The sequence below is a fragment of the Acipenser ruthenus genome, chromosome 3 (genome assembly GCF_902713425.1).
Source record: "Acipenser ruthenus chromosome 3, fAciRut3.2 maternal haplotype, whole genome shotgun sequence".
Classification (NCBI taxonomy): domain Eukaryota; kingdom Metazoa; phylum Chordata; class Actinopteri; order Acipenseriformes; family Acipenseridae; genus Acipenser; species Acipenser ruthenus.
This window is the reverse complement of record NC_081191.1, coordinates 72,164,180-72,308,358: the sequence shown is the minus strand read 5'-3', so window position 1 is coordinate 72,308,358 and position 144,179 is coordinate 72,164,180. Positions and strand designations below refer to the sequence as shown.

General features: G+C 37.2%; 3 protein-coding genes and 1 long non-coding RNA gene across 6 annotated transcripts; 3 read left to right on the top strand and 1 right to left on the bottom strand.

Moving 5' to 3' along the window:
- Positions 1 to 27,217: 27,217 nt before the first annotated feature.
- Positions 27,218 to 45,599, top strand: LOC117435336 (desmoglein-2.1-like). The gene is made up of 14 exons (XM_034058415.3): positions 27,218 to 27,440; positions 32,720 to 32,812; positions 33,126 to 33,275; positions 33,370 to 33,514; positions 33,888 to 34,048; positions 36,091 to 36,225; positions 36,643 to 36,828; positions 37,098 to 37,576; positions 37,992 to 38,134; positions 38,327 to 38,554; positions 38,702 to 38,941; positions 40,219 to 40,343; positions 41,368 to 41,661; positions 41,975 to 45,599. The coding sequence occupies exons 1-14, from the start codon at positions 27,387 to 27,389 to the stop codon at positions 43,010 to 43,012; spliced, it is 3,471 nt and encodes a 1,156-aa protein (XP_033914306.3). The 5' UTR covers positions 27,218 to 27,386; the 3' UTR covers positions 43,013 to 45,599.
- Positions 45,600 to 71,076: 25,477 nt separating this feature from the next.
- On the top strand, positions 71,077 to 82,662 carry LOC117394520 (transthyretin-like). Of its 2 annotated transcripts, none has more exons than XM_033992852.2 (4): positions 71,077 to 71,199; positions 71,633 to 71,778; positions 72,231 to 72,366; positions 82,374 to 82,662. In XM_033992852.2, the coding sequence occupies exons 1-4, from the start codon at positions 71,134 to 71,136 to the stop codon at positions 82,446 to 82,448; spliced, it is 423 nt and encodes a 140-aa protein (XP_033848743.1). In that variant the 5' UTR covers positions 71,077 to 71,133; the 3' UTR covers positions 82,449 to 82,662. The 2 variants fall into 2 exon arrangements, with proteins under 2 accessions (XP_033848743.1, XP_033848742.1); XM_033992851.3 differs by lacking the exon at positions 82,374 to 82,662 and adding an exon at positions 73,217 to 74,509.
- LOC117394518 (beta-1,4-galactosyltransferase 6-like) lies at positions 73,437 to 126,894 on the bottom strand. Of its 2 annotated transcripts, none has more exons than XM_059016362.1 (9): positions 126,819 to 126,894; positions 96,317 to 96,433; positions 95,372 to 95,485; positions 87,966 to 88,090; positions 85,544 to 85,660; positions 84,702 to 84,889; positions 81,404 to 81,526; positions 78,539 to 78,640; positions 73,437 to 77,879 (listed from the first exon to the last, which is right to left on the bottom strand). In XM_059016362.1, the coding sequence occupies exons 2-9, from the start codon at positions 96,414 to 96,416 to the stop codon at positions 77,732 to 77,734; spliced, it is 1,017 nt and encodes a 338-aa protein (XP_058872345.1). In that variant the 5' UTR covers positions 96,417 to 96,433; positions 126,819 to 126,894; the 3' UTR covers positions 73,437 to 77,731. The 2 variants fall into 2 exon arrangements, with proteins under 2 accessions (XP_058872345.1, XP_033848739.1); XM_033992848.3 differs by lacking the exon at positions 126,819 to 126,894 and adding an exon at positions 116,193 to 117,123.
- On the top strand, positions 113,788 to 114,524 carry LOC117394519 (uncharacterized). The gene is made up of 3 exons (XR_004663449.2): positions 113,788 to 113,890; positions 114,066 to 114,261; positions 114,438 to 114,524. It is a non-coding gene; the product is annotated as an uncharacterized LOC117394519 (long non-coding RNA).
- Positions 126,895 to 144,179: the final 17,285 nt, after the last annotated feature.

Here is a 144,179-nt window from a genome sequence, read left to right as displayed (position 1 = left end):
GCCCAGTTAACTCCGACTGTGTAGATAACTCAGCAGTTTTCTGCTTTCTCTCTTCGTTTTATACTCTTGGACTTATGAGTCTTTCCTAGCTGGTCCTCAATTCTTGTTGCAAAAAATGGCATAGACTCTAAATGTTTAATTTCCTCCCTTGTCTGTCTGACCTTCAATAACCAGGTAAACATCCGCAGTAGGATACTCTCTCACATCCTCATGTATACATATAACTTTCACTCTTTCCTCCCCATTCCACCATTCCTGCGACATCCATCTTTTCTGCACTAACGTTTGGGAGCTCCCTGAATCCAACAAAGCTTGTAATGGTTGACCATTAACCCTTTGCGGTCCATTTATTAATCGCGCGTCAGGCACGCCAGGTCTAATTAATTTTCACACGCGCAGTTAATTTTATACACGCTGTTTAAAAGTATTTTTTTTCACAGTCAAACGGGTTTAAATGGCCCTGCATATCAACAAAGCACACACTAGGCATCTCCAGCCCCGCCCCATCCTTTTGTTTGCTATAGCGTTCAGCTATGTAAGAAATAAATAATAATAATAATAATAGTCGTACATACCGATCGATCATCTCCGGATCACTCGTTTTATCACCAAACTCCTCAATAATGCGATCCAAGTCATTATTTTATTACTATAACATCTGAAAAAAGCTCTGCAAATGTCCATGATAGTCTCAGTGCACTGACGCACTCAGCCAGCTTGTTTACTATGAACGCCCCATCATCTGATACCTGATACCATGTATGACTATTCATGAAATACGCCTTTTTTTTTTTTTCCCCCGACTTGTCTCGGCTCCTGTCGCTCCCACTCGGCAATTGAATGGTTTTCTCTGCTTTTTCCGGAGAAAAAACGACTAAACACCTGTTTATTGCGTTGCTATAATGATGTCGGACCCAGTCCGACAATGGACCGCAAAGGGTTAAGTACCACTGACACTTGCTGTTCCAAACCTGTTCTTTCTACCTCACAAATAACTTGTGTGCTTCAAGGAATATAATACAGGTTAGCAGACTTTGCTATTCTAGCAGGACACCATGTTTTTATATGTCCTAACTTACCACAGTTATAACATCTAACTTCCTTTTCCATCTTGTTTGACATGCTAGAATGTTTACTGGGCTGATTAAAGTTAGTACTAGGGTTAGAGCTAGTTTGGCTATCAAATAGACCACCCACATGATCACCCCTTTCAGACTTACTTCTGAACAGTTGAGTGTTGGGCCATCTGCTGAGTCGGTAATTCTTTGTCCCTTTTCTGGCAGAGATGAAAACTTCAGCTAACTGAGCGGCTTCTCTGGCAGTGGTTGGGTCATGCTCATTTATCCATACTTCTATTTCTGGATTAATCATGCACAGGAATTATCAAAAGCTCCCCAGTGTCTGCAACGGCCTTCTCCTTTGGCTTCGCCCACTTTTCATAAAGCTCTTGAAGTCGTACATACAGTTCTTTAGGAGTTTCTCCAGAAAGAATGTTCATGGCATGAAATTGTTGTCGGTAAGTCTCTGGAGTAATTTCATATTTATTTAGAATGGCTTCTTTGACTTTTTCATAGTCAAAGGCTTCTTCTTTCTCCATGGCTACATAAGCAGTTAGGGCGTTTCCAGTTAATAAGGGCACCAACCAGATTCCACATTCATATGCTGGCCATTGACAAACTGCTGCCATTCTTTCAAATGTCGTTAAAAATTGTTCAATGTCCTCTTTGTCTTCCAACTTCCTCAACTTAGGCTTTTTCCATCCCGCTAAATGTTCTCTGGTCCACCCTAAAGTAGACCCAGACCGGGGTTGGCTAGAAGCCCCTCGATCGTCCTCATATTCATTGGTTCTGATTATACGGCTTTGATCTCCCACTTCAGTTTGTAACAAACCAAACTGATGCTGCATCACCTTCCATCAACCTTGGCCCTCCATTTGTTTCTACTAACAATTGTTTTTGATGCAAGTTTGATTCTATTTTATTGTGCCTGAAAAACATAAGCCAAGTTAGTAGAAATAATTGGGGCAACCTTGACCTCCACCACATTTACAGTTGTGTCTAATTGCTTTGTGCTGGGCAAGATTGCCCCAATGGTTTCTTGAAACTTGGCTTGTGTTTCTGATATCTGCAATTTAAATGGCTGGGCACTTTTGATAACTTGGCGTTTTTTCACATTTCCAATGTGTTTTTGTTTTAGATGAACAATACATTTCCTAATCATTAACACATAACTGCCAAGCTGTCTTATTATTATTATTATTATTATTATTATTATTATTATTATTATTATTATTATTGATGTTTTATTTTATTAACTACCTGTTTTGTCACAACGTGTAAGTTTAAAAAAAGTGTATCTTTATACGCCATGCTTAGGGGGTAAGTAATGATTACATTACTTGTAGTGAGAGTAATGATTAGAAATGTAACCAGCATAACAGATTTGTGAGCTAGTTTATCCCCTAGTTTAAGTCCGTATTTCAAATATGTTTATTTGTAACTTTTATTGTTGTTGTGGACTATTTGGCTGTCACTGTAGTTGCTGTTCTGTCTCGATGGTAGTGCGCTGTGTTTATTCATTTTTAGAAAGGGAAACGGTGATGCAATTTGATTGCAGTTTTCTAATGTGACAGTGTAGGTGAATCACAGGAAAGAACAAAAATGCAGCACTCTGATAGGCTGAAACACTACAGCATGTTGATGCAGAGTCGTTATCGACATGAGATGGGATGTCGGTGTGGTTCAGTTTTGCGTACCATGTGAATGATTTCTAGGGGTGCTTCTGTTGCATGTCCCATTCTGATCAAGGGCATTTTTAAACCACTCAAGGCGTCCTCAGCATCAGGTATTGAGCAAATTGGAAACACTGACGACTTGCATTCAGAGTTTGCTATTCATATGCCTGTATTATAGTATCCTTTTTTTTCAGAATGGTTGAGAAAGTGTTTGTGGTAATGTTGAAATCTGTGGCAACATCTTTCTTTTTTTGTATGGTGGTGCATTATCCACCGCTTTCAACGTCTGCACTTTTGTCTGCAAGGATATGATGCGTGAGCACTATGGTAACTCAAAATGCATCATAGGATCTGTAGTCCCAAAACACCATTAAAATACACTACAAAGGCACTAATCTGGAGGCAAGTTAATACATTTCCCAATATCCTTTACACTCAGATTTTTGAACTTGAGCTATTTGTTTTATTCCAATTTTTCTTCCCTTGGAGAGCTCCAAAATAATTTGCACTAACAGGAAATTCGTGTTAAGCAAATTCATATTATAAAAAGTAATTTACAATAAGTGATTGCTAAATTTGGCCAGGACTGTGTAGAAAATTCATAGTACCAGATTGTGTCTAATCCAAGTTTGTCTTAATGAGAATTTACTGTACATATATATATATGTTCAACCTGTATTTTTTTATTATGTTTGAATTCCTGTTGATACCTACCTCCCAACAATTCTGAAGCTATAAAAATACAGAAACACCCAATGTTGTTCACCGGAGGTCTAAAGTAAAATATATTAAAAAAAAACTGTCTCATTGTCCCTGATGTTGAGCATTAACATTCCCACACCCCACCACAGCTCTGGCGCTGTCAGGAAACATTCTTCTATGTTGACGGTGAAGCTTGGTGACCTTAGCTGACAGCTCATTCACCGTGCATATCTGACAAGTGCCACTTGACAGCCCTACTGTAGAGGAGCATAACAATAACATTTGCACTGGCATAGCAATGAGTTAACCTGTTAAACTGAACAATTCCTCTCTATTACTGATTTCAGAAATGCTTATCTCCAACTATATAACATCCTGCTTACTCCACCTGCTGGGAAAAAAAAAAGATTATATGATTACCTTTAATGTCATCTAGACTGGGAAGACTGTGCGCAGAGCAGTGTCTAAATCATGTCACATTTTGCCTTTTGCAGACACAGGAGCTGATTGATACACATACAGGTTTTGATACAGATTTACACAATTTTCTTTTCTAAAAGATATAAAGGCATTTGTAATATATCACATATCAGGATAAGTCCATTCTATGTAGGGTTCTATTTAATCAAGATTTGTTTAAAAAAGTGTAGAAAAACAATGTTGAGGTGTTGTCTAATGAGCTGAAAGTAAATGCCTTTTGGAGGTTTTGCAGAACCTGTAATGCAAAAAAAGAGATGACAAAGAACAGCATGACTCCAGAGCCATTTCCAGACTGTCAGCAATATATATAAAAAAAAATTTCTTACAGGTTCTAGTTACTGTTCGGATTACCTAAATAAAAAGCTTAAAACTGATACATACTATATATTTTGAATGATTAAATATATATATATATATATATATATATATATATATATATATATATATATATATATATATATTTTTTTTTAATGTGTCTTACTCAACACAGTAAGAAAATTGAATGACACAGGACTACATTATATATCTTTTACTGGTGTGTCTTATCACTGTCTTTTTTTAATTGTCATTGATAGATAATAGTATGGAAATATATAATGTCACACTTTCTCTAGTCCACTGATATTATATAGTGTACTGGATTTTAACTGGTGCCCGTTTAAGGTAATGTTACACCTTCCACAACTGGCAAGTTTTATTTCACTTGTTACGCCTTCTTTTATGATTGACAGTATCTCTATTCCAGAGGTCATTTCAGTGTGGTATGACATATACAAATTGGGGCATCAATGTCTCTGTATATCTTCCATGTTTTCTTTGGGTCTGTGCAAACCTGTGCTAGTCACCATGATGTTAAGTTTCATCGACGGAAGCATTTATTACAATAATTAATAAAGAAGCATACACTACATATTCATTCAATTTTGTAATTGTAAACAATGATATAATTCATACAAATACCTTGTACCAATATTAAAACATACAACAAAATAAATTAGTACTATTGTCATCATAATAGTCTTGCTAAAAGATTTGGCATGACAACACAGATTTATTGAATATACAAATTGCACAGACATTATATGTATCATTTGCTATGTACTGCAAAACTTTGCTCATGCAGGTAGCAATGCAGTTAAAAAATGTTTTTGATGGACGTTATTTAATGACTAGAGATTAAAACTAATGACACTTGCTCTTACATGTTTTTGGTTGTCACAGTGGTGTGCAAACTTTTTATATGCCGCCCCCTTACTTGGCATACATTTTGTTGCACCAACCCCCCGCTGACACAAATATTAAAACATTAGAACTTAACTTTATATTTTAACAGGTGTTTGTTTTCCGGATTTAATGTAAATCGCATATTTTTTCCTAGATTTAACCACCAAATTTACAATAGCTAATACATAAATGTTAACAAACACATTCTTACAAGTTTTGGAAATTGTACTTTCAGATATAATTTATAAATGTTGAAAACGCAAATCTTGGTTTTCACAAAATGAATATTTGATTTGGCATTGTATGCTGCAGATCTGCCCTTACACCCCAAGAGCCAATGTCTGAGCTTCCCCGCCTCCTCTGCATACTACAATGCCAAAAAAAATTACACATTTCAAAACTTTCAGTACACAATTTGATATAGCTCTGTGATGACCATATGCTTCGCTCTCTTCACCTCCTTGCTAAATTGTGAAATAAGTTTTTCCCCATATGAAACCAGAGCCACACCCTTTCACACCATGACAACAAGAGTCTGGGGTGTGGTTACAAAAGACCTAAAGTGTCTTATGGTAAACTCTCTGCAACAAACCTGTTTTGTTGGCTTTATCTCTGTAGTTTTACCTTTAGAAGATTTCCCTTAGTTTACATGTATGGTCACCATTAATGGTGGAGCGTCACTGAGGCATGGTTTAAAAATAATAATCAACATAATTGTTTTGTTCTTATAGAATGAACTACAATTCACATTGCAGATGAGCTGGAGTAAATAGCTTATCTATATTATTCTGTAATTGTCTGATAAGGCTTAATAATCAGCCATGGCCAGACAAGACTATGCAGGCCTCATAAAGATTTGAAGGCTCTGGGGTATGGTGTGTTAGTACCTCATACATTTTTTTTCACAATCCTTAATCCATTTTTGATGAGAAGAACATTACCTTTGGCCCAACAAAATGTGCAGTCTCTAAAAAAAGTTAATTATGTTTTAAATATGAAAAACAATATGTTGACATTTTAAATAATTATAAAACTATTTGTGAAAAAGCTGGATGTGACCTAACAAACTTTGTAGAAAACATGAAAACATGAATGAATCCTTTGAAATAGGGTCTGTGGTGTCTCCTTAAGCTACAATTCAGGGGGATCGAAGAGGACATTATTTCTTTCTTTGGAATTCCCAGGTATTGTGTTGTCGCTTTTACAGCCCCCCCCCCCCCCCCCTCCGGGCTCCCCCCTTCTGGCCGCTGGATGCACGGGCTCCCGCCTTCTGGGCGCTGGATGCACGGGCTCCCCCCTTCTGGGCGCTGGATGCACGAGCTCCCCCCTTCTGGGCGCTGGATGCACGGGCTCCTCCCTTCTGGCCGCTGGATGCACGGGCTCCCCCCTTCTGGCCGCTGGATGCACGGGCTCCCCCCTTCTGGGCGCTGGATGCACAGGCTCCCCGCTTCTGGCCGCTGGATGAACGGGCTCCCCCCTTCTGGCCGCTGGATGCACGGGCTCCCCCCTTCTGGGCGCTGGATGCACAGGCTCCCCGCTTCTGGCCGCTGGATGCATGGGCTCCTCCCACTCAGGCAGTAGTTCCTCCTCTTCATAATAGCAGAAGGGACAGTTGGCAAACTGATGTTTTTGGTCACAGAGGAGGCACACCTGTGATGGCTGGCTATATCGCTTTGGATGTCTGGCCATTAAGCAACACTCCTCCTCCCTGTCCTTCATCTCTCGGTCTTCCTTCCATCCCATTTTCTTTTTTTTTTTTTCTACAATCACAAAAACACTTTTCGAAAAAAAACTAACAAAAAAAAACACCCTTTGCTGTTCCTGGAGGCATTGTTTGTCCCATGCAGTACACCATATGTGGCAGAGTGGTTGCAGTGATGTCACAGACCAGGAAGGAGTAACACAAAAACGAAGGCAGCAAAGGTGGGTACAGGAACGAGATGCGCTTGCGTTTGGCTTTTAATAATAAATCAAATAATAAACAAAACACTTACACAAAACAAAAGGGCTCGATGGCCAAAATAAACCAGCAAATAAATACCATGTGGTACAGCGGTAGCAGTTGCTTCAGGTGTATTCTCTCGCTCTACAGTACTCCTGTCTCTGGCTCAAAGGAAAAATGCCCTGATTAGCCTGGAGCGGGTTCTTTTAAGCTGTGGCTGGAGCCTTAATTAATTATCAATAAAACAATTACCTTGTTGAGGCTCCAGCCACAATTCTCACAGGTTTTTAAATTAAAAACAAACAATAAAAACATGGCTTTCCCACCGTCCTAAATACTAATATAATAATAATAATAATAATAATAATAATAATAATAATAATAATAATAATAATAATAATAATACAAAACATACAAATAATACAGGGGCGTGGTGTACCCTGTCACAGATGTACTCAATACAGTTTTAATGTTTGTCCAAAAATTGCTACATACTGCCTAATTTTCTGATTCCTTGTTTTTTTCACAGTATTTCATACCTTCTTGTTCATATTACTGTACATTTATTTATGTTGCTAAAGGAAAATTAGGAAGCCTGGAATGTTTTATAAATCTCCATTTTAATACAAAATAATTTTATTTTAGGATTACATTTGACAGTTAAATACTGCTTACAAAAGAGCAGTAAAAAGCATGCCTGATCTTGATAAAAATTAGTATTTCCACAGCTATTTCCAAGTTATTGTTATGTTTGTGTATAAACACAAATCAGCAATGTATGATCTATTATCTGCAATAGATAAAGAGAAATATCTGCAATAAAGAGAAATAGTAAATACAAAAGTGGTAAAATCTTATTCTTGGAAAAGCATTTTAAATAAATGAAGATTATTATGAAACTTTCATAATTGTTGATTCTAACACGTACATATGTAATATTATTGTGCACTTTTTTTAAATCAAATACTGTCTGTTTTTTATGTTTAACTATCCACTAGATAATGCAAACTTGAGCAAACTTTGACCTGGTATTTTCCACTGCAGGGCCAAGAGCCCTTAAATTGAGAAACAGCCAACACATCACATAAGAATATGGAACGTGTTACTGATTTTTATAAACCTATACTACATGAACAGAGCACTGACCTGTGAAGTGTCATCACTTCTTTCTTTCTTCTTAATAAAATAAGTTCTGCTGTCTATCTCTGATTTCACCTTTTTCCTGCCAATGGTTTTCCATAAAAGCCCCAGGGATTGTGCACTCCGATTTTTCTGGTAGAGACTGTGTTTTATTTATTTTGTTTACTTTTCTGTGCTGGGCCCATTTTGTGACAACACCAGCAAAAACTGTATCCTAGCATTTACCTCACTATAAATATCAATATAATTAATTTGTGCTGTACCAGTACACCTCTTCAGTCACAGTATTTTTTCTACAAAGCCCATATCAAATACTTATTATTATTTATTTCTTAGCAGACGACTTGAATGAATAAATCTGTCTGCCAGCTGTGTTAAAAAAACTGAAGCATGGTCATGCTTGTCGAGGGCTGGATTAAGGACTTACTGAAACCAGACCACTGTAAATTAGTGGCCCTACCTAGCAGCAGGGCACTCACCCAATTAGAACTGAATTATCTCCAGACCAGCTTTTACCAAATGCTTTGACAGCTATCTCTTGGGGAGGATGGTTTACCTAGTTTTGAGCTACTGGCATTCCAGCTTGCTTAATGGATAGAGTAGAGTAAGTATGACATTATACACTGTCCTGGCCATTTACACCAGAACACTGATTTTCCCCAAATTAAAAAATCTAATTACGCTAGCTCATTGCAGCAACTGCCCACAACAGCTCAGGAGAACTGAAGGTCAGTGGCCTTCCTTCAGTTGCACAACCATGCCAATTGCCTCTTACATCCAGGAGCTTGAGAGTGGATGTTGGTGAGCTACAAGCCTCTGAAGGACAAAGGCTAACCCTGCATGTGTCTGCTTGAGCTCACTGGGTGCCTGGTCAGCTGGGTCCGCTGTAGTGCAGAAAGGAGAAACTGTCCCTACGATTTTGCATCCCCAACCCTTGGGAGCGTGTGGTGGAGTGTTTATTATTATTTGTATTTTTGTTTGCGGCGCGGGTAAAAGCGCTGCGTCTTTTATTATATATTTAAAAACCCTGTGAGGATGCATGGCATGATTATTTAACTAGCTGACAGTCATGCATCCTTACCAAACGCGTGCAGACTCTGGCCGAGGGATAATAAGATAATGAACTACTAGTTAATCCCTCGGCCAGAGTATATAAACCTGCAGCTCTCTGCACTCGGGGTGGAGTGTTGAGGAGAGTACGGGAGAGCGGAGAGAGAAAGAGCGCAAGGAGAATAAGACAATTAACAATTGCTAAAACGTGCTGGATTAGCCAGCACGACACTTACTTGTTTGTTTGTTTATTCGTTTGGCCCTTGTGCCTTTTTGTTTTGTGTTTTGTTTAAATCTTTTGTTTGTTAATAAATACGCTGAGTGCTATTGCACTCAGCTTCACCCGCCCATCCACTGTTTGGTTTTAGTTACTTCCTGGTCCGTGACGTCACCACACCTCACCACTGCGAGCCAGACTGTCACAGAGCGCCACAGCCAATGTGACGCTCCTTGTGAAATCACCAGCGAACAATGAGAGAAGGTTTTCTGAACTCTCTTTAAAAAACAGTACAATAATAATAATTCCTCTGTGTTGTTTTTCTGTTTCCAGGTTTTGGTTTTGGAAAGCCATGTGAAAGAAGATGAAAGTGATGGACTCATGGTGCTCTAAAACTATTGTATTATTCCACCATGGAATAATTCAAATCACAATGGGGCAGTGTGGTCCAGTCTAGGGCTTGTAACCAGAAGGTCACCGTTACTGGCGGACACCGGTTCAAATCCCACCTCTGCCACTGACTGTGACCTTTAGCAAGTCACTTAACCTCCTTGTGCTCCATCCTGCAGATGAGATGTTAAATCAATCAGTCCGTTTACATGCGCATAAGAATTCCAATAGTTTTCGGAAAACTAATTCCGATATCAAAAGTCATGTAAACACAGTTTTTGGAAAATGTATCGGAATATTCCGAAAGTCAGTTTTCAGAAAACAGCACCCAGAAATTTCCGATTCAATTCTGAAAACTAACAAAATGTATATCATGTAAACACACTTTTCGTACAATAGCGTACTGCACATGTGCAAACTTTGACCTTTGATCCTGCGCGTTATTTTAGAAATCAGAGAAAATAATAATAATCTGCGGTCAGTCTGCATGCATCCATTTGTCTAGTTAGGGATAAAGTAATACATTTGTTAAAGTCTGTATGTATTTGTTAATAGCCCATACTAAAGCAGCAGATGTTTTCCAGCTTTAAAATGACGTGATAATTTAAAATAATGTCTGCAAAAGAAACTGGTAATATAGAACAGGATGAGCTGTTGGAAAGGCTGATTGCACATTGTGGGAAATCTGAATAGAGGTATAGGATAGTAATCTTTGAATTTAAGACCTGACACTTCGATAAAGCACTATATTTGATTGGTCTCCGTTCTATCGCAGAAATGTCCGGTCTTCAAATCGTACTTAGGCTACTACAGTACTTTGCATGCGAAAATATCCTGTGTTTTCCGAAAACTTCAAGCCATGTATACAGTTGATTTCTATCGTTAATCATGTAAACACAGAATGTTTTAAGAAAATCAGTTTTCTGATTCAGTTTTAAAAACGCTTTGTCATGTAAACGTACTGAATGTCCTATACTAAGTGACTCTGCATATAATGCACAGTTCACAGCCTACCTCTGTAAAGCGCTTTGTGATGGTGGTCCACTATGAAAGGCACTATAAAAAAATAAAGATATTATATTAATATTATTGTGTGTTATGATGCGCTCTATAGCCTGGACGTCGCGAGTTCGAGTCCACGCTATTCCACAGTCGACCGTGGACGGGAGCTTCCAGGGGGCGGCGCTCAATTGGCCGAGCGTTGCCCGGGGGGAGGGAGAGTTAGGTCGGCCAGGGTGTCCTTGGCTCACCGCGCACCAGTGACCCCTGTAGTCTGGCCGGGCGCCTGCGGGCTTGCCTGTAAGCTGCCCAGAGCTGCGTTGTCCTCCAACGCTGTGGCTCTGAGGCGGCTGCACGGTGAGTTCGCAGTGTGTAAAGAAGCGGGCAGCTGACGGCACACGCTTTGGAGGACAGCGTGTGTTCACCTTCGCCCCTCCCGAGTCAGCGCAGGGGTGGTAGCGGTGAGCTGAGCATAATAAAATAATTGGGCATTTCAAATTGGGGAGAAAATAATAAAAAAAACTAATTGGCAACGACTAAATTTAAAAAAAATATATATTATTATGTGTTATTAATGAAAATAAAGATCTTTCTAAACCTATTGCCTTTGGAATATGATTAATTTTAACTCTTTTTTTTCGTTGCAAATATAATATATTTAAACATGTATTCTGGTTCAAAGTTCTGTACTCAACAATCAGTACTCACCATACATAGGGACTGAACTGAAAAATAATGCAATTTGTTCGAACTCTAGAATGTATATTTTTCTTCTATGTTCATATTTAATTACCAGTATGGCTGTTACATCATTAAGCCAAGTTTACGTAAAAACAATACAACATTTTGGAACAATATCTAAGGGCCAGTTTCAGTTTAATACTTGGAAAAAGGGAAGAAAATATTCTTTTTTATCCATAATTCAGCATGCTAATAATTGATAGCAAATTGCTTTTATTTTCAGAAATGATCTGACATGGAGCATTGACAGTTATGGCCTTAGTGGAAAAGGAGCAACTGAGCAATCCTATAACTTATGTGTTATTAGGAAGAATGTGTTTAGTGTTACAAAACAAGTTGATACATAGCAAAATGTTTGTAAGTACATTTTAAGTATATTATAACAGCGCTACATTTTTAAGTTATAAAATACATAATTGTTTAAATCAGTAAAAGAGTATAAATTAAAAAATAAGAATTATTCCTTAAAATTAGATTGGAAACTTGGTTGTTTTTCAGATAGGAGACTCAGTTTCATGTCGTTTTTGATCTTTGTTTCCTCCTCCTCCCTGCCTCCGCCTTGCAGTTGCCTTGTCCAATGGGTGGAAGGTGGCCCAGAGGACCACTTGTTCTGCCTGCTGGCTGGCTATCAGTTTATGTCAGCCAGTATTAGAGCAGCTACTGAGCCCCAATGGACAAGACCACGGGCCAAATTATGTCATTGTATTATTAAACGTGTTAATTCAATAAACCGCAATTCAACTCATAAGTGAATGTCTCCTTTCTGAATTAAATGCTTCCATAGTCCTGGAAATGTGAAGTTTCCTAAACTGCCAACAAAATTTGAATAAACATCTTCCTTTTCCATCAATATGTTTATCCAAAGGCCAACTAAATCGAAGAGGTGGCATGTGCATTCTGAATTGTGAGCTTTTCAAGTTTATAGTTTCTCTTATTCAGCATCAAATCTAAAATTTTCTGAAAATTAGGACATCTCAAATTGGGAGGGGAGATTTGTAATTCTCTATCAATTGCCTTTTTTTATAAATCACTGGTGACAAACAGTTAAATATTCATTAATGATTAGTTGCTAACCATTTGGCCATGAAAACAGTTGTCAAATACACAAGGATGTACAGAAATAATAAATACAATATATTCAATGTAAATCTTTATTAAAATAATTGTAGTGTGTCCTCAGGCACATTGTTCCCTTGATCTAAAGTCAGTTAAACAACATTTTAAATAAATACAAAAATTACAGCTAATTAGTCCAAGTTCTTGCCTTTCAAATGAGCCATTGACGATCACTTTAGGACTTGTAGAACCAGAGAAAGGGCAGCAGTGTGGAGTTGTGGTTAGGGCTCTGGACTCTTGACCGGAGGGTTGTGGGTTCAATCCCCAGTGGGGGACACTGCTGTTGTACCCTTAAGCAAGGTACTTTACCTAGATTGCTCCAGTAAAAACCCAACTGTATAAATGGGTAATTGTATGTAAAAATAATGTGATATCTGTATAATGTGAAATAATGTATAATGTAATATGTTGTAATTATAAGTCGCCCTGGATAAGGGCGTCTGCTAAGAAATAAATAATAATAATGTTTGAAGTGGCGAGTGTCAGTGAAACTGTAGTGAACAGAGACGAAATGGCAGCTTCCATGTATCGGGCAACAAGTGTAAAAAAAAAAAGCACTAATGTTTTAGCAGGTGTTTTTCTCCAGATTTAATGTAAATCGCGTATTTTTTCCTAGATTTAACCAAAAAAAGTTTCAATTGAGCTAAATACATAAATGTTAACAAACACATTCTTAAAAGTCTGAGTGTAAAGGGCTTTACCCACTTGCTCTGTCTGTCATGCGTTTTTAACATGCGTAATTGTGATTTGTCTATTAATTTAACGAGTATGTACATTCCCTATTGCACCTTGCACACTGAGTCCGTAATTGTACACACGATGGAATCGTGTGTTCTATTTTACCCTTTTAGAAGTGTGTTAAAAATTATATTGACCAATGATAATCACTTGGGAAGACACGTGGGTTCTTGCAGTTCCCTTAACAAAATGGAGAAACTATAGTTGTGTGTGTCACCAAACAAAAATTACTTTATGATTACCAAGACTTTGAAAAAAAAGAAAACATATGGAAAGACATTGCCGTGGACTTGGGCATGAATGGTATGTATTATAAAACATGAAATTATGAACTAATAGCATATATAAGCATGTGGATTTTGTGAAGTATAGGTTATTACAGCATATACTTTTATTTCAATTGTAGTCGAGGAAGTAAAGAAACAATGGCCTAACCTGGAGACACATATCAGGGAAAGAAGTGTGACAGGGCAACCAAGAGTGGTCAGGGTAACAGTCAAAAAAGAGTGGCAGTACATGAAAGTGATAGCATTTCTAGCTCCATACACAGAGAGTAGAAGGTAAATACATAATATTCTGTTGATATAAGGGGTTGCCCAAAATTATCAACTAGAATCATGTATTCTGTTATCTGCAGTCATTGCCTTTTATGAAACCCAGTGGAGGCATATAGAGAGGGTCCTCTTAACTGTGTAGTAACAGGACATTGAGTGAAAGATTATAGTCAAATGTAATCTCAAACGTACATAGGATGCTAGTATTGATTAGTAAAATAAAAGCTTGGTGAAGATTGGTACAAAATCAAGGCAGTTTTCATGTTCACAATATCGTGTGTGACAGACAGACCACTAAATGAAATGTATAATGTATATTATAAAACATACTAGATACTGTACTTTACAGAACACTGATTTGATGGCATCTTTCTATTTTTTATGTAACAGTTGTAGCAAATCCGATATGTATTGTGGGAAATGTACTTGTGACCCTACAGTAGCTTTCAGATAAAACAGAAGAAACTGGTTAATTTCCAAGCGTTCACCAACAGACCTTCAGGTGATCTTCCACACCCCAGGCTGTTGCTGTAATTGCTTTGTATGTTGCCATGATGTCAAAGGGTGTGCCTCATGTTTCATCTGGGAGTAACTGGTGGTAATCTTGGTAGTTTCAGTTATGTCACCTGTGCTCTCTTGGAAACAGATTCTCTCCTCATTCAAAATGCATTCTGCAAACTGAAATTTAAGACATGTTTGGCAAACACCATACTTCTGATACAAACTCACAAATGAAAAAAGTTGTATGCATTTTACTTCTGATTCAGACAAATAAAATTAGAGTTCAAGAAGTACTGCAGTTTTATTTAAAAACAGTCCTGGCAGGAGGTGAGTGAACAAAATATTACCTTGCAAACAAATACTCCACAAGACACACTGTCCTGCTGTTGAGAATGGGGGATAGTGGAACATAACCATCTTGATATCAAGCAGCCTTTTTTTTCTCAGAAAAGCTCTACTAGTAAAAATTACACCTGGTATTTTTTTTTATAAAATAAATCTGGTATTTTGATGTATTAATAATGGACTTAGATTTTTGTTTTGTTTTGTTTGTTTCAGGAGGCTGTGTGGTCCAGTGGTTAAAGAAACTGGTTTATAACCAGGAGGTCCCCGGTTCAAATCCCACCTCAGCCACTGACTCATTGTGTGACCCTGAGCAAGTCACTTAACCTCCTTGTGCTCCGTCTTTCGGGTGAGACGTAGTTGTAAGTGACTCTGCAGATGATGCATAGTTCACACACCCTAGTCTCTGTAAGTCGCCTTGGATAAAGGCGTCTGCTAAATAATAATTATAATATTTTATTGCGTGAATAAAAGTGCACAAGAACACACTGAAAAAGATAAATTCCTGGGTTGGGTCAAATAAGTTGTGCACAACGAACCCGAGAGCCAAAGGCTTGGTTCCACTGGATAAAGTAGGACCGTCAGACAAAAAATGAAAATGCTACACAACAGGTTTGAAATTGCATGTTGTTGAATTTGCCACAATGCAACGCAGTGCTTAAAAAACAGTATGTGACAGGAGACAAAACAAAGACAAACTTAAACATGGCGAAAGAAAAACAAGCTGCTAGAGCAGGAATGTGTTTATGGCCTGATGTTAAAATTTGTTTGAATGGACTATTGAATGACTTTAATACATAACATACTGTAACTTGTTCTACATGTCAGTGCAACACAGTGGTACACTTGTAAAGTATGTGTATGGTTCTCGTTAACAAAACAAAATGAATATATTTTTACAGCTGGAAATGTAATGCAATTGTACTGCACCGTATGCAACACTAAAATGTTTTGTTTACTGGTTATTAGATGGTGCACTGTTTAGTTTATTGTTTTATGTTCTTTTTTTAATTGATGAAGCAGCACTGTTTAATACTTTTCTTTAATTGATACAACAAATTTGTAAAAGCCAGTGCAGCTGGGACTATTGTCTATGGTATGGAGAATACACACACAAAAGGTTAACAAGCAATGGTGGAATACAGCAGGCAGGGAATAACACAGAGCATGCAAACAGACAGGGAATACAGTCCATAAACACAAATGCACAAATCGCTACAATATGTATATTTTGACATTATTTAAAAGAAAATATTACTTTTATTCTTCAATCTTATGTACATCAAGGAGAGATAACTAAGAAAGAATATGATTTATTGCCAATCAAATTTCCTCGAATTCCAGTTTTTTATATGCTCCCAAGGATTCATAAAACCCTTATTAATCCCCCAGGCCGCCCTATTGTGTCTGGTATTAACTCTGTGACATCGACTCTTTCCTCTTTCGTGGATTTTTGTATTAAACCTTTTGTTGAGCAATTACCTTCGTTTGTGACCTGTTACAGAATCAGTTATTCTTATGACATTTGATGTTGAAAGTCTGTATACAGATATTCCTCATAATGGTGGATTGCATGCTCTTGAACACTTCCTCCAAAAACGAGATGATCCTTTACCTTCTAATTCATGTATTTTGAGTTTGGCTGAATTGGTACTTTCTCATAATTATTTTGTTTTTCAATCAGATTTTTTTCTTCAAATTAAAGGAACTGCCATGGGGGTGTCCATGGCACCAAATTATGCTAATTTGTATGTAGGCTATTTAGAGGAACAATCCATTTTTGATCTGCAAATGAACCATTTTTGCCTAAATTTTACTTTGGAAAAGATACATAGACGATATCTTTGTTTTGTGGAGAGGAGGTGTTCAGGAGCTCTTAACATTCCACCAATTTCTGAATTCTTGCTGTGAACATTTAAGATTTACTATACAATACAATCGAGCAAATTAACTTCTTAGATTTATGGATTATTAAGGAAAACAATACATTATATACTAATTTGTACAAAAAGCCCACTGACCGTAATATTTTATTAACATCAGATAGTTACCATCCTCTTCCATTGGAAAATAGTTTACCCTACAGCCAATTCTGTAGAATTCAACATATTTGTCATCAAGACTCTGATTTTTCATCCAACCGTATAGATGAAAGAAAGATTTCGGAAACGGGGATATAGAGAAAAATGTCTCTCTGTTGCTGCACAAAAAAATTCTCAGAAATCAAGAACAGTGTTTTTACAAGGTAAAACTAAAACTAAGCACAATTCTGTAATTTTTTCCACTAAATCTACAAAATGTTCTGAACAAATTAAATAAATTTTACACAAATATTGGCACATTTTAAAATCGGACAGCAATTTGACATATCTGTTCTTGAATCCCCCTCTTGTTGTCTTTAAAAGTGGACAGAATTTTAGGGATTGTCTGGTTAAAACTGATCTACCTCCCTCTCTTCAACATGTACTCTTAACATCTATACCAGTAATTATAAATGTGGAGCATGTGCTCAATGTAACAGTACTTTGAAATGTCATTCTTTCAAGCATCCATTTACCAGCAAAATTATTCCTCTTAAAGGTATAATTTCTTGCTCCACAAAGGCAGTAATATACTTGATCCAATGCCCTTGTGGTAAATCTTATGTCGGTAAAACTAAACATGCTCTTAAAACTAGAATATCTGAACATCGTAGCACGGTAAGATGTAAAAATGAAACATATCCAGTTGCTGCCCATTTTATAGAAGCCAAACTTCAGAAGCCGATTTCATCTCTTAGATATTTTGGTATAGAAAAGGTTGAATTTTTAAGGAGGAGTGGTGATTTTGATACTTTTCTCTTCAAAAGAGAAGCTTTTTGGATCCATAATCTAAAAACTCTTATTCCTAATGGTATGAATATTGATTTTGATCTAGCTTTTCTTCTATGATACATTTTAATTTGATATATTTTTGGGGGAATTTACAGATATGTGTTTAGAAATTTCAATAATAAAGGTTGTGTTTTTGTTAAATTGGTAATTTCATTTCATTTCATTTTTTTTAAAGCTAATAATTAGGTGTTACGATGATCTATTATAAATTATAATTGGTTATATATTAGCTTTATCTTTTGCATTATTACTATTGATGAATTACGCAACATTAGCCAAGTGATTCTATACTTATCTTTAATTAATAACTTGTTTCAGTCTATTACGTCTTTATACAACTGTCAATTATGTAGATTGATTGTGACTTCTTAATTGGTTGATTGTTAACATCTGCTACTTTGTCTATAAAAAAAAAACACTCTATTAGTGGCTCTCTATGAAATGTGAAATGTATTTGCTTACGATTGTAAGTCGCCCTGGATAAGGGCGTCTGCTAAGAAATAAATAATAATAATAATAATAATAATAATAATAATAATAATAATAATAATAATAATAATAATAATAATAATAATAATAATCTATACCCTATTGAAGGCTATACAGCCGAAACGTTGGTTTCTTTCTCAATACATTTTGAAAACTTTTAGTAATATGTTTGAGTGTGCGGCTTCTCTTTTCCTTTGTTGATTTAAGCTTTGCTACATTGTCCAGCACCTTGGCAATGCTGCTTGGGTGTGCGTCTACTCTTTGTTTTGTCAGTTATGTGAAATAAGCCATTATGTTGTTAGTGTTACCCTTTATTTTATTTATTTATTTATTACATTATTGGTTCCTTTTTCATTTTGCCATTTATGAATTTGGTCCAATGTAGTATATTACTTGTATAGCTATTAATTAGTTATTATAATGTGTGTGTTTTTCTACTTTTGTTTTGCTTTCTAGTTGGGTAAATTAAGATTGTAACCATTGGTATGTACATGTTCTACAGACACTCTGCTTTTCAAAAAGGTATCACACTCTTATGTTTTAAATATATATTAACTCACATAATAAACTAAAACCCTAGCCATCGCTTCTCAAAAAGAACAATTGTCAAACAATTTTGTATAAAATCAAGACCATACATGAAATTCAGATTCTAGTTCCTGCGGTGTGTGGCTACCACTAGTAACTCTACGTATTTGAAGTAGGATGTCAGTAAATTACACATTTCTAAAGAATTTTTTTTTTTAAACTTTTTTGTTACATTCTGTGGAAGAATATAAACACCTCAGTCTAAATTTAGTTAGTGTTAGTGTTTTACCGACAACAAAGGGAGCGTTCATGAGGACGAACTGAGTTACATCCCAACGTTATACTCCAACAATGTTTGGTCGGTTTATACCGTGGAAGGGTACCCGCATACAAGGAAGAATTTATTAAGGGGTCCTACGAATCACGAGTGACAGTTTCCTGCCTTTTCGTAGTTCGTGGCTCATACCATGGAGGGGAGGGGTAAGGAAAGGTCTTGTTCACTCACTCTGTTGACCACTGTATTTCCACCGAGCCCACTTGCTTTTGAATGTATATCAAGATATACCTTCAGGGCGTCATGACTCGATTTCAATAACAGTCAACAACTTACTCCAGTTATAACCTCAATTCATACGACATACAAACATTTAATCATGTCAATCAAAGTACACTGACCAACCCCGTCTTTTAGGATGCCGTTAGCCTCTTGATCCTGTTGCTGCTGGGTGTGGGCAGCCCCTCTCTGATTTCCCTTATAGAGATTTCAAAAGGTCTCTTACCTGTATTATGTGGCGCCAGGGAAATCAGAGGAGAGACGGTCCGCTACCAGAGGGTCCAAGTCGGGCGTTAGGCATCCGAGTCACGAGCACCAGGAATTGTGGAAGAATATAAACACCTCAGTCTAAATTTAGATCCAAAGTTATTCAGTGCACTTTATTAACATTCCAGCAATTGCAGGGAGAGACAATCAGAAGGCAACCGAACAAAAGTTCTTCTAGTTAACCCATGAGTTCTCTGCTTTGCAGAAGGAAGTTTTAATATTAGAGACCAAGAAATTGAAATTGGACAGAGAAAAACTGGAAATGGAACAATTAAAATTTAAAATCAATAATTCTAAATAAAAAAATAAACAAAATAATTAAAAGTGAATATATATCAATTACCGATCCTACTGCATCTGAACAATAGATCATACATTAACAAACAATGCAATTAAATCAGAAGTTTATTAAACACTCAAGCATTTAATTAAATACAAATACCAATTGACTAATGTTTTGTAAAGCCTTAAAAACCATTATATACATTCAAGAAATTCACAATTATACTAAACATAAAATGTGTTTAATTGTTGTATTATGTGTTTGTTTTTTTGTTTTGGTTTTTTACTTTTTAAATAAAAATGTTAATTGGAAAAAAAACATATTTACAACCGTTTAAATAAAACATTTTGTTAATATTTTAATATACAGTATGTATTTTAATATTTATTAACTTATGTCAAGTTTCTCTCTATGTCACTCTCTATGTATGTATGGTATGTGTACATCTTACATGTCTACAGTATTCTAATATTTTATAAAGGCATATTAATGCACAATGAGAAACCATTGACATTGGTATAACTGAAAATCAGTCTTTCAAGCATATTTACAACCACAAAGAAGAAGAAATCACGTATTGTTCCCTGCTCCAAACATACCAGCAGCAAAGATGGTTTTGCTACTGCCAGCTTGTATGGAGTTTATCGAGATATTTTTCATATCCATACATTCACAAAAAAAAAGAATTTGCGATAGCATCTCCATGAGTGCAGATGTCTTGCCCCTCTTTGGATCCTTGTGCCAGTCCCTTCTGATCATAGCTGTCATCTTCGTCAACACCCGGCAGACTGCGGTTTTTGGAAATGCACTACACAGGTTGTTATTATTTTGCAGGCTCGTCCGGGACTGACACAGGGTTCTGCATGTAGACAGTGGAACCGGCTCTTCAGCTGACCAAAAACCCTTTCAATGATTACTCATGTTTTGGCATGTGAAGAGTTGAATTTCTCCTGAAATATAAAGTAAGTGTAAATGCATCTATATATATATATATATATATATATATATATATATATATATATATATATATATATGTAGCTGTAAATGATCAAACGTATTAATTAAACAACTTGAAATATAGCCTACCTGAGAAAGATTTGAAGGGTTCAGAAACGGTGTCATCAACCTTGGCTGGCAGGGGTAACCAATGTCACCTAGCATAAGTCCCTTTTATCGCCCTTCTTCATACTCTGTCAATCCTGCTCTCCTTTAAAATTCTAGTCATGGGTACTACCAGCAACAATATTTGTGATCTTGCAGGATGGATCGCAAATGCACTGCAAATTAATGGAGTGATAACTTTTTCAATTGACATATACGTTTCTTCGTATTCGTGTGGTGCTTGGATTCTGACGTGGGTGCAATCAATAACGCCTGCAATCCTGGGAAATCCAGAGGCTCTGTGGAAATCCACCACAAAATCTTTTTGCATTTCTTTGTTGGGAAAACTGTCCAGCCCTTTGTTTTTGTGTGGGTTATCGGTGCCTGAATGAGGTGACATTTAAAGACGCCTACCCTTTACCTAAGATTGGTGACACATTGGATGTGCTGGCTTCCTCTAAATGGTTCTCAAACCTTGACCTAGCTAGTGGTTACTGGCAGGTCAAAGTTGACCCCTCTGATAGGGAAAAGACTGCCTTTGTAATTAGACAGGGTTTGTTTGAATTCAATGTCTTACCTTTTGGACTTTGCAATGCACCAGGTACATTTCAGATACGATCTTCAATGGAATACGTACCTGGTTTACCTGGATGATATCATTGTTTTTGGTAGGTCCTTTGAAGAACATCTGGGGCATCTTGGTGAGGACTGGGTAAGCTTGGTCAGGCTAATTTAAAAGTTAAACCTAGTACATGCCATCTTTTTGCTTCTCAAGTCTGATATTTAGGACACATTATTTCTGAGAAGGGAGTCGCAACTGATCCTCAGAAAATTAAAGCTGTCCAGACTTGGTCTTAACCAAAGAACGTGACTGAGGTTCAGAGTTTCTTCGGACTTTTGTCATATCATAGACATTTTGTGGCAGGATTTTCAGAGGTGACTCGTCCTTTACATCGTTTGACAGAGAAAGGAGCTGCACTTGTATGGAGCACATCATGCCAAGCTGCCTTTGGAGAATTAAAACAGAGATTAGTTGAGGCTCCCATACTGGTGTACCTTGATCCAGGTAAAACCTTTATATTGGATACTGATGCCAGTAATGAGGGAGTGGGAGTGTTATCCCAAGGGGAGGGGTAGATGAATGTGCCATTGCCTACACAAGTAGAACTCTGAATAAGGCTGAAAGAAATTATGCTACAACAAAGCAAGAACTGTTGGCTGTGATAACCTTTGTTCAGCATTTCAGGCACTACCTCCAGGGGAGACAGTTCTTGCTCCGCACGGATCACAGTTCTTTGAGATGGCTACATAATTTCAAAGAACTGGCAGGACAGATTGCCAGGTGGCTGGAGCAATTATCTCCATTCTAGTATGACATCATGCACTTGCCTGGTAAGTAACACCAGAATGCAATGTTACTTCGGGACACCTGGTGGTTGAGAAGTTGAAGGGAAAGCTTAGGGCTCGGTTTTACTGGCCGGGTTGGAAGAAAGGGGTTCAGGAGTGGTGCAAAATGTGTGTGGCTTGTGCCTCATGTAAAACTACAGAGCCAGCTCCTCAGGCCCCCATGTGTCCCTCTAGCACTTCAGGAGTTTTTGAGAGGGTTGCTATAGATTTACTAGGCCCGCTTCCTATAACCCTACGACAGAACAGGTATATATTAGTAATTGCTGATTACTTTTCTAAGTGGACCCTGCCAAATCAAGACTGCCATGGTGGCTAAGACAGTTGTTGAACAGTTTATTCTCCAATTTGGGTCTCCCTGGTCAATACACACTGACCAAGGAGCAAACTTTGACTTGGTCTTGTTTAGATAAGTTTGCAGTCTACTAGGAATTACCAAAACATGCACTACATCATATCATCCTCAGTCAAATAGGTTGGTAGAAAGTATCAATCGGACACTAACTACTATGCTTTCTTTGTTCGTAAATGCAAACCAGACAAACTGGGATGAGTTACTGCCTTATGTTATGATGGCATATCACAGCAGTGTGCATGATACCACAAGACACACCTCATTTCAGGTTGTTTTTGGCAAAGAGATGACCTTATCTATAGATGTAGTCATGGACATAAAACATGTTGAATCTTATTGCTATACTAGCAATTACATTACCTCCCTAGCAGGTAAACTTAGGACAGTGAGGCTGGCAGTGCAGGAATATCAGCAACAGGCCTCCACAAAACAGAAGTTTTATTATGATTTTAGGGCCATTCATCAGTCATATGCTGAGGAGGAGAGGGTGTAGGTTAGAGATAATGCCAGGAGATGGGGTCATTGTCCTAAACTCCAAAGGCAGTTCAGAGGGCCTTATGTGGTGGTTCAGAAGATTTTTGACCTCTTGTAAAGATTGAGAGGAGAACATAATGTGACTTTTGTGACCCACATTAACCGCCTTAAACCCTATGTCAGTGACTCTTTTTCAGAAGGCCCTAGACCAGATGCTCCTGATTTGAGAGACGTGCATCATCCAGTGCTAGAGACTCCACTCCAGACTCCAATTGTAGACATACTGTATTAAAAAAAAAACATTTAACAAAATTGTGCTTTTTTCCATGACTGAAATGTTATCAATTATATTATGGGGAGGGGGTTGGCACCGAGACAAAGGTATGACTGTATGACGTTTTCAGTTGTAAAAGCAGCAATTAACTGAACCTTATGCTAGCGCATGCTCGGCCTCTTGTATTTTGTCATAATCCTGTATTACAAAATGCATGAAGTAGCCAATTACATTTACATTGATATATCAACACCTGTACAGCCTTATTTTTTCTGTTTCAGGCCTTTTTTATGTTTTAAACCCAAATATTTAGTTCTACCTTTTTTTTACAATATGCATGCTTAAAATGTGATTCATCCTGCAAAGGTATATATTTCATTTCAATCTATGACAGATAGACCAGGGGAACCATTTTCCAGGGGGACACCACCTTCCCTGTGGAAGAGGCTGAAAACAGAGACACTGGAAAGTTGTACTGGAATTATGTATTATTATTATTATTATTATTATTATTATATATATATATATATATATATATATATATATATATATATATATATATATATATATATATATATATTTTTTTTTTTTAAGAGGATAGAACATTTTAAATAAATACACAAATGACAGCAAATTAGTCCAAGTTATTTCATTTCAAATGAGCCACTGACAATCACTCTAGGACTAGTAGAAGAACCACAGAAATTATGTTTGAAGTGTCGAGTGTGAGTAAAACTGCAGTGAACAGAGACAAAATGGTGGTGACAAGTGTAAAAAAAGCACCAATATTTTAACAGGTGTTTTCCTGGATTTAATGTAAATCACATATTTTTTCTGAGATTTAACTAAATACATTATTATTTATTTCTTAGCAGACGCCCTTATCCAAGGTGACTTACAATTGTTACAAGATATCACATTATTTTTACATACAGTTACCCATTTATACAGTTGGGTTTTTACTGGAGCAATCTAGGTAAAGTACCTTGCTCAAGGGTACAGCAGCAGTGTCCCCAACCTGGGATTGAACCCACAACCCTCTGGTCAAGAGTCCAGAGCCCTAACCACTACTCCACACATTCTTAAGTTTAGAAATGTGTAAAAAAAATTGACATTGCATGCAGAAGAGGTGGGGACACAGGGATTGGCTCGGAGTGTAAGGGCAGCTCTGCAGCATACAATGCCAAATCAAAGGCTTCAATGGGCGGGGGCTCACTTGCATGTTAGCTTCAGATGTAGCTGGCACAAAAAAAAAAAAAAGTGAAAACCCAGATTTATTTTTTATTTTTTATTTTTTTTCAGATTTAATTGCTGAATGACAATGTTTTTTCAGATTTATCTGTTAGATAAATGTTGAATTGCCAAGTGTAAAAAAGATTTAAGTTATATGTATTTTTTCACTAATTTATTTATTAGAAATGTTAACTAAATGTTGGCTCGCCAAGTGTAAAAAGAAATTAGCTATAGCATTTTATAAGTAACTTGAACTCTGTGACTTTAAGAGCTGAAAACAATTAAAAAGGTCTAATTAAGCAAATTATCAGTTCAATTAAGCGTCTAGTTAAGTAATTGATAGCTCAGTTGGAATGAAAACCAAGGAGTTAGAACATTTTGAGTGCTGAGTGCCAGTGTCACGTGAAAAATGGTCCCCTCTGTAAAATGGTCCCCTCAGACTAATTTTCATAGAATATACTATAAAAATGGTACCCCCAGACCAATTTTCATTTTGAAATGTAGTCCCTCCATGAAAAAAGTTCCACCCGAAATTCGGTCACCCATTAAATATGGTCCACCTGGACTATTTTTCATAGATTATTTTGTTTGCATGATTTTCTGACTGATTGCTCTATGTCTTGGATGTCTTAATTATAAGCCTACTGTGCCTCAGATATCTAAATGATTTTAAATAACATTGAAGCAAAGTGGAAACAATTTTAAAGACAATTCCGAATTTAAAGTAAGTTTACCTTTGTTATTATAGTAAATAAACAAGATACAATAATGGTAAATGATGTCCCTACTGTTTTCTTATCTTTGTTAAACTGATTAAAGGCATGAGCAAAAAATGGGTACTTGCTCAAAAGTAAGATTTCAAATGATTTTTTTTACAGATTCTGTAGAATACTGTAGTACTTTTGTGGTACTTGTTCTGTAGTACTTCTGTGGTACTGTAGTAATTTTCTAGTAGTGCATTATAATACCTTTATAATGCTGGTCCTACTGCAGAAGGTACTGGTTCTGAGGCTGTTTTGTATTTCTTAAAATTAATCGGTAACACTTTAAAATAAGTGTCTGTAATTCCAACGTAATTAACAAATGATTTCGTACTGATTTCAAATGAAATTCCTATGGAATTCAAAAGTCACATGCATGAGTTCATGACATAGTTTTCAACATTTCCCCTAATACACATGAAATAATCATGAACAGACACTTATTTTAAAGCGTTACCAATTAATCATTGTATATTATATAATGAGTTGTTTAATACTTGTCACTTTTCCTCTGAATTACTACAGTACCAAGCAGCAGGACATGATGAACAAAATTAAGCTGAAAACTCAGTTTTGCAATGTATGTTTTACTCTGTAAGAACATGTACTAGTTTTCAGTTACCTTTGTAACTGTTGAACACCTAGGGTCAATTGCAACAAACTAAAAATAGCTTATACTAACTGGGGATGATCCAGTGGTTACTACTGAGGACGGTACTAAGCTAGTGCGCAAGTTAATACCAACTGCAACGAACCAAGCAGCTCAGAATAGTTCCCAGCTGCGTATTAAATTTGGTCTCAATCGCAACGAACCTAAAGTGACTGCTGTTGCCCTCTAGAGGATAGTAAAACACAATACTAAGTTAGTCTAGCAATTTCTGTAGACTAAAGACATGTGGTATCGTACTAACTGGAACAAACACGAAAAATCCCAAAATGTATTGACAGCTTTTATGAAACTGAACTACTCATAACCACATATTATATAACATGATTTGAAATCTTCTGGAGAAAAAAAGAACAACTAAAAAAAAAAAAAACACTTGTCGAAACGTTTGCAACAAAACCATATCTGAAATATGTAATTAGCATTTCTGATTCGATTTATGCCTTTTACAGTCTACAGTACACCTTCGATCCTATAAACAAATGCATTTGTTTTGTGTGTGAATTAAATAATGAGGACTTATACAAGTTCTGTTTGTCCTTAACGCAGCTTCATTCATTTTGGTGGCGTTTTAGGAAAATTAGGTTATTCGTGTTAATTTTTTTAAGAAAATGGAAAAACATTCTTATGCAATTCAGCCTTAGTATTTACTTTCGTGCGTAAATACATTTTCGTAAATAATTATGTTAATTCAAAAACTATAACAATTAAGATGTTTGGTTTCTTAAAAACAAACAAAAAAATATTTCGATCTTGTAACGAAATAACACTCATAAATATAATTAGCCGGAACCAATTTTCGTTGCAATTGGTATTAAGTTAGTCGCATCTAGGGATGATCCTGATAGTACTGTATTAGCTAGTCCGCAAATCTATACATGTGTTGTTATTGACCCCACATGTCTGCTGTTTCTCTTGTTTGTTGGACTGTGTTAGGGACGGGTGGTCACCATAATGTAGATCGGTAATGTTAATTGCTGTAACTGTTTTTCTGATTCATCTATCCAAGTAAAGTGTACTTGAAAAAATAAAAAAAAAGGTAAGCCCGCCCCTGACCAACCCAGTAGGTTTGGGTGTGGATCAAGTGAAACTCCATTTCACGTCCTCGTTCCGTTGCTTTTTATATTGAACAGAGATCAAGCGGAGCACACCTGCAGGTTTTATTGAAATTGAACATATAAAAAAGAAAATACAAATTAAATAAGTAGTGTTCAGGGGGAGTTTAATCAAGACAGTTTTACGCAGTTACCTGTCATGGCTGGAATTTCCATTGCAGGGACTGGTTTGCTGTTACTGTTTATGTTAATGGTGAGTACTGAGCGCAGTTTGCGATCACATTTTTTGTATTCTTTCTTTTTTTCTTCTATTACAAATAGCAATTGAAATGACGCATTAGTAGTTATCACACTTTATGATAAAGAAATCAAACTGAATAATTAAGTACTGCTGATTTAGTTTTAAGTAGTCTACTTCTTTTTTTTTATTTTTTTTTTTTACTGCAGTCAGCCGTCCTGTTTTCCCACAACAGATAAAATAGTTTTAACCTGAGATCTGCTGATCGAAAACAATATAGTCTACTGACGCTTGTTTTTATTATGACCCTTTCATCTTTTTTTGTTTACCAGTGCTTTTGTATGTGTGTTTTGCTTTCTTCATATGTTGCAAGAAAATGTAACAGATGTATGTGGTGGAAGAGAAAGACAAAGGCAACCTCTCGATTTAAGAGACACTTTCTTTTCCCCCAGTAAGAATGATCTACTAGTATGTTGTTTTAGCACTTGGTTTATAAGTATACATGCTATTGAGAGACATAAAATAAATTACATTGCTTGCTGTTTTTTATTGGTAAGATCCTTGTAACCCTTTTCTTAATGCTCCTGAGAGCATTAGGAAATATTCTGTCAAGTTTCTGTCAAGTTTCCGAACAAACGCTAAAATATAATTGACGTTTTAGTGTGGTGTTACCATACTGCATTATTTAGCAAGCATTGGTATAAAGGATTTCACTCGGAACTTCACGACTTATTAAAAAGCGATGATGCACTTACACCCCTTTCTCTTCCCTTACCTATTGTATAACCTCCCATGTAAGAATGTGATTTTCTCTTAGGGAAATGCATGCAATGACCACCAATTGCCTATGCTGATCAGAAAACTTAGTTCTGGTTGAAACGCTTTACAACTGTTTGATGTCTGCACCACTAAATTAATTGTTTGCTGTAAGCCACCACTATATAGGACATAAGACATAAATAGCGCAATAACGGAACCTAACAAATGTGATTCATCAAATATGTTTATGTGTAATCTGAACTTAATCGATATCTAACATTTGGGTGTGTATTTGTAATTCTAAAATACTGTCTGGGCACTGTGACCCCTCTGATATTATTTATTTTACATGATGTAATATAAATGGAAGTTCCAAAATATCAAACCTATTATTAGATGTCATTTGTAGGAACTCGTAGATGATAATTAAATATTTAATTTCAAAGAACACTGCCCCTTTTTTTAAATTTGAGCACTGGGAGAATTGGGCATTTGAGCAACATTAACAATAATGCAAATTCAATCAAACTGTTTATTAAATGAAATAAATACTCTTATTCAACTGAAGTGTGGTATAAGGTACATTCTTTTGCTAAGTTGAATCATTGGTCTGACTAGTTGTTATATTTGTTTGTGTTTTGTTTTTCTTTTCTCCAAATGTGCTTTATGGCTACACACCCTGTGCATTGAAATTTGAGTCAGTCATCTCCGATACTCCGGAGTCACAAACCAAATCACAATGTGATAAGGTGCATCTGTTGCATGCAGCCACATTTACCTGTACCTGCTTTTAAAATAAGTGCTCAAGCTGTGTAAACTTGCTAGTACTGTAAGTTTATCAACGATAAAAGACTTTAGGGAAATTGTTTACTGCCAGAGGCATATGTTAAAAACAGTGTAATATGAGTCCGAATATATTACCTCACAATAATATGTCTCGAGTTGGTTTTGAGCCATAATCCTTGAGTGGTGCAGCCACGAGTGCATTCTTAGCTCAAAACCAACGAGAGACATTTTTGTTGTGTGGTAATATATGCTGACCCGTATTATTTTATATATTGTGTTTCTTAAACCTGGTTGCCATTACCTTTTTTCTTAAGCTTTGTTTGGCTGAGGTAGTTTCTCTTGTTTGTGTAAACTGCAACAGGCTGCTCTGCAAAATGCTGCAATTATGTCTGTGTAGGTAATGGTCAACACTGCTAAGAATGTTGGTTCAAAGTCGTCCCCATTTTTTATTTATTTTTTTACTGACAAGATGAAATTCTAAAGGTGTTTGTCCAGGTCTTTTTCAGGTATCTGGTGAAATTCTCTAATTTCCCACATAATGCAAAGACCACTTTGTGAGGTTTATGTCAGTAAGTGTTTTTCTTCTTGTTTGCATTTTCTTGCTCTTTTAAAAACGTTTATTTAAGTTATTGTTACACTTGTGAACCTCATTTAAAAAAAAAAAAAAAAATTGTCCATATCATTGTTTTGAATGTAGCCTATTATTGTCCACGTTATACTGGCGGCTGTTGGCATTGCAGCACAAAATATGAACAAAATATTAGTCCCATTAATACATATGAAATTAACTAATATCAGGATGTATCTCTCAATCTGTCAGCATTCCCACTCACACCTGCGAACACACCCTGGATCTGCTCAACACCAGGGATCTTGATATCTCCAATCTCTGTCTCAGATATCCCTCTCTGACCATTTCTTAATCACCACCAATATTAATCTTCCCGCACCTTCAGCTACTACTGATACTGTTATTTCCTTCCATCCCAAAAATCTGCTAAATCCTATAATACTCTCGGAATGTGTCTCTTCTTCCCCGCTGACTGGTCCTCTCCCGCCTTCGGTCGATGATGCGGTGTCCCTCTACAACGCCACCCTTGCTCAGAACATTGACACAGTTGCCATACTTACAACCAGAAAAGTGAAGAAACTTCGCAACTGTATATGGTATACCCTCAAACTCAGTCTGCTTGCCACAAGTATGAGCTCAAATGGCGGTGGTCTGGACTAACAGTTCGCAGAGAGATTTGGACCGATCACCTCAGTAGCTACAGGTGTGCGTTCGCTGCATACTTCTCAGAAATCATATCTCTGGGACACGGTAAACCAAATATTCTCTTCGACCATTGATCAAATCCATTGATAAATCCACCTCCCATTCATCCTCCTCTCTTACCTGCCATGATTTCTTCTCTTTCTTTTGGAAAGAAATGGACACCATTTATTCTATGCTGTGCTGCCACAAACCCAATATTGTACTCGACCACCTTGACTCCCCTCTGGTTGCCCTTCCTGCTCTCTCTTCCTTCTCTCCTCTCTCCATTACTGATGTCTCTAGCCTATTCTTGAAATCAACTACTGCCACCTGCCCCTTGGACCCCTGGCCAACAAATCACGTCTGTCTCTGTGCTTCTGACCTTGCTCCTTCCATTATGCACACTCTCAACCTGTCCCTGGTCTCAGGCCTGGTACCAGCTGCCCTCAAGACTGCCCGAGTAACACCAGTGCTCAAAAAACCCTCCCTTGATCTGGCTGTCTTATCTAACTTCCATCCAATATCCAATCTTCCTTTTCTCTCCAGAACTCTTGAAATGGCTGTAGCCAGCCAGCTGACGAAACATCTCACAGAAAACAATCTGCTTGAACCTCTACAGTCTGGCTTCCGGCCGCATCACAGTACTGAAACTGCTCTGCTCCGGATTGTAAATGATTTTCTGCTTAATGCTAATGCTCCCTCTGTTCTTGTCCTCCTTGACCTAACTGCTGCTTTTGATTATTATTATTATTATTATTATTATTATTATTATTATTATTATTATTTATTTCTTAGCAGACGCCCTTATCCAGGGCGACTTACAATTATTAAAAGATATCACATTATTTTTACATACCATTACATTATTTTTTTACATACAATTACCCATTTATACAGTTGGGTTTTTACTGGAGCAATCTAGGTAAAGTACCTTGCTCAAGGGTACAGCAGCAGCGTCCCCCACCTGGAATTGAACCAACGACCCTCCGGTCTAGAGTCCAAAGCCCTAACCACTACTCCACACTGCTGCCTTGATACCATAGATCATAGCATTCTTCTTGACCACTTCTGGGATCTCTGGAACCTGTCTCGTCTGGCTGTCCTTTTACCTATCTGGACATATGCAGTCTGTTTTCTATGATGGAAGCAGTGCTGACACAAACCCGGTCACTTGCAGTGTCCTTCAAGGGTCTGTTCTCGGGCCTCTTCTCTTCAACATCTACATGCTTCCCTTGGGTTACCTCATCTGCCAACGTAGCCTCATGTTTCACTCCTATGCAGATGACACCCAGCTCTACCTAAAACTAGACCCTGGATGTCCCTCTGCCATGGTCCGGCTCTTGGCTTGCATCCAAGACATCGAGGCCTTGATGTCTGCCAATTTTCTTCAGCTCAACACCAACAAATCTGAACAACTTCTAGTAGGATCGAAAACTCAACTCAAGAATCTCAATATTACTGCCTTGAACCTTGGAAACTGTCTACTGCTGCCCATGAAAAAAAGGCTCAATAGTTTGGTTCATGATAGATATATATGGTTACAAATTCCCTTTGTTTTTGCATTTGCATTTTTGTATCATGATACTATCTGAAAGTTGTGAATATCTTACCCTGGTGTCATAACATTATTTTATATTTAATTTCAGGTTCCAGTAATCATCATTTTTTAACACAAACCTTGACTTGGCATCTCAGTCCTACTTCTTCTACCACAGCTTTATTGTTTCCCAAACAACATAGTTTTACACCTCAAACAGGCTACTGTATGCTAGCAGTCTGTTTATTGCATTGAAATATCACAAGGTCACGTGTATGTACTAGAACAAAGACATTTTCACTGTGTAGTAAGCCTATTCACCCAAATAACTGCACAGCGTTTTTTTCAAAAACAACAACTCTTAATTTTAACAAATACACAGTTTTATGTTTTTTCCAGGTGACTGTATGTTGACTTTGGTCTAACTTGTAAGTGCTGCAGCAGTGCAGTCACAAACATGTTTCTTGTGGGAGGGGGAGCTGGTGTACCTGCCTTGAAAGGAATGTGAACAAAGCAGGCTTACAAAGCATGATACTTTAGTTAGACAAAACTTAATTGTATAAAACTTAGAACTGATCAAACATATTCACAGTGCAGGATTTATGTTTATGGTAATGCAAAATTCCTTATGGGTTTGACATATTATCAAAGTGTTCTTTTTGTTCAGTTTTTTGTTGTAGCCTAACTAGTCAGTGTTATATAATGAGTAAACACAGCATCTTGTTCTTATAAAACCTGTTTAAAAATGGTTAATAATGAAGGTTCCACTAAAGTCTTTTTTACAGTCCGGCTTCTGTAAAATCGAAAAATTAAGTTAAATACACTTTCAGAATGTTCAGAACACAAGAAGCTCATAGCATAAGGTTGAGGATCCGTGTGTGTGTGTGTGTGTGCAACAGTGTACAGTGTACAACAAAGAAGGCTGATTGGTTTAGCTTTTTATTTTTGTTTTTCCAGGTTTTGGAAAGTCATGTGAATGCAGAATGGATTGTTCCACCGATTAAAATTAGAGAAAATGAAGATTATTCCAGCAAAAACCCAATTGCCAAAGTATGTTCCATTTATAACTTTTTATTTTGTAATTTATTGGAATGTATGCTATTATATGTGTTCTGGTTCTGTGGTCTTTTTTTTCTTATAAAGAAAAAACTGTTAAGTTGAAAGACACCTTCAATGTATGCAGGTTTTAACCTATTAGTTAGTTCATTATCAGTTGTTGTAGTAGCAGCAGGAGACTACAAAAGTATTTTAATAGTATTTTTGTGTTTTTGTTAAGTTTTTTGTTAAGGTTTTAGTACAACCTAAATATTAAGTCTTTTAACCATAGCGATGATTATCAGTAGTGTTTTGCTTTCATTTTCAGATTCGATCTGATGCAAGAGGTGTAGCTAGATACAAACTTGTTGGTGAAGGAGCTGATCAGAGACCTTATGGCCTGTTTATTATTAATCCAGACACTGGTGACATTAGCATCACATCAGTTGTTGACAGAGAAGAAAAGTCTATCTACATAGTAAGTGCATATCTACATTCATAAATGTGGTCCATCTGAATTCCCCATATTTGTGAATGGCATTTTCTGAATTTTGATATTGATATTTTTTCAGCTGAAAGGACGCGCTTATAACTCTGCAGGACAACAAGTGGAAGGTGATATTGAGCTGAAGATTAAAATTGAAGATGTTAATGATAACAACCCCAGGTTCTCCCAGAAAACATTTGCTGGGAGCATTTATGAACTGAGCGAGATAGGCAAGTATATGCACATACAAAGAGAATACAACATAATGTGTCACACTCATTGTCTTTTAAAAAGGCATGACTAATTTACCTTGAACTTTTTTAATAACTTTTCACATTGCATGACCCTCAAACTGAAATGTAAAACTAAAACATAAAGGGAAAGTGGAAAATACAAGTTATTGTATTTATAGCGATTTACAAGCATACCATTTAAGCTTTTTAAATTAGGTTTGGTTATGGTAGTTTAGTTTGTGAGATTGATTTATTAAATGTGAGACACATTTCTGTTTCCAAATATTCTTTTTTTACGGTTTAGTATTTCTCAAACAGTGCTCATTTAAAGCAGTTGCTAATGGTAATTTCTCATCTGTCTGTTTGCTAGATACTTTTGTAATGCAAATAAATGCAACTGATGCGGATGAGGCGAACTCCAAAAATTCACTCATGGCTTACGAAATACTTGAACAAAGCCCTGGAAATATGTTTTATGTTGAAAGGTACACTGGCAGAATTATGGTAGCAGCTTCTAACCTTGATAGAGAGGTAAGTGTTTTTGGTCTCAAATAAAAGATACATTGGGATTCCCAATCAATAGCCAAAGCTGTGTTGTGTCACAATTTTTATGAGGTCCCTAAGTCAATCTTTTTTTTTTTTAGGACTCTGCCAAGCATTTATTTTTGTAATAGAATATTCTAATCGAATAATTATTTGGATAAAGTGCAGGATTTCCTTTTTTTAAAAACCTTTTTTACTATCTGTTTATAAAACTAGATATGTCAAATGGTAAAATGGCAAGTGTCCTTTTTATATACTGCTTTTGTCCAACAGTAACATGCTTCAAAAGCAAATCAACAATAATATAGCTCATTATATACTCAAATACAGATTTGTGCTCTTTTTGTAATTCTGTTCCTTAGCAATAAATGTGAACAACATTAATAAATATAAATTAATAAAGTGTTCTTTTTAATTTTGTACTTACCTGCAGAAGCTTTGGCAAAAATGGTAGTAACAATGTCAATTAATGAAATCATTACAAATTTAAAATCAAATGAAGAACCACCAAGAGAACAAAACAGCATGTTATGTGTAATAAGATATTTGTAACATTCTTTTTCAACTAAAAAAATAAAAATACTAAAGTCACAGAAGTTGAGAGTTGAAGTGTAATAAAACTAAATCTACAGTTTTTTTACACTTACAGGCAGCACATTTCGTGTTGACATTGTAGCAGGTTTTTTTTGCTTATACGGGATATGATTCCTCTGCTGGCACGTGTGATCGAGGATGTTTTTCTAAACAGAATGGAGGTTTAAAAACCATTTGGAATCAAACTTTCCTTTCCGTGTGGGCGCTTGCATCTTCACACGCGCTGTCAGAACTGCCGTAAATGATACAAAACACGACGCAAAACGTACGCAAATTAGCAAAATGGTAATGGTTCGTCATGCACAAGTGACCTGTCCATAGCCCTACCTTAAGATCAATTCCATTACGTGAAATCCAGCGATCAAGTTTTATTGCTGCAAATAATTTCAAGTTGCTTTGATAGTATTATCTTTTTTTTTTTTTTTTGGTAAATATGTACCACTTCCCTATAAAGCTGTGGGATACCTTCTTTTAATGTGCTCCATCCAGGATGTTGTGCTATTAAAGTATTTTAATTGCATTTTGCAGATGGTACATGTTTTAGGTCCGTTGTCTAGTGGGTAAGTACTGTAAAATGATTCCACACTAGTGAGGATTTTGGTCTGTTTCTACCAGAGGGAGTTTTATTAATTAGTGCTCAATCAAACTGTTCTAGTATCCACGTGGAAGAGGTGTACTCTGAAGAATGAATAATTTATTGTTACAGTAAGAGAACATATCTGTACCTTAAATAATGAAACCAGTCTTTCTTAATACATTTAAACAGCAACTGTAACTACAATTTATAATCTTACTTTCATGATATTTAAAGGGTTTTATATAACTCAACAAGAGACCTCAAATCCAATCCATCCTTTTTTAAAGATATATTTTTTACTTTCAGTTCTTCAGATGTTTTTAACTATCAATTTCCCTGTACAAATTAATATTTTATTTGTATGTTTATTAATGCTGGAATGAAATAAAATAGACTAAATAATAAACTAACTGTTCACATATTCAGGCATCCCCTTTTAACGCTAGTCTTGCATTAGTAAGCAGCATTTCTAGGCTAGAGTAACTAACAGTTATTTGTAGCATTAAGGTTAATAGTAACGTTTAAGCAATTTATAATTTTTTAAAAAACAGCCGACAAACCTTAGTTAATAACCCGTTTTTCTCCTGAACGCCATTGAGATGGAATGTAAATAAAGGGCTATTGAATATCTTATTAATAACCTTTGATTTAAAGTTTCCAATTGAATATTCAATGAAAATCGATTGTTTGGCACAGTCCTAATATGTGTTTTATTATTCAGTGCCATGTTACAATGTATTTATACATTCTAGATTATGCTTTAGAATTGTGCTCATCTGATTTTTTTAAAAAGCAAGTGAGATATTTTAGAGATTGTATGTATGTGTGTATTGTTTAAATCTTTCTCTTTGATTTGCAGACACATTCAAAGTATTCTCTTATAGTACAAGCCAAAGATTTGAATGGAGAAATGGGGGGTCTGGCTAGCACAGTACCACTTGAAATTACAATTGCAGATGTCAATGATAATGTTCCAACACTGGAGAGGGAGTCTGTAAGTTGCATTCTGTTTTTTTTTTTTTTCCTTTTTGTTGGTTATCATTTCACACGCATAATGTCAATTAGTAGTTTTATGCATTGTATATGCATTGAATATGTTATTCTCAAAACTTCAGATGCTATCAACTGGCCAGTCTATAATTGAGGACCTGATATTAGGTATTCATGCATTCATTGAGGAATAAACCATATCCAGATTTATTAGGGCAAAAATGTTGGCACCTGATCATTTTAACAACATAATGGTAGTAATAAATCACATGACTGGGTGAGTATTCAGTGTCATTCCACAGGGGTACTTTTGTAATGAATGTAAATCACCTCTGTGTTTAAACCTGATGTGTTCGTGTCTACTGTGTATAGCCTATACTGTGTACACGTTAAACAAATAATTACTAATTTATTCTTTTAGTATGAAGGTACTTTTTTTGAAAATACAAAAGGCGTGGAAGTAATGAGATTGAAAGCCCTTGATGCAGATGAAGTATTTTCAGACAACTGGCTTGCCCAGTTTGAAATTGAGTCTGGCAATGAAGGAGGTTACTTCAGGATTGAGACTGATGCTAAGACTAATGAAGGGATTTTGATTCTACAAAAGGTAAACTTTTAGCATGTATAAATGTATAAGCCTTAGGTCTTAATACTGTCAATTTTGATTATCCTTTTTATGGTTAATGAAATTGAAAAGTGAGGATATAATAAAATAAATTAAAATGTATGCAATATTAAATATCAAAATATCTTTGAAAAATATGCAGTAGTTGTTGGATGTTAGTATTTTTAATGTCAATGGTAATCACTCATCACATTATCCCATCACATGATGATGATGATGATGATATCCTGAAATGTTTTTTCTATTTTCAGGAGGTTGACTATGAAGAACTACAGAACCTTGCCCTTGGAGTTGTTGTCAGAAACAAAGCAGCTTTCCATAGTTCTGTTGTAGGCAGCAGCACTAGTATTAACATTGGAATGGGAGGAGGAGGAGGAGGAGGAGGAGGAGGAGGAGGAGGAGGAGGAGGTGGTGGTGGTGGTGGTGGTGGTGGTGGTGGTGGAGGAGGAGGAGGAGGAGGAGGAGGAGGAGGAGGAGGAGGAGGTAGTTTTGGAGCAACTGGAGGATCCTACTCCTCCTCATCATCATCATCATCATCATCATCATTTTACACTCTAAAAAAATTTCCAGTTAAACTCAATGTGCAAAATGTGCCTGAAGGACCTAAGTTTTCCCCAAAGGTAAAGGCAATTCCCATTTCTGAGGAGTCGTCAAAAGTGGATCTTTCAAAAGTAATTGCAAAGTATCCAGCCATTGATGCAGACACTGGAAAAATTGCTGAAAACGTCAAGTAAGTAAAGGTTTTTTTTTTTTCCCACATTGTTTTGGGATGATTGATATGAAGTAATTTATTTAAGAATGTATAGCCTTTATACTGTATACCAAACCTGAAATTAATTTAGTTAACTGGGTAGTGCAGTATCTTCCAGTCTGTGGTTAATAAATGTGTCCAGTTCTGTCTGATATTGAGATTCGGATTGATTAGCCAAGATGGTGCCACTAATAGTAGTACTAGTCAGAAGCTATGCAGACAGTGGATTATTGTACTCTTAATTTATAGCCATTATGTAAGCAAAATGCAATTACACAGCTAAGAGTTGGAGAGAAGATACAATTCAAATTGCAAATATACAGATAGTTTAAGTTATTTCTGTACTAAACAAAACCAAAAAATTGATTTTGTGATTTTATTATCTTTTATACAGGTATGTAAAGAAATATGATCCTGATAATTGGCTGATAATTGATCCGAAGACTGGAGATATTAAACTTGCAAAAGTACCAGACCGTGAATCAAAATTTTTGGTTAATGGCACATACACTGCAGAAATATTGGTCATTTCAGATGGTGAGCAATTAAGTAGCCCCCTTGTGGGTATAATTCAATAACACGTTTGTAATGATCATTTTACAAAGCTGTTCCTAGCAGTACTGACCTCATACTTTCAGGGTGCGTATACAATGACGTAAAAAGGGGGTGTAAATGGGGTTTCTGAACTAATATTCGGACCTGATATTTTAACAATATCCTCATCCACAGATTTACCTGCAAAAACCTCCACTGGTACTGTTGCTATCCAGGTAGAAGACTTCAATGATCACTGTCCAACTCTTACAAGTACCTCTACAGACATGTGTTCCGATGACAAATCGGTGATAGTCACAGCTGTAGATAATGACGCGGATCCCAATAGTGTTCCCTTTAAATACCAGATTGTTGATGAACCTGTGGGTACAGCGCAGAACTGGAAAGTTGAACATCTCAATGGTTGGTATTCTATACCTGCATAAGTGGCTATTTTGACATAGATAATATGTGGAATGGAATTTTAAGTTTTATAATTAATTTGTGTTTTTGAGTGTACATTTTTAAGTCCTAACCACATATTTATGTAGCTTTTCTTTTCTTTAACAGGAACTAGCATGCTGCTGAGACCCACAAAAACCATTTGGCCTGGTCAATATGGTGTAACCCTTTTAATATATGATCAGCAGGGGAAATCCTGTAGTGACAAGCAGGTTCTAAATATTGCCGTCTGCACTTGTAAAAATACTGGATCCTGTGCAACAGATTCTGACAGAGTTCAATCAATTGGAGCTAGACTTGGACCTGCTGCTATTGGCCTGATGATTCTAGGACTCTTACTGCTGCTACGTAAGTTACTGAACTTCTGGTATTTTGTTTGTGTGAGGTTTATTTTCTGAACTGAGAAATATTGGTAAACTGTTCTTTCTGTGCCTGATGTTGAAAGACCAGTGCATGCATGGATGCCCTGTTCATCTAGGATTCTATTTTCAGCTTGTTCATAATGCTGTAGCTATGGTTCTGTCTAAAACCAAGAAACCTGAACACAAGGCGGCTTCCATGCATTGACCTCTTGTGCAGCTTATTGCAGATTTTTTATTTTTTTTTATTTTAAATTACTTAAAAGACTTGAATAACTTAAAAAAAATAGAAGGGTGTGTTGTTATGGAGCTCCAAATCATGTGTGCCTTTATCTGAGAGGGAAGCTGCTATTCTGTCTTTAAAATCCAGATTGAAAATGTATTTTTTATTTACTCTTTTTTTTTACATACATTTACTACATCTTTGTTTCTTTCTTTCTTTCTTTCTTTCTTTCTTTCTTTCTTTCTTTCGTTCTTTCTTCATTTGCTTTAACCATAAATGCTGTACTTATTTTTGGAATTGCATTCTCATGTGAAGGTTGCTGTACAGTAATATTCAGGGCGACCACTTGGAATAGACTGATAAGTATGCAAGGCAGATCAATGTAGCTGAGGCCTTTTCTTATATGTGTTGACAAGGTCAGACCATGTGCTATTATCTTTTCACTATAAACATTTAGATTGGTCTCCTATGATGTTATAATACTGAGATCTGTTTACACTGCAAGTATGTTTTTTCTTGTAAAAAATGTTGGTGATTATGAAATGCAATCTGGACAGTTTTTATTTGTGACTCTATAGAAGCGTTAAAGGTGTAGAAAGTGCAAGGACTGCGGTATCTGATATACAGTTGTGCGAAGAATAAAGATGGTTATACAGATAGACACATTTTCAAATGATTAGTTATAACATATGTTAAAACAGGGGAGGCTGTGTGGTCCAGTGGTTAAAGAAAAGGGCTTGTAATCAGGAGGTCACCTCCTTGTGCTCCGTCTTTCGGGTGAGACGTTGTTTTAAGTGACTCTGCAGCTGATGCATAGTTCACACACCCTAGTCTCTGTAAGTCGCATTGGATAAAGGCGTCTGCTAAATAAACAAATAACAAACATGAAAGACATTTGTTCCAGTGCTTTGTCTAATTTTATTGTAGTGTTTAAATTTATGAATAAAATACAGGTATATTTTGTTCTTTTTTCTTTTAATATATTGTAACGTTTCTTGGTTAGAAATATATTTATTTTGTGCCTTATTACGTTTTTCCCACAGTTGTGCCTCTTCTGCTTCTATTTTGTTCATGTGGGGCTGGAGCGACAGGTGATTTTGTCCCAATTACTGATGGCTCAGCAGGACATTTGATTCCATATGACACAGAAAAAATGGGTGAAGATAAGGTAAGCAATTTTTGTATTCAGTCTTTTTTCCCTTTTACATTCTCTTTAGAATAGATAAATTAATAGCTCCCAATCTTCTGAATAAAATATCAGTCACTGTCTCCATGAGAGACAATTGGCTATAAGCCAACTAACTTGAAATCCGTGTTTTAATGGCCAGTCAGTTTCAGGAACACACATAGTTTAATATTGAAGTTAGGAATTTTGTTTGATCAAGTGCACTCACACCATAGTTATAAGTAGGCTTGCTACTATTTGATTTTTTTTTTACCAAATTGACCTATATGCTTAAAAAAAAAAAAAAAAAAAAAAGACTTTGTCATTGAGAAATGTCTCATTTAGAGAAACCCCTTTATCATATTCATGCAACAAAACCATGGTTACCAACATTCTAATTGAAATAACATTTGGTCACAGTGAAGCTATACTTTGTAAAGCTAAAGTTCCTACACAAAAGAACAGAGATGGGACAGACAGCAAGTATAAAAACTACACAGACTACAGATGATTTATAAATTATTATTTTTGGTAAGAAAAAAAAATAGCGAGTGATTTTACCGACGTTTATACTATATAAATTTATTTCAGTCGAACTCATATTTTTGGGGAATTCAACGTTTATCGAGCTTCACTGATTAAAATCGAAAAGTAGCAAGCCTAGTTATAAGGCTTCAAAACAGCAGAAAGCACAGACCACATTATTAAATGACTACCATAAGGGTAGTGGAAGCTCAATGAAGGAAAAAGCAGCTACTACTACATACATTTTACGCATAATGCAAGTCCACATGCTGCTTGTGAAACTCGGATATCCGACTACATTAACATTCGGCTCTGGCCTGCATTGCCATCAGATGTATTGACAGTATGGAAATTGTAGGGCTCACCATCAATCTCAGAAACTTTAAATTAAACAGTATTGAGTATGATTAAGTACTGATCTTGCTCTCCTTCCATGCAGAAGTGCCTGTTATATATTTCAAATGCGCATTGCGCTTAATGTTTGCATTTATTTTCTGAACAGGCAGTTCCAACTGTTGTTCCATCAATGGACATTTTAAATAATGGTGGAGGGGTCAATGGCATCAGGACATCAGGATTTGGAGAACACGCTATGTACAGAAACAACAGCAGATGTGTGGCTTCTCCTGGAGCATTTGCAATGGCAACAAGACCAGTGGCAGCTGAATATGACTTGGTGGGACCAGGATATGGGTGTGGTTATGAAGCAGAATGGGGTCACTCCAATGGAGGCAGTGGAGATGCCTTTGAGGGTGTAGCTCTACCCGAGGCTTACTTGGAACAGTACTATATGGAGGTAAACTATAATAACAATAAATATACAGTATACGCAAATGCTGTTTTTTGTATTGTGCCTTGCAGAACATTTTCCAGAAAAGTCTACCGGAAGCTAATATTTGGTAGTGGGTACTCTTCTATGCTCTGACATATACATTAGTGTTCTTTGTAAATATGGAAACAATTGAATAATTATCTAATATTAAATGTGTAAAGATAAATATGTGCATAGAAAAATGTTTTAAACTTAAAAAAATGCTTTGTGTGTTTTGTTTTTCCACCAGGAAGTACAATAGACTAAATGCATTTCTTTTCTTTTTTTTTTATTGTAGAAGGCTAAATATGTTTCAGATGAAGGACATCCACAAAAAGATGCCGCCTTGGTGTATAATTATGAAGGCCAAGAGTCCCCTGTGGGTTCGTTAGGATCTTGTAGCTTTATTGAAGGAGATATGGACCAAAGCTTCCTAAATGAACTAGGACCAAAGTTTAAGACTCTTGCCGAAATATGCATGGGCTCAGAGATAACTTCAGGAATTTCAGTTGAGCAGCCTAGTGTTACTGTGCAACACCCCCCCGCGTCCGTTAACCCAGTCATCAGCAATAATCGTGTGGTGACCAACAAAACTGTTGAGATGACCAGCCCAGTTCCAGCACCCCAGGTCCAAAAGAATGTGGTTGTTAAAGAAAACATGTCTCCTCCTCAGCCAACCGTGTATCTCCAGAAAAATGTAGTTGTTTCTGACCCTGCCTACATTCAACAGCCTGTATACTATGCTACTAACCCAATCATTCAGACCACTCGATACATTGTTGAGCCACAGATCCAAAGGAATGTCATGATAGAAAGGTCTTCTGTCCCTGGCCTGCAAGGTCACATTCTAATGAGTGACATTCCAAACACTCAGAATGTGATGGTGACCCAGAAGAGATTGGTGCATGGCTCGGACATTCAGGGTGGCATGGTGGTGGGGTTAGATCAGGGTACTCTGCATAGGAGTGAAATGCCAAGCTCACAGAATGTGGTGCTGCTAGACAATAGAGGTTTTGATCAGGGAAGCATGCGCTTGAGTGAACCTGTCTCTCAGAATGTGGTGTTAACAGAGAAGAGAGTGGTGTCTGGACATAATATGCAGGGTGGCACGATGGGGTACGAACTAGGCAGCTTGCACAGGAATGTAATGCCTGGTTCACAGAATGTAACGGTAACAGAGAAGACAGTGGTATCTGATTCCAGTATGCAGGGTGGAAAGATGGGGTTTGGTCAGGGTAGTCTGCACATGAGTGAAATGCCAGGCTCACAGAATGTGACGGTAACAGAGAAAAGAGTAGTATCTGGAAGTAGTGTGCAGGGTGGTTTAATAGGATGAAATAACATGTACTTGGCATATATAAAGACTTGTTTAACAAACACGTGTGAGTGAGGACAGAACAAAGATTAAGCCCACAACTAGATAGAACATTTTAGAATGGAGTGGTTGCAAGTCCTTTACATTTTAATTAAATATTATAGGATGCCTTATCTAAATCAAGGAAATCCAAGGTTTATGCCAGGATTCTGGAAATTTGTCTTAAATGAATACAGGAATTGATTTTTAATTGTCAAGGACTGTTATGTAAAATACAATCTATATTGATAAAGAAATGCTTGTGTGCTGTATGTATATATAATTTTGTTTTTTTAAATTTTAATCTAAACAGTAGCATAGATTAAATTGTTCGGTTTAAAGGCTTGGGGCTTGGTATATACATTTTTAATGAAGAATGGTTGATAATTTTAGCTTACAGGTTGAATCAGTTGTGCTATATGTGCCTCTTTAAACACTATTGGGGTTGTATACGCTTTGTGCATCTCATCATTGCTTTTTAAAAGACTTTTGAATACAAGGTTGTGGTTCTAGAAGTGGGTGAGTATTTCCAAGAATGTAACACAGTTTGTAATTTCATAAGCAGGTATTGGTGGTGTTGGGTTATCAGAGAAAGGAAAATGATTAATGAATTAAGTCGGGAGTTTCCAAAGGTGGGCCACAGGAGCAACAACGGTCTATGCATTTTTATATGCAAAATAACAAAGGGCAACAGTAAAATAAGATTAAAATAAAATAACAATTTAGCTTGTGATTATTTACAGTGTTACAGGTTTAATATCTTGTAATCTGTAATTTTTCTTAAGTGCTAATAGTGGGCCACAGTGCCTAATGCGGCTGAACAGGTGGGCCTCAGGTAAAGTTTGGGAACCCCTGAATTAAGTGATGCCAACAACACACACACACATATATATATATATATATATTGGTAAAGGATTGCCCTTTTATTGTAATTTAGAATATATTTGTTCAAGGTAGATTCACTGGAATAGACAATATTTGTATGTATGCTTTTTAAGAAGGTGGTTGTTTTTTCTATAGCTTTTTCAATGGTCTCTTTTTAATCTCCTTTTTTTATGTATTAAGCATCTGCTAGGGGAGTGTTTTGTAAATATGCTATTGCACTTTCAACTCCTTAAATTTCATTTGTATTAGACTGTTATATTCATAAAGTGCTTTGCCTTGGTGTTTGGTTAACATTGTGTTTTGTAGTTGTGAAAAGGCTAACATTTACTGGATGCAGTATGTGTGTGTTTGCTTTCTTTTGCATGTGTATTCAATTAATACAAGAAAGAAACATTTTCAATATCCTTTTTAAAAAGTTATCCAACTACCTATTAAACACATAAATTGTCTCTCTATCTAGTGTGTAAAATATGCTGTTAAATATTTGTTTTATACCATCTGTGTGTGTGTTTTTTTTTTTTTTTTTAAATCTTATCATGAAACATTGTCATGCATATTGAAAGCCAACATTGGCTGGGTTTACATGCACATGAAAATCGACTCACGAGATTTCAGCAGTCAAGATCCCGTTGTTCTGACGTAATATCACGTAATCTCCAGCAGAAAGGCTGTACAAAACACACACACACACACACACCACAAAATGTAAATTTATGGACTACTTTCACACTAGAACCGCCGCGGTAATACTCATACCCTACAACTGCCGACAGCAGTCATTATCACGGTACATTTTAAACATCATCAGTATTAAAATGAAAGACAAACTATTGGAAATAAGTCAGAAGTTTTATTCAACGCTGTATTTAAATTAACAATTAAACATAAAAGGGTTTATTTTCTAACTTAAACACATATAAAGCACTACTTCAAAAAATGAAAAACTATAATAAAATAAACATTTCAAAAGAAACTACTGTGTAATCAGGTTTATGTACATACAAAACTGTAAAAACAAAAGTAGTTACTAATCTAAAATGAAAGTAACATATGATTTCTCTTGCGTGTTTGTCACTTGCAGCACAAAATCCAGGCTGTGCTGCTGCAACTTTGCAGTTTACTGATGTTTCTGCTGAAGCACTGTGGCTAGCTTCAAGATTAAAAACTTTTAGATGTTCCAGAAACACACACACACACAAATATAAATTCTAAGTAGTAAAACTTGTACTTAGTAGGTTATATTTTATATAAGTGTGTGTGTGTGTTGGAAAAGTTACCAGACAAACAAGTAGCTAATGTGCAACGTAATTCAGAATGTGCGCGACAACACGTGAATTAATTTTTCTTGTTAAAAGTTTTTATCTTCATGGCAACACATGAAGCTCTCCTCATGATATTCAGAGTCGTTCTTTTCCTAGTTAGTAAGCAGACACATACATTTAAATATCCCCTCCCCTAAATGACTATGAATTGAGTAATCTGCATTGGTACTGCTGATTTCTTTTCCAAAATCAGAACTGCATAGTAACACATCTCCTGAAAAGTACAGCAAACACGTTGTGAGGAAAACTGTCATGACTTGTGCATGTAAACGCTGCCATAGTAATACAGTTTGTATATTGTGTAATATGTCTGTTCTTTTGTTCTAGTCTATCAGTCAATAAAAAATATTTAATTTTAACAATGGTCACGTTAAGCAAGACCCAACTGGGACTAACTTTTCCTTGTTAAGCTTCACTTTTTTATTGCATCTTCATTGGGGTTAACCTTACTTAAAACATGTTTGCAGTTTCTAAATATTCAGCATCTGACCATCTATTGTGTTTGTCAAGACTGTTTACTAAAACATCCACATACAATTTACAACCATTAAAGAAAAATAAATCAGGGTACATTTGAGGGCATGATGACTAAAGCTGAATCTACACCAGCAGTCTAGATGGGTAACTTGTTATTGATATGTGAATTTTGCCATTATTACTTCACTGGTGGTTATTTGCAAGCCGTTTTTCAGGATTCCACTGTGAAGCGATTGGCTTTCTGTAATCAGCTGGCAGATATTATCAAATAAACAAGGAGGCTGTATTGTGGTCACTGTCACTGCAGTGAATGGGCCTCTGTGCTAATGTCCATATGTGAATAGAGCTGCCCTCTATTTTAACATACCAAATGAAATGGCAAGGTTTTTGGTTTTTTTTCTAAACTGGCATTTAATTCTTATTCCACAACACAATTTAAAAAAAAAAAAATGTATTTCATTAATTTTTTTAAATCCTATTGATCCATTCATTTTCATGCTGTTTATTTGAAATTACATTGTAAGCACAATACATTTCACATGCCTTATTGTGGACCATTTTGTTCTTCTGCCATCAATAGATGGCATAGACTGAAGCCATAAATCAGCATCTTTGTATTCTTCCCTCAATGTGCTGGATCGTAAATGTACCATACTTCAATGCTGCAGAAAAGCCATTCAGCACAAACAAACTAAGAGAATTTTAGGTTCACTTGCAGTTTAAAATCTTATTATATGATAACAAAGGTGTTTTAAAATACAGTATATGCTTCTAAGGCAATACATTTTTGCCACTGCACAATTAAGGCCATATTTTTACAGCCGCAATATGCTTTCACTAACTTTAGTGTAAAGAGAATAGTCAGACCACCCCCACTATTAAAAATTAAGGAAACCATAAAATTCCTAATGTTGTGTACACTCAGTATATATATATATATATATATATATATATAGTATATATATATATATATATATATATATATATATATATATATATATACTGAGTGTACAAAACATTAGGAACACCTTCCTAATATTGAGTTGCACCCCCTTTTGCCCTCAGAACAGCCTCAATTCGTCGGGGCATCCACAGGGATGCTGGCCCATGTTGACTCCAATGCTTCCCACAGTTGTGTCAAGTTGACTGGTAGTGGATCTCTACTCCGAATAGCTCGTTCCATCTCATCCCACAGATGCTCAATTGGATTGAGATCTGGTGACTGGGCAGGCCACTGCAGTAAGCTGAATTCACTGTCATGTTCGTGGAACCATTCCTGGACAATCATAGCCTTGTGGCATGGGTCATTATCCTGCTGAAAAAATCCATTAGCAGATGGATACAATGCTGCCATGAAGGGATGCACCTGATTGACAATGATGTTCAGATATCCTGTGGCATTCAAACGTTGCTCCACTTTTATCAAGGGGCCCAATGTGTGCCATGAAAACACACCCCACACCATCATACCACCACCAGCAGCCTGCAATGTTGACACGTGGCATGATGGATGCATGTACTCATGTGGTTTTCTCCATACCCTAGTCCTCCCATCAGCGTGAAACAGCAGGAACCGAGATTCATCAGACCAGGCAATGTTTTTCCAATCCTCCAGTGTGCACTGTTTTCGTTCCTTAGCCCACTACAACCACAGTTTCTTGTATGTTGCTGAAAGAAGTGGAACTCTGTTAGGTCGTCGGCTGCCATACCCCATTCATGTCAAGGTACGACGAGTTGTGCATTCTTTTATGGGTCTTTTCGACTGGACTGTCAGTTGACTAACTGTAGCCCATCTGTTGCTCTGCACAATTCGTGTCAGCCTCCTTTGACCTCTTTCATCAATGAGCCATTTTTGACTACTGGCCTGCCATTGGCTGGATGTCCTTTGGGTGGTGGTACATCCTTGATACACACGGGAAACTGTTGAGCGTGAAAAACCCAGCAGCGTTGCAGTTCTTGACGCACTCAAACCGGCACGCCTGGCACCTACTACCATACCCTGTTCAAAGGCACTTACTGTAAATCTTTTGTCTTGCCCATTTACCCTCTGAATGGCACACATACACAATTCATGTCTCAATTGTGTCAAGGCTTAAAAATCCTTCTTTAACCTGTCTCCCCTTCTTCTACACTGATTGAAGTGGATTTAACAGGTTACATCAATAAGGGATCATAGCGTTCATCTGGATTCACCTTGTCAGTCTATTTCATGGAAAGAGCAGGTATTCCTAATGTTTTGTACACTCAGTATATATATATATATATATATATATATATATATATATATATATATATATATATATATACACATTTTATTATCACCTTTTTTTTAATATGGAGTACATTTCACATGCCTTATTATTTATGAACAAAGTCCATTTTAGTATTCTGCCATCAACAGATTGCATAGACTGCAGCTGTAAATCAGCATCTTTGTTTTCTTCCCTCAATGCGCTGGATCGTAAATGTGCCATCCTTCAATATGCAGCCAAGCCATTCTGAGCACAAACAAACTAACAGAACCCTGTGTTCAACTGCACTTTAAAAGCTTAAGTCATGTGAATTTCACTTGTACTTAAAATGCAGTTCAGATAAACAAACAGTTACAACACTATACAAATACTTTCCTTTGAAATATATATATATATATATATATATATATATATATATATATATATATATATATATATATATATATATACAGTACTGTGCAAAAGTTTTACAGGTGTGAAAAAATGCTGTAAAGTAAGAATGCTTTCAAAAATAGACATGTTAATAGTTTATATTTATCAATTAACAAAATGCAAAGTGAGTGAACAGAAGAAAAATCTACATCAAATCAATATTTGGTGTGACCACCCTTTGCCTTCAAAACAGCATCAATTCTTCTAGGTACACTTACACACAGTTTTTGAAGGAACTCGGCAGGTAGGTTGGCCCAAACATCTTGGAGAACTAACCACAGTTCTTCTGTGGATTTAGGCAGCCTCAGTTGCTTCTCTCTCTTCATGTAATCCCAGACAGACTCGATGATGTTGAGATCAGGGCTCTGTGGGGGCCATACCATCACTTCCAGGACTCCTTGTTCTTCTTTACGCTGAAGATAGTTCTCAATGACTTTCGCTGTATGTTTGGGGTCGTTGTCATGCTGCAGAATAAATTTGGGGCCAATCAGATGCCTCCCTGATGGTATTGCATGATGGATAAGTATCTGCCTGTACTTCTCAGCATTGAGGAGACCATTAATTCTGACCAAATCCTCAACTCCATTTGCAGAAATGCAGCCCCAAACTTGCAAGGAACCTCCACCATGCTTCACTGTTGCCTGCAGACACTCATTCGTGTTCCGCTCTCCAGCCCTTCGGCGAACAAACTGCCTTCTGCTACAGCCAAATATTTCAAATTTTGACTCATCAGTCCAGAGCACCTGCTGCCATTTTTCTGCACCCCAGTTCCTGTGTTTTCGTGCATAGTTGAGTCGCTTGGCCTTGTTTCCACGTCAGAGGTATGGCTTTTTGGCCGCAAGTCTTCCATGAAGGCCACTTCTGACCAGACTTCTCCGGACAGTAGATGGGTGTACCAGGGTCCCACTGTTTTCTGCCAATTCTGAGCTGATGGCACTGCTGGACATCTTCTGATTGCGAAGGGAAGTAAGCATGATGTGTCTTTCATCTGCTGCAGTAAGTTTCCTTGGCCGACCACTGCGTCTACGGTCCTCAACGTTGCCCGTTTCTTTGTGATTCTTCAAAAGAGCTTGGACAGCACATCTGGAAATCCCTGTCTGCCTTGAAATTTCTGCCGGGGAGAGACCTAGCTGATGCAGTATAACTACCTTGTGTCTTGTTGCTGTGCTCAGTCTTGCCATGATGTATGACTTTTGAAAGTAAACTGTCTTCAGCAACCTCACCTTGTTAGCTGAGTTTGGCTGTTCCTCACCCAGTTTTATTCCTCCTACACAGCTGTTTCTGTTTCAGTTAATGATTGTGTTTCAACCTACATATTGAATTGATGATCATTAGCACCTGTTTGGTATAATTGTTTAATCATACACCTGACTATATGCCTACAAAATCCCTGACTTTGTGCAAGTGTACCTAGAAGAATTAATGCTGTTTTGAAGGCAAAGGGTGGTCACACCAAATATGGATTTGATTTAGATTTTTCTTCTGTTCACTCACTTTGCATTTAGTTAATTGATAAATATAATCTATTAACATGTCTATTTTTGAAAGCATTCTTACTTTACAGCATTTTTTCACACCTGCCTAAAACTTTTGCACAGTACTGTGTGTGTATATATATATATATATATATATATATATATATATATATATATATATATATATATATATATATATATATATCAGGGATGAAAATAAGACTCCTTTGTCGTTGTGAAACCTGGAATGGGTGAAACTGCTATACACTAGCTATAGGAGTCTTATCTCCATCCCTGATATATATATACAGTGGTTCCCCTACCATTCTACAGGCCCAGCGGCACGCTGGGTCAAAAAAAGGCAGCCGCAGGGCCTACAAAATTGGAAAGAAAAATTCATAATTGCGCGTGTGAAGTTAGGTTTCAGGTTTGTTTTTAGCGGAACAGGCTCCCCAAGGCTCCTGCGCCGCCTCGCCTCGCCTCCCCACCCCACCCCACCCCACCCCACCCCCTATATAACATGACGTATTTGGTGTTTACGTCATGTGAATAACCTTGTGGATGTACGAAAGATGATTGGCTGTGAAATTACGGCCAATGCAAGAAGTGGCCAATTATCGCATCGAAATATGATTGGGTGAGAAATGATACACACACAACGCAAGAAGCGGATTATCATTTACAGGCACTCGGGTAAGTTTCACAACGATTTTTTCTCTCATCAACACCGTTACATTTTAAAACAATATATACATAGCTAGCACAAGTAACCTAAAATAGTTTGATTCCAGATCAAACAATTAGATTACAGAATATAATTTGTTGCTTATTAATATTTTAACGTTTGCATCATCTACAGGAGGTATGACACAGGCCCGGTTTTTGGGATGGAACCGCATAACAGTCTCGCGTTTTGATTGGTCCATATCTGTCACATGAATATGTCGTCACACGAGTGGAAAAGCGTGCAGGCATTTTTAACATTGTGATCAGATAGAGAGAGTGATCTGCTTTCCACAACCTTACCATTAAAATATATTGTGGTATTACACTGTACTGATATTACAAACTATGAGGAATTACTTTATATAAATTATCATGTTATACACGAATGTAAGAATTGGCTTTCTGTGGTGGTGTACTTTTTTCTTTCAAGTAGCATATATCGATAATCGTTTTTGCGATATATTTTAATATAAAACATATACGCTATTGCAGTTTTGTTACAGGATACATTAGTTTATCTCTAATGTAATCACAGTTTTACATATAGACTGCCCCTGTTTTCATTTACGTCGCAAATTCTGGGCCGCTTTACTTTTCAGATAATGTCCCAAATTCTGGGCCGATTTGGTTTGCAGATAACATCCCAAATTCTGGGCCGCTTTGGTTTTTAGATAACGTCCCAAATTCTGGGCCGCTTTGGTTTTTAGATAACGTGCCAAATTCTGGGCCGCTTTGGTTTTTAGATAACGTCCCAAATTCTGGGCCGCTTTGATAACATCCCAATTTCTGGGCTGCTCTGGTTTTCAGATAACGTTCCGAATTCTGCATTTTCGAATTCAGGCCAGTTTTTGAGATATTCTGCTTAGCTGACAGCCGAGTTTCTAAGTCATGCATGCACAGTTTACCATAAACTGGACTGTTAATTCATTTAAGAGTACATGAATCAAAGTTAATGTATTTTTTACTCTCCTCAGAAAACATTTAGGAACATGGTATACTAAAAAAAAAAAAAAGGTCATCTCATTTGCTTATGTAATGTCCATCAATATATAGTGAGGCATAGGGGTTTATCAGAACTTCTGGGTTTAAGAGACCAGTGCCCTTCAACAACTTCAAATAAATCCTATTGTATTGTATTAGTCAGCATTTCCCTTATCTATTCCTGATCATTTATAGTGTAGGTCGGGGGTTTTCAACCTTTTTTTGAAACTGTAGCCCTTCTATCTGGAGGTTTCAGCTCGAGTACCCCTTTACAATTTTCGCTCAACTGAACGGTACCTCAGTTACAATAAAATGGAGAATAATCTGATGACCCCCCCCCCCCCCCGTTTATTTAATAAATCTGGGTGACAAACTGCTGGTTTAGGACAGAACAACAAACAGTAAGCTTAATTCTTAAAACTTTTAACTACAAGTATTTGGATGCACAGAATTAAAAAGACAAGTATTAGGTTAGGAGCACACCTATTTTTTTGTAACTTTGACGGCCTTTTGTAAAAGTTTGAAGACCTTTTGATACCCAGCATACACTGCAATACCCAGCAAAGTTATACACTGATATTCTGATAGCACAGCAATTCAAATGAAGTTTGTAATTGGTTGTGTTCCTCAAATACACAATAAAAAGTGATATTTATAGGGTATACAGTTATACAGCGATACAGTGGTTTCGGACATCTAAGAACAGGTACTGCGAGCATCTGGATTCATACTCAGAGGTACTCTGTAGCCTCCTGGGACATTCACAGCTTGTTTGACACCCTCTTGTAGTTGCCCGTTTCTGCATATAAAGCAAAATGCTGTTTGTCAATCTCTCTTTTTTCTTATAAATCAGTCTTTGCAAGAATCATTCCAAAAACACTTGAATCAGTTAGGCACTACCAGTCTGACACTACAGGCCTTTAAATTGCAGTACCAATTTGCAAGTTGCTAAGTGGTTGCGTTCCTCAAATTTGCAGTGCAAAGTGATATCTTAAAGAATAGGGTATGTAGTGCTTTTTTTCGCCTCCCCTCGCTTTTGGTGCAAAATTGTGCTCCGATACACTCAGGCTGATACTGTGATCACAAAACACTTGGAATGGACTTAAATTGGTGCTTCTGTACTCTTTTTAGATGCACAACAATCTTAGCTAAAGAAAATGGGTTCCTTCGAGTTCGTAAGTTCAACCCGGTTTCTAGGCCCCGGGGTCATGGAGATATGACCCCGAAAAGGGTAGTTTTTGGACATTTTTGACAGGGCGTATCTCGGGTTCTGTGGGGGTTAGGAACTTGATTTTTTTTTTGCGTTGGGGCCCCATGGGGCCCCGCACAAGGAGTCACTATTTTTATGGTTCAAATGCCAGGACGGCTTGGCAAAGTGAATTTTTTCGTCATGACATGAGTTTTTGGGTGAACCACCACACCTTTTTAGGGGGTGGTTTGGGGTGCTCCCCTGAGTCTATATCACTTTGAATGGTGGTTCTACGTGCTCGGGTTCGAGAGATATGCCTGAAAATGTGTTTTATAACACTGCCATAGACATGAATGGGGCTGAATACCCGAAAATATATTTTGCAAAGAATTGCTAAGGTGGGTGTATGCGTGCAGGAGTTGTATGGTGGGTGTATGCGTGCAGGGGTTGCATAGTGGTGTGTGCGTGCAGGGGTTGCATAGTGGGTGTATGCGTGCAGGGGTTGCATGGTGGGTGTATGCGTGCAGGGGTTGCATGGTGGTGTGTGCGTGCCAGGGTTGCATGGTGGTACACGTGTGTGGAGGGGAATTGGAGTTCAGGTTTTGCGCACAAGAGGGGCGGGGAAAAGACTGGGAAGGGTAGGGTAAAAGAAAAATTACTATAATCATTTATTTTCACTTTCGACTCCCAGTCTCCTTTCCCTCACTTTATGATTTTATTTTGTGATTATTTAATTATTGTCAAAATAAACGGCCTTCATCTACTCACAGTTGCAGTCTCATTTCTGTCCAAAAAGAACCTGAAACACTACAATATATTGATGGACGTTACATAAGAAAACGAGATGTCCTTTTTTCAGAATACCATGTTCCTTCCCAAAAATGTGTTTTAATATTAGCCTTTAATAAAGGAAAACGACTGCTTAAATAAATTTTCATGTATCTATTTCAGTGCAATGTAGTTTCTTCATGTAATAAGAAATACGTTTTTTTTAACATTTACATTTTTGTTTTTTTCATTAAAAAAAAAAAAAAGATTTCTGGGGAGAGTAAAAAAATACATGAACTTTGATTAATGTACTAAGGGTTACTCTCAAATGAATTCACGATCCAGTTTATGGTAAACTGTGCATGCATAAACTCGGCTGTCAGCTGATTCCCCAAAACTGGGCTGAATTCAGAAATGCTAAGCGGCCCAGAATTTGGGATGTTATCTAAACCAAGGCTGCCCATAATTTGGGACGTTATCTAAAAACCAAAGCGGACCAGAATTTGGGACGTTATCTAAAAACCAAGGCTGCCCAGAATTTGGGACGTTATCTAAAAACCAAGGCGGCCCAGAATTTGGGACGTTATCTAAAAACCAAAGCGGCCCAGAATTTGGGACATTATCTGAAAAGCAAAGCGGCCCAGAATTTGGGACGTAAATGAAAACAGGGGCAGTCTATATGTAAAACTGTGATTACATTAGAGATAAACTAATGTATTCTGTAACAAAACTGCAATAGCGTGTATGTTTTATATTAAAATATATCGCAAAAACGATTATAGATATATGCTACTTGAAAGAAAAAGTACACCACCACAGAAAGCCAATTCTTACATTCGTGCATAACATCATAATTTATATAAAGTAATTCCTCATAGTTTGTAATATCAGTACAGTGTAATACCACATTATATTTTAATGGTAAGATTGTGGAAAGCAGATCACTCTCTCTATCTGATCACAATGTTAAAAATGCCTGCACGCTTTTCCACTCGTGTGACGACATATTCATGTGACAGACATGGACCAATCAAAACGCGAGACTGTTATGCGGTTCCATCCCAAAAACCGGGCCTGTGTCATACCTCATCTACAGTGTAACTTTAATGATGACATAAATATCGTGAGCAAATTAATATAAAATGTTGGTTGGATCATGTTATTACTATCATCACCAATAGGTAGCTAGCTAGCTACATTATTAATATTTGGGGAAATGTTGAAGGTACATCACATACACTGAAATAAATGATTCAATTTTATCAAAATTAATGTATTTAAAGTAATTAATGCCCGTCTTGCTTTCATACCCTTCGCATTCAGGGCCGGTTACATTGAACTAGTATAGCACATGGCTTCCGTTTCATGAATACAGGAAAATGGACCATTGTGCCAAAAAGTTGAAAATTAATTTACAAACCATTTTTAAAAAACATAACTACTTACTAATCCTAACTTTCCCGCCGCATGTACAGTCAGAATCTGAGACTGCGTTCCGACGTGCTGTGTTGATGATACTCGTTCACGTGACATGGCAAATATGGGGTTTTCTACAACTAAGCAACCAAACCAATAAGCCAAAAGGAAAGCGCTGATATCAATAAATCATAAAGAAAGGAATTATGGGGAAAAAAAATAAGATGAACATTTAGAATGGAGGCTTCTTCTGGCTTCATTATGACAGTGAAAAAAAAAAGTAACGCTCTGCCTTGTTTGGCGTCAGTTTCCCAGACTTGGAGATAAAACAGCAACTTTATTTGTTGTGAATTCAGCATTTCATTTACATCATATCTAGGACTTCTGTTTTTCAGGTTTTATTAATTGCATTTTTCGTTGCTTATTTTTTTTTTTTTAGCTATTTTGGAGTTTTATGTAAATCGTTTTTTTTCGGGGCTTTCGTTTTTGATATACTGTATGAAATAAGTGTTTTTGGTTACTTTTCAAAATGCTTGAGCGTTTTTTGTTTTTTTTTCTGTCAAAATACGTATAGTAACTCGACAGTACTTGCACACTTAAGTTGTACCTTCTTTCCATTGTTGTCTTCCACAACGAAATCCCTATGGTCACGGGCACATTATTATTCTGGAGTTTTTGCGTGTAGGCACTTTTGTACATTTCGCCACAATTCTGTTTTAAATCCTCCGTATTTTAACTGTAATACAGCTTGAAATCCCGCTAACAAGCCTCCATCCTGATTGTAATCTAGTTTTAAATCTCGCAAGCGGAGTCTCCAATAGAAATGTAGGAATGTGCTGTCACTCAGTAGTTGGGGCGGGTTTAAAGTATTGGGAACAAATCAATGATAGATGCAAGTCAGGAAGGCGGGGCATTGCCCAGCATGGGAAATGTAATTTTGAATAGTTTCCTATTTGAATACACAGGGTGCAACATTTTTGTGTATTCGATTACCCGGACTGTGGTCCCTTACGCTCCCAAGAATAAAAGGCAAATGCGTGTGCAAAAGCAGACAGCATAACAGTGTAAGCCGGTCAGACAGTCCGGGATATATGAAGGTTATACAAGGCAGCTGTATATGGAACTGGCTGGCTTCTTGTCATATGCAACAATTTCGGCTTTGTTAATATACTTATATAGTCACCATGTACGTGTGATATTTAAGTAGGCTGTGCTTAAAATAGCTTTAAAATATACAAAAGAAAATTATGGAAACTAAAGGTCCAGTAAATGAATGTACACAGAGTGACAGTTGAGGTGCAGTCATAAATACAAGCAATCAAATGACATCACTTTTTTAACATTAAAAAAGTGATGTTTCACTTACACTTTTTGAGGTGTAAATTGTGAATTTCTAATTGACTGAGCAAGTGCTTCACTAACTTTTGATTAATATTACAAAATAAATCAGAGGGAGATCAAGTTTTCAAATATTTATTTGATTTGCAGAGTTAAACATAAATGTTCCATTAACAATTATGTTCTCCGCTTTGACTGTCTCGCAAGACGCTGTGAGACTTTGGGGCAAGCAAGACCCCCCACCCACTATGCTCATTGTGACAAACTCAGAACCGTACTTCCCTTTTCTTTCAAGTACCCTTACATACTATAATAAAATGTGTGTACGGCCCGTGCAGAATTCCGTGTGATGTGACAACTTGCAAATTAATCATTTAGCTCGCTATATTTGGCATATAATTAGCTTTGCGTGCGGTGTGGCTTCCCCCTGCCACACGGTAATTCTGGTCATTTACCGCCGTTTAGTGAATGAGGCCCATAGTGTCTAAATTGGAGAGTAAATCATTTAATGACCCAAAACCTTATCTGGAGCACTGCTCACAGCCAATCGCAGTACTGAAACAGGCTTAGATTGCATTTTAGAGAAAATTGGCACTGGGTTGTCATTTTAACATACATATATAGACACACTTGTTCAGTTTTGATGGAATTTGCTAAGAACTTTTTTGTTTCATATTCTGCGGAATAATAAGTGGTTCGTTCTGCAGAGAGAGAACGAACCACTTATTATTATGGTGAAACTTGGTCTGAACATACTTTTGAACAAGATATTTTGGCATGGCCCACTTGTTGTTCAGAGCTCATTTTATAAAACACTGCTGTGGCCGTGTTTACCACAGTATATACAGCTTTTTAATGTAAAAACTGAACTTATAAATTTTAGTTTGGATGGATTTCTAATTGCAATAGCCCTAAACCATATACTGTATATGTCATAAAGCATTCATTGACACACCACAAGAAGCAGAACTCTTAACTTCCTTAACTCTATAGGCACTTATTAACTTTACTTTGTTTACTTAGAACTGGTTAACTGGTCTGTGGAGTTATTTATCCTAAGGCTGCCCTGGCAGTCTGTCATTTAAAGTGGAGGTATTCTTCCTAGACTTTTATAGAGGTCTACAGTGTTGAAATTTCTCAAGTAAAACCTGTTTTGAGTGCTTAAAGACAGAAGATGATGTGGGTGGACTCCACCCTGTTATGTTCCCATTGGCAAAACACCACACCTTTGTGAGTAATGACATACACCTCCCAATGCGTGAGACTTCACCTTAAAACTAACTGAACAATAATATATTGGAAATATGCCTTTTCACATTAATTACTCTGGATGCAGTGACAACATTGAATTGGACAAGATTTTATTTTATTTTATTTAAGTTATGTAAAGTATACATGGATTTTCCTGGGGTCTATTTGGATTTTCAGTAAATTACCTTTTGGTTCTTTTCTTGTACCTTAATTTGGAATATACAGATATTCTAAAGACAGTAAAGAACTACAAGAAGAAATACACATTTCTGATGGTACAAAATCACTTTCAATTCTAGAGCTCATTCTGAAGTTTCACTCTGTAAATGGGGATTGGCACATCAGTTTATATTACACTACCTCTCTGACTTTCATGTACCGCACAGACCTCACTTAGCTTCCAAATTGTATAGAAAGTATTTTCATATATTTAGTACTATAAACTTCACCATGTTTTGTAATTATGTAATACATAGTAAGAAAACCAGAAACAATGTAAATACCTTGTCTGACAATGTCTTATAAGTTAAAAACAGAAACTTTAGCCACATAGAACACAGGAGGAGGAAAGCACATACTGTACTGTAGAGCCTAATTTTGTCCTTCACTAAGATTTTCACAATTCATGGACATGTTAATAATCTTCCTATTTAAACGTATATATAGATTAGGTTTAGTGTGATATAACTGTGCAAGAATGTTTACCATTTTGTGTAGGACAAAACAAGGCCTCCTGTCGGTAACAATAGTCTTCCCTCGTGTCAATCAATTTCTGCTATAGCCCTCCTCTCCAGTCCATATTTACTATATATAAGTAGTGAAGGTAGAGTCTCTATTGTAATACAAAATACTAAAATCTTTGAGCCAAACATTCAGTTTTAATGGCTTACCAAAAAAGTTTTGATTAATGTGAACCTGATGAAGACACGTTAGGTGTCAAAACGCATTGTTTGTTTGTCTGTTTGTTTTACGACCATGTTTTTAACAAGTAAAGAATTATTTTTTGATGACTATAAATGAGCAGGAGTTAAGTATTGAATCCTTCTGAAGAAGAACAATGGTGAGAGTGTGACTATGACTGTCCCTACGGAAACTCTTGGTAAGCCATTAAAACTGAATGTTTGGCTCAAAGATTTCTGAATTACCGTAGAGACTCTACCTTCATGTGCATGTAATTACCTTATACTGGTCAGCACCTCTTCAATATTAAGCATTGCTGATATAAGATTTGCTAATAAACATTAACTGTTTTCTTACATAACATTAAAGCCATGCAACAAATTCAAGGTTTTCGCTCAATTCTGAATAGATCAGGTTTTGGGATTTGCAGCTTCAAGCACTTTACTTTTTGCTTGGGAACTTTCAATTCAGGGTGAAAGGTACAGAGCTTGAATAAGCTCTTTGCATACTGTCTACTGTTGTTTAATCATATAAAAAGGTCCTCTTTCCATCTTATTTTTATTGTCTTTAATGATGCTAACGATCATATAAAAAGCAGGGAAGGACAAGTGAATAAATTTGAAGTTTGAATGAATAAATATACTGTAATTGTGGTGGTTTATATTCAGTACATTTCTTTGATTTACAGAAGAATAGTTTTGTTTTATTTTTAAATATTGTAGTGTACAAGCCATTTTATAAGTGCAAAAACACAGTTCAGGGTGTGCAGCCACTGAGTAATATACCACTCCTCTGTTAAAGGCACTTGGCGTTGCCTCGTTACACAATTACTGCACACCCTGTTGTGTGTTATGTATAGGTGTAGACTTCAAATCCATTTAAATTAGCACCTTAATAACATTCTCTGTGATTATTATGACACTGTTGGAAATGCCAAATGGGATAAAATCCCCCTGTTATTGTCAGAAACATAATAATGTTAAGACATGTACAGCTATGGCCAAAATATAGTTAACTAATTTTGCTTCATAAAGTCAAATGAAACCTGATAAATATTGAATTACCTACCGCTTTGTAGTTTTCCATACTTAATGAAAAAGAGAGAAAAATTGAAAAATGTGGCATTTAAAAAATCTAACATTAAATACTGTACTACTATTATGGCTTCTGGTAAACTTTTGCAATATCATATATATATATATATATATATATATATATATATATATATATATATATATTGGCTCAATCCAAAAATTCTAAGTAATGCAAAACTTTTGGCCATAGCTATAGACACTAAATGTGTTTAAATAGAGGCTGGTATACAAAACATGTATATACTTAGGCATGGCACATTCAATTCTAATTTTCAAAAAGTTTGTATCAAAAAAGTATGTGTATTTATTTAAGTCAGCCAGCCAAGGACTGCATTGCAGACCTTACAAAATCTGAAATGTAGTGAGAGTGACGCCTTGTGGCAGATATTGGTACTGCACAGGAAAAAAGATCTTATTTTCTCCTGCTCGTATAGTAGCAGGGGTGCAGGGGTCGCGGGGGATGGGAGTCGTCACTCAAATAAAGTCTTCCATTTAAAAAAAAAAAAAATTTGCTTAAAAGCTATATAAATAATCGGTATTTATTATAAGTTTCTACGTCGTGTGAATTGTGTCTTGTCATATTTCAGTTTACACAGCTCTGCTTTTGCCACTTTAAATTTATTAATAACCCTCAAAGAAGTCATAACATTCGGGTGCTTTAAGGAATTCGTAGCATTGAACTGGTCGACTGAAACTATGGAGGGAAATAAAAAAGAGTATAGATTCTTATTTGAAGAAAATGTCACCGATGAGGAGGGAATTGTATTTTAAACAGGTCTCTAATTTTGATGCTTTGTAAATGGGTCAAATTGAATCCCCACCTCAAGTAAAGTTTATTTTAATTATGTATTTTTATGTATGCAGTATACATTTATTGATTTAGCTATTTTCATGAACAACTTGCAAATATGCATATTTTTGTATTCTTATTTACATTTTAAGGGTGATTTTTGTTTGTTTGTTTTTTTAATTAAAGTTCAGTGTCTCCACTTCCAGCTCTTATAATTTCTCATCAAAACAAATGCATTTCGGGAATCATTTTAAAACATATTTAAAAAAAAAAAAAAAAAAAAAAAAGTTCTATCATGTTATAATGTCCCCAGTTTTGAATGCCATTGGCATAACAGACAGTGTACTGCCCTCTTGTGAAAATATGCCTTTCCTTTGATGATGGAACATGAAAAGAGGTTGCATCATTTCCAACATGGCCACATGCATTTCTTTAAAAAAAAATCACTTCAAGTGTCTGGAAATCATTGGTTTATTAATTGCCAGTACCGTACATGCTATTATGCTATGATTAAATGTTTTACTGAATAGTATAGTAAAAGTGTATAGTTTTCTTTATACAACAGTTTTTAGTTGTGTTACAGATTTATGTACTAATAAAAATTAGAACAAAAATATACAAAAATACATAACAATTTCAGCTCGGCTGAGTTATGTTATATGCAGATAAAATTATTTCTTATGTAATTCTGGTTGTTTCACTAAAACAATTTCAGCTCAATTTCTAATTTTTTTCAAATGCTTGTCCTCTTTCTGTAGAATGACCCACATATTAAGTCTTTATCAATAGCTGAAAGGTGAAAGCTCTACTGTCCTTGCGTAAACTGCTGTTTTAGAAAAATATCCCTCAAGCAAAGATGGTCTTATTACTTATTGAGTACGGAAGCTGTTTAAAATAATCTGGTTGATGATTACCTGCCTGGGGGAGATTTGTTTATGGGGATTTGTGACGACCCCACACTTCTAAATTTAGCACTACACCCCTGTATAGTAGAGTAAACACCATGCATTTCACACACAATTCTGTAATGGTGATTTGCATTGCACATTAAAAACATGTATTTAACATAGTGAATTTCCCAATCACATCATTTTGTTAGTGTAAGTGTATCCATTGATGGCAGAAATACTTAGAACATAAAGCCAAAAAAGTAATGAGGTATGAACATTTTAACTTTTAAAACAATAAAATAAAATAAAATATTCAACGAAGACAAAGATTTTACAATACATCTGAAATACACACCTCTTTCTTTTAAATGTTGTCATTGAAATCTAAGGTTTTATTAATCAGAAAAGAAGCAACTTAAATTCCTTCCATAAGTATTAGACTGAACTACTAACACATATTTTTACAAATACAATTAACTGTGATGTGAATTATTAACCAGAAAGTCAAACATTGTGCAAAGCAATATGCTGTGTTGGTAATAAAAAAAAAAACATCCTTTGACAGTTGTTTGGATGACACTGATGCCCTAAATCAGTGTTTCTTAAACTGGGAGTCCTGATGCAAGGCTATTGTAGGGGGGTCGAGTGATCAAAAAAAAACAAACTGACATAACCTTAAGATTAGGGCTTCTGATTTTAACCGATAAAACATTGATACAAAAATGGAAACACTGCAAATGGTTACTCAATTCACCTGGACTTCACCTCTATTCCCATTGCAGCTGGGCAATGTCCCTCCTTCCTGACTTATAACTATCATTGATTCGTTCTGAATACTTTAAACCCATCCAATTACTGAGTGGCAGCAAAGTCTACATTTCTATTGGAGACTCCGCTTGTGAGATTTAAAACGAGATTACAATTACAGTAGAAGGCTTGTTCACGAGATTTAAAACTACAGTTAGATAGTGAGAATTTAAAACAAAATTGCAAATTGTGGCAAAATGTAAAAAATGCCTAAAAATCCCAGAAGAATGTGCTTGTGGCCATAAGGATTTTGTTGTGGAAGACAGCAAAGGAAAGAAGGTACAACTAAATATGTGCAAGTCCTGTCTGTCGAGTTAATACTATTGTGACAGAAAAAAACACAATATAATTTTATACAGTATATACAAAGCAAAAGCCCAGAAAAAAACAATACACATAAAACTCTAAAATAGATAAAAAATAAGTGCCAGAAAAAAAACAAAAAAAAAACAAACCAGAAGCTCTACTTAAGATCCTTAGCATTACATTACAGCACATATACACTGTAACACAGCAGGGAGGGGGTTAATCCTCCCTGCGTGGAAAACGTGCAAATGCACATTTCTTTTAATTTAATAGTTTAGTTTTATTGTTTAATTAATCTGTTAATTGTTTTATTGTTTAATGATCCCCTGCACCTGGGTGGTAATTGTAAATTAGGACCAGGTGCAGGGTATAAAAGAGAGACAGTCAGTCTGCTCAGGGCTGCTGAGGAGAAGGAGTGCGCTGCTTCCAAGCAGTCATTAAAAGGACAAAGAAGTAAGTTTATAGAACGGTGTGTGTTGGTGTTTAGCAGGTAAACGGCTTAGCCGTCCTGCCCGTAAGTTTAGGTTCCTGTGCTTTTAGTTAGTGCTCATTTAAGAGCTAGGTGTTTATTTTGTGTTTCGATTTGTTTTTTGAATTAAAAATAGCGCGTCAGCGCGTGAAAAATCCATTCTTGCGTCCTGGGTCTGATTTTAAACGGGTAATGAACCGTGAGTGGTGCAAGTCATTTACAACACTTAATCCTTAACAGTAAATGGTGTAATATGAAGCTAGACCTCCTGCTGTGTTTACTAAGTGTCCAGATGTTTGTTTGTTTGTTTGTTTGTGTATATAGTTGTGTTATGTGCTAGTGCTGGTCAAAAAAACATTTTTACACGTTCAGGTTTTTTTGTGTTTCACACGGTTTCTCAATGTGCCACAATCCTTGGACAGTGTTATGATTGTTGCTACAATCATTGGCGAACTCCGTTTGTTTGCAAGTGCATGTACTGTACTTCCAGCTCCCAGAACTGCCTATTGGCTGCAAAATGGGAGAGTGTGGAACAACACAAGATCGGCTGGCAAGATCTGTGGACAATGGAACAGAGCAGGATCAGTTTCTTCATCAGGTCAACATATGATGTTCTCCCATCACCACAGAACCTTAATCTATGGGTAGGAGAGGATCCGTGGTGTCCTTTATGTTCGTCGGCAGCTACATTGACACATTCCGACAGGCTGTAAGGTGGGTCTTAGCTAAGGATGGTTTACATGGCGTCGTGACCAGATGCTGCGATGTTTGGCCTTAGCATTAGAAGACAAGCACAGCATGACCAACAGGTTGCCACCAATTCCAGCAATATATGACACACAAAGAACAACATTCTTCTATCCAGGGGAGCAAATCACCCGAGCCCATGCAGTGTAATGTGGGTGATCACAATACCGAGGTGTGTGCAGAGGTTAATGTAATAAATGTGGCAGATGGGGGCACAATTAAACTCCTGTATTGTTTTGAACTATAAATGACTTCTTCCAGCGCAATTTGCATAATTACCACTCTACATCAGCCATGCTACTATATATATATATATATATATATATATATCGTTATAAATTCACAGACATCAAAACGTACAAATGAATGATTAGTGAGACCATTTGTTATATTATTATTTCGTTATTTAGCAAACACCTTTATCCAAGGCAACTTACAGAGACTAGGGTGTGTGAACTATGCATCAGCTGCAGAGTCACTTACAATTACATCTCACCCGAAAGACGGAGCACAAGGAGGTTAAGTGACTTGCTGAGGGTCACACAATGAGCTAGTGGCTGAGGTGGGATTTGAACCGGAGACCTCCTGGTTATAAGGCCTTTTCTTTAACCACTGGACCACACAACCTCCTATATCACATAGATTACCCTACCGGAAATATCATATTGGTTGTGTGTACTCCATGTATAAAAAAAATAGAAACACGTCATTTATTATTTTTATTATTATATGTTGTGTGCGAAGCTGAAAGGACATGACAAAACACGTGTACTGCAAAAGAAGATGAATGTTTACAGTGTGTAAAAAAACACTTTCAGTCTTCAATTGCATTTTATTTTGACATTCATTTTGTTTATATCAGAATGTTTTATTAGTATGAAAGATTAATAATATGGCATGCGGCTTTTTAAAATAGTATAAATAATCTATGAAAATTATTTTTGCAACCTTGCAACAAATTAGTCAATAAAGTACATAGTTGAGCTGCTGTGACTTTACTTTCTACAGCTGGATCACGTCAATAATGGCTACAGTATATAATATTCCCTCTGACTAGTGTTTTTTGGTTTAGATCGGATTAGTGAGAAAGGTATTTATGTGTAACTACCTCTGCCACCCCCCTAACTTTACCCAGCACACAGTGTGCACAGGGGTGTCTGGGAGTAGGGAGGGGATGCTCCTGAGCAGAGGAGTTTGATAGATAATATTTTATATTCACTACTGAGAGACAAGATGAGCACCAAATAAATCTGGCATGAGAGAAATATATTTAAAAAATTGAAATCTAGGGTAGATTTGATAGCTATTACAAAACATATTCTGCTGAGAAACTTACTGCATTTCTTTATTGTTTCAGTAGCTTTTCATATTATTAAATCATTTAAATAATCTAAAACTTTCAACACTGTTGTTGGATTGAGATGTGGTTTTGGGTCTAGTGTCTTGAAGGCATTTGCTTGTTTTCCCATTAAGGAAGATGTTGCCATTGTTCCCCTTGAGAATAATGGAGTCATTAAATCTTGGGTCATCTTTCTTGGGTCATTGACAGTTCAATTATTACAGAGTCGCTGAGACTCCATATCCTTCTTCTAGTTCAGGGGCTCTCAAACCCGGTTGTGGGGACCCCCTGTGTCTTCTGGTTTTCATTCCAACTGCGCTCTCAGTTACTTAACTAAACCCTTAATTGAACTAATAATTTGCTTAATTAGACCTTTTAATTGTTTTCAGCTCTTAAACAGTTGCAGACTTGAAGTTACTTATAAAATGTTATAGCTAACTTGAAATCTGCAACTATTTAAGAGCTGAAAACAAGTAAAAATGTATATTTCAGCAAATTAACAGTTCAATTAAGGAAGTAATTGAGATCTCAGTTGGAATGAAAACCAGCAGACACAGGGGGTCCCCAGGACTGAGTTTGAGAAGCCGTGTTCTAATTCAATCTGTCATGCGTAAAAAAAACCAATTAAGCAAATGTAGGACAAACAATCCAATTGCATAACAAACTTTAAAAGAGTTCATGCTTTTCATAGGTTCAAGTTTAATTTTGTCATATAAATATGCTCAAAGTTGATGCTTTATCTGTATATAACAGTAATATACAGATACTGGTAAATTCTGAAAATGTTTAAGGTATATTTAATACGGTGTAACAATGAATAAATAATTAATTTCCTTTAGACTTAGGAGTAAAGAAGATTTGTTTGTTTTTTAGACAGCAAATGATGTCCACACAAATATTGAGTTGGGCCTCATTGGAACAGTAAGATGTATTTGTTTTTCTGTTAGACTGGATCAAGGGTCAATTGTAATTTTACTCACTGATTCACTGATATGCTCTAGTATGTTATCAACCCATAATATTCAAACTAAAACAGCAGTTTAAAATGGTTGGAAAAAAGAGAGAAAGGAATTAAAAATAAATCAAATAATCCATTTATAAAGCTAGAGATAGTTAAGAGGAATAGGGATACTATAATATAAAAATGCAAAATAGGTTAAGAGAGTGCCTTTAGTAATTGCATAACCAAGATTAGTGCCTAATACTATGAAAATACATTTTGGGGGACTTCTTGAATTATTGAATCTGATCTGTCCCCAATGAGAAATCAGCTTGTGATAAAGAGAGAAGGAGTCGATGTTGTAAATCTCCCTCCTGATCGGAAAGGACGCTGTGTAACGACGGTGGTATGCTTCCTGCTAGATGGACTGCTTTGACGGTAGGCAGAAACCGGAAGGTGACCATATTAGGGGGAGTGCGTAGTTGCATGTACCCGGAAAGACTCCATTGCAATCAGCTGCGGGACGGCCCTCTATCGGAGAAACCATGGCAACGGGTTGTTTGCAGGGAGGGCTTTGTGGGTACAAAGGGGAAGCAGCTACGTCGCCTTGCTCTGACGTGTACAGACGGCCGGAGCCTGTACTGTTTACCTTTTTGGTTTGTTGTTTGTGTTTGTTTCGTTGTAGAGGAGGAGGGAGCCGCGGACCGGCAGACAAGAGCACGTCTCTGCACAGCACAGCACCACACTCACTGGCACTAGGTTTCCCAGGACTCGAGCGCCCACACTGCCGTGCACGGAGGACGGTGGACGGACAAAGTCTAGTTTTGTTTGTTTTTTTGTTTGGGATTGAAAGCCTGCCGTGTACCCCCCAATACCATCGTTGGTAAAGGGGTGGACTACTTTTGTTATTATTATTTGTTATTATTAAAGACACAGACTGTTTTTGGGAGAAAACGCTGTTTGGACATTCTTTTTCATTCACTGTACAACTGCACCTGACGACACAGCTATACACTGAATTCCTGATACTGAAAAAATGTATTTCAAATTCTTAATGAAATATTATTTTTGAAAAACAAAATATCTCAATTTTTTTTTTTTGGATGGAAACGTTGATCACACTTTTTATTGACATGTAACCGCTATGGGTGAAAGATACAAACATCATATGTAGCACTAAGATCCAAGGATGTCATAATCTGCAGTCACAACTGGTGCTCATTCTTTGGTAGAAGTAGTTAATGCATGATTACAGTTCTAATATGGGTATCTTTCCATAATTTAACCAAAATATACATTAGAACCAAAAATGTTCATCTTTGCTACAATTAAATACATTTCCCAATGTAACAATGTACTGTATATTGTACATTGTGGATAATGGTTGAAATGTTTTTTTTTTTTTTATCTTTAGTGCAATATTTTAAAAAATATCTAAATAAAAAAAGCATTGTGAATTCATGGTATACTGTTAAAAACAATACTTAATACTTAACAACCCTGTCCTTTCATCTTCTATCATCAATCAAATCTAAATCATTAGTCACACCCTACGCAGTTGTCTTGTGTTTTTCATTTTCGTTCAACCTAAGCGACTGCAAGCTAAAAAACATCTTGGTAAAGAGCAAGTAATAATAGCATTATTATTATTATTATTATTATTTATTTCTTAGCAGACGCCCTTATCCAGGGCGACTTACAATCGCAAGCAAATACAAATACATTCAAGTGTTACAATACAAGTCATACAATAAGAGCAAGAGCATGGAATACTTACACCAACTCTCTTCCTCGGATTCGAAGGGTTTCGAGGATAACTTCATGTCCGTATCAGAGCACTCTCCAACAGCGTCAATCCAAGGTCCGATCACCCCGCCACTCTTCCCTCTATCAGGCGTCTCTGCAAAATCCAAACAAGTGCCTCCCGAGCAGGATACCATACCACTAGCAGCTGTTCAAGGAGTTAATCCTCGCCAAATCAAGTGGCTCTGATCTCAGGATATCTCTCATGAGTGTCTGTACTTGAAGGACTGGACTTTCATCAAGCTCATAAAGACTGTCCTCAAAAATGGCAGCGAAATCCCAGCAGGGAGCAATTGAGAATCCCTTTTCATTTTCTATTCAAAAGCCATCTGCCCAGTAGCTCCAAAAGTGACTTTCTCCAACACTCATAGTCTCCACTCCTATTAATATTCCAAATTTAAAACAAAAACTAATTAATCATCGAGACAAAATCTTCATAATTGATTTAATTGACTGACTAAAATAACAGGGTTTCAACTGGACAGTTAAATCCCTCCCTCCTCCTTTCAAAGCAAAAACCTCCTTTCTATCCAAGACAGCTCAGTCTCTTTTTCAAAAAGAGGTTAAAAAAGGATTTATGGTTGGCCCATTTGCAGCTCTGCCATTTCCGTTATTCATGATCAACCCCATCGGCATTGCCCCTCAGAAAATGTCAAGAAAAAAATATCTCATCGTTGACTTGTCAGCACCACGGGGATCAAGCACCAGTAGCATCAACTCGCTCATTCCTCACTATCAATTTCCGCTACATACATTACCATATCAGACACAATTCATTCAATTAAATTGGCAGGTCGCAGTTCCTGGTTAGCAAAAGCAGATATATTAGATGTATTTAAAGTAATGCCAGTCCATCATTGTTTTCGCCACCTGTTCGGGATATGCTGGGAAGATACATTCTATTTTTCTACTCAGTTAACTTTTGGCTGCCGCAGCAGCCCTAAAATATTTGAGACTCTCAGAAGCTTTATTTTGGATACTTCTTAATTCATATCATGTTCCTTTTCTGTTGATCTCTCCTCCCTCAGATCCGCCAGCAGGAGGGATCACCAATTTTAAAAAGTTTATTTTCAGAGGCTGGCGTCCTGCTTTCAGAAGAAAAAACAATCGGCCCCCTTCATTCACTGGAATTTCTAGGAATCATACTGGACACAGAAAAGTTCGAAGCCAGCCTCCCGGTATCGAAACTCGATCATATTCGCTCTTATTCCCAATTTTGCAATTCACATTGTCCCCCAGGGACGGACATTTATATCTTGATTACTTGCTCTTTCATCAGCAGCAAAAAACTTGGACTCCTGCATCAATATTTCATCAGAAGACAAAATGTGGTCTGCTCTCATACAGCATTGAAATGGCCTGTTTATGTTCTTTGATGATTTCATTTCAGCAACTCACAGGATTCTGAGGTCTTTTAAACAATCAATGGTTTTCTAGTGCATGGCCACTAGAAATTGAAAACCTATCACTGCATCTAAAATCCACAGCTCTTCTTGAAATTTACCCAATAGTCTATGGGGTGATCTTTGGTCAAAGAAATCAATACTATTCTTTTGCGATAACAAATCTACAGTTCATATTATCACCTCTTATTATGCATTTACTGTGGTGGTTAATATGTACAGTATTTCAGTATCAAATAATTTTCTAATCCAAGCGCACCATCTACCAGGCATTTATAATAATGCAGCTGATGCTCTTTCTTATTTACAGATTTCACAGTCTGGTCCCTACAGCTCTGCCAACTCCAGCAGTTCAACCACCTAATTTTCAACTGAACCCAACTATCAGCAGACTACTCAAAGCAGCACAAGCATACATGGCTGCAGCACTCGCTCCTTCCACCAGATCCTCTTATTCCATCAGCTCGACCACCTATTTGACTTTGTGCTCCTAAAGCAGGATTAATCTGACCCCATTCAACCAGGACTGGATTATGGCTTTTATGGTACACACAAAGGACTCTTTACATCTTGCTCCAGCTACAATCAAATCCTATCTGTCAGGAATGCAATACCAGTTTCGCTTGATGTCCATTACCTCCCCAGCTCTCTTATCAATACCAGCTGCCCGTCTCCTCCTGCGTGGAATATCTAAGAGCTCTCCGACTGCTTCTCCTTCTTGTCTGCCTATCTCTATAGATATACTGAGCAATTTGATTTCAATCCTCCGTCAAGGCTGCTTCTCTACATTTGATGACCTAACAATGGAAACTATATGTTTAGCTGCTTTTTTAGTTTTTTTTTTTTAAGATATACAGAATATGCAGTTCCTTCTATTGCCGGCAAAGATTAACCAGCATCTAATTAAAAATATGGGGCGCTGGACCTCATCAGCAGTTGAATCATACATATGTTCTTCCCCATCAGATTTTTTCTGCACAACTGTATATCGCTAGTATGTCCAGAGTGGGGACGACTCCACCAAAGGTTTCCCCCTAAAAATAAAGGTGGATTTTCCTTTCCACTGAGCATTGGGTCTTCTCATAGTTAGTAGGGTGCCAGTTACTAACCTTCTTTGTTGTGTAAAATGTTTTCTTTCTTTCTTTCTTTGTATATGCATTGGCGGGTCTTGTTTGTATGCACTCATAGGAATCTTTAGCGAGGAGCCAGGGGTCCATCCTTTGGGGGGTTAGTGATCTCTCTTTATCCAACCCTTGGTTAAGCTTTGTTTCCTTTACCTCCATGAGGAGGGTTCTCCACGAGTCAGAGGGGACCCCCGGCCAAACCCAACCTTTTAGCATCTCATGATCTATCACTACCCTCGCAATCTGAGGAGCTAAGCTTATTCTTGCTAAACCTCACTGTAGGAGCTCTTTCTTCGTAACACAAGTCTCTTCTCATTTCAGGTTCTCCAGGGGTGCATCTCCATCCCAGCTTTGGAAGTCTATAATTTACTGTATCGAGGGCAGCTCTCCTAGCCAGAGTTCCCTTTTCTTCCTACATTTCAGGTTCTCAAGTCTCTATTTATGTACACCACCCCCCCCCCCCAAGAGACAGGGACCCCTCTTTTGTATGCTGGATTCCCCAAGACAGGGACCACTTGTGTATGTTGGGTCCCGCAAGAGACCGGGACTCCTTTTCTATATGTATTCAATCTTTACTAACTGTATGTCCCTGAGGGTGCCGTGTGTCCAGCCTTGGAGGTTGCCGCACCACGACGCAGACTCACCTAACTTCACCACGATGTGGACCTCGTCCTGCCAAGTGCTTGGTCCTAACTGTGGGCGTCTGTCCGAGAAGTCAGACGATGTCACTACAGGTAGCCTGGCTCCCGCCCCGTGAGCAACAACACTGAGGATTATACTTGGTAGATTATGTTGGAAGCTAAATCTTTTGGAAGGTTGTTACACAACATATTTGCACAGGTTACTTATTCTCCTACTATGTACTGAGTCAATAATCAGTGTCAGCAGGTTTTAGGTTATGTGGTCCATGGAAAAAAAACAGACTAAGTGGGGTATAAAATCAGAAGGAGAGCATTAGCGCACAACAGTCGGAAGCAGAATGGTAACCTCCACTTTCTTTGTTGTATTTGCTGTAACGGCTTTTCTTTGTAATGCAGCACCACTGGTAAGTTTATATTATTTTACTGTCTGGGATCTGTAATGTTGACAGTATTTGACCTGTTTTCAATGCAATCTGAGGTTGACTGGAAACAATCATTCTTTTAGATTTTCCAGTATAAAATTTTGCACTGCCTGACCAATTCAAATTTCTAAGTCAATCCACATGAAAAGTATAAAATAAATGCCTGGGATAAAGGATGTAGTTGAGGTATATTAGCATGTTTTATTTAGTTTATCACTTCTTCCTGCTCCAAACAAGTAAAATAACAAATAATAATAATAATAATAATAATAATAATAATAAATAATAAAGGATTTAAAAGAACAAATATTACTGTTGTACTGTCTAAGTGTCGATACATTATAAAACAAGCAACCTAATTAAAAATAAGGAAAAATATTCAACCGTTTTTTTTTTACTTGTACATTTTTAAAAGGACCACAAAAGCCATGGTGAAACTGATAGCAAGTGCCCTCTCATGGTGAAAGTTCTTGATGCAGTCAATGGAATTCTCGCTGCTAAGGTGGCGATTAAAGTCCATCGACAGGCAGAGGATACAAGCTGGCAGTTGATCGCTAGCGGGTAAGTTTTAAGCTATTGGATTTCAGGTATTTATATATGTATGGAGGTTTCTGTCCGTACAATTGCCCATCTGTATGTCACACTTGCATTTTTAGCACTGTGGAATTTACGGAGGTGTCTCTTTCTGTATGTCACACAAGTATCCTCAAAACACAAGAAGTTTTTACACACATACTGCAAATCAATTATTTTAATATACAGTACCAGGATACTAATACTGCATTAGCTTACTTAATGAAATATAGGTCTTAAATACCACATCAATTGTACAGACACATCAACTATTCATTGCCATTTCTTATTCTATACTGTTCTGTACATACTGTTAATGTACATGATCGTCATCATGATAGCTCTAATTTTGAATTTACAGCTCTGGTGGGGGACGTCTGCTATTCACATACCTGTTTTTAGATTCCATCAGAATGCAACATTAATTAACATACATTCAGTGTTACAGATGACACTGGCGAAGTCCATAACTTAATCCCAGAGGCCGATTTCACCAAAGGAATGTACAAGGTGGAGCTTGACACAAAATCCTACTGGAAATCCATGGGTGCTACCCCCTTCCACGAAGTGGCAGATGTAAGTAAAGGAACAAAAAAAAAAACAAAAAAAAACACACCTTTATTTACTTTGAGATCTATATATATATATATATATATATATATATATATATATATATATATATATATATATATATATATATATATATATACATGCACACACATATATATATTTTCTAAATGTACACTTCTTACAAATTGGTACTATATTTTCTCCTTTTTTACCGTTATAAAATCAAAAGGTTATACAAGCACAATAAAGATGTGTACAACTTATTCTCATAGTAACCTAACTTGTAAGTTTTATGTTAGCAGAGGTAACATTCTCACAAATCCATTTTTTGTGGAGTTTTTCACTCCAAGTTTTTTTTTTTTTTTCTCATTAGAGACAATGTATGTGGGATCCAATTGAAAGTTTAAAAAAAGTCTTAAATGCTTGGGAATGTTATGCCAATTCATCATTACTTTTTTCATTGGATGCTCCACCAATTGCAAGTACCAGCAGTAAATAAAATTATATATATATATATATATATATATATATATATATATATATATATATATATATATATAATCTTTGTATGACTTAGAATCATAACATCTATTTAAGTTATTATGCTAAAATGTATTTTAGGTTTCAGCAACAATAAAAAAACATGTTATTAATTCAGACTTCAATGTCCACATCCTTTTAAATGGTTACTGGGACAATGGGGTTAAATCTGTTAATACCATTAAGTATTCATCTTTAAAGACACCAATGATATGGGTTTAATAAATAGATTTAGATTTTAGAAAAACGCAGACCAAAAGGAACTGTTACAACTGTTTCAGAAACTGAAAAGATGACGCCTATGTTTTATTTTCAGGTGGTGTTTCAAGCAAATAATGATGGTCATCGTCATTATACTCTTGCAGTCCTCCTGAGTCCCTTCTCTTACACAACTACTGCTGTAGTCAGCAAAGCACATGAGTAAACATGTATACCCTCCATTGTATTTAAATACTGTTAACCAGAAATAGCATAACAAACATTTTATAACCATTTAATAAATTATGCAAGAAAGACGCATAATTAAAAAAAAAGAATCTTATGGTCATTTAAAGTTTATTTTTCATGTTGGTCAATGCTGGTCTCATGATATATTAAACAAAAAAGAACCGTTAGCCAGCTGATACATTTTACCAACATTTCCAAGTCACATATGTTTTGCTAGCATTTATTTTCATAAAAAGACAATGATAAAAAATATACAAATATTCTATAAACATAAATAAGATGACTGCAGTACACAAGGAAGTTCATTTGCAGCTGTGTTACTCCACTGTTTCAGTGCAAGCCACAATAAGTGTTAAGTTTACCGACATAAAGTAAACTTATTACAGCATGGTGACACACACTGGTAAAAACTCACATATGCAGTTTTTATGTAGGATTGTGTTGTCTTAACATAGCAACATGACCAATGTAACACACCTCATAGACAGAGACAGAGATTGTTTTACCTTTGATAAAACATAATACATGGTTTGTTACAAAATGTTATAAGAAATTCAGATAAACCACTGCTGATTATGTCTCACTACAAGATAACTAAAACAGACTTCATGGTGGACCGAAAATTGTTACTGTTTTACTGCAGAACCTTCTTAACACAGACAACTTGGACAATATAATATTTCACCAAGTTAACTAGATCTACGTTAGTATTTTTAAAAGAAACCCATGCCATGTCCTAGGAGGCCTAGATATTGTAGTGAAAAGCATTTTGTTGAAGCCATGTTGAACAAAGAGGTTGCATTAGCCATCAAACTAAGTGTAAATAGTTTCATATTCACCACAGATATTGCATCATACTATATACATTAACATTAAAAGACACTATAAAAGTAAAACACTGGTGATTGTGCAGTGTATTGTAAAATAGTTTTCAAATTGTGACAGCAAAACTAAGTCTTGAGTTTTACTGCAAATGTGTTTCCTTGGAACCAGATCAGCATTTTTACAATGATACACTGCTTAAATCTGAAATGCAAAACATCTAGGAAAGGGCTCAATTAAAACAAAAAATACAAAGTGCATACTCAAATTCTACCCTAGAACTACTCCATCCCTAGTTCACAGTCAGTCTATTTAAAAAAAAAAAAAAAAAAAAAAGAAACTCAAGGCACAGAAATAAATACTGCAAAATGTTATGCTCTTCATTAACATTTCTTTGTAATGGTGAACACAAAGAGCAAAAAGGGATTATTCCACAAACAGTAACTGTATTAAAAGCAACTGTTTTTGAAGTTTTTAGTCATGATAATATAACACAGCTACCAATGTACATGGCAGCAAGATATGTGTCTGTGGTATTCATAAATACAACAACTTTTACTTGTACCCTAAATACAATCTCTTAAGATTAATTTCAAACTTTTCAAAAAGTTGTTTTGCCATAATAAGTATTGGATTAGCAAGTAGATCACTCATCATTTCAGCCATTTATTTTATTTTATTTTATTTTATTTTATTTTTAAACAGACAGCTTCTACCTTCCAGGAACCTGTTTGCCTCTTTCCAATAGCCTATTCTGTCCCTGACATGATTAGCATGCAGCTATAATTTCATAATCTTCTAAAGTTTCTCTGAAATACTGTACTGCAATAGGGGTACTATTGAAGAAGCATTCAGCAGTTACTTCTCAATTCTATTTTTAGATCTTGCAATAGACTTGTAAATACTCTTTACTGCAGTAAAACTAAAAATAATGGAGGTCCAGTGTAGGCAATCTGAATCTAATTCATTGATGCTCTACTATACCCCCCCCCCCCCCCCCCCCAAATTAAGACATGTTTAAGAAGTAAGACATTTGGCTCAGCTGTCTAAAACAGTTTTTTCATCATCAACTTTCCAATAGTTATTTACAAAACAGTTTTATTTACACTCAGTCAAGTTTGCTTTGCACTAATATTACTGGGAGCGCTGCGGCAAATGCAGTACAGTTGGCAAATTATAGAAAGCACCAAATTGGTCTAAAGAGTTCATGAAATATATGAATTATTTATATTAAAAAAAAAAGTTGTAATCGATTTAAAAAAAATTAAAAGGTGGAATAAGTACAAAAATAAAATACATATTTTTGCAATTTCATGTAGTGCTCAAAACTTGTAAAAGTTTTCATTTCCTCTCATTCAGGCTTATTTAAAATATTTTATACAGCTTAAACAGAAATGCAGTATCAAATCATACTTAAAGTTGCAACTAAAGTAATCATTTTGTCAGAAACATTCTGGCATCTAGCAGCACTGGCACGTTTACCATCCCTTTGTTCTGGAACACCCTGTAAATTACTAATATGCCTTCATAAAGGCCCCCTAGATTATCTTAAAACAGTGCACTTCAAAATATACCCAAAACCACTGTATGCAACAAAGGCGGCAAAAGTAAAACACCTGAATTGATAAAAAAAGATTATATATATATATATATATATATATATATATATATATATATATATATATATATATATATATATATATATATATATATATGTCAAAAGTTTACATACCCCAGTGGAAATTTATAATTTCTAGAAAACAAATAAATCATAAGAAAAACCTTTTGTAGTAAAAGTTTTGCTTTTGTGGATGAGGAAAAAAAAAGTTAAAGAACTATATGTCTACAATTATTTATTTCAGCAATTTTCTGCAAAACTCCTATTCATACCGACAAGGAAAATGAAATGAACAGTTAGTTGAAGCACCTTTAGCAATTACGTCTTTTAAATGATTAGGATATTTGTCATTGAGCTTATGGCATGATTCTTTAGAGATTTTTGACCATTCTTCAACGCAAAATTGTTCGAGTTCAGATTTTGATGTGTGCTTTGAATTGTTGTTGTGTTGGAACGTCCAGTTGCATTTTGGTTGAAATGGAAACCCCAGTCCCACTTGCAGCCAATTCACTTTGAATATCTTTGGCAGTCAGTCTCGGATTGTTATTAACCTTCCTCATAATTCTTCTACTTGTTCTTGGTGAAATAACCTTCTTTCTTCCAAACCAAGGGAGCATTGTGACAGTACCATGAGTCTTGTACTTCTTGATAATATAAACAATAGCTGACATTGGGATATTCAAATGCTTGGAAATCTTCTTGTATCCTTCTCCGGCTTTATGGCAATAAATAATTTTCTGCCGAAGGTCTTCAGATAGCTCTTTACTTTTTCCCCATATTGACTTACTAGTAATAACAGCAATCACCCTATGCATAAACCCTTTATAATATCTAATGTTCACCTACAATCCAACATTTTCTCGAGGTTTTGGAGTTTTGCAAAAAATTTGCTTAAATAAATAATTGTAGACTATTTCTATTTCTTGTAACTTTGTTTCCTCATCCACAAAAGCAAAACCTTTGCTACAAAAGATTTTTCCTAAAATTTAAAATTTCTAGAAAATTATAAATTTCCATTGGGGAATGTAAAGTTTTGACTACAACTGTGTGTGTATATGTATGTGTGTATGTGTGTATGTATGTATGTATGTATGTATATATATATATAAAAAATACATTAAAAAGGCATGCAGGAGATAGTCAACCTAAAGAAGTCAAAACTTCTGCCCACATTATATCTTCCCACATGGAAGGCCACTCGCTCATTGTTTTTATAGGTTATCAAAAAAAAGAGTCTAGGTCATAGCTGCCAAAAGCAAATGATAAACCAAGAGATGCATTGGTATATGTTTCGTAATTCTAATATGCTAAACAATTTGTTTAAAAGGCCTGTATTTACATATGTTCGCTCATGCAAATAGAATCTGCAATACACTATACAGCCAGAAGAATGGACAATACTTATGTTACATATGACCAGTAGTTCTACTAAAACAATAATTAAAATTTACAACACGTACTGTAAATGTACAATCACATATACACACAAATGACCTACACTTTAAAAAAAATAAATACAAAATAATAATTTCAAATTAAATCACATATAGTATGCGTAGAAACATTATATGCGAAAGATCTCTATTGCCTCCCGATGTAAAGTTAACTGGTTTACTGCAGTGGCTTCTCATGGTAACAGATACAGTGGTACAAAGCCTAAATGATTTATAAAGGCTTTGCAGTAAACATTTTAATTTGTAACTACTGGCATTCCTTCCTTCAAAGTGTGATGTGAATTTATTAGCAAAAGCCAGCACTGACACTTAGCATGCAATGACACACACAATCAATTGTTCGATTATACAGGCCCTAAGTCTCCACTTAAAAGAAAGTAGCTTGGAAATTTAACATCATGCTCCCATTCTGAACGGCCACAAATTTCAGCATGAGATCTTCATTATTGGTTCAATGGAATTCACTGAATCTGTGACCATGTATATCAGATCAATAGTCTTCAATTGGAGCTAGTTCTGGAGTAAGGTTCACCGTTATGTTTTTATACAAACTACCCATTGTTATTTCTGGGGTATACTTCAAGTTGTTCAAACCATCAAGATGTTGACGTTCTTTGGAGTACCGTAGTAACTTGTACCTGTAGAAGACAAAAATAATATATGTTTAGTAAAGTAAAAAAAAAAAAAAAAAAATTAAATGTACACACACCTCAAAAAAAGGAGCTCTTATTTATTGGAAGTTGGAAAAAAATGCAAAAATAATAAAAAAAAAAAACATTGTAAAAAAGCTACTGTGTAAGATCAATTTGACACCCTGGGATCCTTCAAGAAGCTGCTTGATGAGATTCTGGGATCAATAAGCTACTAACAACCAAACGAGCAAGATGGGCTGAATGGCCTCCTCTCGTTTGTAAACTTTCTTATGTTCTTTCTTTCTTATGTTCTTTATCTATTTTTTCCCTAGTGTCAAGCTGAAAAAAACTGCCCTTGCAGTAAAATTGGCCAATCAAATTTTCTAGCTATTTCACATGTTTTATGAAAACAGAGACATCATATTTCACATTGAGTAACTTTTACGACACACATAAAGCAGCAATTTCATTGTTCTGGTCTACTATTAATACAGAATACATTTACATACTTTATTACATTTAATTTAATAAGTCAACAATTGTGCAGACATGGTGGGCAACATTATTTTGCATATCTACTGTATCAGAAATCCTGGAAGCCTGCATCAATGCAAGATCCCCGAGTAAATAGGCTGAAGTAAGCACTGAAAGGTTGCCACACTAACCTCCCCAAGAACTGAACTTCTCCTCTGTGATGATGTGGGATTGATTTGTAATTTCCCAAGTCTCCTTCTGGCCTTGTCACATTGAACCCAGCATAGTGAACTCTGAAACAAAAAAAAAAAAAAGTTCTATGTAATATGTTACATTTAAACATCCCATATACAGCATTAAAAAGGCACTCAGCACAATATAGAACTGCAGCATTTGGAAAGAAGCTTGTGGTTTAAAAAAAAAAAAAAAGCTAGCTAATCAAGTTCACAATTATATACGGCTTAAAACTTGCACTAGCCCTGCCCAAAGTCCTGTGTTTAAGAACTTCTCTGACTTGCACATTGTTTTTCTTAATGCATAGGAAAGGACAAACTAGTCAAAAGTAGCAATGGAATACATGAATAAAAAGTTAAAGGCTGGGGTTTCACTATCGATACATTTTTCTCCAAAACAGCCGATGCATCGATTCATGAATGTTATGAAAGGGTAACAAAAAAACGTAGCAATACATGTGGAGCTGTGGATTACTGTGTAACATTGCAAGAAACACTTTAAAAACTATTATGCATGTTAAATTGATTACAAACATTTATGCATATACAGTAGTAATTAAATATTTTTGTACCAGTTGGGGGTCAAAGCAAAATCCCCCAAAAAAGTTGTTTAAATCCATAACCCGTCAGAGTAACAACCAATCAAGAGAAAAAAATTAATTAAAAAAAAAAAAGTCTTCACTGTCCATAGCAGTTCAGCAACAAGAGTGTTGTCCATTGCTTATATTTGAATTGTGTTAAGGCACATGATAGTGTCCACATTTTGTTTTAATTAAGCGATGACTAGCACTTACTTACAATCTGGTCATGCATTACTGAATACCTGGGGACCGACATTGCCGGGATGCTTTATACTTCTGACCAAAGATACAACTTTTGGACTGAGCTTGGTTGTTTCTTAATTTTTACTCAGGGGTAGTTCAAATGAATAAATGCAGATTTTGTTTGAAGTTTTATACGGTGCCATCTCCCAAGGTCACTTTTACGCAGAATTCTGCATTATATACGCAGGACATTTTAATAAAACGCAAAACAATAACAGCAGTGCATTTCTAAAACGCAAATGTAAAAGATGTAACATTTCCCCTTTTCATATCTATCCAATAATTTAGTTTACATTACAAAGTAGTTTTATGCAATGCAACGTATAAAATTGTTCCACTGCTCCCTGCATCCTCTTTTACAAAAAAAAAAAAAAAAAAAAAAAAAAGCCACCGAGTTCTCAGTGTCCCACATCCCTGGTATTCGAGCGACTCAGTAATCTGTATCAGAACATCTTACCTGTTGACTCTCAGCCAAGAATTTGAACAAGTAAAACACATGCTCAAAAATCATGGATGAGGCCTGTAGGGTTTTTATTGAGAACTAACCGACATCTTTCCTACTTTCGCAAAATATGCAGCAGTTGCAGTTACGATACCTGTATCTTGTGTACCAGCAGAACGGGTTTTAGCTGTCAGAACAGAGTGCAGACCAGCAAACACTCTTTTTTACGTGAGGATCATCTAAAACTTATGACAATTTCAATGGAAGTGAGGATCATCTAAAACATGACAGACAATTTCAATGGAAGCTCCTGAGAATTATTAAGACTTTGATTTGAAGAGAGCACGAGTCATTTTGGACTTGAGTGCTAAAAGGAAAATATTAAAGAACCTTTAAAACAGCAAAACTGTAAATAGTTATGATGTCGACAGCTACCCGCAGAGACATTGGTACATGTTCTACAACACTGATTTTTACATCATGAACGGGGGATTTTCAAAAGAAAATGTTTCATAGAAACTTGTCTTTGTCTATTTCTACTACCATTATTTATACTGTGCACTGTTTTGCATGTTAACTTCGTTAATCTGAAATAGTTACACTGGAAAATAATATAACTGTTTATGCAATATGTAAAAACCCAGATTTTATGGTTGAAAACGCAGATTTTGAGATGGTATGCTTTTCACAAATGCACATTTAAGGCTAGTGCAACCTCTGCATCTCATTAACTGGTCACGCAAATTAGTTGTGTAACCAGAGCATCCCAAACATTACTTTCTTTACTTTTCTTTCTTGCCATCTTAACTTTAGAAAATAATTGTCAAGGCATTGAAGCTCGGTCGATACGGTATTTGTAATTCTAGCACAACTATTAACTTGCACTGTTTCTTTGAAGACTCCATTACTGATCCAATCCCATCAGTAAACACTCACAGGGGGCGGGGCAGGGGGGAGAAGGTGAGCTCAATCGCATGCAGATTCAGCGAGTTGAGGGAAGCAGAGAAGCTCTGTGCTTAATGCAAAAAATAACTGCGATTCCAAATTTAATAAAAAAAATAAAAACTTCCCTTTGCTTAAACCCTTTACACAAAAATGATGCACAGGCTTGACTATTGTTAGAAAAGTTAGAAACTGAAAACAAACAACTGTAAAAAGCATTGCAAAATAAGGTAATTTAATACAAAACCATACAAAATACTTGCATTCCTTACATTTAAAAAAAAAAAAAAAAAAAACAAGGGTCTGGCATGCATAAATGAGTCATAATCAGGCTTGCTTGTTCTGCCTATTGAGGCAATACAACATGTTTGAACTGCAATTGATGTTTATTTTTTACTGCATGTTTTTGCCATGTGCATTTCAGAACATTTTTGTAAATTTCAGGAATCTAACTGCATCACACTGCCCATCTCAGATACGTTTAGTTAACAGAACGGTAGCCATTCTTTGTTAGCCATTTTATTTTTCCATATCAAGCTCAGTATAGTGTGCTATCGTCCATTTGCATTTACTGGTTCATATCTACTATATCTATACAAGTTTGCAGCAGCTCACCTGTTCCACAGATCATCATCTTCTCCACCCCAGCCCCAGAAAGCATTGGGAAATCCGTTTATCTTCCGAAACTGTTCCACTGTTACACCACTTACACCCCCAAAGAATTCATTGTATGGAAGGCTAAAATGGCAAATATAGACAATCAGGCAAAACTAAAATTCTATTCAATATTACAAAATTATTATTTAAAAAACGTATTGTACCTATTGAATATAACAGTTTGAATAAAATTCTAACTTAGAAATAATAAAAATCAAGAAAGTAAAACCTTGCCATTATGAATCAGTGCAAGCATTAGATAACAAAGAACAATACTGATTGTATGGTTATTTTCAAAATGGTTATCACCATTTACCAATTTACTTTATATAAAAAAAAAAAAAAAAATAAACAGTTTACATACAGTACTACTGTGCAAAATAACTGACAGCAAAGCAGCAGACATTAGAAAACACAATGTCTAAATGCAATCCTGTAGACCGAGTTTTTACCACATCAGTGGGCTAGGTGTAAAACTAAGTAACTAACACCTATAAAACACACATTTCACACTACCGATTTAAAATTAAAATAACTATACATGTTTTTTTTGTTTTAGTTTATTTTTCTATTTCCAAATGCCTTAACAGATTATTTTTTTTATTCATACACCTCATATCATGTGACCCTTTGGTACTACTTGTACAGGACTGTTTATATTTTGTATTCAAAACTATTGGGTCATTCTACATCAAATGGACCTATGGTCACCACCTCAGTGGCACAGATTCTTTGAAAAGGGTCCATGTTTGAGAGGGCATATCTTTCAAAGTATTCAAGATCTCTTCTGGATACTCGCTGCATACACAATGGCTCTTCTAGTTCAATATTGGCGACCAGGAAGAAAAAGTGTAATGACGCCAATAAAAATACTATAATGTACATCTGAGAACCCCTGAACTACTGCAGTTATCCCCTTCTTTTTTAGTTTCATCAGGTTATCTACAGTAACAACCCCAAAGTGGACATCAGACCAGAAATGGCATCCATTCAGCACCCCTGAACTCAAAAGGGATTTCAGACACACACTTGTGCTTTTATTAAGTTATAAAAGCTATGTTTTTTCTAAGTTTGGAAAATAAAAAATGTAAAATGTACAAGGGATGTAATCATTTGAATGGAATAGGAGCCACTTACTGATAAAATACCATAAATCTGTTTCTGCGATCAGTCTTATTCTATTATAATTTATGTATTTCATAAAATATTTCAACAAAGTTTTTTGGTTTAAGTGTGTGTTTATTTATTTTTTTATTAAATCTCTAATGCACTAGTTTTTCATGGTAACTGTGATGCATTTCATGTTCACGCTGGGTGCGTTAATTAACTGAGCGGCTCAGAGCGATAATTTGTCTGCTCACTTTGATCACCGATGAAATCCGCTCTGCAGCGCTCCAACCTGCTCAGGATGAGCGGAACTGAGCATGCAGTTAAATGCATTCTTTCACTGAGCTGCTCTGAGGGGCTCACTTACTTAATGTATCCAATGTTAAACAGTAGTACAATATGAATACTGCAATAGTATTTGTAAAATAGCAGATTTTAAAACTTAAAAAAACCCAGATGACCTCTTACCACAAATTTAGAAAATCCACCCACCGGTGAATGCATATACTGTTCAACATATGATTTGCTAAATTCACTTCTGGCATAACTACGGCTGTATTTTTTCACAATTATCACGGATTCATGATTTCCATGAAATGCACCCATTTGCCGTGTAATATGTAGTTCCCAGTTGTAGGGATCAACAAAGGCATGTAATTGTATGCAAAATAATGTGATATCTTGTAACAATTATAAGTCGTCCTGGATAAGGGCCTCTGCTAAGAAATAAAAATAAATAATAATAATAATAATAATAATAATAATAAACAAAGAACACTGGAGCCCAGCTGCAGGTGTGGGAACGTTTATCTACTCAACCAGCCCGGATGACGCAGGGACAAGGAATTGATAAACTGGGGTAAATCTTGACCTTGCATATGTTCTGCATCGGGAACATCATTATAACACATGCCAAGAAATTGATAGTGTTAATATATTGTTAGGTAAACATAGTGGAAGCAAAGTTCAGCTACACACACACACAGAGTTAGGGAAGATGGAAGACAGGCACTCATTAGTGTGAGTGAGACAAGCTTGACTGAATCCTCTCCTAACAGCAGACCATCACCGTACATGAGCATTTCTCCCAGATAAATTATGTAACTGATCATTGACAGATTTCTGTTTAAACCTAGGTGCCACATTTGTTGTGTCCAATGATAAATATTTATGCTATAGGTGTGTAACTTTTGAATATTGGAATCAATAACTGGAAACTTACTAACATAGCCATTGGTATTGTGGGCACTCATTTGCAGACATCAAATTAAATTTGTTTCCTTACACTTGGCAACTCTGGTGTGGGACACCACTAAACAGATTTATATATTGGGGCATCAAACCTTTTCATTCCATAACGAATAGTTTACATTGCTAGGTAATAATTCAAGGATAGTAACCCAGATTATTGATTGGTAAAGGACCCAGACGAGCGCCCCAGATAGGGTGTGCGGGTCTGAGGTTAATTTTCAATTCTGAACCCCCTAGTTAGGGTACGATGGAGGATATTCTACAAAATACAGTTCTGAAATATAAGACAGACCAATGTGTTTTAAACGAGGTATACCGCACCAATCCATGAGAATATTGTCACAGAACTATGTAAAAAAGTAGTAAAAAGAAAAAGGCATAAATGTGCTATGCCTTTCAAACTCAGCAGATGCGTAAAAGAGGGTGCTGAAACCTCACGCATATAATATCAGGATATAATCTGTAAACTTAAGCAAAAGTTAGCAAAAGAATAATTTGAACATATTTTAAACAGACGGGTTCTTATTCAAAGGTGGTAAATGTAAATGTGTTAAAGAATGCTATTAAACTGACAATACATGTATTAGGGTTATTTTCTGTAAGAGGTTGTGACTGGGCACCAAATGAGACTGCCTGAACATCTTTGGCTGGACAGAATGTCCATACCAGAGGTACAGAGCGTCACTCTTGAAACTATGCAAATAAGTTAATCATGGTGCAATAGGGCACAAGCCCCTGTATATAATGTATTGTTCTTTCAGTTTACATATATATATATATATATACACACACACACACACACACACACACACACACACACACACAAACACACACATATACATACACACATATTTTATATATATATATATATATATATATTACACATATGTATACTTACATATACATGTACTTGTCGAGTTTTGCAGCAAAGTGGCGAGGCATTTGTCCACAACCATAATAATTACGATCGTTCTCTGGGATATGATCCACATCATGGAAAACAAGACAGTCCCAGTCTAGGTCCTTCATGGCTTCTTTAAAACCAACATTAAACAGCATGGCACGATTAAAGGGCTGGGTGCCACCCTAGGAAAACAAGATTAGCATTACAATGTGAAGGTGGAGAAATTATACTTATGTCTACTATTTCGATAAGCAAAACCCTGAATGTAAGTTACACTAAACAGACCATAAAAGCATACACATTTAGAGCAATTGTTTTTTTAAGGACACTTGAAATAGCAAATGCTGTTTACCAAATAAAATGCTAACTGGGACTATATAAAATGATACTGAAGACATGATATAGACTTCTCTCTTCAAATAATTTAGTTTGTTTCTTTTCAGTATTTATATCTTCTGATGGGGTGTTTTACTAAAACTAAGTTTTTGTCCTAGAACCAAGTTTGTTGTTATCAGATACAGGTTAGATCAAATTTACTTTTTGGAAAGTTTGAAAAAAATAAAAAAGTAAAAACAAAAGGAACTTGTGATTCTCTTTACATATTTTCTGTATACCGTGCGTGAAAAACAGTCAATACATTGTTGAAAACAAAGAACAAATGATCTATACTATGCATTGCAGAACACTTGTAAATTACACTTGTAAATTAATTCATAATTTAGCAACACAATTTAATCTACATTACTTACAATAGTACTAACTTAAATGGTCCACTAGATGTCAGTCTGCACACACAAAAACGATGGAAAATGTTGACCCAATCAAAAGGTTTTTACCTGCTCAATAACATAGAAGGCAAACTGCAAATGCTGTCTTTGGAGCATTGGAATTAGATGTCGGAAAAGTATTGGGAGATGCTCATGACGGTTGCGGAAGGGAATAAGGATTGCCACCTGAAAAAAGTAAAAACATGCACTGGCTGAGGGCAAGTGGACAAAACAAAAATAAACATAATTCCATCAGGTATGCAAAATGACAATAATGCTTATTGAAATAAACTGTTTACTTCCTTTGAAGAGAAAGGTCTGCACTTGCCCTAAAGCAAGGGATATCAACCACCCCTGGAGCCAGTTTCACAAAGCGCTTTTAAAACTAGAAGGTCTAGAAGCTCTTCTATTCGGATTTGCAAAGGCTCTGCTACTGTGCTGCTAGCTCGTTTGGTTCTAGGCGAGGCGAATGATAATTACCATGGTAACTGTAATCGTGTGTGGGATATCCAAAAAATAAATAAAAAATGTTGAAAATGCAGTACACTTCAACTTTAAGATGCAGTACACTTTAAGGACAATTAAAAAAAAAAAAAAAAAGAAAGCTGATGTTCACAAAAACCAAAAAATATTACAATATACAGAATTATATTCAATTGTAAAACTCCACAACACTTTAAATGTACAGGTAATGCATCAGTTAAATTAGTAATTCAAATAAATCAATACTACAGCAATGTAGGTCTACACGCTGTAGGTCTTTCAGAGTTGTCATTGGCCTCTTGCTGGCTTCTCTGACCAATGCCCGTCTTACTCGGCTGCTCAGTTTAGAAGGACGGCCTGCTCTAAGCAGATTCTGGATGGTGCCGTATATATCTTCCACTACTTAATGATCGACTTGACTGTGTTCCAAGGGATATTCAATGCCTTTGAAATCTTTTTATACCCCTCCCCTTATCTGTGCCTTTCCACAACTTTATCCCAGAGTTGTTTTGAAAGCTCCTTGGTCTTCATGGTAGTATCTTTGCTTTGAAAGCACTACCCAACTGTGGGACCTTACAGAGACAGGTGTATTTAATCTGAAATCATGTGAACCACTTTTATTGCATACAGATGGACTCTATTTAACTTATTGTGTGAATTCTGAAGGCAATTGAGCTTATTTAGGAGTGTCATAGCAAAGGGAGTGAATACTTATCTAATGAAGACTTTTCAGGTTTTTATTTTTAATTGATTTGTTCCCTCCCCCCCTCCCCAAAGTTTTTCACACATTGAAAGTGTTGAGTAGGTTGTGTAAATCAAAGGGGAAAAAATCCCATTTAAATGCATCAAGATTTCAGATTGTAACACAAACTGTGAAAACGTCCACGGGGGTGAATACTTACTATAGGCACTGTAACATAACTTTAAAGTAATAAGTACTTTCAATAAATTTTACTTATTTAAATATTTGTTTTGAGTTAGATTGTAAGATCGTTATCATTACGGTGTAATTGCACTCAGAAAAAAACAACAAAAAAAACTTTTTTTCTGATTGATTGGTTTGGCTAATGCCTTTAATAGCTCACTCAAATCAGAACCAAGTATCGTGATGTATATTCACATTCTGTGCAATAACTTACTAAAGAGTCTCTATGCAACGCTTAAACAAATTGATCAAAAGATAAAACCTTTATTTGCCCAAGTAATAAGAGTCAAAGGAGGTTGTCATGACCTGCTGATGGGGATATTCATCCCCTGTGAAAAGAAGTAGGAAATATATATTTTAAGACAGAAGGACATTTAACCCTTTGCGGTCCTGGTCCGACATCGCAATTTTCCCTTTCCGGTCCAAAAAGACGCAAAAAACAGGTCTCTAGTCGTTTTTTTTTCTCTGGAAAAAGCAGAAAAAACTATTCAATGGCCGAGTGAGACCGAAAGGAGCCGAGAGAAGCCGAAAAAAGGGCGTATCTCATGAATACTGATGACCCGACACCACATAGATAACACGGACATAAATAAACAAGATAGCTGCTTCCGCATCCAGCGCTCAAAGAACATCACAGACATTTGCAGAGCTTTTTTTAGATGTTATAGTAATAAAATAACGACTTGGATCGCATTATTGAGGAGTTTAGTGATAAAACGTGTGATCAAGAGATGATTTATTGGTATGTACTATTATTAAGAGGCATTTGAAAAATATAGCGAACAAGGGGTGGGGTGGGGTTGGAGATGCAGTACTGAGTGTCCTGTTGATATGCAGTGCCTTTTAAACCTGTTTTACTGTGAAAAAAAAATACTTTTAAACAGTGCGTCTAAAATATACTGTGCTTGTGAAAATAAATTGGACCTGATGCGCCTGACACACGCTGAATAAATGGACCGCTAAGGGTTAAAATTGAAAATGTGATGTTGCCAACTTTGCTATATTGTCGATAGCTGCAGATTTAAAGTCTGTATCGACCTTCATCTTAGTCCAAGGAATATTGATTTACAGTATTCTTTTTACCTTCCATCGAGGTTTGCAGTCTCTAGGCTTCCAGTGTCCTGCAGGTTGGATATCCATAAACTTTGAAAAGTTCTGATGAATTTCATCCATTGTTATTTCAGTCACATTAACATCAATAACACCCTCTGGAAAGCAAACAAAAAACAAGTTTCCCAAACATTTGTAATATTATCAGGATTTGCCTACTGTTTATCCCCAGGTTGGAACAAGCACAGCACAAGGAACAGTATCCCTGTCTTGCCCATGCATATTAAAGAACATGCAGTGCATTAGAACCAGACAGAGAACGAAGAGATGGATTATACATCCTGTGTGTTCTGGATCAGAATTTCTAAAGAAAAAAAAAAAATGAACGGATGTTGATCTTACTATACCTTCATCCTAAAAAAAAAAGACACCATAAAAACAGAATTTTGGATGTAAGTCAAGGGACAGAGTCCCCCTTACAAGTAAACGTGGATTGCTTTCTTCGCACCCAAAAACTAAACAAAAAAGAAATAGTTTGCAAATTCTGCTGATGGTTACCTTGAATAATACTGTGTGAAGAATTATGTGTTTTTCAATCCAAAACATAAATACTGTTGTATTTTAACAAGCTCATATGAAAATATGTAACAAGAGAGGCTGGACCCTGTTACTGTATTAAATACTGTTATTTTATTGTTGTATCCTAGTTCATATTGCATTTTAGTAGTAGTATTTGCACTTTCTGTAATGTATGTGTGTATATATATATATATATATATATATATATATATATATATATATATATATATATATATATATATATATACACACATACATACACACACACATACGATATATAGCAGGTGTCAGGTTACAATATAAATCCACTATATATCGAGGGCTGTGACATAGCGATAGACCTATAGAAAAACAAAAAGGCTAATAAATACAGTACAACCACTCCCTCGTATTATCGGCGGCGCCAGGGTCCAATATAAATTCCTCTACGCGACCCACTTTTTCTCATTTTTTCGTATTAAAAAGCAGCACACCATTTTAATTCGTACTGCGGAGGGCAATTGCTTCTCATCAACGGAACTCCAATTAAATTTCATTGAAAGAATCCGATTCCCAACTTGGAGGCTTGTTGCTAGGGAGATGATATCACTGCCCTGTGACTTTTGCTAGTGCATTGCTGCCACAAGTGAACACCTCGTTGGCTAAAATAAAAACTGCTTCAGCAAGTAGATATTTAATTTGCTTTGTGTTATTGTGCAATGCGTGTGTATATGATAACAGTATGATATTAATGCTTTGTTTGTAATTGGTTTGTATATTTTGGTTTGTGATGTGCAGTACAAAATAAAACAAATCGTAATTCTAAGTGAAATTGCCTATGTATATTACAGCCAAGGCATGCGCAGTTAGACTGTAAAAATGGCGAGCCAACTCCAGGACCGCGACATATCCGAATCCGGAGTATAGCGAGGGCCGATATAACGAGGAGTGGGTGTGTATATAATTTATTTTTATATATATATATATATATATATATATATATATATATATATATATATATAATAAATAAATAAATAAATAATGAACACAGATGACTGTATGAAATCTGTAGAATGTGAATTAAATAATACGGATACATATGAAGAAGTTAAAAGCAATAAGATCAATAAATCCGTAAAAGAGGTTAAGGAAATTGCGGCGAGACTATACAATAAAGGCATTATATCAAAAGAATTTAAAAAAATATATGCAGCCACATAATGCAAGAACAGGCCTAGCAAGATGAAATCCTAAAATGCACAAAGAAAATCACCCTATGTGAATGATAGTCAGCACGATTGATAATCCAACACACAATAGTTGAAACAGCAGAAAAACAACCAAGCTATTTTAAGGATACAACACCATTTTTAAAAAGACTTGAATCACTAAAACACAACCTTCCAGAGAATACCTTTTTATTTTGCATGGATGTAAAATCCTTGTACCCAAGTGCCCCTCGTAAAGAAACTTTAGAAGCTTGTCAAAAAGCACTAGATAATAGACCAGATAAATCAATACCAACAGCAGAGGTGCTGAACATGATCAACGTAGTTTTAGAAAACAGTTATTTTACATTTGTTAAGAATTACAAACAAAACGATGGTACAGCAATAGGATCTAAATTAGGAATGCATTTTGCCAATACATACATGGAGAAATGGGAAGAACAATTACTTAGAAAATTGGAAAGAGAACCTTTAGAATACATTCGGTTTGTAGATGATATTTTTGGGGTTTGGACACATGGAGAAGAATCTCTTTTCCAGTTTCATAAAATAGCAAATTAAATACAATACAATAGTAATATTAAGGTGGAGCTTCGATGGACAAGAAAAGAACTAGAATTTTTAGATATGTTTTTCAGTATAAACTACCAAGTCTTAATCAGCTGATCAACTACGTTATCATCCTTTTCACATTGAACGCCCGCACAAGAAATGCACCAAAATAAAACAGTAACAAAATAGGGCTGCAAAGAAGGCTACATTTTGACCTTCGAAGGTACGGAACACATTACCGAAGGAAGGTTCAAACCTTCAATGGTATTAATCTGCATAATTTACTGGTGACATCACCATAGCTACTTGTTCATATTTGATAGAAAATCCTGTTATTTTACAGGTAAGCCATATAAATGGAATAAAACACATGTTTTATAATTTTAATAAAAATAAAAATGCACATTGTTAATTTACACGGATTTGATGTTGATTGCGATAATTACAGTAAGCGTGCATTGCAGCAGCACCAACTGCATCAGACTGAGGCACAACAAAGCTTTATTTAACAGTCACCGTTCCAAGCAGGTTATCAGTCACATTGTATTACTACTACAAATATTTATGCTTGTCAAGTGGGTTTTAATGTAACTTTAAAATTACTGCTTTTGTATTATGTGTATACTGTTATTTAAATATGTCATGTTGATTATAGCAGTTGTATGTGTGACATGCTATACAAATGTGTTGTGGTTTGTTCTTTTTTTCTGCTATGTACTGTAGAGTGCTTTGAGATACTTTTGTATAAAAAGCGCTATATAAATGCAATAAATAAATAAAAATAAATAAATAAATAAATAAATAAATAAATAAATAAATAAATGACCCCGGAGATTGGTTGTGCCTCCATGATACATCAACAGTCACTTGCACAGTTTGCATTCAACTTTTTTTTTTGGTGGTCTGGGCATTAACAAAAAAAATTCCAAAACAGCTGAGGAGGGGCGAACGGTGCTCAGTTTTCGAAAATAAAATTATTAGGGTTAGCGTATATTTTGTATGTTTCAAAACATATTCCACCACAGCACTTCTCTTACACTGTCTTGTATACAAGGTATTCAGTACATATTTTACTGAAGCACTCCAACCGCAAAAGGTACCCCCCCACAGTGCTTTGCATACTATACACTGCTCCATACCCGGCAGCAGTGCCATACTGTTACTTATAGCTAACTCGAAATCTGCATCTGTTTAAGAGCTGAAAACAAGTAAAAAGGTCTAATTGAACAAATTATCAGTTCAATTAAGGGTTTAATAAAGTAATTGAGAATGAAAACCAGCAGACACAGACAGGATTGGGAAACCCTGCTCTAGCTTGTCTCTCAGCAGCCAGAATTGCTAGTCATTTAGGAATGTTGGATCTAGGGTTTAGATTAAAATGATTTTTTTTCTTAAATTTTAGCCAATACATTATTTTATTGAACATTAATATACTATAATTTTTATATTTTACATATACTGTGTGTATATATATATAATATATACTGTGTGTATATATATATATATATATATATATATATATATATATATATATATATATATATATATTATATACAGTACTGTGCAAAAGTTTTAGGCAGGTGTGAAAAATGCTGTAAAGTAAGAATGCTTTCAAAAATAGACATATTAAAAGATTATATTTATCAATTAACTAAATGCAAAGTGAGTGAACAGAAGAAAAATCTAAATCAAATCAATATTTGGTGTGACCACCCTTTGCCTTCAAAACAGCATCAATTCTTCTAGGTACACTTGCACAAAGTCAGGGATTTTGTAGGCATATAGTCAGGTGTATGATTAAACAATTATACCAAACAGGTGCTAATGATCATCAATTCAATATGTAGGTTGAAACACAGTAATTAACTGAAACAGAAACAGCTGTGTAGGAGGAATAAAACTGGGTGAGGAACAGCCAAACTCAGCTAACAAGGTGAGGTTGCTGAAGACAGTTTACTGTCAAAAGTCATACACCATGGCAAGACTGAGCACAGCAACAAGACACAAGGTAGTTATACTGCATCAGCAAGGTCTCTCCCAGGCAGAAATTTCAAGGCAGACAGGGGTTTCCAGATGTCCTGTCCAAGCTCTTTTGAAGAAGCACAAAGAAACGGGCAACGTTGAGGACCGTAGACGCAGTGGTCGGCCAAGGAAACTTACTCTCAGCAGATGAAAGACACATCATGCTTACTTCCCTTCACAATCAGAAGATGTCCAGCAGTGCCATCAGCTCAGAATTGGCAGAAAACAGTGGGACCCTGGTACACCCATCTACTATCCGGAGAAGTCTGGTCAGAAGTGGCCTTCATGGAAGACTTGCGGACAAAAAGCAATACCTCCGATGCGGAAACAAGGCCAAGCGACTCAACTATGCACCAAAACACAGGAACTGGGGTGCAGACAAATGGCAGCAGGTGCTCTGGACTGATGAGTCAAAATTTGAAATATTTGGCTGTAGCAGAAGGCAGTTTGTTCGCCGAAGGGCTGGAGAGCGGTACACGAATGAGTGTCTGCAGGCAACAGTGAAGCATGGTGGAGGTTCCTTGCAAGTTTGGGGCTGCATTTCTGCAAATGGAGTTGGGGATTTGGTCAGAATTAATGGTCTCCTCAATGCTGAGAAGTACAGGCAGATACTTATCCATCATGCAATACCATCAGGGAGGCATCTGATTGGCCCCAAATTTATTCTGCAGCATGACAACGACCCCAAACATACAGCGAAAGTCATTGAGAACTATCTTCAGCGTAAAGAAGAACAAGGAGTCCTGGAAGTGATGGTATGGCCCCCACAGAGCCCTGATCTCAACATCATCGAGTCTGTCTGGGATTACATGAAGAGAGAGAAGCAACTGAGGCTGCCTAAATCCACAGAAGAACTGTGGTTAGTTCTCCAAGATGTTTGGGCCAACCTACCTGCCGAGTTCCTTCAAAAACTGTATGCAAGTGTACCTAGAAGAATTGAAGGCAAAGGGTGGTCACACCAAATATTGATTTGATGTAGATTTTTCTTCTGTTCACTCACTTTGCATTTTGTATGCTATTGAATCCATTTTACCATGTAGTGGAACTCAATTTCCTGTGCCATTAGAGGAAAAACAGCCCTATAGAAGGATATTACCGCCTCCATGCTTGACAGTTGGTATGGTGTTCTTTTCTTTGTATGTCTCACCAGACTTTCTCCAAACGTAACGACTATCAGCGTAACCAAATAGCTTGATTTTTTTCATCACTCCACAAAACCTTTGACCAGAACTCATATCCATCATTCAAATGCTGTTTTGCAAACTTTGAACGATTGTCCTTGAGACGTTTTGCTAAGAGTGGCTTTTTCCTTGGCCTACGTCTGTTGAGCTCTTCACCATGCAATACTCGACTGATGGTTGAAATAGAAACCCTAGTCCCACTTGCAGCCAATTCACTTTGAATATCTTCAGCAGTCAATCTCAGATTGTTATTAACCTTCCTCACAATTCTTCTACTTATTCTTGGTGAAAGAACCTTCTTTCTTCCAGACCGAGAGAGCATTGTGACAGTACCATGAGTCTTGTACTTCTTGATAATAAACAATAGTTGAAATTGGGATACTCAAATGCTTGGAAATCTTCTTGTATCCTTCGCCAGCCTTATAACAATAACACATTTCTGCCTAAGGTCTTCAGTCAGAAAGCTCTTTACTATCTGTACATATTGACTTATGGTAATTACAGCAATCTTCCTATGCCTAACCCTTTTATACTCTCTAAGAAAGTTCACCTACAGTCCAGCATTTTCTAGACTTTTCTAGAATTAGGTTCTGCATTATCATATTGAAATTCTAGCACCTTGTAGACAATACTAGCATAGCATCAAAGGGTATGGATACTGTTTGAGACATTGCTAGAAATTATACATTTGCATTGGGGTATGTAAACGTTTGACCACAACTTACATAATATATATATATATATATATATATATATATATATATATATATATATATATATATATATATGTTTTTGAAAAGTTGAGGAGGCTCTGCCTCCACTGGTACACACACTATTACTATTAAAATAGTTTGTTACAGTTCCTAGCAGCGCAATGAACAGTGGAAATTAATACGATAGTATCCCACCATGCACTATATTTTAATTTTAAAATAATGTGTTATGCCTCATATTAACAGAGGTCCGTATTACTTCAGTTTTGCAGCTGCCTAGTTTAACAGGGATGTCCTGACAGATTTTTTTAAGCATAAAAATGAATACCTAGTTCGGAGTGTACACTGAAAATTGTAATGTGACACTTGACAATGTATGTAAGTAGTAGTTAAAATATATTTCTAAAGCACTTGTCCTACAGACCACTGAATATGTTCAAAGCACTTGTCCATCCAAAGTTTTGACAGTCCTGGGGAAATGGGCAAGCCTTAAATTTGAACCCTGTGATTAATTATTAGACCATTATTACTGTAGCATCACTAACTGTAGCAGACTGAAGCAAGTGCCTGAAGTATTAAGATGCAATCATTTTCTTTTAATAATCTCCAAACCTGTAAGCAAGGTTACAGTATGCTAAACATACAATCAAGTTAATTAAGAAGGAAATTATCCCATCTGACACCTACATACCTAGATAAGCGATAGTCTTTGTCATTTTCTCATGTTTCTCATACGGAGCTTTATTGCTTCGTAAATCAACCAGCCATGACTGAACATTTGTTGCAATAAAATATGAAATGATTGGGGTATAGAGGAAGCCTTAAAAAATAAACTACTCAAACATAATATATGTTAAAAAATAAAAACCTGCATTATTCTATAAAAAAATTGCTTTATTTTAACGACACAAAGCATAATACTGTTATGGTATTACTTAGTGGCAGGTATTAGAGTATTGCTTTACAGAATAAAAGTTGGCTTTCTGATGCAAATATAAAAAAAAACACAATTTAATTCCTGCCGTTATTTTATTTACCACACTATTCCAGTGGTACAAGAGGTTACTTGACAGTTAAAACCATGAACAATACAGCTATTTATTTTACAAGCAATCATATAAACTACACAATCTAAGTAAACCAAAAAAAAAAATGGCTATAAAAAATGTAGATCGCCTACTTACTCATAGAAGGTAGTTTTTCAGGACATGGGAGGTTTGGAGCATAGGTAAAATTCTCTGGAAGATATGCAGTTGGTTGAGCAAGGTATTCACTGGTGTTATTGCCATCAGGATAATCTAATGAAAACATGATAAAACAATAAATAGTAACAGAATAGGACAGCATTCCACAACACCATTCTAGAAACAATGGAGTAAAACGTGTCTCATCATTCGTTTTTAAATCTTGCAAGCCAGCATTAAGGCCACTACACGCCAGACGCGATGCGACAAGTGAAAATGTGTAGCGATGCGACAAAATGAATAGAACCTATACTTTTGATAAAGGTCTTTCACACGACAGGAGATGCAGAACGACACAAAATAAAAAAGATTGAATCCTATTTTTTGCAATTTTGTTGCATGATAACTATTGATCAATCAGAGAAGAGCTTCAATGCAGATGGTTGATCAGGGTGAAAGTATCCAAAATATTTGAAAGATAATCTATGGGAGTCCATTTTTGAAGGAACCAAATAAGCCTGGCATGTATGATTTATTGCCATATATGTATGAAATATGGTCAGAAGACACTCAATTTCCACATCATGTTGACAAGTAGGATCATAGGTTTATTCAATAACAATTTAACAGTTTAATAGATCTGGCAGTTTGTCGCCTCAGGTGTGTAGGGTCATGTCGCTGCAAAGAAAAACCACATTGCGTCTGGTGTGTGGCAGCCTACTGATTATATTTTGGCTAAATATATTTAATTGCTGCAGTCTAATCAAGTCATTAAATCACTATAAATTTAAAAAAGGAGGTACTAAACTGTAATGTTACCAAAAATACAGTACCTGAACAAAATAAGCTAATTGAGAAAAAAGGCATCAGCCATTATAAAGATGTGATATAAAACCATGGGTTTATAACCCATGCCTCCAGGGAGACTTACAAATAAAAACTTACCTGTGCCATTAAGGGTGGTGTTCTTGTTTGTGTACAATCTGATCATATGTCCTATTGTTCTCACATTGTCCCTTAACATTATACCTCGTGCTTGAACCATGAAGAGGTAGGTGTTTGCTGAAATATACAGATAAAACATTCTTATATTTTACTCATTTAAAATACACTTCTACATCTCAGAATAAAGAATAAAAACATAGAACTATAGGTTATGCATTTAAAACTAGATATGGTAGATGGTTTAAACTATACTTTTTCAGATGTTTTGTAAATTGACAGTTACATTACTTTTCACAACATACTTTGCTTAAGGCGGGTATACAGTGTACACGGTACTACATTCATCTGACTTTGTATTATACTATATTGTTGCATGATGTAGTATACTACAGTTGTACATAAAAAGTACATCAGCTTCCTACAGTATAGCATACTATTTATTTGGATTTGGATCATGCAGCATTTAATACTGTAAAAGGTACTTCTTGTTTTAAGGTCTTAACTACTTTAATTGCAATTTACATTTCTGGCAGTATACATTTGTTTAATTTAATTTTAAGAATTAGTTCTAACATTTTTAGTATGTGAAAATGGCTTCATTTACAACAATTGTTGGCACCCTGAATGAAACGTTCTTTTTCTAGAATTCTGATGTCATCGTACCGTCATCCTACTGTACTTTGAGTTTGGAAATGGGCATTCCAAACGTGGAACCCCTGGAGAGGGTAGGTCAGTGCCAATTTGGTACGATTAACATCCAATGGGTCAAAATGCATCAAATTCTAGGGACAAACTGAAGAATCATCATCTTATTGACAGAGAAATATACTTCTTTATCTTCTGTAATCCCATTGCAAGACTTGTGTTAAGAAATGCTTGTTGCACAACTTTAGAACAAATAAATGCAAGGGTCTATGAAACTCAGTATATAAAAAAAACCAGCGAAAGAGCAGAGAGACGATTGTCAAAAAAACACTGTTAGAAATTTCACAACAGGCTTATCTGTTTGTGCTCTACATTTTTATACATATCAGGGCTTGAATTTCAGCGCAGGATCACAAGAAACACACATTTTCCAAGTTGCCCCCACATATCTGCAACTTTCAGTGCGGGAAAATCCCGCAGAGATATTTTAAGACACCAAGCTACTGTATTTTTCACCCAATTTAGAATGTCTGAAATGCTACAACAATCTCTAAAGAAGTGGGTGTCCGTGACGAAAGCACAATGAGCCGCATTCTGAGTGGTTCTGGTTAAAATAAATAAATAAATAAATAAATAAATAAATAAATAAATAAAAAGTAGTGCTGGATATTTTAAAGTGCCGCAAGACTTTATTCTCTTGTACGTGATTCTCGGCCGCTATTTTTAAGCATTATATTATATTATTTTTAAGCATTAGCCATCTATGATTGCAATATATATAGCAGTGACCAAACATTTTTTTTTGGAAAAGCACTTTTTTTTTTTTAACATATATTCTCATCTCTACCATATGGTATGCCTGATCCTGTTACATAATCAAACTTGCAGAATATTAAAGGAAATTCCGTGGCCTTTCATTTGATATGTTACATGCATGCAGTACAAACAATCCAGTAGTTAAGCATACATAAATGAAAACAGTGAAAAACAGGCAGAAATAAGGGTGAGTGTAAAGAGTTAAAAAAAAGAAATGGAGCGCTGGTTAAAAAGAAAAGCACCTTTTTCTTCTGCTGCAGCAAAAACTTCACGTCAGGCAATGGCAAAAGCAATGGAGAGTGCTCTGGAGAAAGCAGCTTATTTTAAAGCAACATCAGTGTGAATGATGATGCAGTAATATATATATTGTTTTTTATACAGAAATGTGCCTTTTTTTTTTGCCATTCCCCCCTAAAATTTTGGAATCCCCCCCATTGCCTGCAGCATAGGAGGAAATCCCCCCCCCCCCCCCCCCAAGCACACAAAAATGAAATTCAAGCCCTGCATATAAATTATGATATGTATTTATTTTCCCCCAATTTTGAATGACCAATTATGTTTCTCACACAGCACAGACGTTCTGAGGGCGTGTGAGCATCCTCTGATCTCACAAGCCTAAGTATATCTATATTACAACCAGACAAATTATTTCATTTTGGAAGCCCAACACAAATACTGTGATTCTATTGAATTAAATTGTAATATTGTTTATTTGATAGAACTGCACTATCATGCTGTTAAACTAAAGCACATCTATCATGCAAATGATATACAACCGTGTAAAGCATTAGGTTGGCTACATCACAAGATTACTGCTGATATTTCATACTGCACAATAAACTTTGTATTTGACTAATAAGCAACTGTAATGTATGCATATATGGTCTGACCTATCAAATAATAGTGGTACCTTGTATGCTGGCCTTTAGTCTATATATTTTATTATAGCTAACATTTTCCACTCAGGGGTTGCACAGACTTACAGCACTGTAAGACATGGACATACTTTTGAGTGCTAAAGACTTCTTAGCCTTTTTCAAATAATAGGCTAATTTCCAGCTTTGCAACCACTGGATTGAATACAATGTCCCTCTGTGCTGCAATTCTTGAAGGAGAATGATCCTCTATTACTTATTGTTTTCTCATTTGAATTTAGAGCCACATGAGAAGCACACTAATACAAAGAAGGGGTTCTACTGCAACTTCAACTTGATACTTGCATACCAAGTCTCTTTTCTGGAGAAGCAAAGTTTAACTTCTACATATTTCTGTATGCATTTCAGAAAATGTATGGCAGTTTTGAATTGTGCCGAGTCATTTAAAGCAAGCACCTTTATAGAAACATTCTCAGATATTTACTCAATTTAAATGGATATTTGTAACACTCAAGATCACTTTACATGAGAACAGTAGGGCAATTACACTGTACAAATTAAAACCATCAAATCTGCTATAAGCATTTATCTGTAACCAGAGTTGGGGTAACGCGTTACTGTAATATTACTTTTGTCAATAACAAGGTAATACGTTCGTTTTTAATGGGAGTAATAAAATGTGTTACTTTACGCAAAAAATAAAACTAAATGTGCACCTACATTATTGGTCTTTTCTTTTTTAAAGCCAAAGTACATTTCAGTTCAATTGTAACCACAAAAGTCAACTGCTCTTTATTGAAACACTAACAACTCGGCTTCCGGCAGTCCCAAAAGACGTAACTGCCAGATTCCCTAAATACATGGAAACTCTGAACACAAGCTCATTGCATATGTGCACACAATCAGGATTAACTGGCTTGAGTTGAGTTAAAGACATAACAGAGATCCCGACAGGTACATAAATAGCTTCTTCACCAACCTAAGATTCATTAGGGGCCTGAATAAACAAACATGAAAGGTCATTGGATATTATTTCATCTGCTGTAATGAAACAAACAAAAACAAAAAATACAATTTTTAGTTTCAACTGCGCTTTACTCTGCTTTAAAAAAAACAATCCTTAGGCACCGCTCAGAATTCCCTTAAACTGCAAAGTCAATTCAAAACGCTGACATCACAATCTGCAACCTATAGGCATTTCTTCATCAACCCTTTCCATCATTTCAATGAAAATCACAATAGACTAAATACATATGTGTTAGAACTTTTAACTTGTAGAATAAAAAAGTCTGTGTATGGGTTATATCAACACCTGAAACCTGTAAACAGTCCTCGGCTCAGTCTGAAGACTTAACTTTTCGTATCTAAAGAACCTACCATTAAATTACTGCTCCTTAAATGTTATCAGTTTTATTTTTTTCCAATTTTTTCCTGGTGTGCAACTTTTTTGTTAAAATGCTGTTAAGTCTTTGAATTAAAAAAAAAAATTAAGAGCTGAAAAATGTGCAAGGTACTGCCAAAGTAAAAACTCAAATTTATCCGAGCTACATTTTTTTTCCACCTTGAAGAAATATATATTTTTTTAATCATCTATTTAGATACATTTCAACAGCTATTTGCATTGTCTCATATGTAAAGATTAGCTTTCCAAGAATGCACAGAAGACAGCAAACATTCTAATTGTGCCAGTATTCCAATAAGACTGAGGGATCGTGGCTGCATGCAATTGTTACTAAAGAAGCAAGAGAGCTTAAAACTCTCTGTGACGTATTAGCAGATTTGGCAATGGATACATTTTAGGAACACGGGAGATTGGATTTTAAAAAACAAACAAACAAACAAGGAATCCTATTTTATAGTGCATTACATCAAAAGATACAAATAGGAGGGAACCCCTCAAGATATTGTACAACAGGGGTTCCCAAACTTCCTTGGCTTGTGGATCCCCTTGACATTATGCATACTGATGGGAGGACCGTCACTCAATGAATCCATAGATTTCTTCTTTAGATCTATTAGGTCAAAAGTAAACTATAACCTATATAACCACTTTTCCAATTTCAAAAGTGCAAAATAAACCTTTGTTTTATTTAATTGGCATACTATCATCCACTGTACTAAATTATTATTATTATTATTATTTATTTCTTAGCAGATGCCCTTATCCAGTGCGACTTACAATTGTTACAAGATATCCTATTATTTTTTACATACAATTACCCATTTATACAGCTGGGTTTTTACTGGAGCAATCTAGGTAAAGTACCTTGCTCAAGGGTACAGCAGCAGTGTCCTCCACCTGGGATTGAACCCACAACCCTCCGGTCAAGAGTCCAGAGCCCTAACCACTACTCCACACTACTGCCCTAAATACTTAATTTCTAATACTTTTATCCACAGAAGTCATATCAACTGAATGGTTTGCAAATTCATATAAGCTCCACTAACAGGGATGCTTAATTATAATGTTTTATTGTGTCATTTTCTATAACTTAATATAAAAGGAACAAAATAAATATAGAATTTTGGTCACTTCTTCATTCCACAATCAGGGACACTTAACTTCTTGAAATATCCACCCACAACAAAACTCCTTACCCCCTAGCAGCACTCTTGGGTGTTTTATGCATTAAAGAATATAAATTACGCATGATATTTAAATGTAACGTGTAAAGAATAAGCATGTTATCAAGCTTCTTGTACTTTGTTGGTTCCTGGCATCTCATGGTCAATGGTTAATATACTGCAAGCGGTAGCTAGAGAATGCTGGGACAGCCAATTGTTCTGCATCCCGGCCGCACACATTTGCACAAGAACGAGTGACAGGTCTCTCCCAGTCACAGACATCAACACTAAAACAGTAACTTAGTTTGCTGAATAATTAAAGAAGAAAACAACATATTTGAGATATTTTGCAAGCACATTGTCATATATTTTAAGTATTTTCAAACCACTATTTTTCATTAGCAGTTACTTCAGTAGCATATTGCTCTGGCTACCAGTGTCTGGGTAGGTGTACACTTCCTAATTACAATCCCAAGTATTTCTATGCTTTTACCGTTCTTCCAATGAAATTCGAGAAATAAACTCCCTTTTTCCTGCAACAACTGATCCTCATTTCAGTACAAAACACACAATACATTTGCTCTTTTTCATTATGGTAGCATCTTGAATTGATGTGCCTGTTTTTTTGGCTGAAGAAATATCAGCTCATCTAACTAGGGAAGCTGCTGTGCAATTAAATCATTGTCAAACTCCTGACCAGCACTAACCAAATCTATTATATCTGGGATAGATACAGCTGCTACAGAAGATCCAACATATGAACAAAAAAACTTTTAGGCACCCTATGATTTGATTGGCAAAAGACAACATTGGTTTATTGCAAAAAAACATTTTCAGCTTGGTATGGTAACCTTTTCACTTGCACATTTATTTATTTTTTAATACTTGGAACTTTGATTCCTTCTAACAGTCACTACAATTGTTTCTGTTTGTAACTGAACTGCATGAAACAATGGTGTATTGTGTAGCTGTACAGTGATGAAAGTTGATGGAACATTCAAGAGAGGGTGAACAGCTTATAATAATGCAAAGAAAAAGCTCTCATGAGCCAGATTATGAGTTATTGACTGTGGCAATGCGCCCCGCCCCTGTGTGCATTTGTGTGTTATGTGTTGTATGTTGCGTGTGTTAATGTTGGTGTATAGTCATTGGTACCCGGGATATAAACGGGTCTGTGTTTCACGTGTATTTAAAAGTGTAAATTTGTATTTAGGCACGAGGAGGGCACAAATCACTTCACGTGCTGGTTAAATGTAATATGTGAGCACAGGGTTGCACAGAATTAATTCACGTGCTGGGATTCAAGTGAATAATTAATTAGTAATTGAATCCCAGCACAATAGTATATATAGACGCACATTTCTTGCAGTTGGGGTTGGGTGTTCGAGAGTGGAGAACGGGTGAGAGAGAAGGAGAACGTAAAGTAGTAAAGTAAAAATAATATCTAGAAGTGTTTGTACTCACCGTGTTTGTTTGTCTCTCCGTGCACCGTTTGTTAAGTGTTTAGTACGTTTTGTTTGTCTTTATTTTGGCGTGTAGTGCCGTGTCCCGTGTTTTTGTCTGTTCAAACCTTTTATTTTCTGTTCTGTTTATTAAATGGTGAGCGCGATCACACGCTCAGCTTAACCAAAACCCCAAATCTCTGTGTGTTACTTCCCGATTCTGGTCTGACGCCACCCACTCCGGCCGTCTTTGTGACACGTGGTGTCCTGTGTGGGATCGACAGCGCCTCCAGGACTCAGGCCAGAGCAGGAACCGCAGTTTCTTGGATTTAAAATAAATAAATAAATAAATAAATAAATAAATAAATAAAAACAAAATACAATGGAAGGCTGGAACTGGAGAAACGGCTGCAGTGAGCTGGAGGAGCTCCTCGGCAGGTTGGAGGACCAAGGTGCCTTGCCTGCGGGGTGTATGGGCACACGGTGGCTGTCTGCCCCTTCCAGGAAGAGGAGGAGGAACCAGCCCAAATGAGGAAGGTGAGGAGAAGGAGGCAGAGAGGGGGAAAAGTGAGGAGGAAGCAGAGGGAGCCAAGTTGGTGCACCATGTGCATTGCCTATGGGCATGAGGACGAGGACTGCCCAGAGCAGGAGCCAGGGGAGGAGGAGCCCGAACGTCCTACGCCTGAGTGGGAGGAGCCCGAACGTCCTACGCCTGAGTGGGGGGAGCCCGAACGTCCACAGCCCAAGAGGGGGGAGTCGGTGCGTCCACAGCCCAAAAGGGAGGAGTCGGTGCGTCCACAGCCCAAAAGGGAGGAGTCGGTGCGTCCACAGCCCAAAGAGAGGAAAGTCGGGGCTTCCATAACCCTAGGAACCAAGCTGCCAGCAGAGGGAGAATGCCTGCTGGTCCCACCTCCACCAGCAGAGGGAAAATGCCTGCTGTCCCCATCTCCACCAGCAGAGGAAGAATGCCTGCTGGTTTCCCCTTCCGAGGCAGAGCCGCACCAGTCCCCTGCAAGAGAGGCAGAGCAGCACCAGTCCCCTGAAAAAGGGGGAGACTACACGCTGCTCCCACCTCCGTCGTCAGGAGCAGAGCAGCCGGAGCTGTCTCTGTCTCCGCCACCTTCACCGGCAGGAGCAGAGCAGCAGGAGCTGCCTCTGCCTCCGCCACCTCCACCACTTCCTCCATTAGGAGCAGAGCAGCAGGAGCTGCCTCTGCCTCCACCACCGCCAGGAGCAGAGGAGCAGGAGCTGCCTCTGCCTCCGCCACCTCCACCGGCAGGAGCAGAGCAGCAGGAGCTGCCTCTGCCTCCGCCATGTCCACCAGCAGAGGGTGAATGCCTGCTGGTATCACTTCCCCCACCAGCAGAGGGTGAATGCCTGCTGGTATCACTTCCCCCACCAGCAGAGGATGAATGCCTGCTGGTATCACTTCCCCCACCAGCAGAGGATGAATACCTGCTGGTATCACTTCCCCCACCAGCAGAGGATGAATGCCTGCTGGTATCACTTTCCCCACCATCCCGAGGAGAGGAGCAGGAGCTGCCTCTGCCTCCATCACCATCAGGGGGAGAGAAGCAGGAGCTGCCTCTCCCTTCACCAGAAAGACCAGGACGTGAAGCTGGCGGCCCTCAGCAGCCCTTGCATAGGCTGCTGAGGGAAGCATGGGGAAGAACCGCCTGGCCGCAGAGGCCGAGAAGAGGGCCAACACCCGCACCCCGGCTGGTCCTGACTCCCTGCCACGCTTCACCCAAGGATGCCTGTCTGGCATCGCCTGGGGTTGCCAGCCGCGCCGCATCGCCTGGGGTTGCCAGCCGCGCCGCATCGCCTGGGGTTGCCTGCCACGCCGCATCGCCTGGGGTTGCCTGCCACGCCGCATCGCCTGGGGTTGCCAGTTGCTCCGCATCGCAGCAGGAAGTACTGTGGCCCGGACCCCACCAAGGGGAGCTGCCAGCCACGAAGAAAGTGGGGGAGGTCTGGAGACCTGCTCCCACTGCAGCAGTTTCGCTGCCGGAGATCGTGGGGGAGGTCCGGAGACCTGCTCCCACTGCAGCACTTGTGCTGCAGAAGAGACTGTGGCCGGAGCCCCGGAAGAGGGAGCTGCCGGCTATGAAGAAGAGGGGAGGTCAGGAGACCATCCCCCAAGCAGCCTTTCCGCTGCCAGGACTGCCCCGGCTGAAGGAGTCAGTCTGGGAGCTGTCAGCACGTCTGCTGACAGCATGGCCAGTAGCAGCCTGGCTACTGGCAACATTGCCACCTGTGGGCCCCTGGAAGCCTCCCTTCCCAGCCCGAGACTTTGGCCTGGACTGCTGGATTTTTAAGGGGGGAGGTGGCCGTTGAGGCCATGTGTGCTGCGCACAAGGGGGGGTATATGTGGCAATGCGCCCCGCCCCTGTGTGCATTTGTGTGTTATGTGTTGTATGTTGCGTGTGTTAATGTTGGTGTATAGTCATTGGTACATGGGATATAAACGGGTCTGTGTTTCACGTGTATTTAAAAGTGTAGATTTGTATTTAGGCACGAGGAGGGCACAAATCACTTCACGTGCTGGTTAAATGTAATATGTGAGCATGGGGTTGCACAGAATTAATTCACGTGCTGGGATTCAAGTGAATAATTAATTAGTAATTGAATCCCAGCACAATAGTATATATAGACGCACATTTCTTGCAGTCGGGGTTGGGTGTTCGAGAGTGGAGAACGGGTGAGAGAGAAGGAGAACGTAAAGTAGTAAAGTAAAAATAATATCTAGAAGTGTTTGTACTCACCGTGTTTGTTTGTCTCTCCGTGCACCGTTTGTTAAGTGTTTAGTACGTTTTGTTTGTCTTTTTATTTTGGCGTGTAGTGCCGTGTCCCGTGTTTTTGTCTGTTCAAACCTTTTATTTTCTGTTCTGTTTATTAAATGGTGAGCGCGATTATTATATATTTTTTTTTAAGTGTTGTATAATTCAATGGTGGGAATGTACTGTAGGGTAATCTTTGAAATATGGATATCACAAGTTTTACAAAAAATGGTGAAGCATGCAATAAAACTAAATTCATAATTTCAAAAATGTATCTATTTCAAACTGATGGACCAAGTTGCTGGGCATCTTTCATAGCGAAGCCCTAGGACATTTGTGAACTCTGGGAAATGTAGGGTAAAAGGTAGACATGTAATATTATTCAGCACATGTACAGAAGTTTCCCTCATACTTTGTTTGAACTGTCTGTGCATCAGTTCCTAATATAGACCCTAATGAAAACTACAAGATGCAGGTTGATCCACATTTTCACAAGGGTCATAGGGTTTGAGATTACAAGGTTTCTAATGAACCTCAAAACACTCATTTGAAAATGTGTATGCCACACACATCCAGATGTTTGACATGGAATTTTCCCATCTGAACTTTAAGATCAAATCCTCGCAAAGTTTATAAAGTTTTTTTTCCAAATTGATCAACATGTTGTAATAAAATTCTCACTCAGACATGATGATAATGCTGCCAATCAGAGTGCCTTTGCTGGTCACTGTCCGATTAGCCTTTTGTAAAATTGACATGATGACTCTACAAGAATGAGACCAACTTTTCAATAAATTACAAGATACTGGAAATATTTCCAAATTAGCTTCATGTACTTCAGAATATATAGTGCATTTAATTTAAAGTCCACTTTATAGATCTGTTTTAATACAGTAGTGATTAGATGTATGTGTTAAAATTAAGTACTTTTGGCCAACTTCTACTCTCATCACAGTGTCATTTATTACAACTACTGCAGTGGAGCATTGTAAGCATTTAAAGAATACACCAAGTAAACAATTTTTTTAAAATCTTTCATACACATTCAAGTATGTCAGTAATAAAGATCCCTGTACAAAGCTAAAAAATGAGCATGAAATCACTGTATGGGGCCTGGGGACCCCAGGGGCAGGGGGAGCGTGAGATGTTTCAGGGGGGCCCAAGCACATACAAAGATGTTCTCTCCCAAATGACCCGACAAAGGAATCAATTAATTGACATGAACTATAATGATGTACTTTATAATTAACAAGTTATTGTTTTTTTATTATTCAAATAAATAAATGCATGTTTGTTTGTTTGTTTGTTTATTTATTCGGTAGAAGTTATTGATACGTGTTCTTCCACAAATGCAAAAACATTTTTTAGTTTAGGCACCATTGGCGCCTTTAACACAAACATGCTGCCTCTCCCTTTAAAAGGATATGTCAATATTTATGATGCACTATGATGTCACATATCACATATTTTAAAAACTGAAGTGTGAGAAGGACAATAACAAGGTTTGTATGTTGCACATGTGCCATTAACAAAATGCCCTGAAAGAATAATTTTAATGAAGGGCTGTAATGCAGCAAAAAAAAATTAGTTTAAAAGGTTTATTTATGATGCAAATGCAAAGATTGCAAGGTATGTGAAGGTTGACTGGAAAACAATTTGGCATCAAACCTGCTTGGTTTGAGGGACCACTACCTGGCTGTTTGGACGAGGCAGGAGACCCCCCATAGTGATTGTAATTAGGATAAGTTCCTGGCAGAGATAGGGAGGTCGAGGGATGTGAATGAATCAAAACTCAAGAGAGGGCGAGTTACATGGGTATTTATATATTTCAGTAGGTTACAATTAGATGACGTAATGCGTGGGGGCCGTCCCTCCTCCCAAACTTCAGTTTTATTAAAGTAAAATTGCAGGGTGCCTAAATAAAGTTTTGAGTCAACACAAATAGATTTTTTTTGTCTGTTGCGTCTAATTCAGTTACATTGTTTACTGTCATTGTTTACTATCATCAGGAGTTTAAGGATGATTTAATTGAGCAGCAGATTCCCTAGTTAGATGATGAGCTGATAACATCTCTTCAGCTAAAGAAGCAGGCATGGTAATTAGGCTTCCATTTTAAATAGAGGAACTTGATGTTCCTTGAGGTTATACACAAGTCCTGGGGTTCAGCAGTTACAAAACTGAAAGAACATCAAGAAAAATTAGAATGCCACAAAGCAGCAATGATTTCATATCTGTGACGCAACACCCAGAGTTTAATTCAGCTTAGAGAGAAAGAGTGGGAAAAAACAGGCAGAACCGATTTTTATATTTGAATAACTCTAAGTATTGCTTATTATAGTTGTACTCTTAGTATGTTACTTAAATTTACTATCAAATGTGTTCCAAACTGCACTGAAAGGAACATTTCCTTAAAGTATGTAATAAATTTGTTGAGGTGAGGTGGGGTCACAGGAAACCTTTTGTGTATCTTGAAGAATTTACTGAACCAGTCAAGCTACAAGGCTAGATCCGCTCCTGTTAATCATTAAATGATTGATTGTGTTCACTGTTAATATAAAACCAAAATCCTACAAGTTATAGTCAGCTTTGTTGTGTGTGTTATGTGCAACTGGGGGGGGGGGGGTGGGGGGGGGGGGGGGTTGAATAGATTTTTAAGATGGACAAGTACATTTTTTTAGCATTTTGTCCCTTGAAGAAGAAGTTTTTTTTCCAAAAATTGCACACCTCTGCTTCAGTGTCTTACCAAGTTGTTGGATTTTAAGCAGTTGAATATAATAGTAACCAACTTGCTCCTGAAGTGGCACCCAGCATTTGGATTTGGTGACCAATTGTTCTTTGGCCTAGGAGCAATTGGCTCCTCAGGGAAAATATTTGTCTTTCTTGAGCCCTGAAGATGCCTTTGGGTGGGGGTCCTCAGGCAGGATGGCAAATGTCATTGGGGGCCTTGATCCAAAAAAGTTTGAGAACCCTTGCTGTATAGCATGAGGTGTTGCTAATTTATGCAACAAACGACAGAAGTTAATGGGTTGAGCCACAACGGATGCCAGTTTGATGGCGTGACGTGATGAATAGAGCCAAGACTTTGAAAGACATGTGATAGTTGGAAGACACCATTTGCCACTGGGAATGTCTTGTAATCAGTTATACAATGAGACTTTTTAATTTCCATCAGATGAAGATGGGGATCAAAACATTTTCAATTGGGACATTGTCAGCCCCAGTTAGAATTACAGACTGGCAGAACTTTCTCTCTTAGTGCTGATGGTGGAAGTTACCAAATATCTAAGCTAAACATGAATTCTGTGAATATTTTATACTCTCTGGGAAATGTCTGAGGTCTGCAAATTACTTCTAATTATTTTTAAAAAATGACACAAAAGGGGGAAGAGCAATATGAGCCAACTTAATGAATCTAAAAATAATAAATGGGATGGCATCAACACATGGAACAAAATGAACAAAAATAAAAGGCTGGAGGGGAGGTTTAACTGCAGTGTACAAAAATAATATTAAACGTTTTTTTGTTGTTGTTGCATGTACGCAACAGGTTTCAATTTATTTCAGACAAAAGACTTGCTTAGAAAGAAAAGTAAACACAGTGCAGTAAACTTCTTGAAAAATACGTTTACTGCACTGTGTTTATTTTTACAGTTAAGAAATACATGAAAAGCCGCAGAGTCAATTCCAGTGAGGTTCAATTCATCCCTTAAATATACAAATCGGATCTCATATTTGCATGCATTATTTCATAGACTGTAGACTCCTTAACTGACAACCTCACCCCCACCTTGCTCATGTGTAACATGCACCTGAGGGGTGTCATGGTTTCATATAGCTCTGTTCAAGTAATCCAATAGTGAAGGTCAGGATTTTGCTAACATAAAACTTAAATGTTCATTAAATATTAAATCACACGTAATCAATTTTAAAAACTGCAAACATGTCCACAGTGTAGCAGAAGATTGAGGCCCTGTCCACACTACATAACCGATATCGAGAACCGTACTCGAAACCGCTCTAATTAATACAGCTCAAAGCTTCCACACTGAAGTACTGTTTCATGTTTAGTCAAGCTTAATGCGTCCACACACCATTAGAATAGTTTAGTTACAATTCCCAGCAGCGCAACGAACCGTGGAAATTAATATGATAGTATCCCACCATGCACTGTATTTTAAAATAATGTGTTATGCCCCATATTAACAGCGGTCCATATTGCTAAAAAGAAATATAACAAGTATTGTGGAAAAAGTAAATCCGAACACACACACACACACACACACACACAAGTAGGGCTTGAAGTTTTCAGGTTTTATTTTTAATCAGGTGAAGTCCCTTTAAACAAATTGAGCTGATTCTGTTTTATAATTAAACTAAGAAAAAACTGTTAACTACAAAACCATCTTTGTTTTTACCTTCATATCTTGTCTGAGCCTAATTCTGGTCCTCTTAAATTTATTTCAAACAGAGCTGACAAATTACGTAATTTGTTCACCACTGATCCTACATTGTGTTTTTGTTATTTTCCCCACTAGTTTAACAGAGATGTGCTGACTGATTTTTTTGAAGCATAAAAATGAATACCTAGTGCGGAGTGCACACTGATAGCAAGACCTTCAGGCGCCTGCTCTGAGTATTTCGCCAAACATACCACAAAGCATTTTGGGATATTGGAGGATACACAAAAAATGTAGTTTGGTATTACAGCGTCCACACTTCTGATAAACCGCACTACCTGATACGATCTAATTAAAACCGGACTCGAGACTACCTCCTGAGGTGGTCTCGAGTCCAGTTCTCGAGTACGGTATTAAATGCTGCATAGTGTGGACGCAAACCTTATTTATCACTTGTAAGCCGGCTCAAAGGCAACTAATACGGTTTAAAGGCATAGTGTGGACAGGGCCTAAGTTAGTGAATTACACTTCCTTCCAAAATTTACAATACAGTGTCACGTTCTTTAAAAAAAAAAAAAAAACATCTATTAATAAATTACCACCCAGAAAACATCAATGGGGGAATTCTGTTATACGTTAAATATCCAGCTCAGTATCGGTTTAGCATGAGAAAGTATTAGTAATACAGTTAGTAGTCTCTCGCTACAGACACAGTTATGCCGGTGTCACAATGTATGTCCCCCAATAACCTCCAATTAAGTGTGACACTAGGTCAAAGAGAGACACACACACATAGGAACGCTGATATACTGACAGCAAAGACAGGGACAGAATAAACTGAAGAACAGATACAAGTTATCTAGAAGCTTTCGGACTCCACTGGGTCGAAACGCAAGATGTGGACTTATAATCCTGAATCTGAAGTCTTTAATTGCATTTGCAAAGAAAGTCTTACTCACACCTCTTACTCATACCAAAAGAAAATAAACATAGCAGTAGGTTACAAACACTGTTAAATTTATCGGATGGGACTTAAGGTGTACAGTACCGGGCAGGACTATAGGTGTACCAGATGGTATCAGACGGGACTAAAAGTGTATCGGACGGTACCGGACAGGTTTTAGTCACACCGCTATAAAAACATCTGTAGGGGGTGCACTCTCTCACAGCTATTAAAACACATTTTCTAAGGGGTGGTACACTCTCTCATAGCTATAAAAAAATTAATAAATAAAAAATTACGGGGGTGCACTCATGGCTTTGAAAAAACATTTTCTAAGGAGTGCACTATGGAGGAGTAACATCATGTTTATTAAATTAGTTCTGTTGAAAAGGTTTTCCAGTTTTTGGATCAAGTAAAAGCTGCACGAGCGAGACGAGAGACGTAGTTGTATGCATTATAACGACACAGCTGTATTTTGTTTTACTATATTTTTGTATATAACTTTAAGATTTTTTAGAAATTAAATTAATATAACAAAAGGCCAAGGATGAGAAATTTAGTAGAATTTTGTGTTTGAGTGTGTGAGTTAAGTGTACCTTAATTTGTTTTGTCAGTTTGCGTTACACGGTCCGTTGTAAAAAAAACACACAGAAAGGATTGCTCAACTGTTAAATAGCATCTTTAAAACAAACAAACTTGTTAAAGTGTAAAAAATACATTCAAACGTGAACTTTAGTTGCCTGCCATGGAAATCATGTGAATTGTTTGCATTACTAACAATGTGAAAAAGCAGGGCGTGGAACAACCTATTTCTTAATAAAACATATTTTATTGAAAAAATAAACAGCTAAAGTTTATTTTTTAAGTTAATATTAATATACTGTAAGTAGGGGTGCACATTTGCATGGGATGCACTCTCTCATAGGTATAGCTATGCAAAAGTGAAAATAGGGATGGAGAGACACTCCCAAAAGAATGGATTCTGGATACTGTATCTTAAATAAGATTTGATTCTATTTTTGGAATCGTATGCAGTTGACTCCAGCACCAGAATCGATTCCAACTCATGGAATCGAATATTTCAAATAATATAAATATTGAACGTGACCATTTGTAACTTTTTTTTCTCTTATGAAAGCACAACTGCTGTGTGCGCTGCTGTGCGAGAAATCGAAACCAAAACGAACTATGGGAATTGTAGTTTTTCTACTCTACCACATAAACCAGAGAACGAACCATTTAGTATGTAAGTAAATACAACTCCCAGACTTCATTTCGGATTCTGAGTCTCGCTCTATGTTTATAGGGGCTCAACAGCGTTACATAACGGCGTAATTTGATTTCTCACCTCATTCACGTGACATGGGGCCACTTTGACAATCGAGGTAATACTGGTGGTAACGGTAAGTTAAATTTTGGAAAATGTTGGCAGCATCAGGAAGCAAAATAAAGTCAGTTGTGTGGCGCTACTTTGCTTTTGTTGACGATACACAAAAGAAAGTAAAATGCGTAATTTGTAAAAAAAAAAAAAACACTGGCTTACAATAAGACGACTTCGCCAATGTGAAAACACATCGGGATTTTTCACCCAACTGAAAAAACAGAATGTTTAAAGTCAGATTCTTAGGTATGTGTTTCTTTGAATCCTCCATAACACAATTCAAAGTATAAAGAAACAATGAAAATCCCAAATATATCAATAATAATTACTTCTGTATATGTAATCATGAACTGTAAACAGTTAATGTAAAGACATAATTTAGTATTTAATAATAGCTTTCTGTAACTGCCAATAAAGTAGACTTTGTTTCAAATCTCAAGATGATCCTCCTGTAAACACAGAGTCTGCTTCTACAACGAGTGACATGACCCCACCGAGCAAAAGCCATCGGTGTCTCTACCTCAGCAGACGATGACATCATTTTTTGTAAAGGCTCCATATTCAAGTGAGTAGAATGCAAACTTACTTAAATGATTATTAGTAATAGTATTAATAATAAATATCATGTTATGTTTGTCAATTAACAAAAATTATTCAAAATAATATCTTTATTGTCATTATTTTTCTGTTTGTTTTCAGCAACCAGTTTGCACCAAAATAACGCTGGATAAAAAACTGGTTAAAATGACAGTAAAAGACAAGCAGCCATTTTCCATTGTTGAAGATGCTGGCTTCAGAGGATTTGTACATGCTCTTTACCCAAGATATCAACTGCCATCCAGACCCACAGTTGTGCAACTGATGGAAAGACAGTATCAAGAGACAAAAACAGCTCTGACAAAGGAGTTAAAGGTATTTAATCAGAATATTGTCTGTTCGATTCAATATTTGTGCTTTGATAGTTATTTTAAAACTGCTTTTTTTTTTTAGGCACACACACTTAACCTAATTGTAAAAGACAGCCTAGCAGCAGTACCTGATTTGGAAAACATCAGAGAGCATGTGAGGAAGATTGTTGGATACTTCAAATCAAACACAACTGCAAAGGAGAAACTGTCAGCTTTACAGCAAGACCTTAAGCTAGAGGAGTTGAAGTTCATTCAGGAGGTGGACACCAGGTGGAATTCAACATTCCTCATGTTGGAGTGTTTCCTGCGCTTGAAGGAGCCTGTTTCAGCTGCACTGACATCTCTTGGTGCTGGCTTTCTTCCTGTCATTTTCCACAATGACTGGATTGCTATAGAGCAGACTACTAAGGTATGCAGATTTTAAATTTGAAGCACTGCAAAATGTTGGCTACCTCACAGTAAATGTTATGCTCTTGGTTATAATGTTTCTTTTGTTAGATTTTAATATTACATTTAAAGTATAGAAAAACTTCACCTCTACCATAGAATTATAGATTCTGTAACCACATTTCCATTAACGTACAGTTCAAAACATGTAAATAATTATTGACAGTATATATTTTGTATGTCTCTGTTTAGATTATCAAACCCTTTTTTGCTGTCACCGAGGAGATGTCTGCTGAGAAATACGTAACTGCGTCAAAAGTGGTTGTTTTAGTCAGAAATTTACCAAAAATTACTGCCACAGCAGTCCAGCAGCATGATAAAAGGAACCACTGCTTACAGCCTCGCTGATGCATTGAATACGTGTCTTTGGAAAAGGTGTGGAACATATGAATCAACATCGTGAGTTATAACATCTAGAAACATGGTGATATGACTAGCAATCATTATTTCATGTTTAAATCTCTCTGGTTTACAAGCAACATTGGTGACAAGTATATAACTATTATATTGCAAGCATTTATGTGTTCTTTTTTCCCCTTCTGTTTTACAGATTTCTGGGAATCGCCACCGTTTTGGACCTACGGTTCAAAACCCTTGTAATTGGGAATGACAAAAATGCTGATGAGGCCATTAAAGCTATGACAGCAGAAGCATGACAGCTGGCTAAAGTTAGTGGCACTCAAGCTGTTGTGACCGGAGCATGCAGTACCCTACCTGATGATGTATAGAAAGACTTTGATGCCAAGGTTTGTATAGCTGAAGTCTGTACTACAATGTTTATGTGTTGTTAATGCTAAATAACTCAAGGACATTCAAGTTAACCAAACGTGTCAATGTCTGATCAATATCTGACATCAAAACAGTTATTGACTTGTGATGCAACACACTTTTATAGTGATATGAATTATATTCTATTTGGAAGGTTACACAGCTGAATCCAAACATGGACATCACAGCAGAGGTGAAAATGTACCTCACACTCCCCAACAAAGACAGGAAGTCCTCTAGAATTTTGGAACTCTGAAGATGTGAGGTTACCCCACCTGCTGAAGAGGGCCCTGAAGTGCCTCTGTATACCTACTACATCAGTACCATGCGAGAGAGTTTTCTCCAAGTCTGGGGAGCTTATTTCCAAAAGGTGGTCCAGACTCAAGGCAAAACAAGTAAACATGTCCCTTTTCCTGTATTATAACATGTAGGTATAGAGATAATTAAAAGCAGAGTGGTATTACTTGACATCAGTAATGTTAATTGGATTAAATGGATTAAAAAAAAAAGGTACAAACTGGAAGACACTGGAAAGGGTGTTCCAATAAAGGTGTGCACTTCTGATATTTCTGGGTCTATATCATTTTCAAATCTTTATTCCTCTCAGAATTACCCACACACAATAGAACTACTGGTGCTAGGTAATTACCGATATCAAAATACAAATTTGTTCCCTTGCCAATGCTGTTGAATTCTGTTTTTTTTTTAAAAATGTATTTTATATAGAATAATGTGTGTACACAAGGCCAGTTTATTGTCATCTGTTTTATACACATGTAAAGAAAAGAATCACATTCATATTTAAATTAATTATATTTTATACAAAAATAACTCCTGTATTTGTAAAACTTACTATTTGACGTCAGTAATGTTATTTGGTTACTATTTATTCAATTTATTGTTGTTATGTTTTGCAATTTATTTATTTTTACTAAATGTTTTTTTTTTTTGTTTGTTTTTTTTTTTTTACACCAGTTTTATTATTAAAACATATTGAAAACTTTCTTTTTGTGAATTGTATAAATAGGGTTTGGCATTGCTGAAACATTTAAGGGAAACAGCCTGAAAAGTTTAAAACATTTATTTTAGAAAAATGTTCTACTCCTTATTTGTTGAATTGAATTGTCTATTTTCATGTAAAAACACTTTGTTTATTTGCAATATTTAAGACTAAAATAAAACCATTTATATTTTGTTGACTTGACTCTCAAATTTCTGGAATCGTCCATCCCAAGTGAATCCCCTTTATGCAACAAATGCGTGGTAAAGCCAAGTGGTTCTCAGTCCTGATCCTGGGGTACCACTGCCCTGTTGGTTTTTGTTCCAACTGAGCCCTCAATTACTTAATTGAACCCTCAATTGTACCCTCAACTAATAATTTGCTTAACTTGCCTTTTTCTATTGTGTATCTTATAAGAAATTGGAGATTAAGTTCATTATACAATGTTATACTTAACTTGAAATCTCCATCTGTTTAAAATAATTTAAGAACTCAGATTAGGCAAATTATTAGTTCAATTAGGGTTCAATTAAGTAACTGAGAGCTCAGTTGGAACAAAAACCAGCAGGGCAGTGGTCCCCCAGGGACCAGGATTGAGAACCACTCTCATGGGGTGCACTTGCTCATGCTACACCCGTATTGTGAGCGATATCGTAATCCTTGTCAATGCAGCACATCACTGATCGTTTTGTACACACACCCGTCACATAACATCCGGCCTCACTGTCTTTTTGTGAAAATAAACTGAACTAAATTTTGTAATTCTGAAACCATGCGGAATCTTCAATTCAAGGCGTGTATGTTGAGCTTGAGGTGATGTGTACATTTTTAAAAAATGCAGTAATAATGTAGGACACAACCTTTCTTTTCAAGTCTCGTATTGGAATATTAAATAAAAAGCATCCTTACCTATTCCAGGGGCCACGTATATGAAATATAGACACGATGTAGACAAGGAAAATAAGAAAATTAAGGCCAGGAAGGAGCGGTTTGAGACCCGCAGCAACCTTTTCAGATTAAGCATATTGGCTTCAAAGCCTGGGTTAGGCAAAAAAAAAATAATTAAAAAAACACAATCCCATAAGAGAAAAAAAAAAACTTTAAATGTACAAGGTCCGTAACTGTGTTAATATACTTATTTAAAAAAAAAATATGCCGATACAGTCTTCATCCTTAATGCTGGTGGATGCAGTGAAAATGCAATGTAGCCACAAAAAAACAGGAATTGCTTTACTGAGCAAGAAATGTCCAGACTAAAAAAAGAAAAAGTCCCTGTCAAAGATGCTCAATACCATAAGAACATCATCGACAAGGAATGATATCGGTAATTACCGGTTAGTCTAAACAAAAAACAAAAAATAGCTATTTTAAAAGGCGTACGATGCACTATATCACTCCCTGAATGCACTTTATTTTTTTGCCGACAATAAAGCCTGGTTTGTATAGTGATCCCTGGGAAATGGTTCTGCACTCTCCCCTCCCTCCCACTCACTGATCAGCTGCTGGTTTTAAAAACTGTCTTGTCTAAATCTTTACGGTTAAATCTCATGTACAACATAAGAACACCAGATGAACGGTGATTCTGGAAACCGTATATCCGTATATTTTTAAAGAGAAAATTTGAAGTCAGGTTTCGTTCCAATTCATAGCTGCTGCTATGTTGCGGACTTTGTTTCCGGTGGGTGTAGCCAGCCCACTTTCTCCCCCCGCCCTCCTGCTTCACTATGACAACGGCTCAGACTGCGGTAAAGGATTGTGGGACCAAGGGGTGGGTCAGCGGGTGAGTCACACTGTTTGAGTCAAGGGGGCGTGCTCCGTTGACATTAATGCGTCAGATGTAGAAGCCCATGTTTGTTTTAGTAGCGTAGCTAGGACTGGAAATGTGGGTGGGCCCCAATTTAGGGTGGACGGGCAATGACCGAAGGTCTGACGTCACAGGAAACAGTTTACATTGCAAAAAATGATTTAAATACAGTACATCAAATATTTCCCCTGTAAATCCTAAAATGTTTGAATTAGAGAAAAAAAATGTACATATATCCACAGTGAATGCGCTTTAAAAACCAAGCAGGAAGCGTCACCAAACCAGCGAGAACACAGAAATATTACATTGTAAGCAATTATTAAATATAATGAAAGTTAGTAAATGACTTCCCATTAGGGTTCCCTCTGTCCGGGTTGACAGCCCGGGAATTGGCATCTGTGTCCCGGTGGCAGGAATTAACAAACCCGGACGCCCTAATGTCTGGTTTTAAGTGAAACGCATAAAAAACACACATCTTCCTTTAATATTTTTTTTTTGGCATACCGTTTAACTGGACATTTTGGAATGGAATTTATTTAGACTTTATTGGCGCTTTGGATTGGATCGCCAATAATACTTCCACCAATCAGAGTGTGGCATACAGTCTGCGATCCCGCCCTCTGACAGACTGGTGGTATGCGGTACAGGTTAAAGAAGCGCGCGCTGGACAAGGGAAGGAATGTGTCGGATGTTAAAGTTAATATGAGAATGGCAGTGATGAATCCAGTTTGCTTAAAAAAATTAAAAGCAGAACAGACATTTCCATCAATGGATTTAGGAAATTTGGAATTTATGATGCGATCAGAAACTCTGAGGCTGTGTAAACTGCGCCTGCTACTGGGTATCTGCAAGACTATTCTTTGTTATGTTAAGCAGTTTTGTGTTGTTATTATTATTATTATTATTATTATTATTATTATTACAAGACAGCTAAAGAAGTTAACAGCGCATTTCAAAGCCTCCAACTGCTGCATCCTGCGCTGATATCTAGAGGTTGTCCAGCCAGTTTCACAAGAGAATCGGCAATGCAATTAAACAATTGTTGGGGAGTTCTTAGCACAGGGCACGTAAAATGTCATTTATCTGTCACACAGAGCTGCTGGTTAAGACAGGCTACGTTTAGTCCTGACGGTTGTTTGGAATATGGATGGTGGTGCACACATGCATTTAGTAGTACGAACTGAAATATGTATTGAAAAGCACTGAAAATAGCTGTGTTGATCGACTTAAACAACAAGGCTAACAGTCTTTGTTTTGCAGGCAGTGTTTTCTGGTTGTACAAGACCGTGGATGTCGTGCCTGTGAATTGTTAGAGGGGACTAAGAAAATACACAGAGATCAAGGCTTTTCTGAACTGAAAAAGATTCTGATGACAAAGCATTTGAAAACCATTTGACTGTTACCATTAAAGTGCTTTATAGTGTGAGAATCTTGTGGCGAAATCTGTTGATAGGATTTTTTTGAGTACATTCACATGACTTTCAGAAACACTTTTGTGTCAATGTTCTCCAATGAACTACTGGGCAGTGCTGAAAAATGTGGCTCTAGTAAATCAGTTATGTTTACTGAAATTAAAAAACCATGAACACATTTTATTCATCAGAAAACATTGTTTACAAAACATTTTCAAAATATTGACAACAGGTAGGCCTACTTGGGGCACACACTGTAAAACTATTCACTTTTGTTGCCCTTACACTTCACAGTTTTGTTCCTGGAAATGAAAGCCAAAGTTTGAAAGCCCTGAAATTAAAAAAAAAAAAAAAAAAAGTGAATAGTTTTACAGTGTGTGCCCCAAGTAGGTCTACCTGTTGTCAATATTTTGAAAATGTTTTGTAAACAATGTTTTAACCGAGGTAAAACTTGTGTAAAAACTACAAACATGTGACAGGAAGGGGTAGTGGCACTTCCACAACGCCCTTAGCACACAGGAGGAACTGCCAGCCACAAACGCAATTCTCTCAGTTTGTTCAGATACAGACAAGCACTGACACTGAAAAGGTTTGTAGCGTTTTATTTTAAAACAGTTTTTTTCTTCAGTTTAAGTAAATACATTGTAACAAGTCTAACATAGCGGTAGCCGATAGTCGTTGTAGGGTTGTATTCTTTTTTTTTTTTTTATTGGACATTTTAATATTTTAAACTCAAGACACTTGGTAAAGACATTTCAGAAGCCGACCTTGCTGTTTTACACATGCTTGTACATCCAGCTGTGTAAAATAAATAATGCAATAAGGTTTTTAAAATGTTAACTTAACAGTGTATACAGGGTCTCACATTATTATTTTATTTTATTTTTTTAATTTATTTATTTATTTATTTATTTGTGTTTCTTAAACAGGTTGTTCCTTATTTTAAACATTTTGTCTTTTCAACAGACACACTTCTCTGTTTAAAGCCATCCTGTTCTGTGTCAGGGCAATATAGCTCTGGACATGCAGCCTCTACACGTGTTAACAATTCACATTTCTCCCCTTTTAAATTGTTTTTTCATTTTTAAGTAACTGCATTGCAACCTTGTTTTTACCATTTATTGCAAAGATTTGTCATTGGTTCTGGACCGTTTCTTATTTTCGAATAAACGTACCAGCAACACCCTTGGCACATGACCAGCGGTTCTGTAAGCCAGTGATGAGTCCCCCTCGTTTCTTATCTTCGAGCGACGCACTTAGCTCCTGCGGGGCACACTTTAGTGTACAACAGTGTTCTCTTTCCCTCAGACACAGACAAACACAGACACATTTAAGGTTTGTAGCATTTTATTTTAAAAATGTTTGTTTTCTTTAAGCAAATACACTGTAACAAAGTTGGAACTTGTGCTTGGGTCTCAAGCTGTGTAAAATAAGGTTTTTATTTATTTATCTATGTGGTGGTCAAGAAATGTTTTAAAATGTTTTCTCCGCTCCTCCTGCATTAGAAGACTGGCTCTACCTCCTTTACGCTCCCCTGCCTCCAGAGCCCACTCCTTCTCCACCCTCGCCCTGCAGTGGTGGAACTATGAATTATTTCTTAGCAGACACTCTTATCCAGGGCGACTTACAATGGTTACAACATATCACATTATTTTTACATACAATTACCCATTTATACAGTTGGGTTTTTACTGGAGCAATCTAGGTAAAGTACCTTGCTCAAGGGTACAGCAGTAGTGTCCCCACCTGGGATTGAACCCACGACCCTCCGGTCAAGAGTCCAGAGCCCTAACCACTACTCCACACTGCTGCCCATGACCTTCCTATAGATGTCAGGACTGTCCAGTCCCTGACCACATACTGGCGCCTCCTTAAGATTCACCACTTCAGACAGCACTTGTAGAACTCCTCTTTTTTTCCCCCTGGACTCTTATCTCTCTTCCTTAAATGCACTTTACTTGCTCTTATCTGCCCCCTATTTTACTGCATTTAATCCTGTACTTTAGAGTACTGTAATCTGTCAAATTTTATTTAATCTGTAGTATTTTGTATTTAATTATATCCTGATGTAACTATCACTGACACTGTTTTCTGCTCCGTTATTGAATTGTATTTTGTCATACTTGTACTTGCTAGAACCAAAGTCATTGTATTTATCTTGCTCTTAATTGTATTATTACTTGTACCGTGATCCTTGAAATGTATTTTTGTTTACGACTGTAAGTCGCCCTGGATAAGGGCGTCTGCTAAGAAATAAATAAATAAATAAATAATAATAATAATAATAATAATAATAAACTGTTTAGCACGTTTTTAGTCTTTTCAACAGACACGCTTCTCTGTTCTCTGCAGGTTTTAACAATTAACATTTCTCTGCTTTTAAACTGTTTTTCATTTTTAAGTACACTCATTGTAACCTTGTTTTTAACATTTTACAGCTCATTGTATTTTCCAAATTTGCTTTATCTTTTCAACACTTTATACATTTGTTTTCCCTATTTACTAATTGTTTTTCAACACTTTATACATGTTAGTTTTCACATTTTCAAGCTGGCTTTATTTTTCAACAATATACATTTTTTTGTTTTCACCCATTTTACTGCTCATTTTATTTTTCTGAAATAAACTATTTAACAAACTGTATTCCCCTGTTTTCAAACATTTTTATTTTTCTAAAAAGTCTTATTTTTCCATATTTTTGCTGACCCATTTATTTTTCTGAAATAAAGTATATAACAAACTATATACCCCTGTTTTCAAACTTATTTTATTTTTCTAAAAAGCTTATTTTATTTTTTTAAATAACACATATAACAAAACAATGTATTCCCCTGTTTGTCCCCATTTCACTCTTAAAAATACATTTAAATTAAAAAAATAATACCCCAAACCTTTGTTTAATTCCCCATTTTAATGTGATAAACTACAATCATGGAACATGGTTTCCAAAAGTGCATTAAAACTACAAACGTGACACGATGAGAGGGTAGGACTTCTGGAATTGCTTAAAGACTACAAACACATGACCAGAACTGGGAGGCGAGACTTCCGGTCAATCCTGATTAGCTAAGGGCACCTTCCAAAACCAAATGCTGCATTCTCATTGGTTAAAAATTAACATGGTGATATGGCATATAGTGTATTACTACTAATAAGTAACAGTGTATTTAATGGGTTAAAATCACGTTTGGCTGAAAATTTCTCGGTGGATATTTATAGAGGGGCTGCTCCTAAACAATATTTGTTTTTTGCTCAGCCCAACACTGATTTCAGGGTGCAAAAAAAGATGGCAAACACGGCACAGATAGCGAGTTGGCATGTTATCCAATTAATGCAAATTGAATAAGTAACTGGGGTATTTTGGGAGTTAAATCGCTCTGGGCCACTGATTGCAATGTTGATTCTCACAGGGGGAACCCCTTGATGTCACCAAACAAATGAATATTGTTTAGGAGCTGCCCCTCTATAAATATCCACAGATAAATTTTCAGTCCAATGTGATTTTAACCCCCAAAATACACTGTTACTTATTCAATTATAATACATTGGAATGTGTGCCATGTGTGCTAGCTGTTCTGACCCTGAAATCAGTGTTGGGCTGAGCAAAAAACAAATAAACATTGTTTAGGAGCTGCTCCTTTATAAATATCCACGGAGAAATTAGCAGCCTAACGTGATTTAACCTCTTACATACAAAGCCAATCATTCAGTTTGGAGCAGATCAAAGTCTGAATAAGAAATGACGAAAAAGAAACAGGCGAATAAGGACCCAACTTTAGCCTCGTCAGCAAATCAGCTAATTGAATGCCATTATACGGTACGTTAGTTGCTTAAAGGATTTCTACTATCTTATTAGAAATATACTGTTTAGTACTGATCTGTACATTCTACTGTGCCCCCAACATATGAATAATGCTTTACATTACATTGATCTGCGTGTGATTAAATACATAACCTTTACAGTAAAATGTTTTACTTACGATGTATAATGGTAATTAAACCATATATATTCATGCATGTATAATGTGCATTGTATATCTAGCAGTAGCCATTAGTAATATTGAAAAACTCGATATTTGAGTACATTTTTACTCATGTTGTCTCTTTACCGACACACAAATGATAGTGCCATAGTTTTTAAAGTCTATTAATAATGTTTATTAATATTTATTGGGGAGGGTGGAATTTGCCATGACACAATGGCTGTAAAATAATTCTGACCATCACAAATGGGCTTTTTAAGATCAAAAATCCAGTGACTGTCTGGAAAAATTATTTGTAGAAAAAAAAAAAAAAAAAGCAGGTAGACAGGATTGTTGCTTCAGAAATTGCATTGATTTGACATGGTGCTACTCATAACTACAGCTACTTGTCTCAGGTAAGATTAGCCTCTAACGTACCATGATGTAGCTACTATTTGTCTGGCTTGCAAGTTCGATTGCTAGAAATATCAAGAGCACAATACTGTGTATACTGCATGATTATTGATTTGTACAGAGATCGGGTGAGATTGTATTAAACTGTATTACAGCATACTGCAGTTCTGATAGACCTAGACTGACTGAGAAATATGTCTGAGTTTGGTCTGTGGAAAAGGTGGCAACCCTACTTCCCATTGCCTAGTTAGTATCCTCTCATCTCCGCTCCATCTTACAGGGTAAGGTGTCAGAGCTTGCTGCTGAATATTGCAATTATAGAGTCATACTCCAGAGAGTCGCACAGGTCTCTTTCAAACGACAGGAGAGAGCATGTTCAAGCGACTTGTCAGCATTGAGGCTCACTCAGCTGTCTTAATCCTGTTCACAGTGGAGAAGAGCCTTAAAAGTGCATTTATATTTGGATACGTATTTACTCATTTTAATTCTTGATTTATTTGTTTAAGGTGGGCTGTCTTCCTCAGCCATGCTTGCCTGTTTTGTTCTCTCTTCAACCGCTGGCGTTCCTGCCTGGTCTTTGTTTACACTGGCGTCTCACCAGCATCACTGGGTATCCTCTCTCTGGCCACCCGAATGCATAACCAAGCACAGTATTTATGGGCCGAGCAATCCCCCAAGGCCCGCCTCTCAGCCTCTCAGAGAGAGGGAAAGCCAACACACCCTCTTCCCCACCTCTCCGTGTTATCGCCATGACTGACAAGCGGATCTTACAAGGCTGCTGCCCTCCTATAGAACCACGCATGCACTACACACTCAAATTTGGAATGTCAGGAAAATAAAATGAAAACACATTTTCACAATTTATTTTCTTAAACTTGATGATGTCATCAAAATGACCTAATTTCTCATAGTTGCCAAGAGTTCCAGCTGAGAAAGCCTCTTGATTCTTATCCCTAAGGTTCTAAACTTTAATAAAACACTGGCCTGCAAATTTTAGCAAAGAGTGTGTGGTGACATCAGACCAGGAAGATACACAGCACCGTGAGGTGATACGGTGAAATGCGCTTGCTTGTGCCTTTTAATACACAGAAAATAAAACAGTTGAACAAAACAGCACACTGCACTTTGAGCCAAAATAAACAGACAAAACGGACCAACACTAAACATACTTTTCTAATTCTCTCCTCTCCACTCTCAAACACACCACCCTGTGCTTCCATCCTAATTCACATTTGAATCTGCACATGGAGTGATTGTGCAATCCAACTATATATTTTAAATCACATTTATATCCCATGCACCACTATATCCACATATAACAGACGACATTAAACACAAAGATACGCACAGGGGCGGGGAACACTGCCACACATCTCCCTCCTTGTCTGCAGCACACATGGCCTCAAAGGCCACCTCCCCCTTTAAAAGCCCAAAAGTCTTGCTCAAAGTCTTGGGCCAAGAACAGAGGCAACAAGGGGTCAATGGGCTGCAATGTTGCCAGAAGCCAGGCTGCTACTGGCATTTTAAAATTGTTTCTGATAAGTTTACATATTTGGGTATTGCAGTGACACTCATAGTAATCTTTTTAAAGCCAATTTTATCTCCTTAATGGATAGCACAAAATGAGACCTCAGTCATTGGTCTTCACTTCCCCTCTCACTCGCTGGCCATATAAACACTATTAAAATGAATATACTCCCAAAGTTCTTGGATCAATGCATTCCAATTTTTATTCCCAAATCTTTTTTTTAACTTGCTAAATCAGAACATCTTTTACTTCATCTGGAACCAAAAAATCCCAGAAGTGGTAAGGTCCATCTTCAGAGACCAAACATTTTGGGAGGCTTGGAATTACCTAATTTTCTGTTTTATTATTGGTCAGCTAATATTCAAAATATGCTAATCCAATGTGGATTCACATGGAGGCTGCCTCCTGTTGATTTCTTAATCAGCATTGCTATGCTCTTCCCTCCCTTTACTCTTAACTAAATTTAGCACAAACTCTCTTGTTAGACAGTGTTTAAGAGTTTGGATACAGTTCTGATGGACAGCAGTCTCTCTCTCTATTAACTCTCCACTAGATGCTAACCATTTGTTTCCCACCTCTCTGGGCAACGTGGCCTTTCATATTTGACACACCAAAGGTCTTAAATCTATTAAAGACCATGTGGAAGGGTGGTGGGTAATTCACTGACACACAGGACACAGAGAAGTAATTCCGGAACACCGCAAGGTGCCCAGTTTTATTATGGGAGCTTAATTTCTTTTCAGCCCGCAGAGGGCACTGTTGTCTGTGGTCTGCCATACCAGCTATGGTAGCGACAGAGCCACAACTATACCGGGGCGGTACAGGGTACAGAGTTTCAAACAAAGCAATAATCAAAAGGCGAAAGGAACAGGGGAAATAAAACACAGTAAACAAAACTACAAATGCAAGGTGCTGCGCTCGGCAGCTTCACCCCCAACTGTGGCTACCTGCACGGCCTAGGTCTCCGTCCTACACTAGCGGCTCCCTCAGCCTGCTATACACTCTTTACCGGGGCTGCCCAAGAGTTTTCCCCACTACCGCTAATTCTTTTATTTATTTGTTTATTTATTTTTCTTGTTGGGATTTCCGTCCCTGCTTATTTTTCTCCAGCGCTTCCACACACCTTTTACACCTCGGAGGGCAGAGCTGAGGGAACAGCAGAATGTTAACTTATAGGGCCAGCAATTCCCCCAAGACCCGCCTCTCAGCCACTCAGAGAGAAGGAAAGTCCGCACACCCACTCTCCCCCCTCTCCGTGTCACTGCCATGACTGACAGGCGGATATTGACGGGCTGCTGCCCTCTCCCTGCAGCACTATGAACACATCAGAAGAGTCAGCACAGGTCTCCCCCTGCTACAGACCTGTACATTAACAGTCAGTTTGCCTCCTTCGCACAGCTCTGCCAAAAATGTAACTTGCCAAAAAACAATTTTTTCCGCTACCTGCAAGTTCGTAACTTTGTTCGAGCTAGAACAATGCAATTTGCCTGTATGCCCCCCAAGTCCATCACTGATACTATTTTATACTTGAACACTGATCCTAAGGGTGCAATATCTAAGATATATTCTGTTATCTCTATCTTACAAACTCCTTTACTTTCAACACTTTCAAAAATTGTGGGAACAGGATCTCGGTATAGAACTACAAGAAGCTGTATGGGATTCCATATTGATGCGGATACACTCTTCAATTTGTGCCAGACATGGGCTGATGCAGTTTAAAATTGTATATCATATTCATTGGTCAAAGGTTAGGCTATCAAAAATGTACCCAGTGTCAGATTTGCACGTACTTTATATTATACTTTATATTGTGTGCTTAGAGTATATGTATATATATATATATATATATATATATATATTGTGAACCAGATTGCACTCACTCGGGTTCGTGCCCCTTTAAAAATACGACCCAGAAACACAGAAATTGAGTTTTCAGCGCTGTCGCGCTCTTATTTTAATAAACCCAAAAATAAAACAAAATAAACAAAATACAAACAAACACCTAACTCCGTTTGGAGCGCTTACTGAACGTATTTCCCTGACTAACTTGCAGGACTAAGCCGTTTACCTGACACCCAAAACCAACACTAACACTCTTAACAAAGCACTTACTCTCAGGACTGCTCGGAAACAGAGCACCTTCCTTCTGCCTCCTTCTACTCAGCAACCTCGAGCAGACTGACTGCTCTCTTTTTAAACCCCGCACCAGGATCTAATTTTCCCATAACGCCCAGGTGTGGATGATAATTAATAATAAAACAATTAAACAATTAAACTAAACAACAGCAAAACAATCAAACAAAAAAGGTGCATTCTCTCGCAGGGAGGTTTTAACCCCCTCCCTGCTGTCTCACACAACCCGCTATTTCACAATATATATATATATTGTAATGAAATCAGTGGGTGCAGTACCTTGTCTTCTCTTCAAAACACCGACCAGGAAACCAGGGTGTAATGAAAACGCCGTAGCATGCGTTTATTAAACAAAGCAACCAAACAAACTCAAAACACAAACACACTCTCGCATGTGCTCTCTTATCTCTCTCTTATTTCCTCTCCTTTTTAACAGGTTCTCCCTGTCCCTTTTAAAGGGGCTCTAATTACCCCAATTAGCCCAACTGAAAAAACACTTAAACAATAAACAATCAATAAAAAAATTACCAAAACAATCAAGCACTTAAGAGTCCTTCACCAAGATGGACTCCTTAGAGACAGAAACATTTACCAAGATGGAGTATATGTCCCTTTACCCCAGGGTCCTAATGCCTCCAAATGATGGTCCGGGACATACACGTCTTCACAATATATATATATACTCTAAGCACACTCTTAAACTAAGAGTAGATGTTTAGGAGAACATAGAGATGTTTCGGACTCCTGTAAGTGGATTGTTCGTGTACTGGGTTTGCAACATATCCACATAACTTTTAAACAATCAAGAAAATCACACAGACTCATTCAATTTGAAGTTTTAACAAATCAGAGTAGTATTATTACCCCTTTGGTTTATTTAATGCTTAAAAATTGATTGAGTAGTTACACATTACATTGAATCCCAGCTGACAGGCAATCTGGGTATTCCAGTGCCTTCACAGGTATAATAGCATTAACACTTCAATACTTTTATGGTTATAACATGTTTTGCCTGTAGGCCATGCATGCAAAGAGCTAAAAATGCCCACCTCTAAATCCTAACTAATCCAATATATCACTCTCCACAGCTAAAACAAATCCTATACCTTATAGCAATGCATCAATATAAAAGAGATATACATTCAAAATAGTTCTTAACTTCCAAAATATACATGGAAGTGTAGAATATAGTGTAAGGACAGGAACTGTCTTCAAAGGCAAAGACTTCGGAATACGACCAAACAGCAATCAGCTTGATCAGAGATCTTCAGGGCATGGATCACGTCAGCTTGTAGTGTTATTATAGAGTTTTTGCTTCACTTTATACGTCAGAAATCTTAAACATTAATATGCCTTGACAGCGCATGTCCTTCAAGTGAATAACATTTTCAAATACACCCAAAAACTCTTTCTTTAAGATTAATTGGCCATCATCACATAATCCACCTCCCCTACATGTCCAAAATATGTGAGGTGAACTTTTGAACTAATGTTATTCTCTTTTGGTACCAGGGAGTTCCTGAATACAGCATACAAGTGAATACAATTATAGATATAAAGAATACATCTAAGGAGATGTGTTTTAATATATAACACTTATGCTGTTTAATTATTCCAACCTGGGTTTAAAATATACATCCCTTCTAATACCAAAAACATCCTCTGCAGTAAGTTGGTTTTATTTCATGTATAGATGTGGTTTAACAATTAACAAAGTCATATTGGATAAAGGCTGGTAGAAGGTTCATAACAAACTTCTAAGTCTGCAATTATAGATCCAATTATTTTCACTTAAATCCAGGCTATCGAGAACATAGTCAAAATATAACAGTCCCATATTAGCTATTCAATGTTTTAAACTAAAAATGACCTCCTTCTCTTTTAACAAAAAATCCTGTTCAGGCAAGTTTCAGACCATCTGCTTTCCTGCCAAGGTCATTCATCGTTAACTGTAAACATTTTCCCAGACATGCAGCATTCTTACTAAATCTAAATATGGTCCTATGCTATTTTTCCCCCTCACTTGTTTTACCAGGTCTTCATTAATTACTATTTAAGCCATAGACAGTTCACAATATACTCCCTTTCATGTACCAGAAAGGTATTTCTTAAAAAGATCAATCATCATAGAAACCGTGGATATTAAACTGCTGACCAGTAAGTCTAGCTTCAGTTGCCCACACATGGTACTGCTTTGCTTCAGTCAAAGACAAGGTTAACAAATTAATTACATTCTGTTTGGCAGACCTACTATATGCTTGACACAGACTGGTACCATTGTGCTTTGACTGAAGTTTTTACTTTAAGTTGGGGCAGCAGTGTGGAGTAGTGGTTAGGGTTCTGGACTCTTGACTGGAGGGTTGTGGGTTCAATCCCCAGTGGGGGACACTGCTGTTGTACCCTTGAGCAAGGTACTTTACCTAGATTGCTCCAGTAAAAATCCAACTGTATAAATGGGTAATTGTATGTAAAAATAATGTGATATCTGTATAATGTGATATGTTGTAACAATTGTAAGTCGCCCTGGATAAGGGCGTCTGCTAAGAAATAAATAATAATAATAATAATAATAAGTTATTTTCTGCCAGGGGCAGCGCCACGCTTGGGCCTGGGCCCACCCATTTTGCTCATGGGCCCACCCAGTTATGGAGAGATTGACAATTAAAAACATTTCATGCCAAACCGTATCAGACTGTAATCCGCTGCGGCGAGTCTAGCTCATCCTTGTGGTTCAAAAAATATATCCGTCTCACCCACCTCAGCACCGTTGTCATGGTTATAAAAAAAAATATTGGTGATTGGACGGCTGAGATATGAGATCTTAAGTCTTCGATACTATTGTATCTAAATTACAGCACATCGGCAGCATACATACAGGGTCGTTGGTTCAATCCCAGGTGGGGGACACTGCTGCTGTACCCTTGAGCAAAGTACTTTACCTAGATTGCTCCAGTAAAAACCCAACTGTATAAATGGGCAATTGTATGAAAAAAATAATGTGATATCTTGTAACAATTGTAAGTCGCCCTGGATAAGGGCGTATGCTAAGAAATATAATAATACCGAATGTTTAGGCAACTCTACAGTAAACCAGAGCTATATTTGTGTCTTACGCATTAGCTATGTCCCAACAAATTCTATAAAAAGAAAACAAACCGATGAATCAACAAATGTGCCAGTAATGTAAGTACCTACATTTAATTTTATCAACTTGAATTCAGTTGACTGATGCAGCTGAGATGTATGTTATGCTCAACTCATGCCCCTATTCTTGTTTTGTTTTTGTTCCCATATAACTGACACTTTTTTAAAGCTCAAATGGAAGTATTAACATTCACTTTTAGTCACTGTATGAGAGCTTTTTAAATTTAAGCTCACTTTGGGAAGTCGAAACAGGTTTGAGAGCTTTTGTCAGACGCTAACGTTATGGAATTTGTGCTCCTATGCCTGTTGGTGGTAAATCGGATTTCCGACTGTCAAAATGTTTTGGTAGAGTGTGCGTTCTTGGAAAATATGCTATTTCTGACAGTATGGAGTCAAAGATCTTCTAGTTACTATGAATATCTTTGATAGAGTGTCCTTAGTACGCATATGTGACAGGATGGCGCAAGGGATGAGGCCCAGAGACAGACTGCAGTTCAAATAAAATACTTTTATTAAATAGAAAAACACAAAATAAACAGGCACGAGGGCCAAACAAAAGGTTTTTAAAACACAGACAATAAACACGAAGAAAAAACTTATAAAAATAAGGCTTCCAGTCTGAGCTTTGCCTTCACTGAATTGCAAAATTAACAAAAAACCCAACACACAAAGAAAACCACCCTTGCTTCCTCAGCTACCTCTCCTTACTAAGGAGCTGAGGCTTCCTTTAATGTCAGGGGGCTGGGTGCTAATTGATTGCTAATGATTCCCACCTGACACAATAAACCTGGGCAGGGAGGAGAATTTAACCCCATCCCTGCCAATATTTACAAGGACAGAGCCCTGCTCTGCCACAGCATATTAGTAATTATGTCATTACGTTTACGTCATTATGTCATAAACGGCCCGTCCGTGAAAATTTGGGGCCCAGCCAGGAATTAAATTCTGCAGCCGCTTCTGTTTTTTGCACTATATTCTCTTAGTTTCAAACTCTTACAGTTCTGTTATAATAAAACATTTAGCTTAAAGACTACTTTCATATCAAGCATACTTCTTTTTTCTAAATAAGAGACTTGACTGTGAATATTTCAGTTAATTAAATGAGGTTCTTGTTTCTGCCTTTCTCCTCAAGGTTATAAGCCTTGGCACCGGTAGCTCAGATAAGGACAAGCTTAGCTCATTTCACAGGTGTTTTTTGGTCAGCATGACCCCAACCCAGCTCCCTTTTTACTCAGACTTACAAAGATCCAATAATATTTTTTACTGTTATAACAGAATAAACAGGAATATAGAATGCTCTAACATAACTATATGTTAATATTATAACTTTTTGTATGAACATTGTGTTTTAACAATTTGTTTAGTATTCCTGCTGGCTTTATATTCTTTAAAACACAGTACAGTTATTGCAACATTTAAACACGCGTGCAATTCCACAAATGTTCAATTTGTATCCCAAAGATCAGCCTGCTTCCAGTAGCGGTCACAATCTTGGGTCAGTTTCTTCTCTCAGTGAGTCTGTCAAAGCCACCACAGGTCTTTAAAAGGTTGATACCTGCAAAAAATGAAATCTTGTTAGCTGGGCTCCCATCTCTACATTCTCATTCCCATCATCAGTGGGCAAACCTCAAATAAATGAAGCTGTTTCTATCAGAGCCATCCATCTCTGCCACATACACCTTTCACTCAAGAAAGGCGATTGCATCTTGTACAAGGGAAGACGGGTTTTAGGGTCACTCGTGACACCAGATTTAGACCCAACTTGTGATAGATGTAAACAAGAACCTGCTTCACTTTTTCATTCATTCTGGTCATGCTCCAGGTTGGTTCCTTTTTGGAATTTTTTTTTGGACCCTATTTCTAATGTTTTTGAATTATCCATTGACCCATCCCCTTTGATAGCTATTTTTGGAGTAGCTCCAGAGGATATCTCTTTAACTAGATTCCAATCTGATGTTTTGGCCTTTACCAAGTCGCTGGCTAGATGCCTTGTCTTGCTCAATTGGAAGCAGTCAGCCCCTCCCTCATACCCGTTGGATTGGGAATGTCATGCAGTTTCTCAAATTGGAAAAAATTAAATTTACCTTCCGTGGGTCTACCAAAAAGTTCTACACTGCATGGCAACCCTTTCTGTCCTATATTGAACAGGTTGAACTTTAATATCTTAAGATTCATTGGTTTGTGCTCTGATTCCTCCCTTTGCTATTAGCGAGTGCCGAGCTGGGATTTATTTTCTTTTTTCTTCTTTTCTATTACTCTCACTATGTTGGAGCATTGAGGGTGCGGGCTCTTAGACAGGATAATCCCTAGTCATTCTTTGTTACTTGTTGAGTAATGTTGTCCTACTGTACTCTGATTACTTGTTGTGTTTTCTGTAACTATAAAACCAACATATTATTTATAAAAAATAAAAAAAACAGCAAAACAAAAGGGTTCAGGAAGAAAAACTCTGTGTAAGGGGAAGTGGAGTCTTGGACGTGGTACTCAGTTGAGTCTCATTGTCTTTAAACTAGTAGTGTGTGGATCAGATACAAAAAAAAGTCTTCTGTATTCTGTGATGGTTTTGTGATGGGGACTAACGTGCACTGCAGGCTATGCAGAGACCAGCAATCATCGCCATCTACCTGGATGCATATCCCACCAGGGGAAATATATGTAGTGGAGGAGGGGGTTTCTACATCTGTCACATCCTTCCTGTTTTGATTAAAAGATTTCAATGATTTCAAACAGAGTGCAATTTCTTTTGAGTCAGACCAGTAGAGAATGATTAGTGGTATTTGATATCTAAACTTACTGACAAATAATACAGTATATATAATGTACCTACCACTAGATGGTGATGTTGTACCACAAGCCATTCTGGAAAAAAAAAACATGTACTGTATATCAATGAGGTTTCTTATGTGTTGCTACAGGGGGACCTACATAGCTTATTAATTAACAATTACGATTAATAAATGTGTACATCAATGTAACATGAAGAGTGTATTTATTATTACAGCATGTCACGTTAAAGTATACAACATTTCTGTATTTAAAATATAAATAATTAAAATGAAAATGTATAAAATGAAATACTATATATTTTTGCGCTGGCCTCGGATCTCTATATCAATAATGTTTTGCCCGATTACACAGTATAATTCTGTAAAATACAGCCTCTCCTGGATGCATTGGTTCAAAACATTTTTTGTGGATTGCAATTTGTTTTAAAAAACTGCATTTCACACGTACAACAACAGGCAAGTTAGAACAAACAAGTACCCTTAATGCCTTCTCTTAAATAGTCTGTCTATTCTGTAAATGGGAATTAAAAAAAAAAAAAAACTGGTCATTATCGTCAAATTGTTTTTATTAGGCTTGGACAAAGAAAAGAGCATTAATGAAAAGTACGGACACCAATGTAACAACTATTACCAAACCTGAAAATTGAATGTAATGTGCAATGTGTCCAGTAGGTAGTGATGAAGTAATTTAGTAGTCTTAGCAGTCGAGGAAAGAATCAAGTGGCAACAGTACTACTAGGTCATAAGAAGTCACCATAAAGGTTTTGCTGGTTATTTTAATTGTTGGCTTTGGATGGGAGTATCAAATGAAAGGCATACTAGTAAGTTATATTGTTTGCTTTACAAACTGCTGTTCCGCCACATTTGTTTTGAAAGAAGAAATTAATACGATATTATTATCTTGTATTATTTAGTAAAACAAATAATAATAAAAAAAACAGGTGAATACGTTCATACGGAAGTAAGATAACAGTACTTAACAGGACAATTGTGCTATTTTTTATGTTTTAGTTTTTTAAACTATGCAGTTGTATCATTAAGTGATATCTATTTTATACCTGTGAGCAAAAAAATGTAACCTGTCAAAACACTGTAGTTTTAGCATTCTTTCAAACACTGCTTTATATTTAACTTTAAAAGTCGACAAAAACAATAACTGGAAAGGATGATTTAATATTTGCCAAATATGTTATGATGAAATATGAATCAAATGCATTTGATTCTAGGTTTTCTTTTACATCTTCTCTGAAGAACCAGTAATGCATAAGTGCTTCAGACAGGTCTTTTGATTTTTGTTTAGAATATACTGTTGAGCAATCGACTGTGCCAGAAAACATAAAATCGAGCATGAGAAAATAATAATGTGCTTTTAAAAACGATATCATACGCACTTCTCCAACAAAGAAGGCTGTAAATGGTCATAAGGACTATGATAATTTACATGTTTGCACTTAATTCATGTTTAATTTCCCCTGTATACCTCTATACAGTCCCAAGGCAACAACAATTATATGAAGGCAACTGAAAGATATAAAAAAGTATAAAGACTGACCTATTCAGATTGTCTTTCAGAGAACAAATGTGGTAACAGGCAAGATATAATAGGAAATGTACATGGTATTATCTCTTTAATGGTAGATGAGAACCATAATGCAAACTCTCTGCAAATGAGGGCTACACAATTGGGTGTTCACATACGCATCAAAGTCTGCGAGCTAAAAATGAAATGGAGATAAAAAACTGGATCATAAGATTACCGTAGCAGGAACTTGATAAAGCAATGATTGTCAGACTCGATCTAAATCACCTTGGGGCATTGCTGGGGAACTGGCATTGCCCTTGAGAGCCACCAAGAGTGATAAGGGACCTAAATGATAAAAACCTAAAGACAACAGTGAAACAATGTATCTGAGATGGACCTGCATAATTAACTGCTTGTGACTCTCTACACCTCATATAGTGTCAATGTGTCTATGTATTCCTGCCACAGGTGTCCATTAATAGGTTCACTTATCCAATATTTTTATATACTTGCATGCTAGACATTTTCTTACAACTTCAGAACATTAAAAGGCCGACCAAGACATATATTATTCACATATTATTCAACATAGAGTGCAAATGCATGCTGGCTCATATATCTAATGATTAGACCCGTGCAGTCCTATGTCGGACCATGTCCGACATTACAATTTTCCCTTTCCGGTCCGATGTCGGACCCTATCCGACATCCTCAAAAAGTCATAAAGCACAGGTCTCTAGTCATTTTTTACTCCAGAAAAAGCAGAGAAAACCATTCAATGGCCGTGTGAGACCGATAGGAGCTGAGAGAAGCCGAAAAAAAAGGGGGCGGATCTGAGCAATACACATAGCCCCAGCACCACAGAGATAACACGGCCATAAACAAACAAGATAGCTGTTTCCGCATCCAGCACTCAAAGAATATCATGGACATTTGCTAAGCTTTTTGAGATGTTATAGTAATAAAATAATGACTTGGATCACATTATTGAGGATTTTGGTGATAAAACGAGTGATCAGGAGATGATTTATCAGTATGCATGACTATGAAGATGTATGTGAAAAATACAGTGAACAAGGGGTGGGGCGGGGCTGGAGATGCAGTACTGAGTGTCCTGTTGATATGCAGTGCCTTTTAAACCTGTTTTACTGTGAAAAAAAATTTAAACAGCATGTCTAAAATAAAATGTGCGTGTGTATATAAATTGGACCTGATGCGCCTGAGACATGCTGAATAAATGGACCGTTAAAGATTAAAGTTGCAAAATAGCAGAACCACCCCACCTGTGGGCTACACACCGGATACATGAAGGAATGTCTGTATAAAGGTTTTCTAGTGCTACTCACTAGATCAAAATCTCAGGATAATTATTATCGCACCCTTATGGTTTTATCACCAGGTGGTCACCTACATTAATACATAAAAAAAGCACCAACAACTGTGCAGCTTTTGTTTCTGTGAGCCATAGGCAACACCCTTACTTCTGAGGAACTGTAAGTTCTGAGGAACTGCTGTTACTACATGAAATCCTGACTACACCTGTATACTGCACATTTGGGGAAAGAAAACAGTCCACGACTGAGACAAAACTGAGGTTGTGACCATAATAGATTGTTATGATTGTGTGGCTGTGCCATTACTTTTCTATTTTGTGAATAGGTCTGTGACAGGGCAAGAGCCCTGCCCATGTAAATCATGTTTTTGTACAAATAAAGATTATATATATTTGGCAGGGATGGGGTTGAAATCCCTGCCAAATCCCATGTGCAGAATGTGTCTGGGGCTTAATTGATTAATTGAGGCTCAATTAAGCCCAGCCACATGCTTTAAAAGAAGAGCCAGCTCATTTGTTCTGAGGAGGTTACAGCAGCAGCAGCAGCAGGAGGAAGAGGAAGAGGAAGAGGAAGAGGAAGAGGAAGAGGAGGAGGAGGAGGAGGAGGAGGAGGAGGAGGAGGTTGTGCTCCCTGTCTATGCACCGTGATAGCGTTGCTTGGGTGATTTTTTATTGGTATTTGGATTTGTTTGTTTTTTTATTTAAACCGTTTGTTCTTGTCAATTTAATAAAAGAGCACAAAAAGTGCTGAACTGCAGTCTTCTGTTTTTGAGTCTGCTATTTCTGCCGCTGGCCAGCGACATTGTGTGAGAAGTGCATTGTTTTTAAAAGTGCAGAGCAGTTAGACGCAGTAAGGAGAAATTAAACCTGGAATTGCTTTCATCAGAAAATACATTGATTGGGAAATTAATGCAGCTTAAATTCTAACAGCTGCATGTCTTTTTCTGGTCACAAACTGAAACTCAGAGCAGCTGATTCAAATTCAGCACCATTCTAAGACAAGAAGGGGCGGAGCTACCACCACAACAGAACACAACAAAGCGAGGCAGTTCTGCCAGCTACAGCATGAGAGTGACATCGTGTGTGAAGTGCATCGTTTTAATGCGTGTAGCAAAGGAGAAGCCATACTAATGGGGGATTTCAACTTCCCCTGTATAAAATGGGAAAACCCGGTGGGGAGCACGACGGACGAAATTGAAATGGTGGAAATGACAAATGACTGCTTCCTAATGCAATTTGTCAAGGCACCGTCTAGAGGGGAGGCATGCCTTGATTTAGTCTTTTCAAATAATGAAGACAGAATAACTAAAACAGAGGTCAGAGAACCATTGGCAAACTCAGACCACAACAAAAGTAATGACTAAAGCAGGGGTGCCCAATCCTGGTCCTGGAGGGCCGATGTCCCTCCTGGCTTTTGTTGCAACTGTGCCCTAAATTACTTAATTGGACCAATCAAGCCCTTATTAGAAGCTTAATTGGTCCAATTAATCAATTTAGTGTACAGTTTGAACAAAAACCAGGAGGGCATCGGCCCTCCAGGACCAGGATTGGGCACCCCTGGACTAAAGCTAAGGTTTACAATTTTAGAAAAGCAAACTATGAAGGTATGAAAACGAGACTAACAGAAGTAGAATAGAGAAAACATCCACAGAAAAAGGATGGCTGTTTTTTTAAAATATAGTACTAGAGATGCAAAACAATTACATCCCAAAAGTAGACAAATCTAAATCTAAAACAAAATGGCCAAAATGGTTCAATAGATCAATTAAAAAATATATTGAGTGAAAAAAGGCACTTTATAGAGCGTTTAAAAGGGACCAAAAACAAAGTACACAGAAAGAGTACTTGGAACTGCAAATGCAAATCAAAAAGGAAGTTAGAAAGGCCAAGAGAGAGATAGAAATGAACATTGCTAAGGGGGCTAACACCAATTCCAAAATGTTTTTGCATTATTATAACAACACGAGAACATTCAAAGAGAAGGCTAAATGTCTAAGAGATACAAATGGCAAAATCATAGAAGAAAAAAATAGCAAATATATTAAATGATTACTTTTCACGAGTTTTTACAAAGGAGGATACAGACAACACGCCTCACATGTCGACCTGTGGTCAACTGCCCCATTCTCCAGGAAGAGGAGGAGAAGAAGAAGCATCAGAGGAGCCATTGCTGCCGTCTCCAGCGCCTGAGGGAGAGGCACCTCCACTGGTTCCAGCACCGAGATGGGGGAAGCACAAGTGTCCAGCGCCCAGAAGGGGGGAGCCCGTGCATCCAGCGCCCAGAAGAGGGGAGCTCGTGCTTCCAGCGCCCAGAAGGGGGGAGCTCGTGCATCCAGCGCCCAGAAGGGGGGAGCTCGTACATCCAGCGCCCAGAAGGGGGGAGCCGGTGCGGCCATAGTCCAGGAAGGGGAGGCCCACAGGTCCAGAACCCAGGTCTCCAGCAGCGGAGGAAGGGTGCCTGCTTTTCCCGCCTCAGCCAGCAGAGGGAGAATGCCAGCTGGTCTGGGCCCCACCTCCACCACCAGGAGCAGAGCAGAAGGATCGGCCTCTGCCTCCACCACCTCCACCAGCTGGAGCAGAGCAGCAGGCGCTGCCTCTGTCTCCACCGCCACCACCGCCTGAAGATTACTGGCCACTCCATTCTCCACCGCAATGGGAGGACTGCTTTCTGCTTCCACCTCCACCGCCGTGGGAGGACTACCTGCCGCTTCGCTGCCGCCTTCATGGCAAGGGGCTCCCCTCCCAAGTTCGCCTCCCAAGGGTCGGCTGCTGCTGTCAGGGGTCACAAATGGAGATTAGATAAAGGAGAATTCAGAACAGAAAAATAGGAGGCACTTTTTACACAGAGAATTGTGAGGGTCTGGAACCAACTCCCCAGTAATGTTGTTGAAGCTGACACCCTGGGATCCTTCAAGAAGCTGCTTGATGAGATTCTGGGATCAATACGCTACTAACAACCAAATGAGCAAGATGGGCTGAATGGCCTCCTCTCTTTTGTAAACTTTCTTATGTTCCTATGTTCTTAAATGCTTAATAATGAATTGAGTGGCCTCCTCTCTTTTGTAAACTTTCTTATGTTCCTATGTTCTTAAATGCTTAATAATGAATTGAGTGGTTACAGACCATGTCAGATCCTAACTCAGACAGTCTGTTGGATCCTTAATATTATATAGCAAATATGCCAGGTCTCTATAACTAAACATAATATAAAAATTCTATACCTAATTGCATATTCCAATAAATGAGAGACACAAAAGCAAAATTTATGCTTACCCCAAAAGTAAATTTAGGTTCTAGGTTTCAACGCCTCAGTCAGTCAGACTCACAGAAGAGCTCTTCAAGATATGGACCAGTTTTCAGCTTGTTTTACCAGGCTTTCATCTGATGGCTAAACTGTAGATTCATCCCTACATTTATAGTTATTTTTCCCTGCTTCGTGTGTCATAAGGCTTAATTAAACTTAAAACATCTGGCTTTTTAGGCAGCCCTTATAGCTAAAACTAATAATATATTTTATACTTTAAAATGAATAGTATATTATCTTATGCTCTCTATTTTTCGAATCCCTACATGAGTTAATTTCTAAAACTAATCATATATTTTTATTGTCCCATAAAGTTCTTATTACTAATTAAGATAAGAGTTTATAAAGACGAAGGGCCCCTGATTTACAGCACCTGTTCTTGTCAAGAAAATATATTTCCTTCTCCTTAGATAAAAATAAACAGCAACTTGTCTTTTGATTTAAAGTAGTTTTATATCACTACATTCATGCATAATTTTGCAATGCTTTATCATATTTGTGCATGCAGGACATGTTGACAGTCCAGTTTGTGGCAGTTTAGTTCTGCACCTTTGACAGCCACACCTCAATAAAGGGGTATGTCTGTCTGGCCCTCTCTTTAAAGAGAGACTCCCATCTGAAGTAACTGTTCTGGACCGGTAAGTATTAAATGTGCTAATTTCTTTCTGTTCACATAAGGCCACTTTAACTGGAATATCTTTCATCCAAAATACAGGAGTGGGCCAGAACTCACTATTGTTCATATCACGAGGATCCCAAGCCTCACACTCATTTCCATCTCCAGTGGAAATGTCACTTGTAACAACCCGGACCATTTTAGTAAAGCTCAGTCTATATAATGATTGTACATCAGTACTGTAACAACATGCAAATAACTAGACATCTTTAAAAAATGGAAGGTGCCATTAAAAACATTTGCTACTAGTGTCAAAATATCACTGATTTTGCCTTGCAAAAGCACAGTTGAAAAAATCCCTTTAATTGCCAGGGATATGCTAGTGTTTAGTATACTCTCATGGGAGGCTTATTAATACACTAGAAAAAAATACATGTTGACTTAGCCTTTTGGTTGACATTAATTATTTCCATATAATTATGCACAATACATTACATCTGCATCGTTAATGCCATATAAAGCCTATCAAGACAAGTAAACAGATAGAAATAGATCTTAGCAATTCCCCAAACTCTGTTTTATTGTATTTTTTCCCCTTGTATACTCCCACATTGTTTGTTCTGCACTGCGAACCTGCAATGTCTTAGTCTATTTTCACTTCTAAAAATGGAAGGACAGGCACTCTGAAACTTCCGATTTCACAGAGCTGACATGTTTTCAAGAGCTCACGACAGCAGCTATAATCATATGCACATGAGCCTTATCTGAGACTGAAGCGAGAGACAGAGTAAATATAGGTTTCTCTCAGTGACCAAATCTGATAGAAAGCAGGTCAAGTGTGAGCCTTGACATCACAAAAACTGATATGTCATAAAGAACAATGTTTAGAGATTCACTGGTAAACGACTACCACAGACACATGTGCATACCTGAAACAATAAAGCTGCGAGCTGGCTTCAAAACAGGGGGCTAGGCTGAGTGTAGGAGGCTTTGTAATGTTTTATTTCATTTAATCTGCTCTATTAATTTTAGAAATATCCATCAACTGTTTAAATAATGTGAACTTTTTTTTTTTTTTTTTTACCGGAACAATTAAAATGAACACCTGTTAATTAGGGTTTATATAATTTAGACACAACTGAAAAAAAATTAAAAAAACATACTTCTTATAGTTGACCCCCATTGTTCATAAAATATATTTTTTTAATACTGATTAAACCAAAAGTCCTGTAGATGTTGGCTGGTGTGTTAGCATGTTCTTTTAAAAGAACAAGTAACACACAACCGTAACCCTGGTTTCCTGAAAGAGAAGACGACCACCAACGACATTATGTATTGGATATGCCTGCCCATTGGTAGTTATTCACTGAGCTCTCTATACCAGAGCTGCCGATAGGCCCCTTCCTGGATGACATCCTGGGTCCCGCCTACCAAGAGGTTAAAACCATCATTCCACGGAAGCCATTTCTCTTTTTGCATCAAACCCGTGAGGGCGACCGTTACGTCCTCGTGGTTGGTGATCGTCTTCTCTTTCAAGGAACCAGGGTTACGGTAAGTCACCTAACATTCCCTTTCAATTCAAAGACGACCACCAAAACATTATGTATATAGACCCTCGTGCCTATTGAAGGCAAAGAAGGATCTAACAGAACCTGGAGAATGTATAACGGGTAGCCCAGATAGCCGCCGTACGTATATCGGACAGTGAGGCCCCTCTGAAGAGGGCCCAAGATGTAGCCAACCCTCTAGTAGAGTGCGCAGCTTCTCTCCCAAGTGGGGGTAAGCCAGCACTGTCGTACGCCACAGAGACTGTGTTCGCAATCCAATGCGACAGTCGCTGCTTCGAGAGGGGCTGTCCTAGGGTCCATATACCGTGACAGACAAACAGCTGGTCAGTATGACACAGAGCTCTTGTCCTATCCACATAGCATCTCAATGCCTGCACCGGGCAGTGGAAATTCAATCTCCTATCCTCCTCTGAAGCAAACAGAGGTGGATGGAAAGACTCCATTTCCACAGACTGATTCATGTGGAAGGCAGTGATCACCTTGTGAAGGAAAGCAGGGTTTATATGCAGTGACACCCTGCTGCCATCGTCTCAAATACGCATACAGGAGCTGTGCACCGACAGCGCCTGCAGCTCACTGACCCGCTTTGTGGAGGTGATAGCCAAGAGGAAGGCTGTCTTCATAGACAGATGCTTCAACTCTATGGAGTGTATAGGCTCAAACAGGGCCTTCGTGAGAGCCTCCAGTACAACATCAAGGCTCCATTTAGGGAGTACGGCCCTCCTGGGAGGGGGTAACTGCCGAGCGCCTTTGAGAAACCGGGTAGCCAAAAAATGCGCACCCTGAGATACCGAATCTACGGGGGCATGGCATGCAGAGATAACCGCTAAATACACCTTCAATGTGGAAGGTGACCTAACAGCATCAAGCAGTTCTTGCAGAAACTGCAAAATAACTGGCATGGGGCAAGAAACTGAGTCATGACTTCTAGCTAGACACCAATTCTGAAAATACTTCCACTTATAGGCGTACAGCGACCTAGTGGAGTCTGCCCTAGTGCTCTGCAGAGTACCCACAACCGCGTCTGATAGCCCTAGGGCTGTCCAGAGGTCCCGTTCAGGGGCCAAAGCCATAATTGGAACCTGCCCGGTTCTGGATGCCAGAGAGTGCCTCTCGCCTGACTGAGGAGATCCAGGCGAAGCGGGATCTCCCAGGGTTGGCCTTGTATGAGCTGGCATAGGGTCGAGAACCTGCGGTCCTTGTGCTCTGCGGAGGGGCTCAGTTGTCCATCGCCGCTGTGGCTGGTAGGCGATACCTCAGGTCACCTAGCGGGGCCTTTGGCTCTGGGACCGTCCTTGTGATAGTATGCGCCTGGGAGGCCTGCCAATGGCTCGACCTACCCCGCGCCGGAGCACGTGGGGAGCAGCGCGGCCACCTGCCAAGATGTTTTGCGCTCTCAAAGGGAGCGCTGCAGGATATCCTCCACAGCCAGCCCGAAGGTATGCCCCAGGGATATCAGCGCGTCCAGCAACACCTCTGTGGACGGAGTACAATAAACAATACAAACAGTAATAGTGGGAAACACACTGCTGTTGTTGTTGTTTGATTTTTTAAAATATTTTTGAAGGCCCAACACATCGAGGTGGGCGGGCCGAGGCAGCCGGTGCGACCTACTCTACTGCGGGGCTAGAAAAAATACAGCCCCGTGGAAGACAAGGCCTGCTGTTGTTTTTTTGTTTTTTTCACCTAACTGTAGCACAACACAGGCAAGCAGGAGTACCGCATGTGCACGGCAGATGTGCCAGCAAGGTATTTAGTCAACAACAAATATATATTTTGTATATATTTTAACTGCTAACAGCAGCCAGCAGAGTCGCTCAACAGCAGGGGTAAGGCAAAGCCTAGCCCCGGTGGAGGACTTGCTCCCACACGAGTGACGGCTGGAAAAAAGACAACAACACTCACTCTTCTAATCAATACTGCAAAGGCATTTGACTCACGTACCACAGATAGAAAGCAGAAAGCTGTAAATATACTCACACATAGTACATTCGAAGTCATTAGTGATAGAACATGCATTTTACAGTTTCGAAGTACCAGACAGATCCCTAAATACAGTTGAAAAAGTATGTGTTCTATTTTTTAGTGCAGGATAATCAATAAATACCCCAAACGTATACTCTATTTCAAACTAAAAGTAAAATAGGATAAACAAATGCAGTAAATATAGAAACAGTGTACAATCTGGGTATTTATTACAGAAGTTTTATTCTGTTTATTATTTGAATTCAATAAACACGGACAGTTTTTGGGAGCAAAACCCTGTTCTAGACATTACCTTTATTACACCCTTTGAACATCCTGTTCACAGGGGGAATTACAATTAAGCTTTACTTGATTCAAAGACTTGACTCATTTTGCCATCTGTTCCAAACTGAATGTCTTATAAATATCTTGCAACCCTAGAAACCACTTTAAGCTCATTACCCAAGAACCATTATGGCTCAAGACACTTGCAATAACAGTCAATGCCTTTAAAATCTCACAAAACACAAATATAAAACTACAAAAAATATATATATTATTCTACATGGAATCTTAACATGTACAAAATCTAGTAAATAACCACATAGCTGTGCTTTGATATGAAGTCATATAAAAAGCAGCTTCAGTCTTTTCAGCAAAAAAGTCCTGTAGATGGTGACACATTGTGGCAAAGTGCCCGCCCCTGTGTGTATTTTGTGTGTTCTGTGTTGTATGTTGCGTGCGTGTGTTAGTGTCGGTGTATAGATTGGTACACGGGATATAAACGGGTCTGTTTCACGTATATTTAAAAAGTGTAGGTTTGTATGTAGGCACGAGGAGGGCACAAATCACTTCACGTGCATTTAAAATATAATATGTGAACACGGGGTTTCACGTAATGAATTCACGTGCTGGGATTCAAGTGAGTAATTAATTAGTAATTGAATCCCAGCACAACAGTATATATAGATGCACGTTTCTGTCACTCGGGGTTAGGTGTTCGGTGAGTGGAGAACGGGTGAGAGAGAAGGAGAAATAAAAGTTTAAATATCAATTGCTATTACGTGCTGGTAGGACCAGCACGATACTTGTTTATTTAAAACTCACCGTGTTTGTTTGTGTGTCTGTCTGTCTGTTTACTGTATAGTCCGTTTTTGTTTGTCTCTTTATTTTGGCGTATAGTGCCGTGTCCTGTTTTGTTTTGTGTTAAAACCTTTTATTTGTTAATAAACGCTGAGTGCAGCCATTGCACTCAGCTCATCATCACCACCGTCTCTGTCTGTGTTTGAATTCCTTTCTGGTCTGACGCAACCCACTCTGGCCGTCTTTGTGACACGTGGTGTCATCGTGGGATAGCCGCGCCTCCAAGCGTCAGACCAGGAGGGGTCTGGATTAAAAAAAA

What these genes read in the sequence shown, in the direction of transcription:
- LOC117435336 (XM_034058415.3), top strand. Translation starts at nt 27,387, where the DNA reads ATGGCTGGAATTTCCATTGCAGGGACTGGTTTGCTGTTACTGTTTATG. An exon ending in TGTTACTGTTTATGTTAATG is followed by an intron (nt 27,441 to 32,719) that starts GTGAGTACTGAG and finishes TTGTTTTTCCAG; the next exon opens with GTTTTGGAAAGTCATGTGAA. An exon ending in GGATTTTGATTCTACAAAAG is followed by an intron (nt 36,829 to 37,097) that starts GTAAACTTTTAG and finishes TTCTATTTTCAG; the next exon opens with GAGGTTGACTATGAAGAACT.
- LOC117394518 (XM_033992848.3), bottom strand. Translation starts at nt 116,307, where the DNA reads ATGCTTAATCTGAAAAGGTTGCTGCGGGTCTCAAACCGCTCCTTCCTG. An exon ending in CACCACCCTTAATGGCACAG is followed by an intron (nt 95,486 to 96,316) that starts GTAAGTTTTTAT and finishes TGTTTTCATTAG; the next exon opens with ATTATCCTGATGGCAATAAC. An exon ending in TGAAAAACTACCTTCTATGA is followed by an intron (nt 88,091 to 95,371) that starts GTAAGTAGGCGA and finishes TTTGCTTTCCAG; the next exon opens with AGGGTGTTATTGATGTTAAT.
- LOC117394520 (XM_033992851.3), top strand. Translation starts at nt 71,134, where the DNA reads ATGGTAACCTCCACTTTCTTTGTTGTATTTGCTGTAACGGCTTTTCTT. An exon ending in TTTGTAATGCAGCACCACTG is followed by an intron (nt 71,200 to 71,632) that starts GTAAGTTTATAT and finishes CATTTTTAAAAG; the next exon opens with GACCACAAAAGCCATGGTGA. An exon ending in TGGCAGTTGATCGCTAGCGG is followed by an intron (nt 71,779 to 72,230) that starts GTAAGTTTTAAG and finishes ACATACATTCAG; the next exon opens with TGTTACAGATGACACTGGCG.